At 41.7% G+C, this 144,179-nt stretch overlaps 3 protein-coding genes across 3 annotated transcripts in view; all 3 read left to right on the top strand.

Annotated features, from left to right (window-relative positions):
- plk3 (polo-like kinase 3) overlaps positions 1 to 957 on the top strand; it is an 8,736-nt gene extending 7,779 nt beyond the window's left edge. The window contains exon 15 of the mRNA XM_083990882.1: positions 1 to 957. This exon is cut by the window's left edge and continues 1,049 nt beyond it. The gene's annotated coding sequence lies outside the window, so the exon portion shown is untranslated.
- Positions 958 to 64,165: 63,208 nt separating this feature from the next.
- On the top strand, positions 64,166 to 96,174 carry eif2b3 (eukaryotic translation initiation factor 2B, subunit 3 gamma). The gene is made up of 12 exons (XM_083991194.1): positions 64,166 to 64,488; positions 65,706 to 65,871; positions 68,771 to 68,931; positions 76,862 to 77,021; positions 77,196 to 77,307; positions 83,250 to 83,339; positions 86,741 to 86,877; positions 87,083 to 87,273; positions 87,670 to 87,732; positions 87,867 to 88,015; positions 91,928 to 92,031; positions 95,972 to 96,174. Exons 2-12 carry the CDS (start codon positions 65,724 to 65,726, stop codon positions 96,022 to 96,024), a joined length of 1,368 nt encoding a protein of 455 aa, XP_083847320.1. The 5' UTR covers positions 64,166 to 64,488; positions 65,706 to 65,723; the 3' UTR covers positions 96,025 to 96,174.
- Positions 96,175 to 106,904: 10,730 nt separating this feature from the next.
- Positions 106,905 to 135,554, top strand: ptch2 (patched 2; the record flags this gene model as incomplete). Its single annotated transcript, XM_083991181.1, has 23 exons — positions 106,905 to 107,051; positions 108,711 to 108,903; positions 118,278 to 118,467; positions 118,566 to 118,635; positions 118,734 to 118,825; positions 121,208 to 121,316; positions 121,433 to 121,519; positions 121,665 to 121,786; positions 122,744 to 122,891; positions 124,158 to 124,289; positions 124,379 to 124,534; positions 124,649 to 124,741; positions 124,949 to 125,074; positions 125,958 to 126,345; positions 126,454 to 126,978; positions 127,630 to 127,772; positions 127,941 to 128,121; positions 128,208 to 128,488; positions 129,965 to 130,102; positions 130,625 to 130,767; positions 134,011 to 134,407; positions 134,523 to 135,087; positions 135,244 to 135,554. 23 exons carry the CDS (start codon positions 106,905 to 106,907, stop codon positions 135,276 to 135,278), a joined length of 4,461 nt encoding a protein of 1,486 aa, XP_083847307.1. The 3' UTR covers positions 135,279 to 135,554.
- Between the last annotated feature and the right edge of the window lie 8,625 nt (positions 135,555 to 144,179).

Below are 144,179 nucleotides of genomic sequence, written 5' to 3'. Positions count from 1 at the left end.
TAGGATCACACTACGATCTTGACCTCACATGCACAAATAACATTCCTGGCCTTATTTGATGATGGTGATGCTCAAGTTTGGAGAGTCATTGCTGCTTCTGATCCAACATCACTGTCTTTTTTGTTAAATAGGTATCGATAGTCAAATTTCACTGACGTGGTACACAGCATATTAAAGGGGCTATGGGAGCAACACAATTTTGCACTTTTTTTTTTTTTCTTTGTAAATTCATCTGGAAAGCAAAACCGTTTACTACCCACTTGTTCAATTTTATTTGTTTTTAACTAGATACCAAAAGCTTTTTTTTTTTTCTTCTTTTTTAAAGATGGTTTTAAATTCACATACAGTAGGTGAATGTGTGTGTGTGCGCCGCATGTGCTGGTAAACAAAACTGTTGGAATATGAGGTTTGGGAGGGTGGGGGAGGGATAAAAGTGCCTTTCTGAGGGATGTCTGTTTAGTGCAATAACAGCCCTTTGTGAATGTCAAGCTGGATACAAACAAGATTCGAGATGGGTTTTACAGGTGGGATTTACTTTAACACTTGGCGTCAAGTTTAAAAGTAAGTCCACTAGCACTACACTCTCACTACCTGGTATAAGCTTTTAGAACAACTGGTATCATAAGTATATATCCCAGTAATATCTATGGAAAAAAGAAAACATTGTACTCCATTGTACTGTACTGTAATCCTTATAGGTTTACATTGCTTTCTCGACCCAGAGTTGTATCCTAAAAACTGTGACCTGGAATGCAAGTATTACGTACGTGTTTTCAAAAAACCCAACATTGTGAAAGCCATCTTACAATTCAGAAAGAGTCTTTATTTTTTGGCACATAATGTCCTGTTTATTTATTTTTTATTTATACATGTTTTTTATTTATTGTGTAAATGTTATTGTCTGACACAAGAAATTCCGATCACCTTTTGTATTGTAATGTATTTGGGGGGGATGGGACAAATAAAGTTTATTGAAAACGAACAAAATTTGCACTCATTGTTGCAGACTGATGCTTTTTGCCCATATGGTGTTCATTTGTGTTAAAGTATACAGACATTCACTAGATGACATCTTGTCCATAATGCCATTAGTTTAGCACTTCATGCTTTGTAACTGTTACTGCTGCTTAAGTGACAGTATTTCCATAATCCACACACCACTGTTGTATTGGAAATCTCATCCACTGAAATTTTGTCTTTCCTATACTCACTTGTCACAGGTTGACACTTCTCAGCCCGTAGCTTTCTAGAGCTGCTGACACGCGGCAGTCGGGCTTCTCAAGAACGTATGGAATTTATGGTGGTGGGCACTTGAATGCTGTCTATGCAGATGACATTCTTGTGTTGACAGTACGAGTGAAATCATACTAATAAAAAGTCCTCTGCCAAGGCCAACATCAAACACCTCCAGCACAAAATCAGTTCAGTATTGTTCATGTAATCATGGGGACAAACAAACAGACTAGAATAAAAAAGTAATTTTCATTCCTGACGGATGTAAAGAATGCCATTCTTCATCTTCTACCATTCTACTCTCATGAATGCATTGGCAAGTATTTTAAATGAAAGGGAAGCAAGTCTACTAGACATATTCATTGTGACAGGCAGCCTAGGAGGAGATGTTAAATTGGGTGAACTCACAAAGGTAACCTTGATAAGGTCTATAAACTGTAGCTGGGCATGCTGTGACTGTTTAGGGCTTACTCACATATACTTTGACTCAGATTTCAGTGTTGTCTATGTCTTTTACTTTTTGTGAAGGTTTCTGGGTGCATGTAGGTAAGTGGATAAGCAGTAGTGTGTGAAGGCACACACAGGCATGCACTACAGGTATTGACTGACGTACATCAAATGACAATAGACCACACCATGTAGCTGCTGTGTGTTGTCCTAGATACTGGGCAGGGTCAGTCCTAAAGGAATTTGCCATTTCCTTCTCTGATTAATGTGACCTACGGGAACTACATTCATGGACTAAACAACCATTGTAAGCCAGTGTAATCATGTTTTATCGTGTTTCATAAGACAAGGTTGCATCCAAAACTGGATCAACTTGCTCTTACTAGTCGACTAGACTCTCTGTTCTTTACAAAAGAGAAGCTTGTAAACATGACCCTGTTCTCATTTAGCTGCACCCTTGAGCAGTCACATTTTCTCACATTTCAGAGTGAGTTCCTCATCACAGTTTCTATATAGCATATATATAGCTATATAGCAACAAAAACCTCATTAAGTAAACACTGTCTGCAGGCCAAAGGCTATTAATTCCTTATAGCTTTAGTACAGATATAAAAAAATGAAAAACACTAAATAGCCCTTTTCATTATTTAGAATTGGTGGATAATAGACCCTCTTTTAGGTAAATCCTTACAATTTTCCTTTCAGTGGCCAAATATTATTTTCCCTAGTTTTTGCTTTATTTTCATTTACGTGGCTCTGCTGCTACACATGCTTAGGATATAGTCTACTTTTTGGTGCACAGTAGGACTAGGATGTTGAGCCCACCATTCACAGTTTCTTCCTGTTAATTGACAAAACTCCAGAGCAATTTCTGTGCAAAGACAATACAAGCCAAGAAGGGTGAGCTTTGCACAGGTTAACCATCAGGGCCAACCACATCATACCCGAAAACCACCTCAAGCTCACCGAAACAAGGAGCAAGAGGAAATGAAGGTGTAGCTAAAGAGCAAGAAGCTCAAATCCAGCAGCTCATGCGTGAGAAAAATGAACTCCAGTGCAAGCTCAGCAAGAGCCAAAGAGATTCCAGGAGACAGGAAACAAGAAACTGAGAGCAGAGAGCTTGCAAGGAGAACAATGTCCTTGATGCAGATAATAGAAGTAACAGAGAACAAGAAGAAGGAGTTGGAAACAAAGTACATGCAACCTGAAAAGGAGCATAAAATACTGCAGGTAGGGGAGACCATGAAGGAGATGATGGAGAAGGTCAAGCAGAGGGACAGTCGCAGACGCATCCAGGACCTCATGAAAGACAATAAGGCTCTCCTCTACAAGCTCATAAAGACCTCATATAAACCAGAGAGACAAGAGCATGGAAACCATCTGGTGGAAGAGTTGATGGCTGAGCTGGCAAGATAGAAGACACCTGGAAGAGGAGCGTAAAAGACGTGGAGGAGGAGAGGGAAGACCTGCTGAGGGAGATTCAAGCGCTGGAGGAGGTGAATGAAAAACGGCAGGCAGAGAACCAAGTACTGAAGGAGGAGGAAGAAAATATGCAGGCAGAGAACCAAGAACAGAAGGAGGAGGAGAGAAGACTCGAGGCAGAAATTCAGGCTCTGGAGGAGAATGAGAGACAACTGTAGACGGTGAACCTTGTCCTGAAGGAGGAGGAGAAGAAAGTGCAGGCAGATAACCAAGGCCTGAGGGAGAGGGAGAAAAACCTGCAGGAAGAAAATCAACTCCTGAAGGAGAAGGAGAAGACAAATAGCTCCTCAAGGAGCAGGAGAAAGAGGTGCAGGAAAACAAAATCCTGCAGAAGTTGAACCAAGTGCTGTAGCAAGAGAAGAAAAAGAGAAGCAACTGCTGGAGGAGGAGGAGAGGATCAAATTGGAAGTGGAGAAAGATCAACTGGAGGTGAAGAAACAAGATCTGGAGGAGCAACTTTTGTATGTGCCTCAGGGTCATTATGATTAATTTCTCCATAATATGATCATTAGAATCTACCATAAAGAAGTTGCACAATAAATGTGTTCTTTGTATTATTGTTGCTGGAGCCTGAGTGTCGTCACTGATATTTAGTGACTACAATGAGATGGGTGCGTAAAGCTCTTCGTAGTCTAGCTGTTTTAGTGAACATGACAATGAGCACTCTTTTAGTGGCCTAAATAGATGTTAGCGTTTCCAACATCTTGTGAAATACATTACAAGAAAAACTGAGACTGCTGCTTTTTAAAAAAAAAATGGGAACAGATATATTAAAAAGAGATGTGGGTAGAGAGATGTTGTTCTTTCTTTTCTGTCTGAATCTAGCCGGTGCATAGATGTCTGAATCTACATGCAGTATCAGCTGACAGACAGATAAAATGGGACATAGTTGGAGGGTGTGATGTCAAAATTCTTTGAAATGAGTCAAGCATGTTGAATTATCAGTGTAAGACATTGCCACAATTTTTCATACCAACAAATACACTCAGTAGTTTGGCTGTTAATTACACAACAATAATCAACAACCATAGAAACCAAGAGCAGGCAGAAGACGTCATGACTGGGAGTGAGAAGGCAGAGGTATGCGAGGACTAGAGACCGTCTCTCGATGGTATCACACCAGCCATGACGCCCGTCAACACGGTGGTGCTAATCCATAAGTAATCAGTAGAGATATTGATACATGAGCACTTCGTCACTACTACGTTATCAGTACACATGGTCGGATGTTAACCATTGTCGTAATCCTTCATTGTGATGTCAACTGTACTGTCAACTTCACATACCTGTAAAGTTTTGTGACTGTATCTTATATTTGGTTGTCACATTAGCCCAGTGACGAAATCTGTCCACAGAAACAAATATGTCCTTGCAGTAGTCAAGACTGTGAAGAAGTCTGTGTTAACTCATGCTGCAGAATGTGTCTCCAGTGATGACACACACAGCTGGCAACAAGCATATAACACACTGACGGCAAGTACATGGATGCAAACATACATCAATACATGATTTCAAGCATGTGCACAATACAGACACGTGCTTCACATTTTGTCGAAAATCACATCTGAGTCACAAACAAAGTAGGCCCACACCAACCAGCACACAGCACCGGTTGCCTGGCAAATACATGCACATATACGTACAGCCTGGCTCGTTGCCATAGTCTCAGCTGTTGTTATGATACAGGACTGCTATTTTTTGCCAATGGACACAGGCAGAGAGGTAATGAGAGTCAACACAGCCTTGTTAGTGGCCTTTTTATGTTGTGTGTATGAATGAAAAAAAAAAAAAAAAGATTGGCAGCTACCCATAGAAACCCCATGGAGACAGAGAGGGACAGAAATGTTGTCAAATTTCCCCCCTGATTACAGGCTGGAATCTGGGGCAGCAGCAGCAGCAGCTTTGATGTGACTCTGAGGCCAAAATGTGCTGATTCCACATCTTTAATTGCGGTGTGAGACATTCTCGCCTCTCCTCTCAGCCAGTTATTACTTGAGAGGTGTAAAAGGGAGTCTTCACTTTTAAATGCCTTTCTATCTAATTTAATAATAATTTAATAATGCTTGTTACAGATCAATAACACACGTCCTAAACTGCTGCTTCTTTATACAGTATGTCGCTACATGCTTGTCTTCAACTGAGCGCTGATGATGAAATATGAAAATAATGACTTTCTATAAGGCAGTCTTAGGGTGTAACCTAATCACATAGGCCTACATGAGAGACATTACTAGGGCAGAGTAAGAGAGAGGTATGACATGCATGCCAAGGAATGTTTCAATCAATTAAAAATGATGGTGATGTCATACATGTTGGCGTGATGATGGAAGAGATGCAGAGAGGGAGACAAGCAGAGCCAGATGGTTTTGTGCTGATTTGTGGCCCATTAGACGGAGAGATAAAAAGTTTGTGTGTACAAGACAGAAATGAACTGTTGTCTCTCTTCATATTACAGATTCTATCTGATCAATCAAGAATTTTAGAGATGCTCATGTTATTTGTCAAATTAACTTGGGTATTGTCTTTAGTAGATGTTGGTTGTGGCAGAATTGCGAACCCAAGTAGGACAAGACAGACAAGTGATGAGTGGATCACAGGTTTGGTTAAAAAACAAACAGCACAGTATCGCCTACCACTTTTATTCACAGCTAAAACTGAAAGTCAGTGTGTCCAAACTATTTTTAGAAATACCTCATTGCACAGGAAAACCATGTGTACATATAGCCTAAGTAGTAGGTTAGGTAAGGGTTGAGGTAGTACATTGGTCTGTAAATTGTGGTGGATGCTTACAATGGAAGTTTTCCTCAGTCGATGTGAGGGTCTAAGGACAGAGGATGTTGTTACGATGCCATGTAAAGCCCTGAGACAAACTGTTTGTAAAAACGGGCTATACAAATAAAATTGCCTTGCCTTGCCTTGCCTTGTATGGTCATAATCTTACTATTGGTTTGATGCTCAGTATAGTATCATAACAGAACCAATTGACAAACAGATGAATATAATTTTGAGTTCGAAATATTGTGGAATTATCATTTAATAAGAGAGATTATGATCTCTACATACTGATGATGTTCAAAGTAGCAGCAATCTGTGATTTAATCTGTGACGTAAATGTTGCTTTATCTTCTTCCCTTTTATAGCATGATGTAATACATTAACAGTAACTGTCCATATTCTGTTTATTAAAGCTCCTCTGTTTGCCGAGCAGCATCTGGTTGGACGGGAAAAATCCACTTCAAGTAGCTGTCTGGAATAAGACTAAAGAGAAGAGATAGAAACAATATCTTTATCAACAAGGTTATCAAAAACCTCAAAATGAGAGTTTACAATTAGGAGCATCTTAGAGTTTGTCATTATGTATTCGAATTGTGCTTTTATAATTCACAGTTTTATGAAGAAACCATAAGATACACACTATTAAAAATCAAACATTTCTAATTACAAAATGAACTTGGGTTTATTTGATAAGAATTGGAAATATTATTTTATCATCTTAACACTGTGCAATAAAGAGAAAGTAGCCTACAGTTTACCGCTATTCAGCATCAAACTATCTCCTCAACAGTAAACTAAATGGCAACACGCACCATCTGTTTTCAGTGAGATGACTGCTTTCTTGTTCAGCCCCTTTTGGCAAAGTCATTTTCCTTCTTCCTGCCCTCTCTTATTGTTCAAATTATCATCATGTCCGATGATTAACAAAGCGATTAAGAGAGTTTTCCGACTCTGTTGCTTGAAATTAGCTCATTTTGTCACTACAAAGAGATTCCACATCATGTGGGAGTTTGAGTAGGACTTTGACATGTCTGAACATGTCTGGATAGGCCGGGCCACATTGGCTCTGGCTTGTGCTGCACATGCTTCTCCTCCTCTTCCAAAGTGGGAAGTTGCTCTCTGGACTTTGGGATGTTCATGTCGGAATGTGGAGACAACGCAGATGCTGTAAAGACGATGTGCTGTATTTCCCGTTTCATTGATTGTTGATAACCTTTGAAAATTAAATGTTAGCAAAAAAAAAAAAAAGTGAATTAGCACCACTGAATAAAAGATTCTCATCAACAACCAAACATTTAATTCTGGGAAACTGGTCAAGTTTTCAATCAAAATGTTTGCAGACTTTCTGTTTCTTTGTTCTGACTTGAGAATGAATTTTACTAGTTCAAAACACGTTTTTCTGATTGTTGCACCATGAATAAGATTCAATATGCATTCTTCTCTGTACATGTTCTTGCAGATATGTCCACATCCAGCCAAGAAGAGATTGTGTTCCTGTTCCTTATTTATTATTATCACTGCAGTGATGGGGGAGAATATGAGCCAGCGCCAAAGCTGTAACAGCTGCCATCCTAGGACTGTTATCATATTAAAGCAGAAGTAAGCGGAATGTTTGTGTTAATATAAGTCTTAAATAGATATACCTTACGACAGCAATCACTTATATAGAGTGTTTGGTCCGAAACACGGGTCTGTCAGTCACTCTGCTCTGCTATAAGCCGAGAAGAAAACTTTCCTTGTATCCTACAACCTTTATCCAATGAGGAGAGAGAACGGCATAAAGGGGCGGTCCTCTCTGTGTGTGCAACCAAGGGATGCGCGTGCATGTGGTGACGTAGGGACGAGGGTGGGGACTGCTAACTCCATCGGCTGACAGGAAGTTAGCCAAAACGACCAGATCGCTTACTTCTGCTTTAATTCACTAATATGTTTTGATGTTTTTCCAAGTAAGAAAATAACCATATAGATCTCAAAGATGCTGCCTTCTTATACTGCATGTTTTAGAAATTTGCTTTGGTGTTTTTGGAGAGGACCCACTTGTCATCCCTGGAGAACAATCTTACCTCAGCAAGCCTTTTGGAAATTCACCACTGTGAGTTTATCAACGGCATTTGTGGACTCTATTTTTCAGAATATATCCTATACAGTATATTGGATATCTTTAACTGTAGCCACTGTCAAATAAACCTTTTTCCTGAGGAAGTCTGTTTGTGGACCTTGAAGTTAAGCTTATCCTGTCCCTGTGCAGTCAGGTTGTTGTGTTGATGAGTAATTACCAGCAGAGATGAGCTGAGCAGAGCTGAGCTGCTGATAGCAAGAACCCTGCTGCTCCAATTGCAAATACCTCCTGTCCACAGGAGTTCAACTTCTGAGTTCAACTTGCCAAGATCTAACTCCTAATCACTGAAGTCTGAACTTGGCTTCATCTGAAAGGCTTCATCTCTGTCACAGTTTGTTGGCAATGAGATACTTCTAGTTATAACAGTGCTGATCGTAAGTATTCCTCTGTTTCATATTACAGAAAAAGATGGAGATATATGTGGATAATTACTCTGAGATGCCAAAAAACCTCACTCCTCTTTTCCTCAGTGGTGTTGTAATAGGTGCTCCCACAGTGAAAGAAAGGATGATTCAAGGATTGAGAGAAATGCTGTGCTTTAAACTCTTATTTATCTTTTACTTAAAGTTGAATGTTAACCACAAGATATGCTCATACTTATATTAATAAGGAAATAATGGCCTAAGATGTGATATGATATCATTTATTTACACAGTGAAGTCGACCACCCACTCCCTGATCTGAAATCATTTCCTGTCGAAGGATACACCTGTGGCCAGAAATACACTGTAGTTAAAAAAAAAGATAGAAGATCTAGAGAAGGATAATTATCTATTCTCTTCACGGGAAATTCATTGAAAAAGTACACTCGACTCGAGCATGGGATTCCTTTTATAGCCATTATAAATCACATGTTTTGTGTTGTATTATATTACCACAGTCACAGAGTCCTTTATCATTGTCCACCTACACGTGTTGGTTTTCTGCTGTATTCACCTCTCACATGGGGGGAAAACGAGTGTTGGCTTTGTGAGTGAGCGCTAGAGTTTGTGTGTTTGCTGTGGGGAAGTGTGCGTAAGAGTGTGTGGCTCACATTTCCACACTACTTTGTCCTGTAATAGAGTTACAGTGAACAGTTGTTTAAAGAATGCTCGAAGTGATTATGTTCCCTCTAAGGATGGCTTACTTTGTGGCCTTGTTTTTTCCCCCTCATATTTACGGGAAAGAAAACATCATTACTGTGGTGATACTTTAAAATCTTTGAAGGAGGAAATGTGAGGCAAGGCAGAGTGGGTGGCATGGAAATGGAAAAGGCGACTCGGAGGAGGGGATGTCCATCCCTTCCCTTCCTCCAGTTACTGTTTCGCTGACCCCTGGCCACATCTTTTTCTGGCTCTCATGTGTGTTTGTGTTGGCTGTGGCCAGTCATTTATAAGGGATCCTGCCGCTGATGTCACATTCCTGCCTGCTAAGACTACAAGGAGTGCATCACACACACACTTATGTACGTCACAGAGCAGCCCCTACAGGAAATGTGTGTTTCCTTTTACGATTCTCCCTCTGTTTCCCATTAAAAGCACAAAGGAAAATGTCATCCACCCCGGTGCTGCCAGACTGAGATTTTCTCTCCACGTTTCAGAGGCAAAGGGACATTCAATTACAGATCGACATAACCGTGTTTTACTTTGAGAGACAAATTATGCAATACAGTATATATATATATATACATATAATATCCCAAAACATCAATACAACCAAACAGAAACCCCTGCTATACATGTGACAAACGTGACAAACTGTACAATAATCAAGTATTGTCTTGAAGCTACACAGACAGAGACAACAACAGCCACACACACAGACACACTCACCATATGTCTCAGAGAATAGGTACGGTAAACTCTGAATTGGCTTTTGAATATGGAAATGATTGTTCCAGAGATCAGGAGCACAGTAACGGGAAGTAGCCTACTCTCACCAGACCAGGCCCGATGATGTCAGGCCCGATGATGTCTGATCGCATTATGATCATTGTGTAAGTCAGAGATATAATTAGGAACCAAACTAGTGAGTCTTTTAAGGATTATTACAGGAATTTTGAAGGTGATGTTTTACCGTTGATTGAGATCAAATTATACTGATAAACTTGAAAGCTTAATATTCACATGATAGCTCATATATCATGAGATTTTCTCACTTGCTTATTCCTGGGCTTTGGTCTCTTGTTGATTACAACATTAATAGGCAATGTTGATGTGGGACTCAGTGTGTCACAAGGTGAGGGATTAGCAGGATTGTTGTGCGAATGAATCACACAACACATCAGGGATTCGGAAAAGAAAGTGAAGTTGGTTCTCACCTTATTTTGGGGTCATTTAAACTGATAATTTGATCTAAAGGAAGCGAGTGTACCCAATATTACTGAGATTTGAATACAGCCAGTCACACGTTAAAATGAAAATAGTGTTAAAGAAAAAGAATGACCTGACAGGTTTGGTCAGGCTACATGTCTCACTGTGAACCATGCTTCGGTGGTGAGATTGTTTTGTGAGCTGCCTGCCATCAGTCCTGTTTAATATCATCTTTTCCCTGAAGAATATTCAGTCAGGAGAGTTTTTAAAGGAGAAAAGCCTGGCCGGCCCTTTAGTTACAGCTGCAACGCCTGTCAAGCTTTCCATTATATCGTGGCACATGATGCAGTTTGCATTTGTAACCGTGGAAGAATTACCAATTCTAATTTGCAGTAGTTTCTGAAGTAACTTGCCAATTTCATCAGCCACAGGGAGATAACATAAGGTAACACTAAAACTAAAACTAAAACTAAAACTAAAACTAAAACTAAAACTAAAACTAAAACTAAAACTAGAAAAACCCTTGAGTTGGCCAAAAACTGTGTCTCTGGTGGACAATTTTCCATGATTATCCTGTTGGTTGTAAAATGAGAACCAGTAAAAAGATCTCAAATATGCACTTGGTGACTGTAGATGATAGAAAGTAAAGACTGATACTTCCCAGGACAAAGACAGCGTTGTCACCACAGTCATTCATAGAAAAGTAAAACAAAGTAAGTTCAGATGGATTTGGATATGTTGTGTAGAAAAATACTCAGGCAACCAACAGTTTGAAAACAACTTTGATACTATATGCAGTAACAGTAGAATGATTTGAGAGTGAGGAATAATTGATGAGTCCTGCAAATACAATATAATGTCAACAAATGGAAATTGTCTTGGGGCTGGGGAAGTACAAACTTCCTTATAGTCAACAAATAGTGGGTCAGATCCCTCACAGCTGATACTGAACAGGCACAAATGCTACCTGTAACTACAGTAATGAAGCTACAGTAGCTCAACTAACCAAATTAGATTTAGGCTCACACTTAAATCAGTTTGTCTGGGACTGGGGTGTTTATTCCTCTCAAGACATTTTGTTGAAAAGAGCATACAGTGAAATTAAATATCCAATCGGGGTCTCCTATAGACAATTATTTCCGATTGCTGGTCTATAGGCAGCCTTTATCTCTCTTTTTGTAGCGTCTTTCTTCTCTGTCTTTGGTGTTTCAGCTGGGCTCATTATTCATCCTCACTAATGATCAGGCACGATATCTCCTGCTGTGAGAACAGAGCATGAAACAGCACTAAAACCAAAGTCAATGCATCAGGAAGTTAAACATCTGGAGGGAGACAGATGAGAGAAGAGAGGAAGGGAGAGGAAGAATTTAGCCAGACATCTACTGCTGTGGGACAATTTTACCTAATTAGTAACTTCTGTTTTCTCAAGAGCTTTCTCTCTCCCCAGCCCCCCTTCAGTGTGTGGTGTGTGTGTGTGAGAGAGCGTTTGTGAGGGGGACCATTGTAATGCTCTTTCCTTGCATGAATTCCAGCCTAGGCCGCAAGCCAAGGTCTGTGTGAGTGGGTAGGTTTTTGCTTTTGAAGGGTTTCTTAGCTAACACACGTTTCCTCTCAGGAACAAGCATCCCTGAGTCATTTGCATCAGTTTGATCGGGCCCTTTCCCTTCCCACGACTCAGTGTTCGGACCTGGTGCATCCTAATGCATTGTTCAAATGCGCACATTCATTTCCCAGTCCGGTTTCTGATGTTTATGGCTTTCCCATCCACCACCTTAGCAAATTATGTCTCCCTCAGGAGGCAACATCTGTTCACACAAAAATAATTCCAGTTCATTCACAGCATCTCAGGTGTCATCCACAACCTGTTTCCTAGTTTCCTTCTGTTTTACCCATTTTCTTTTCCAGAAAATTTTCGTGAACTCACTTTTCTTATTAAAAATACTTTCTTAAATTAACTAGCTATATATATAATAGGTGATGCAAGTCCTAATGTGGGTATAGCAGCTGATAGTTGGTGGCGTAGGCGTTAAAAACCATTACGTCAAAGCCTAGTATACAGCCGGACTTACATGTCAAAGTGTGAAATGAAGGGCGATAGTGTTGTTAAACCACTGTAAACAACAGAAAGCCTAATGTTGTGTTTGTATGCTGCTGTCTGCTGGTTTCAGCTTGTTATCTTATTATCTCCTACTCTCTGCTCACATATTAAATATTTTATTGCAGCCTTGTTTCCAATAAAGCTGTTGCTATTTTGTTTTGTTTTGTGTTTAGTCTAGCCAGATAGTGGAACACATTTAAAATAGTGACGTGGCCCATTAATCTAGTGACAAACTGACTAATTTGGCAATAGGCTACTTACAGTACATGACCCCTTAATAGTAACTATTCGCACCAATTCATATTGAAAGTTGAGTTACATGGACTTAAAGCAGAAGTAAGTGATATATTTGTGTTAATCTAAGTCTTAAATAGTTGTATCTTCCGACAGCAATCACTTACATAGAGTGTTTGGTCTGAAACACGGGTCTGTCAGTCACTCTGCTCTGCTCTGAGCCGAGGAGAAAACATTTATTGTATCCTACAGTTTTTATCCAATGAGGAGAGAGAACGGCATGCAGGGCTGTGTGTGCAGCCAAGGGACGCCGTGAATGTGGTGACGTAGGGACGAGGACTGTTATGGTGCGTTCAAGGAAACTCGTATTTTTCCGACCGTGAAGTCGTACCAGTTCGATCTGGTACGAGTTCACCGGTCGGAAGTTACGAGTGGCCGTTATAGTGACTTTCACCGGTAAAACAGGTCGGAAAAACACGAGTGGGTTGCCTGGAACGCTACAAAGTCGTAAGTTGTGACTTGAAGCTGTAATTTACGATTTCAAAAGCCTGCCTGGAACGCAGCATTAGCGAAAACGACCGGACCACTTACTTCTGCTTTAATTTGACCAATGGTGGAGGTCTGACCACTTCACTCATTTGCCTACCCAAAAAGGACGACACTTACACATATGATATCCACAAAAATCATCTAGCAAATACAATTAAATAGATTTTGATTACTCTACTTTTTTCCATCAATAAAATAGTTTAATCTGTGGTGTTTTGAGTCAAAGTTGCGTTTACAAAACAGGAGGTAGTGAGCAGCACTATTTCTTCAGAACAGCCTCGAAGTTACAGTTACGTTCCTTTCCATTAGAGACAACTCTTGGTGAGTAAATAATGCTAAATTCATAAAGTGAAACAACTGTTTAATTACAGCCAACGTTTGAAGAACAACCTTTTGAATGTAACTTTGTATTTATGATGCAAGTGCAGCATTTTAAACTTTCATATATCTTGTGTCCTTCTTACTGCAGTCATAAGTCCACTGCATCAGTAGTCATGTTTAAAAACACCGCTTGCTGTCTAGCAGTAGCAACATTGTAAACAGTGAGCCTTCACCAGGAAGCTCTTCAGCCCTTTGATATCTGATACAAGTGTGCTACTAATGACAACATAACTGTGCAGATGGCTTTCAGCCCTTTGAGCACAGAGCCAAGTCAAAACTGTGACCGTCCTTCAGTTGTCTCAGCTTACGTGTGTGCATGCGTGCACTTGCTGGAGATAGACACACAAAAACCTCATGTGAAATACAAAGAGGAACTATTAATAGATTTGAAGTCAGGCGACATTTGGTACTTAATGGAAAGATTAACTATGAGTAACATGTAACATCCTGCTGTACACAAGTATATGCATACACACATCTGTATATAAATAGTCACACCTCTCTGTTTGTCAGGTGCAGAGGAAGTCTGATACAGTGCCCACACAACAACAAACTGGTGACACAGAAAAACAAAACAACAATTACGTGGCGTGGTGTGATTCTTTCCATCAGTTATAAACATGAAAGATGCAGATGGAGTATTTCAGTTGAGTTTGTTTGAAACATTGCTATCACACAGGTGTGACTTTATAACCACCATATGGCTTATATTGTTAAGTTAACAAATCTACTTGTTTTAGACTGTGACTCTAGCGAGCCACACATTTAATCCACACGTATGTAAACCTAAATGGATTTAATCTCAAAGTGTTTTAACATCTCCACCGTGCTTTCAGTGAGTTGAGTCAGAGCTGCATCTTACATTATGGTGACACATTGTTTTTTTCAAACCTTGCAGCTGCACCACATGAAGAGAGATGTGCAAGATGTAAATGCTGAATGTCAGTCTTCTATGTAAATGTCTTCTGGGAATAAGGCTGCTTGGGTTTGAGCCTGCTTCTTTTTTTGCCTTTATTTCTACTTTTTTCTTCTTATTTTTCTTTTTATCCAGCAGCTTGCAAACAGCGTTCTTGTCACAGGACTATTGTTATTATTTCTTTAAGAGATTATTTTCTTTATCTGCTTCCCATGAGATCCTTTTGGAAAACTCCATGTCCACACCCTTGAATTATGTGGGGACACCTTGTGTGAGAGACTGTTAATCCACTAATGTCTTTGGTAGGAAGAGACTCTGCTGACAAGACAGAAACACACACAGCCTGAAAACAGATGGCCGGGAGACAGTGATACAGAGGACGCACAGAGGCTCCAGATTAAGCTTTCTAAGGGGATTTTAGGGGTATTACTGCAAACTAATGATTAATTAGTTAATATCAGTATAGGGAGTTAAAATGGATTATATAGAGTATAGAGTATAGAAAGAGCTATTATCTCAGAGAGACAGCCTGTGGATCCTGTATGTGGTTCATCCAAATAACAGCCTTGTTATTTCCAGTCCATTTGCTGGGTCATCAATCATCAGCAATGACCTCATCAGTGAATTCATGTACTGAAAGTGAGATTTAGCAATGAAGAAGCACCAAGACCATACTGTGGTAAACAACACTCGTGACAGGGGCCATAATGGGATGGACAAGTCATCCCTCAATGAATGAGATCATTGAGAAATGGACAGATCAGCAGCTCCTCCACTCATATGATATCAGATCAAGGTCACTCAGCATCCAGGTCAGCTGCATGCTCATATGACTGACATCAAAACAGAACCGTGAATAAGCACCAGAAGCTGAGATTAACTTCAATCATCATCAGCGTAATTATGTTTCAGATCAAAACCTAATGTGTCAATTAATTAATGACACATTTGACCTAACACAGGGATGTGTGCTGTGAAAACAAACCACAGAGACCTAACCAAAAGCAGCTGTATAGAGTCCATAGTGTCTACATGGCAGTAAAGCCTACAGCAAACCTTATTTACAGCTCTCTATAGATGATCCAATCTGATGTTTGCCAACAAGCAAATATAAAATATACACATAAGCTGTAATGATATTAGTTTGGCTTTTATGTCAACTGATCTAACTCTTTGTGGAGCTTTCAGGCACATCACACAGTTTTATTTGGCTGATAGCTTTCATGAGTTGTCATAGATGTAGATCTGTTGATATATGAGTTCAGTAGCTGTTCTGATCTTTATCCACAGAACTTTTAGAACTTCTGTACTGAGTTTAATTTATTTTTAGCTTTGTATGGAAAATCCCATGTGACCGCTCCCGGGTGAAAAGCTCTCCATGATCATCACGATCATGTGGTATGTAGCCTACAAGCACATGTGTAATGTATGTTTGAAACCTGTACAGTACGCTTTACAACATTTTCACGTGATAACAAGAGAAACTGTGGTAAAAGTGTGATACACGTAAAATCCCATGATAATTTTGTGCCTGGAATTACCTAAAAAGTCTCACTGTACTGACATACAGTAAGTACTCCTTTGATCCAGCCACTCACAAGATCACAAAGTAAGATTTAGGCCCAGCCTCTTTAAACTACATGGTTCCCTTTTTCACTGGGAAGTGTTGTTGTAAGCCTCAAGACAAGCTTTTTTTTTTTTTTTTTTAATTCCCTTTCACCAAATCATTTCTGAAGGCTACTTTCTTTGCTTCACAATCAAGACACTGACAAACCTCCTACTACAAGTATGTTAAGCCTCAGTTCGTCTGTTGTAGAATAAGGGCTTGTTGTTGGACAAGGCACCCTGGGCCCTCACACATCTCAATGGGACACTTTGTGCTGTGTCCATTTCAGTGTGGGGGCTGTTTGAAAAGCCCCAAGAGGCTTTATTAGCCACTAATTCAAAGTCAGGACTCAATAGAAAAATACAACTCGCAAGAGAGGAGCAGATCTCAAAGTTGTGAAATAACTCTGTTAATTGAAATGATTTGGATGAAGAGATTAGGGAGACAGATCACAGATGAGATGAAAGATGAAGGCATGCATGTGATATTTTAATTTCACATGCTTTCTTTTTTAGTCTCTGTTTCTCTTCCCCTTCTTCTTTTCCTCCATTTCCCTTTCTGATCTCCCCAAACCCAAACAAACATTAGTGCTAAAGAGAGATTCCAGACCAGACCGACTGATAAGAGGGGAATTCCCACACTGTGGATCATTTGACACACATATGCTCTCTCTCACACACACACAGAGCCACAGAAAGAGCTGCAATTCATCATGACACAAAGTTCAGCGAAGATGAAAAGCTCATGTTAAAACAGCCCATCAGACTTTAAGATGAAGTTCAAGTTAAGTCAGGATTTATATTCTACTTAAGCTTTTATTTTTGGGGGAAGGTGAGGTTAGACCGTTTGATTTACAACACGGGAAGACCCTGCAGTGTGATTCCCCTTCATTCATACGTTCTTAGAGAAAAGACAGACCAGGTTGTTTATGAGACGGAATTCTGCCAATGAAATCCCCATTTTTCTGTCAATTTACATAGAAAGATGAACAAGTCTTATTTTAGTTAGAAGTCAACCAACATGACTCAGGTTTATTTATAAGGCTCAGCAACCTGTGCCACTGTGCACCATTCTTAGGAAGCACATTTTAAAACATAATTTCGACATAATTATATAAAGGCAAAATTGGCCTTCAGCCTACCACACTATCATTTACTGTCTATGAATAAAACCCTGGGGCAAGCTGACAATACATATACAGAGATAAGAAGAATTTAATCTAATCCTGGAGGAATGAGGGGAATACCCACAACCTGACTGACTGGAAGCAAACTCAACTCACCATAATGGGATTATTGTGCTATATTTCAAGCTGTCCTCCTGTGCCAACAGGTAGAATAGTTGTGTGACTTTGTTTACTACAGTCGAGGTCTTGGAACCTTTGAGCCCCCAGAGCTGAAACCAAGATGAATGATTTTTCTTTGCACCCTCCCATTTTGGATACCATCCTGAGCTTAGTCTGGGAAATAGGATACTGAGATGATCACAGTGAACCACATGGTTCCCACCCATATATTATATAGAGATTAATTTGTTTATCTTTTAGTCAGGGTGCAAGCAATTTCTCATTTGCAATGGAACAGTTAGCCTTTAGTTTACATTAAAGTGTCAAAGATCTGTATTTTGTACCTTGAAATGATCCCATTCCATGAATGAGAGATGACTGAGGAGGCTCAGACTGTAGAAGCAGTTTCGCCCTGGCCAATGTCACTGTTTGTAGAGGCGGGAGTCTTACATAATGGTGATGGTGAAGGAAGATTTGGTTATTCCGTGTCCTGGAACAAAATGGCTGCTGTTCTGTAGCTAAGACCCATTTAAGAGGAAAGAGTAAAACCAATCCTGAGAGGTATCCTGATAGGGATCAATGTTTAATTCAATTCCATTTCAACAAGCAGCATTAGTCTACATTACTGTGAGTGGCCTGTGAATATGGTTATTTTTTCATTAGGCTGCAGCAGAGTGAATCAAAATATTCCCATGAGAAGTTTGATTGGATACTTACAGTAATATTGATTTGGTCTCTGTCTTGCCAGAAAGAACTTCAAGTAGCCTAACTCCAGAGTTGTCTAAATTGTGAGTTGATGGCTGGATTTCTAATTTCTAAGTTTATTCTTTTTTTATTCAAAAAGAGAGATAAAAGAGATGCTAAACGAGAGATTACACTGAGATAGGCTACTGAAGCTAGAGGAACTAAGGCTAACATGAACACGACCACATGACTTCAGCTCCCTGCAGTCCAATTGCAGTAGGCTACTAATGATCAAACTTCTGGACACTGTTTTCAACAGCTCCTTTGGAGGCAAACAAAACAAAAATCGGAGTTACTATGTTATTAGATACTCATTTGTTGAAATGCATATTTTGTTTAGGTAATTTATTTTTCTATATTTCAAACAGCACTTACGCCATTGATTCAGGGAAATTCCACAAGGAAGAACAAGATAAGTCATTAAATAACATGGTAAAGTGTTGTCAATTAAAAAGGTGAGTGTGGGCGACAGACAACAATAGTTCTTTTAGTCAGCAAAACACCCATCTTTGGATCTCCCCACCACATCATCTACTGCTTTTCATAATGTCTTTTAATGTGTTTCAATAAACTGTGGGGCTGTCCCACGGCTGCCGCCTTCATTAGAACAACCCACTGTGTGGACAAGTACTCTTTCAATAAGGGGATCCCAGAAAATGATGCCTCACATCTGTGTGTGTGTGTGTGTGTGTGTGTGTGTGTGTGTGTGTGTGTGTGTGTGTGTGTGTGTGTGTGTGTGTGTGTGTGTGTCGGTGTCGGTGTAGGCGAAACCAGAGTGAGAAGCTATCTCGAAAGAGCCAAAGGTTTCTTTACATGATGTTTTATGGGTTTCACCTCAGTTCCTGTAATCTTTTCAAGGTTTACCGGTTTGCATTTTCATCTTGAAGCCAAACAGCATGCCAGAAAAATAAATACAGCAAGATCATGGTAGGAATTCATGTAAAGGACAATATCTAATCACTAAAGCTGAAAAACAAGTCAAAAGGCAATCGAAACACCTCATATCAAATTGCTTATCTGAAAGTCTAACTATATTCAGCTGACTGTAAATGGCTGAAGTTGGTCTTGCTGTATTTTATGGCGGTGACAGATAAGTCTGGTATTTTTATTGCTATAAATGTCTGCTGAGGTTGTTTTCTCATGAAATTTTATGAGTCTGTTTTCATCTATGCCGGCTTCTTATGATTTTTTTTTTTTTTTTTTTTTTTTAAAGCTCAGATTCCTGTAGAAGGATGAAAACTAATGTTTTGTGTGAGTTTTAAAAGTTTGGTAGAGCTTTTATCAGTTTATCTGTTCTTTACACTTTAGTTTATGTGCACACACTTGTATGAGACTACTGAGATTCTAGGGAATGCAAAGAAGGAAGTGAAAGGGCAGTAACTGTGTAAGGGAAAGCCGAGGTGTGAAGTAAAACTATGAAAATTTCAAGGGAAGTCTGAATGTCATCAGATCAAACTCAGCAACCTAGACCAAAAAGGTGTCAGTGGTTTGTTAAATGAGCTAATCTGAACAATGAAATCACATTAATCTTAAAAGATTTTGCCACCACAAACACATTTAGTCTGTGCACTTTCTTTTACTTTTAGTCAGTCAGAGGAACCTTATTTGAACTCTGTGAGACTGTTGTCATAAGGAGAGAAAGATCCTGTGGACTGCTGTCAGACTATCAGACAATCTGACAATGACTATATTTTGCTTCATGTATTCATTAAGATAGATTTCTGTTTTCCCCAGAAAAGTACCCCATACCCTTGTATCGTGGCTTCACAGGGTTTTCACATGAATTGAGGGAAGAAGTGTTAATAGCTGTGTGAAATAAGGCTGCATGAAAGGACAGTTATCGTAGAGGGGGACAAGAAATGATGGTCATTAAATTACTGTAACTGGACAGTCTATCCTGGGAGACACTGGTGCATTTCTACATACTAACAGTGGCAGGAAAACAGTACCAGCCCTGCTTACTCACTCACCACGACATACCTAATTTACACTGGACAAGGTTGGCTAGTAGGTTGAATCAAAGTCAAAGTCAAATAGTCAGTCCCAGACGACAGCATCACCATATTTTCATTTTAAAACCATGATTTCAAACAAAAACAATGTCTTGATCAATCACATAGCCTCTAGTCTCCACCAACCGTCCATGTGCGGACTGGTTTGAACAGGAAACAGATAGGAAACACAATGTCCATGCCACAGTTGGTTAGTTGCAAAACTACTAAAGACTGTCCTCCAATAAGAAGCAACATTATTTTTTCAGTAGATTATTACGACCTGGCCCATACGATTTTTTAAAGGCGAGATCTAGTAGCTGTAGTAGGCTAATCACAGAAGCAGGGGAGTGATGCAGTGATGTGGTACAAAAGGTCAGACTGGTTGGATGGGTCGATCAAACTGACTTAAGCCGTTTTCCCACTAAAATTAGGGGGTCGATGCAGGTTTTTTAAACGCGGGTCGACCCGCTAACAATCGGCATTTGGCCCCTTTCCCATTGACCAAAATGAGCCGAGTCTGACCCCCCGCTGAGGGAGATCAGACAGAGCATAAACCAGTCGCCCCGCTCTCATCCGCGGTGCAAGAAACACAGTGTCCGCCCGCCGCGGAGTGTCCATCCGCCGAGGCAGACGAGGCAGACTGGCCGACCTGTGGAGCACCAGGATGACCTGGATGACGGACATCCGCGGCACAACACGTCAGTTAAACACACTGTCGCTTCTTTTTTTTTTCAATCGTTTTTGGTCAGTGTTGTTTGATCTTTTGATCCCAGTCTGGAATGAGAGCAGAGCTTTGCTTTGGTACGTGATATGAGACGTGACCGGCGCGATGACGTGGCGTCACGTAACGCTCAGCGTCATCACGTAACGCTCAGCGTCATCACGTAACGCTCAGCGTCATCACGTAAATTAGCGGGTTGACGCGGGTCTGGCGTTCCCACTGCAAGCCGATCGGAGCCGAGCCGATTAAAGGCGATTTTAACCCGCGTCGCTTGCCGAGTCGTTTGACGCGTCGACACGGCTCGGTGCGCCTTTCCCACTGCCACCAAAAGTCGATTGTTAGCGGGTTTAAACAGGTTTTTTGACCAGTGGGAAAGGGGTATTAGATGCAGCAGAGTCTGGTTTAAGTCAGTGTAACCAAAATTATAATCTTTTCAAACCCTAACCAAGTCTACTTTTAGTACCCTAAAAGGTTTTTGTGAAGCCTTGACATTTATTTCAAGTAAACTTGTGGTGACAATGAGTATTCCATCACAACAATTTGGTGTAGGTATTTATTATGGTAACCATGACAACTGAGGCCCATTACACACGGTGCTGTAGGAAACGCTTATGGAGAGAAACCACAATGTATAGCCTATGAATGTTGAAAAAGAAAAAGAAAAAAAAAGACACCTCTTTGATTGTTAATTTTGGAGGACTTGTTGGAATGAAGAAGAGCAAAGACAGCTGCAAGTGTTAAAATAAAGAATTTATCTCCTCAACAGCTGTTAGCAAAGACAACAACGTCTCGTAATTCCTTATTCATGGCGCTTTCACTACAGGTACTTGAGACGGATAGGACCAAATCAGGGAAGAGACCGTTGATGTCTTCGTAGTAGTTTTCACCCATCCTAACTACAACACACCTCTAGAGTTTTCAAACTATAGGCTCATATACAAAAGTCTTCATTTAGTGTAAATTGGAGGTCAACACACGGCAAAAGAGATCCATCCAACAAATAATTTTGCACAGGGCTCCCTCAAGCAAATACCTACTTAATCCTGGAAAGAAACTTCAAAAATAGAAAATAAACTCATTTGTTTACAGCCTATTATGTGTGGGGGGTTTTAATAGATGATTAAGTGAGTTCTGACTCCAATGTGCTGTTACCCTTCTATTGTGTTCATGTTGATTTTCCCTCCTCCAACCCCCGTGTTATGTGGATGTGTACACAACTATTATAACCTGATCATCAATGACAGCACACACACAGCCACACATGGGAGATTACATAATTATTATCACATTGTTGTCCACACACCACTGATAGACAGCGTCACGGTAACCCTTTTGTGGGAAAAAAGAAAGCATTAACAGCTCTATAATGATCAGCACTCCCACTCTGAGGGGCTGCAGAAACTCCAGGCACATCTCCGCTGGGACTCAAGTAAGTCCTACACAAAATACTGTGTTCAACTCTGCTGTGAATATTTTGTTATGTCATGAATATTCTTATCTGTGTTGAATATTCATCCACGGCTGTTAAGTGTGTATGAGTCTGTGTGTGTCTGCTCTCAGTAGAGGTTGTCATTAATTAATCTGTTCCTACCAGTGCGGCAGTTAAAAGTGACTGCTGTGGAATTTATTGCTCGATATAGTGTCAGTGCAGCCTGATCTTAATCACACCTCACATGTGTATAAATCACACATGCCTTCAATAATACAGTGTGACGACACACACACACTCACACAAACACACACAGAGACACACTGTATCTGTATTTACAACATCCGTGTTGCTCTGAGTGTGAGACCGAGAACGAGACAGAGATAGCAGACTGATACAGACGATGACACACACTTAAAAACACGCTTATGCAAAAATAAACACAAAACGCCTGAGATTGCTCATATCAGTGCATAGGCTCTGTATGCACACACCTATGTAAATACTGACATATTATCATATAACACAAAGAACTGCATAGTATCACACAAGCCATTTTCACACTCACTCTCACACTGACACAGACATTCACCCATGCTGTATTTATAAGTATCGTCAGCCTGGGTTCCATGATGCTGAGCCACTGGCCTTTAAAGTCAGCCACATGATAGAAGTCTTGAAGCAAGCTCTAAAATCTAGCGTAAAATCCCTATACTTTGTACGCCCACCATCAACCACGACCACCACCCTGTGGCTACAGCAGGGTGCATAAATGTGGCACTTCAGTCACACTGAATAATCCAGCCAGCGATTTACGTTTGACAGCACAGCGTAATTGTTGAAATCATTTATTAACTGAAACAGGATTGGATATATATTATTATTTCAATCTTTTCTTATGGTTAGGTGAAGTTAGTAGGCTGCTTTAAAATGGGGGTCAGGCCATCTTTCCATATAGATATCTAACATCCAAGGAAAACAGCAATAGCGAAATGGTGACGCACACCACAGCTTCTGTGGTTTCTGTGTCAAACGTGGAAGACACAGAAGCTGTATGTTACTAACTGATGACGGAAAACCGAAAACACAATGTCAAGCAGAATGGATAAGGAAAAACAAGTTAGCAGTGTGTTATTTATGCAAGTGTGTGAGAGCGGGAGAATTCTTTGAAAGTGAGAATTAACTAGAAATGTAGCACCTCGCCAAAAAATACGTCCAGTCATTTTCATAGCAGCTATTTCTTCAGAATGAATCTCTCACTGTGCAGCCCCCATGTCACCCTGAAAATATCTGTGCTCTGTGACTCGGTGCAATTAAGGGCAAGTGTGACATTATTGTCACCTTCCACCCACTAACACACAAACAAACGCGCGCACACACACACACACACACACACACACACACACACACACACACACACACACACACACACACACACACACACACACACACACACACACACAGAGAGAAACGAGGCATTAGCACAACACAGGATGTGTTTCCATGGTAACGCGACAACCCATAATCACACTGCAAGCGCGTGTGTCTTGGTGAGTCACCCAGTGGTAATCCATATTCATTGCTTATTTCTCCTACATATGCTTTCTTGTGTGTGTCTGTGTGTGTGTGTTAACCTGAGGGAGATGAGTTAGTTACTTTGTTGAGAACTGTCCCTAATGTTTTCTCCAGCCACCACCTGCCTCATTGTTGTTGCGCCCCCCCCCCCCCCTCTCTTCTCTCTCTGATGTATTCTCCAGAAACTAGTCCCCTGCTATGTCACCCACTCTGTAGATCCAGGTGCAAAACTAAAAACAGTGGGAAAATCCTGTTTGTGGTGACGCAGTCCAAGCAAAAAAAGAAAAAAGAAATACTCCCTCAGACATGCACCTCATACATAAATACACTTTCAACCCTCCGTCATTATGTATAAATAACCTGGTGTACACAAGCTCGGTCCTCCTTGTTTATTTTCGATACAGCTAAAATCTGAATTCAACAACATCTAGTTCATTAAACGTTATAGCAGCATGATGTTAATAAATAGACAAATGTATTAAATCTGCAGTTTGTTCTAGTATATGATAGTTGTGTAAAATTGTGTTTTCATTCACGTTTTCCCCTGGTGTGAAGCTAGCATTCCCTTTCCCACATTAGGTGATGAATATGGCAACAGTATTGCAGTCCTGTCTGGTCATGTTTGAATGACCAGTTATGTCTCCAGACACAGTTTGTACTGTATGAATGCCAAAAAAACAAATCACTTTTGCAGATAAATTAAGTTACCAACATCCGAAAATGTTTTCCACATCTCTACACTTGCATGCTAATTGGTTAATCTGATCTTCTTCACTTCTGTCTGCTTTATATGGATTGTTGAATTATTCAAAATAATGATTATTGGTGTTTTTCCTTGAGACCAGACCTCCTGCAGCCTCCACAGTGGACCTCACCCCACACTGTGTTATTACTGCAGGAGGGGGGGCCGTGTGGGTGTGTGTTGCAGGGGTTTGTGTGAGCTGTGTGTTTGTATTTAACACTTCCTGGGTGAATCATGGCTCTGGCCTCACGCAGGGCTGCTGATCTATAGTGTACTGGTGTGAACTTCTCACAGCCTGAGACATGTGATGCTGCTGGTCTGAGGCAGAAATCACATTTTATGGTTTTAAAAGGGCATAACTGGCTCAGCCCCACTTTTCAGATGCAGTCACAGGCAACGCAGCAGCACAGCGAGGAAAACAGAGACAGACACCAGCAAATGGCTACACAGGACAGGTTTGGGAATGGGAATTTCAAGCTCCAGCTGTGATAGCTGCTCCAGTTGTCTTGTGAATGAATGGCTGTGGAATTAGGGGCCTGTTTTTTTCTACAGCGTTTCAGTGTGGGGAACAAAGCAGTAGAAGCCTGATATGCACAATTTTTTTTTTACTTTCTTTATAATATACAAAAAATCCCCATTTAGATTGTTTTCCAGAGAAAACAGCATACAGTTCTCCTTGCTATTAAACTATAAACAATATTTCAAAGCATCATACTGATGCACAAAATACAAACGCCTTTAATTTATGCAGCTTTGGGAAACAATGCACTTACTGTAGGTTTGCACTTTAATGTGAAAGAAATTATTCTAATTTAGAAAGACTTTTTTCAGAGAGTGGCAGATGCTCAATATCCCCAAATCTCATTACACACTGAATTTTGCCACGTAATTGAAAGCACGTCTGCATTGCACAATCAAAGAATAAAGCTCAACCTAAGCATGCAAATTGGTGATTGCTACTATTTCAGAGTGTCTAACAGGCTTTGGAAACACCATCAAAGTAAAGTAAATCTATTTATCATTTTGAATCTCTTATCTGAGCAAACATCTTCACGGGCATAGTGTTCTCTCCCAGCATGCAATGGGAGCGAGGCGGCATAGTGTCTGTCACAAGGCAAATAAAAACAAAGCATTCAAGAATATGGCATAATGTACCATTTCTCGTATGTGTAGCTACATAAACATAATAAGATATGAACTTCAATTAGATGTGGGTGCTTCAGGGGAACATAGGAGGATATTAAATCTATGTTAGTGTTGAAAAGAGACTGTTTTCAATTCATGTTTGCACAATCTGTGTTTTCCTTTTAGGATAATGACGTGTAAATTGTTCAAGGCCGGGGTAAACCTCAAGTAAATCTCTCTTACGATCTCATATTCTAACCAGCAGTAACATAGGACTGTGATAGAGGTGAGTCACATAAAAATACCTGGTAGAGAATGAGACTTGGAAGGATGGAAGGATGAACACCCACGATGTGGAGAAGTAATCGAGCTCTGATGCATCTTGCCAAACATGCACACAGAAGGTACAGGCCAATATGAAATAGCGCATTTGTCACTTATTTGTGCAGACAGTGACTTCATCATTTGCAGAAAAATATATCGGTGCTTCCGCTCCTGTTCTTATACTGCAGCTGCTCGTATGACGAAGTTACTTCAACATTAAACTTGGAGCCAACTTGTGCTCATCATGTGACTCGCCAAGAAAAAAAAATTAACTGTCTGAGTTGAGGGAATTTCTTTAACAAATAGAATTATCCAGACCACAAAATCTAACTGGACCTAATGTGGTGAATTTCTGTGTAAATGAGTTTTACATTTATTGAGAGATTGGTTCTTAGAAAACATAAACATAAGGATGGGGAAACAAGCCCAGGAACTGAGAAAATTGAATCAGATCAACAGAGAACAGTACAAAAACACAGCAAAGAAAACACTGCACTGCAGAAACTCAATGGAATTAAAATTAGGAAAATGTATCTGAACATCTGCTCTTTCTGTTCTCCACACCCACGGCTTATGCACAGAAAAAGACAAAAGGAAAACAGGATTATGATCTAGTTGCCATAGCAGCTGTAACTTGGTCAGTGAGATGCGGGTGAGTGTGCAGCATGACTCTACATAATGCATAGAGAACTGACGTAGGCACTGAAGGTAAACGTTGCCATGCACTGATGCAGGATGATGAGTTTAACATCACTGCTGACGACTGTTTTTACGAAACAGAATGATAATGTACTTGTCACATTGATCTATCTATACTTTTGTTATTTAAGCATCCAATGAATAGGGAGGTCAAAATGCATGATGCACATTCAGTAGTGGCTACGTTGTGCAACAGGAGTATCAGATGCAATCATTAATATGCTGGCTGTAACATTATTTGCAAAGGTCACATGTTGGCATGTTCATTCCTCTCTACAGAAGCCCAAGGTGAGGTTTGACTCCAACAAACAGTATGACCGACCCTCTGGCCTCTGCAGTAATGACTCACGTATGAGACAACTATCCCCGTGCTGTCCAGACAAAAGCTGAGAGAAAACACAAGAACAGAACACATATGTTTAAAAAGTCAAAGAGCAAATATTTTTTAGATTTAGAGAACAAAGACTGGTGCAGCATTTCAAGAATGTTTAATTAATCTCAAACGCGGCATTGGCACGAGTACACTTTAATTCATTATGAATCACCTCTTGTTTTATGTTCTTTAACTTTGTTTGCTGTGCTTGACTGATCAAACCATTCCTCACATCATGACCCTTATGTAGAACAAAGCTTAACTTTTTAATCCTTAAATTTCACTTTCTGTGACTGCAAGAAATTCATTTTAAAGCTTAAAGTCAGAAGGAACAGAGGAACTGAAGTCCTCTGTCTTTGCTTGTGTCCCACATTCAACTATAGACTTGCTGCATGTCATCCATAGTGTTTCACTGTATGAGCTGGTGGCAACAGGTTTTGGACACAAAGCCCACTTATTACATTACATTATATTATGTCTTGTGAAGAAGCAATGGAGATTAGTGTTCATTCTGAGTCATGTTTCCATGTTCATTTGAGCTCTGTTTTTGGTCTCCACCATCTTCTGAATAAACACAAGGTTATAAATTCAACTGTCTGCTGTCAGTCTGCCATCTGGTGCTGCCCAGACAGCATGTGGTGAGTTGAAAACAGTTTTGAGAACTGCTGTATATTGCATTCCATATTAAATGAGATAAATGGGAATTAATTCCCAAAATTCATTAATTTAGCAAAGCCACGAGGCTCTCCACCAGAATCAATTGTCTGGGAGAGCATCAGACACGTAATCAATGCAAGCTCCGGATGAAGTGAGTCATGCATCTGTTGTCAGAGCAGATCTACGCAGGTCAAAAATGAGGTTACAATGAATCATGGCTGCCAATATGCATTCCCTTACATGAGGGGGACAGTACATCAGTGTGTCTCTTAAATTAATAGCTGTAAGAGTGTTGTTACATTTCTATGTGAGCAGATTGAGACAGAGTGGCTTCTCATTACTGAATGAATAGTTATTTGCAACAGACCATCGTTGTATTTGTGAGTGTGCACATTTTACATCCCTGAGGGTGCAGTAAAGAATTATTCAATGCACAGGCACTGAGATCAGCACAACTTCCCACTGAGGTCACTGAAATATAATTTGTGTATTTGTGGAGGTCATATTTGAGATACAGCGATGAAAACTGTAAGCACACTTGTTTGGAGGGGAGGGGGGTGGGGGGCAGCAAGAAAGAATGCATGAATGATGGAGTAAGACAAGATGACAGTGTGCATCATGCCTCTTTCAGCACAGAGGATGTGCTGTGCCAATGAGAGAGGGATACAGAGAGAGAAGGAGACAGAGGGACATATAATAGCTTCCTTTACAAGCAGCCAGCAGACCATCCATGCATTCAGACACAGACAGGCGGTTCCCAGAGGTACTCCTTTGGTGAATAAAAATCGGAGGCCACTGTGCACAATTTTCTCTCTCTCCTCTGCTGCCTGTCTCTTCTCTCCTTTGCCCGTCTCTGTCTGCCTGTCATCTTCATCCCCAACCCCTTTTTCCTGTCTCGCTTTGTCCTCTTCCCCACCCCTAAATTTCACTTTCATTCATCCACTTCCACTCTCTCAGTCACTCACTCACTCCCTCCTCCCCCTTACTTCAAACCCAAGCTGGGAATAGAGCAGAGTGTCTCTTCGACTAGAAGCCACAGCTGAATACCAAACAGAGAGCAAGACATAGAGACAGAAAAAGGAGGAGAGGGAGAGAGGAAGAGCAGCGCAGTGATGTCACAGCTCAGACGTGATCCCCCTACATAACGGGGTTACCACACACCTGTCTAGCTCGCTGTCGTCATCCTCTGGTTAATGGTTTAGTGATTTCTTAATGCGCTTATTTCATTCATGCTTGCATCATTCATAAGATAAGATAAGTAACGCCCCTTTTAAAAATAAGCATAGAAAAATAAGATGATGAGACATGATATCATAAGAAGCACAAAAAAATTACAATGTATGTCATCCTGCAGTCTGTCGATTTACACTCTGAGCCTTAAGGCCGTAATGTAGTTATGTTATAGTCTTACGTGTCAGGTGATGTTTGATATAGAATAAACTTGACTTCTGACACAGTCATTCTCAAAAGCTTCTGCACTTTCTGCTTATAATCTTTTATGTCCTGTGCATTATGGAGAATGACTGACTCCAGAGAATGACTACTTGACTCCAGTCGAGGAGTTTTCTTTGTTCTCCATATACTAACCAGAATGCACTGCTTTTCTGCAGTGCACCTCTCTCCTGAGCTCTGACACAATCACATTTACAGAGAGTCTAAATATTTCATATTGTTAATAAAGCAAACTCTGCTACATTTCCAGCTGGTTTGTTTCTTTGCTTTTAGTCACTCCTTTCAAGAACAGTGACTCATCTAAACCCATCAGAGATGCTGTGAAATTATATTTAAAAATGTGTTTTTTAGGGAGTTGGCTTGGCACATAATGGTTGATGAGATGGCCTTATGTATGTGTGAAAGTGGCTGTGATAGATTACATAATTGCAAGTATCTCACATTCCCCCGTGTCTCACATTCACAGTAGATTTTCTTTCCCTCATGATTCATCTTTCTATTGTTGCAATGACATTTCATGAAATACCTAAAACTAAATACATGAGGCATTTCAACATGAAAAAAGAAACTTCTTATCATCGGCTTCCAGTAGAAATTTTGTGGCATAAAATCAGGGTCAGATAATGAAAACTCACATTTGTACAAAGCTGATAGACACAACAACCAAGTCACAATATATGGAGAAACAGATTCTATATACAAAAGATCTATCTTGGAGTTGGCACTGTAGAGATGGTTGGCAACTTCAGCTCATTTACCATTCTTTCAGAAAGCACTGGCCACCACTGGGGCGGGAGTGATTTCAATACATTGACCTTTTCACTAGATAGATGGCTTTTCTTCAAGCTGCGAAGGACGTGGAAAAGCCACACTAAGCTTTGTAAGTGGGGATGCATCGGAGCGACTCAAGCAGCAGCAGTTGCGTGTGCCGTGCATTAATATGCATATGACCCCTAGCAGACTGGGTTTTAGAGATCCTTTTAGAGGAGTGTTTATTATGGTCACAGCAGATAGGCTGAAAAAAGAAGAAGAAGAAAAAAAAAACGAGCCTTGAAAGGAGCAGACTGCAAGGCAGCAGCAGGAGCAGCAGCTTTGGGGCATTGTATAGCAAGTTGACACTGCAAAGCTTTGTTATGGTACTCAGCAGGTGGAGCCACCCCACTCCACCCACCCAGCCTGCACACAGACACACACATATACATTTATATTTGCGTGGATGCAAGCACACAAGCTTACAGGCTCATGTAAATAAGGGGATCCTTGGCAGAAATACACAATAATAAGTTTAGAAAATTTAGAGGCAGTCAAAAACTCAGTCAAAGCAGTGAGCTCTGACTTGCCACATGACCTTAAGCCTCGACGGCTGCCACCATTTCAGCCTCAGAGGCCGTAACCGCCACTGCCCCTCCTCCTCCTCCTCCTCCTCCTCCTGTCTTCACTAAGTGACTACAGGCTCCGGTGACTGCCACTGCTAAAACACCCAGAAACCCACCAACCGTCTCCTCCTCCTCTGTGCTGACTGATCCAGGGCCCCTCGGTCGAGCACAAAGACACGGCTGCTCGTCTGTCAACCAGAGGCGCAGGACAGAGTGGGGCCCCTACTGACTCCTATTCAGCTACCCTGAATGACATTATTGAAATCTCAGTCCTGGCTGTGTGCATGTGTGGAGGCAATAGGCCCACACCTGTCCTCTTTAGCATGCCTGCCTGAGAAGACAAGATAGAGGGGAGGGAGGGGGGGGGCAGAGGAATGTGTCGATGCACGACCAAACCAGCTGTTTTCACTGAGCCGTGGTGCTTTTACTTCTACTGCATTGCTATTTTTAATTCTTGGTGAGAAACACTCACGCCAAATTACATATTGTCCTTCAACAGCTGCAGAAAAAAAGAATTTAAATACCAGGTCAATCTAAAAGAACTCCAACAACATGGAGGAATACAACAAAAAGTGTGGCGAGATACCAAAAAAATAGCTTGAAAGCTGAACCAGAGGAGCAATAAAAGCAGTTATCTTTGCCAGACCAGAAAATTGAAAATATAAAAGCCCTGTCTTTTACTCTGCCTTTAAGGTTTGGAGGTCAGAGATGAGTCAACATTTTAAGTGCAAGCTGGCTAAAACGCCACCTGTTCCTCGGCTGGAATGCTGCTCGCAAGGTGAAAAATGTGGAAAACTGTCTTGTGCTATTGGTCCAATAAATAGTTTAAAAGGTTTGTGTGTACACTGCGTCTACGTCTGTGTCTTAGTGCATGTAGTTGTGAAAAGAAATGTTGTATTCTGCAGCAGCAGCAGAGTAGTTGTTGAGTGAACGCGTGCCTGTGTGTGTGGAGGACATATCAATTGTCACTTTCATCTGTGCCCCGAGAGAGATGTCTGTAGCTTCCCGTCTGTTGCTCTGCTCCTCCATGCCCAGAGATTTGTGCGTGATCATCGTCTCTCTCTGCTGTGAGTTTGTGAGAATCCCTGTTGTACCAGACAGCCTTTAAAAAGTCGGTTTGCTCAACGCTACAGATAAGAAACCACCTGTTTAAATAATAATAAAAAAAAACATTCCAGGGGGAAACTTTTTTTTTCTCCTTTGTGTTTTTAATATTAACAGATTCTTCAAAGGACATGCTAATCACGAAACTTGTACCCTTTATCTCTGTGTGCCAACTGTTGGTACACATGGGGCTAACGTGGAGTTCCGGGATGAGATGAGCCTTGAGGTGTTCACACACACACACACACACGCCCGCACACACACGCGCACACACACACACACACAAGATCAAGGCCAATCAATAAACTGTGCCTGTTTGATAGACATCAGTAAAACACATCAGACAAAAGGAATGACAACAACATGTCAGCTTCCCACGCTCATGTGATTGAGCAACAAGAAGAATAATGGCTGACATGTTCCACTCATGGTTTGTCTTTAATCAAAGACTGTCAGGGGTTTACAGGTTTATAGTCAGTATTAAAAAGTTACATGTTAGTCGTTAGTAATTATGTCCAAACCAAATTTCTCCCACGGGAGACGACTAAAGTTGACTTTGACTTTGACTATTAAAAAGCAGAAGCTTAACAAAACAGAATCGGAGGTTCTATACAGACGGAGATATTGCAACAGTTTCTTTAAATTTTCTCCAGCCTGTCAGTCGGAGCTGCACCTTAGTCTGGCTGTGAATTATCTTCAGCGTACTTTCTTAAGATACTTGGTACACACAAGGACTCAGATACAGATACAGCCAATGTCAACAGTGAGAAATACAAACCGATACTAACTGAATGGAAAGTGTTTTGTTGTTCTGTGTGTTCCTGTTGGCCTTTGTTAAAGTTTTATCTGAAGTCATTTCGGATGTGGACACTGTTGCTTTTCACAGAGGGAACACTAATATACTGCTGCTGTCCCCATCTCTCTCTCTTTTTTATCTTAAAGCTTTTATAAACCTCACTTTGTCCTTGTTCCTGTATGAACCCCGTGTTACTGTAAAATAATTTCAGTTCAGTTCTTTCTCAATACTTATCATTCATTCAACAGTGCATAACATTAATGTTTTTTTTTAATCTTCTAGAGAATTAAAATGCAGCCCTGTGGCCAAACAGACTCATTCTCACACACCCACAAAACACATACACACCTACCACAGACAAGCACATACTGTACACATATTAATACAACAAATACAACTGAAACCACCTCAGGTGATCTCGAGTGTCCCAGAGTTTTGATCATATAAGTGAAGGTACTCTAATTAAAGTAGGGCACCCTATGAAATGGACCCTAGTTTACCTTTTATTTTATTTTAAGACCGATTGAAGGGCAACCTGGCCAGCATCAACACATGTCAAGATAAATTATTACAGTACAAAAGACAAATTATAAACAATAAATTAGAATAAACAATGGGTTACAAAATAATCAGTCATTATAAGTGCGGTGGTTAAACACAGGCACTTAAATTGTTGCTAATGGAAAAAGTGTTGCACTGTGATAATAACTAAATGTGCTACACTGGTGTGAGTGTGTTACAACAGGTACCAATGACAAGATAAAATATGACCCAGGAAATTTACATCCAAAAGTTTTTTAGGCTCTTCAGATGCCCGAGCACTTCCCTGTGGTTAAAACAACTACAGCATGAATCATCGTTCAACAACTGCAAAGTTATGAGAATGACAGCCCCTTTGTCTTTTACCTTGTGTGCGCATGTGTTTGATTGGCCAATGCAGAGTGATGATGACCAATGATGAGGTACGGTATTTCAGAACAAGTTGAACTAAGTTTACCTTAGTTCACGTGGCTTTTTTTTTTCCGAAGACCTCTCGAGACTCATCATCATGCATCATTGTGATGACAATGAAATGGAGCAATAATATAGATAACATCAGCTGCTGTGGATACACTGACTTCACTGCTACCATTGTGTGTCTGCTCTTCGGAGCTGGAAGGTCAGTGCACAGTCTGTCTGCTGCTGCCAAAACCAAGGCAGAGGAGAACAACGTTTTAGGCATAAAACCAAGAAAATTGCTAAAGGTGGCAAAAAAAGAAAAGAAAGAAGACACAGCACTGTAGAGCTTCAAGAATGAGTAACAATTAACCAGGCTACAACACTACTAGCAAAACATTTCTTATCATCGGTGTAAAAACACTGGTTAAGTGTTATGGCAATACAAAAAATTTAAAAATAAGACATGCACCTAGCACATATTTCTAAGCCTTTTCCTGTCTGAGAGTTGTTTGCACAGCAACACCAGATGGAAACTTCAACACTGACCCACTTTGCTTTGCTTTGGTGTATTTGAATTAGATAGAATGCAAAAACAGAAACAGGAAGTGGTGTGGTCTGATCAGTAGTTCGGAAAGTGAAAACAAAAAGCAGGGCGCAGAATATACATTAAAAAAAAGAACATGTTTGAATTAAGCGTGTTTTAGTTTCATTCTTGAGAAGCAGCGTTGAAAACAAACTGTACTTTTAAGCCTGCGGGTTTACCAGAAGCACCAAGTGTGTAGCTGCAGTTCAGCAAATTTCATTTGTGTGGCTTTCCATTAGCTACTGGCAGAAGCTTTTTTCTCCACAAAGTACTTCCTGGAAATAACTACAAGTAGAAAAAGGGCTGAAGGAACTAAATAAAGTTGAACTTGGAGTTAAGCTTGACTGACATTCAGCTACAGATTTTATACATTTGTTTTACTAATTGTCATAGCAACACCTGGAACCAATACAGTAAACCAATATTTAAAAAAAATGTAATTTCCTAACTTGGATCTACAGTATATCACGCCTCTCACCTTTTCCTCTACTCAACTTGGACACTGAATTTAGTCCTAGCTTACTTTCCCAGTCAACACATAAATATAAATACTTTTTGTTGAAACTTTTGTTGCCACTATAAAGAATTACAGTATAAACAGCTGCCTTCTTTAAAAACTAAACAGCAACTCAATGTGATAATTAAAGCAGAAGTAAGCAATCCGGTCGTTTTGGCTAACTTCTTTTCAGCTGATGGAGTTAGCAGTCCCCGCCCTCGTCCCTACGTCACCACATTCACGCGCATCCCTTGGCTGCACACACAGAGAGGACCGCCCCTTTATGCCGTTCTCTCTCCTCATTGGATAAAGGTTGTAGGATACAAGGAAAGTTTTCTCCTCGGCTTACAGCAGAGCAGAGTGACTGACAGACCCGTGTTTCGGACCAAACACTCTATATAAGTGATTGCCGTCGGAAGATATAACTATTTAAGACTTATATTAACACAAATATTCCGCTTACTTCTGCTTTAAGTTTTAATAGATTTAACCTCAAAGCTCAGCTCCATTTGTCAACAGAGCAAAGTGGGATCAGTTGTTTCAGTTTTTAAAAGTTACTACAGCAACAAGGTAGAAGTCGTGCGGTAGATGAAATACAACACTATACTCTTGAAATGGAAGAAATGTAAATAAATACATAAATAAATTATATCCCCCTGCTGTGAGATTTTTAGTGTCGTTTTTGCTTTGCCTGTCGCAACTCTGTGTATGTATGTGTGTGTTAAATATCCCAAAAAATCCGAGACAAGCTGAACAGACTTTTCCTACAAAGCTAAACTTTATTCATAAAAATTACAAATCCCCAGTGGAAAGTGTGAAAACTGGTTCCGACAGCAGAAGGGCTAGAAACAAGTTCACTATAATATCTGCAGTTTGGATGCGGTTTGATGCCAAAAAGGGTTACATTCTTCCATCGTTGAGCTCCCTCTTCCTCCTCCTCCTCCTGCTCCTCCTCTCTCTCTCTTTCTCTCTCTGTCTCTCATACATGCACAGACATGTCCAGAAGGGAAGGGTAACCCCTGCACATGTTGGGGAAGCAGCGAGCATCCTGAATTACAAGACCGGCTGGTATTCCGGGGTTTAAAATAAACAGCGGTGCTTCATTATCTGAAATCATAATATACTTACTGTATCATGGTCTGGCTAAGCAGCAAGAGTTTTTTTTTTTTTTTTCATGTGGTGAAGAAGAAGGAGGTAGGGTGGGCATTGGGACAAAACAATGGCTTGATTAGAGATAGAGAGAGATGATGATAGGTCAAGGAGGCAGGCAGATGGACAGACCAACAGAGAGCAGCAGACAGAAACATTTATGAATATGTATGTCTACATGAATCTGAGATGAGAGGCGAACCCGCGCCTGCCTGCACGTGTGTGCTTTGTACGTGTCCATATAAATTTGTGTGTGCTTCAATTCTTCCTTCCAGGGAAGGTTTGACCCTTGACCGTCTCCCTGCACCCCCATCTCTAACAGATACACCACAACACTGAAACACACACACACACCCCACCTCTCCTCCCTATATCCTGGACAGCTGTCAGCAGGGACCTGGCCAAAGAAAAAGACCCATCTGTCGCCTTCCTTCAAAGGTCAGGGCTCAGGGCTGTGTGTGTGTGTGTGTGTGGAGAGAGGGAGGGGGGAAGCTTCTTTTCACTCAGTTAATCTCTGCTGTTGTTCTCTCTCGCGCTCCCTGGCACACTTCTGAGGGTTACGGATGTTTTAAATGCAGACACCCCCTCGCGTCCATGTCTGGCTGCATGTGTGTAGTGTGTGTGTCTGTGGCCTCACTTGTTTGAAGGTTGAGAGTTCGCCTTTTGCATGCGTTCATCATGTAACCAATATAGCACTCCTTCATAAATTACATTAAGAACAATGCAGTGCTTGTGCATAATTTGCACTTTGCCTACTTGTCATTCTAGTGGCTTTGTGTATCTCTCACACAGAGGGCTGCATGACGGGAACTTATCCAGGTGCTTGAAGCTTTCTCTGATGAGCTGTAATGTTTGTTGTGCAAACAGTGTCTTTGATCACACTGAGATGCATCACTTTGAAAACCACACCATTTTTTTGCTGTAGTAAATCAATCATTTATTATTATTAGACATCTAAACACATCATGGAAGAATGAATCTTCTGAGAACCTGGTTTCACTTGTGTAAGGTCATCTTTCAGTTTCATTGTAACGTGAGCAAATCAGTGGCTATGACAAATATTTTGTTTTTTTTTTTTAGGTGGTAATTTATCAAAAGCTCCAAGCAGACATTTTCACAGAGAATCAAAGGCCCCAAATGTACCCATTTTACACTAAAAGTACCAGAGGCCTGACTGTGTTCAGTGTCCCTGCACTTAAATTCTTGTCTTGACTCCCTCTGTTGGTTCACATTGAAAATGAACATTTAATCTCAGTGTGTATTGTTTTCAGTTCGACTGAGTTTAACAAAATAGCATGTAGCATAGGCTTGTACTGTATACTTGAACGTTTTTCATCTAAAATGGGATCCTGTATTTTTGCCTGTGGAAGCAAAGACTCCAATTTCTCTCTACTTTGTAACAAGAATAATCCTGGGACTTTGTCAAACACAAGATAAACACACACTCTGCAGAATAATCTCACTCAGACTTTATTTTGAGATTAAATCTGCATGAAACGTCACGTATCATTGTTCTCCCGCAAAGATAAACAAAATCTCAAAACTTCAGTTTTATATCTAACTTTTCTGCAAGTCACAGTTTCCGCAGTTTTACTTTTTTTTTTGTACTGTATATCCGATTCCTTCAAGAGAGTATATTGAGTTGGAAATCCCCTCATCCCCTTGTTCAGGCTGTTTTACTACATACATGTCCAAACATTCCTCTAGAATTACAATATGTGCAATGATATAAGGTTACTGCGGCTGATTTGTAGAGTTCAGATAGTATCAAGGCAGAAGATTACACTTTGAATTTGTTCCAAGCACAGCCAACAAGCCAATAAAACCTTTTGACAGGTAGAAACAAGTTTACAGAGCGATAACAGAGAGAGAGAGAGAGAGAGAGAGAGAGAGAGAGAGAGAGAGAGAGAGAGAGAGAGAGAGAGAGAGAGAGAAAGATTTGGACCAATGCATTAATGTTATATAAAGGGATTTAGGGAGAAAACAAAGGCATGCTCTGTGTGATTACCGAGGATATGCACATACATAATCTACTGTGTCTAGCCCTGTTACACTGCTGGAAATAAGACAATAGATTAAAGCCATGGGGTAACGGGTAACAAGTGAGCACTAGTACAGTAGGTCAGCAGGCAACTCATATTGTTTACTCTGAGTCTAATCTTCCCTAAAGGGAAGAAAGATGACTGCTCTGTCTAGTCACCATCTGTTTGAATGTAGGACTAAAGATGAAGATGAAGTGAATTAGAAATAAGACAGTTTACCCCAGTAAATATTACAGCCACCTGTTATCATATGACTGAAGTTTAAAAGTGAGAAAACAAAATATAAGACCAAACCTGGTAAATAACTTCATTTTTTGAATCATATTCTAGGAATCAATATGGTATTTTTTTTTTTTTGGGGGGGGGGGTAATTTTTTTGTCTGTTTAATGAATATTACCGTACTCAGTTTAAGAGAACCTGATAGATAGATGCTCTTCCTGTACAGAAAACCAAAGCTACTATCAGATTGAATAAAAAGGTGATTTCCCTGCTTGATATTGCAGGGAAATATATTACCAACAAATTTCCTTTTTTTTTTATACACCTGTAGTTTTGTTAAGACAAAAAAATCCACATGTATAGTAATGTATATTTTGTATGATATATATTCAAAATTATACCAAACCTTTACAAAAATTGAGACACTTTCATCTAGAGGCTCTATATTCACATATGCATATATTATGTGTATTATTTGAAGGTAATGTATTTTAGTGAACATTGGAAGTCAACGTTCACAATGAGGAGCTTTCCATCACATGTCATTTCATCTACACAGCTGGGAGACAGTGAACGTTATGAGCTATAGCTGGAGGTTCAAAACCCATTCAACCACGACGTCCCCAAAACAGCAACAAGGCAAGCTGTGTGGTTACACAACATTACAGATGCACACTAATGAGAAGCCTCTATTGCATTTTTGCCATTAGAAAGCCACAGCGTGAGAAGAACCTCACTGTACATGAAGAGAGGCTGCCTGTAGTCTGCCACCACCACTGTCACCTCAAAATGTTCCACCTATCGAGCACAGATGCTTATGTTTTTCCATATCTCTGCGTGACAAAGTAATCTTAACTGACATCCGCCGACTCACACAGCACAGATAAGTCTGCCTACACAAGCCAGCCCCAACCCTGTATGTCAACATCCATTTGTGGAAATACTTTACCTGGTAAGAATTAAAGTGTCATAGCTCTGGCTGTGAGTTAGTTTGTTTTCTTTTTCCCTTGTGTTTCTCTGTATTCTCCCTGTGTGTATATGTTGTGGACATGGCGTACATCACCTGATTGAAGAGTCAGACACTTTCTCAGGCTCTCAAATATTCACAGCTATTTCTACTCCCACTCCTTGTACTTAAAAGAAACCAACCCTCTCCTGTGTCTTATGACTACAACGCTAGACTAACCTCCCCTTTCCTTTTTTTTTTCTTTTTACATCACAGTACCGCAGAAGCCAACACTGACATTTTTAAATGGCAGGTCAACATGGTGAGACGTCCTGGAAATACGTAGGCTGGAAATCACCAGAGAGCAGTGATCAACAGACAGTTCGGTGGTTCAGTGGGTTCACTGCCCATAGGTCAGATACTATGTGGTGTTCAAGAATCCAATCCAAAGCCATGTTGGCAAACGTGCCCTATTAGTAAGTATGTTAGAGTTAGAGGTGTTTGCTCATCTGCAAAAAAGACTTTATCTTTCAGTCTTTCAGTTCAGATCAAAAGGGACCTGGATAATAGGTACCACACACACACACACACACACACACACACACACACACACACACACACACACACACACACACACACACACACACACACACACACACACACACACACACACACACCATTTGCCGGAAGTGGTTTTACAGCAGGCTGAGCTGATAAAAAATAAATGAACACAGTGATGGAGGGAAAGAAAAGGAGGGAATAAAAGGAGCAATGGATTGAGAGAGAGAATGAAAGAAGGAAAGATAAAAAAGGAAACAGAGGGAAAGAAAGGAGCGAGGGAATGACAGATATAAAGCAAGTGAGACATGAGAGAGAGGGGGCCCAGAGAGAAGGAGAAAGCAGAGGAGAGAGTGATGCAGTCGAGCAGCCGTGGGCGGTTTGCGAAATCATGGGTTTGGGGCACTTGCTCTGCACTGTGCATGTTGTGTTTGTGTGTCTGAGTGGTTGCGTATATGCACATGTGTGTGGTATCATCTCCTGTGTCTGCGTCATTGCCTTGATTAGACTGCAGAAGAGAGAGGCAAGGAAACCCCAGCCCTTTCTTTCCCCTCCCTCTCTTCCTCTCCCTCCTCCACCTTATCTCTCGCTCCTTTTTCTCTCTCTCTCAACCCGAATCTCTGTGTTACACTCACGCAATTCACGTCAAAGTAACTCATTCTTGTAAATAAGTGCGTTGTTCTGCCCCGAGTGCCACATTTTTTTGTTTTGCTCACTCTCTTTATCTGTCATTCTGTTATCTCTTATCATTCTCACTTTCTCTTTCATGAAATACACTCATGTCATACTGTAAGCGCTCAGTCAAATATGCAAAAAAAGAAGAAAAAAAAACACCCCCGAGAGTATGTGTAAAAACATGAGCACCTTGATTTACAGCAGCCTGTGTGCTAATTGCATTGCAGAGGAAGTCAGAAGTCAGACTTTGGCCCGAGTGACGCTCCTGTGGTCGGATTTGTTTCAACTATTGTGTGTGTTTGTCAGTGAGTGTGTTTGTTATCTCAAACCTGTCACTATAAAACACCACTCATTCAAATATTGCTGTGTAAAAACTCCCCTGAAGTCTGACCTTTGGAAGCATCTCTAGCAATTATCACCAGATGAAATACTCAGACTACTTGTCATTCAGGTGTCACCGATAAACTGATCTTTGTTACTGTCTGGAAATGGATAAGAAACTTTGGCAAGTAATTGAATGATGTCACTAAAAATGTGGGTGTGATATGAGCTATTTTTTATTATTCCGGATTTTATATGTTTAATAGTTTTCTATAAAATAACATGTACATTTCAAAGTGATGTTCAAGCTCACAGCTGGTTGTAACTGCAAAGGGGTAAAGTCCTATTGTTTTTGCACAAGTTTATCATTAATTGTTGTCTGCTGTCCCGGTGAGCTGGAATGGGCCAGAAACATAAAATTTGGCCCAATCACTGGATATGATGCATCAACTTTCCAAGAAATATGAGCCCCATTGGCTAAATGGTGGCGCTGTAATTAAGGTGCAATTTTGGGAAGTCCAGCTCAATGTGCTCTACAAAAAAAGCCTCTTGGAACATAAAAGTTCACCATGATGGATATTTTTGTCTAAATTAGCATAATGTGAAAATCTGTAAAATGAATGTTGAGATTTTGACTCTTTCAACACCAAATTGGGGGACCGAGATACTCATTTCTATTATAGATTAGCAAGATTGGTCAAAAAACACGACTGCCATCGAGCAAAATATCTTTGCAATGGGCGGGGCTTTGTGAATATTGGCCATAAATCATCAAATGTTTGTCCAATAACCATAGATATCTTCAGAGCAGGACAAGGAATATGCGTATCAAAGCACTTTGAGCTCAACTCAAAGGCAGCGCCACAAATGCCATAAATGTGTGTCTGAAAACCCGGTTTGGAAAAATATTGAGTTTAGAATGGGTGTGTATTGCATGGACATTTCAGGGCAGATGACATCATCAGATGTTTTATTTTTTATTTTTTGGTTAACTGGCCAAAGTGATGTTATCATGTGTGGACGTGTTGTTATGGCAAACCTGTTAGCATACTGCTTTATTGATGCATTACAGCAACAGAGCAAGATTAGCTTGCATAACACCTGACCACCTAATGAATCATATTACACATAAGACCAATATTGACTCAGGTTTTAGGTATGTATTGGTGGTCGACTGGTTTAAAACCCTGCTAGTTGCTTGTAGGAAAATGTTCTAACTTCTACCATATTCATTAGCCAGTTGGTGACATTGTAGATATGCTGTTCGGGGCTGGACAGGTTGTAGACGGAGGATTTCTCAGAGCTTTTCAACTAAATCCAGCTGAGAGTAACGTTCAGGGCCAAAACAATGGGCTGCAAGACCCTAAAAGGCTTTAATAGGATGCAAACTGCAGAGTTAAGATTATTTTTGATAATTTTTGTGGGCTCCATCCCTAACACAAGCCCCTCTCACATTACATTACATAAAGTCATTGACATTTGCCAATACAGATATACTGAAGAATCATCAAATCTGTTCCTGTATCTTTAACTTCATTTTAACATTTTCAAAAATGTACAAATAACTGCAAAGCTGGATGATACATCTTGGGATGACTATGAATGATCCATTTCACATACACTTAGGCATCTGATCATGTCTTAATATACTTTTGTTCCAGATCTCTGGATCTACCCCCACATTTCACAATTTTAGCATTCAAATGTAAATGACAATGACAGACTGAAAAGAAAATTGTTTTTGTTTTTCATGCTACTTAAGATCTAAAAGACTAAAACTCAATATTGTTTTCTCATTTAAGAAATAAGACCAACTCTACCCAAACAGTTGAGAAAGTGCTCAAACAGTTTTCACACATGGGGAAAAATTTTGATGATGTAAAAGAATGTGACAAAAACTTTAAAGCAGTTGGGGGAGAGATCGTTGAGATGATAGAACCACGGTGTGACCTTCTAACATCCTGTCTTTGCCACATCATTGCCTTTCACCTTTAACCAACCTGGGAGGAAAGCAACATAACCTTTCTCTATGGAAAATGTCTGACATCACGCTAGCATTTCATTGCTCATCACTCCTTTGTTGTAGTGTTCATTTGTGTAGTAGTGACCCATTAAAAGTGATATCCACCTATTTGTTGTCCCCTCCACCCACCGACTCTCACTTTCAGATTAATATCGTGCTTGAGAAAACTTTTTTTTTCTTCATGCCCATGACACTATGTATCGCAATGGTTCAAACAAATTCTCTAGAGTGACATGTCATTGTGCTCACCACATGAGTGTTCATCACTTTCTGTGGCGATGCCACCGCACGTAACGGAATGTGTTGATTAAAGTTTCTCTTCAGAAGAACTATTACGCCGATGTTGAAAGGAGGATTAAATAAGAATAATTTCCCTTCTGACTGAGGAGACAGAGGCAGACAGGGGGAATAAAAGCTGGGGCCGCTCGCAGTCTGTTCAGTTTAGTGCTGCTGGGGTGCTGCCAGCTAAATGAGAGACCAGCAGATGGCTGGAATGTCGAAAATGCCAAAGATCAGAGGGCAGCACTGACACAATGAGATTAGAAGGGAAACAGAGCAACCCGCCCAAATCTGAGCTGTAAACATCCTTGTGGACTTTGAGATGTGTTTGTATATGTTAGGAAAAAAAAGATTTAAAGAGATGTTGCATGCCTACAGATTTTTTGTTTGCTTTTCTGTTACTGATGCTGCCTTGGTTGACCCAATGTGGACATTTTGTTGAGGCACAAAGCTGTGATTTCAAGTCAAAGTTCAGTCTAATCTGGACATTTTGAATTACTGTTTTTTAAAACATAAAGTTATGAGTATACAGTACATTTGATTAAAGTTTTCTGCAGTGATGTGATAGGTCCTTAAAACGGCATATCAGTCAAGGCAAAAAGCTGTGTTATGAGTTTTTGCTGTTTAACCGTTTTTTAATCAAAGGTGTGATGTCTGTAACCACCCACAGTGTCTAGTTTCATCTGAGGGTTGATGTTTTTACCTTTATTTTTTTCAAAGCAGAGATACAGTAGATAACCTCAAAGGTACCTGGTGATCAAAATGAAAAAAGAAGAGTTTTCTTTCTGGAAAACATACAATTTCAGTCTCAAAGGCCTCATTCAAAGCAAAGAGTCCTGCACAGCCTATAAATCCACTCCAGCTTTATTTCAGTGAATTGCTATGATTACTCTCACAGATGCACTGAAGAATTACAGAAACATAAGGCCTGAATCTGTAATCAGCAAACAGCAACAAGCTAGTTTGTGAAATAAAGTTGCAAAGATTTTATTTCTCGTCAGGAAACCCTGCATTTCCAGAAACTGTATACAAGACACATTCTACATTATATAAACAAACAAACCATAATTGTTGCATCTTAACAATATAGGAAAATGATATCCTACAGTTAAGTGTGTTTTAGTGTGTGTGTGTGTGTGTGTGTGTGTGTGTGTGTGTCTGTGTGTGTATATACAAAGGCCAGTAATGAAGCTGCTTGTTTGAGTGTCTCTCTGTCTCTGCTCTCAGTGTGGCCCTTTGTTTTATTGTTGGGACAATGGTTGCAGCAAGAGGATCGAAAAATTAATGGAGTTGTGCATAAAATCAGGACAACAAATTATCCATTATATGGTCCGGCAGCCGGGGCTCAAACATCTCTGCAACTGAATGTGTCTCATCACTTATCTCGCTGACAGGAGGTTTTATGATAGGTTGCTGAGTATGTATGCATGTCTGTATGGGCGGACACATGATCTGCATCAGCAAACTGGAGTGAGCGTATAGTGTTGAAGCTCTGATGCAAGTACACAACACTCCACTTTCATTACAGGACTAATAGAGAGGCTTTCACAGTTCCCATTATTTCACCTTGTATAGCCTCGGATGAATTATCTGTCAACTGGGAACAACAGAGACATTCACGTCTTACATAACATGCGCAAGGAACATTGAGTCATCATCATTAAGTGTCTTTGTATAATGCAGTGCTTTCTAATCATAATGCTTCATGGCAACATAAAGAAAAACACACACCTTGAACATTCAAGTGTGAAACAACAAATGAGCTTTCTGGATGTGCAATATTTGATCATTTATCAAGGAAAAGCACCAGTGATTTTTAGTTTAAAAACCAAGAGAAACAACACAGTCACTTAATTTCTACATAACAAAGTACAAAAAACTTGGGATTCATATTCCCCAGCCATCTTTTCAAACAGGAGCTTCTACTCTCACCAGTCTCCCAGAGGGAAAACTACTTTCTATAGTCCATATGGCCAGTTTTCCCCAAATGGAGTTCAGGAAGAGTTGTTGTGAGGATTAGTTTCCTCATACCATCTCAGTGTTCACTGCAATGACATTTTCAAGCACAAAAGCATAGAGCCACATCCGCTTTGCCAACCATTGTGACCAAAGCTGAAGGGAAAAGCAAACACTGGTGGTACTGTATCTTCAGATTTGTTGGCCCCGAGTCAGTCCTAAGTATTAAACTGGGTGGGAGGCACCTGTAACATCTCAGAGTTGGCAACAGCCACTTCTGACCACCTACACCTGGATGTTTTTATTTCTGTAACCACGATACTAGATGTGCTACAGCAACTTCAACTGTTAACCGACATGTAAATGTCATGCAAAAGATGAACAGAATACATGTATCCAAACAGAAAATGAAAACAGATGGTGCATTGTGAAAGCAGGATTTTTTTTCCTTTTGACCAACAATATTCAGTCACATTAGCAGACTTAACTATCCCCAGAGCATTGTTAAGACAGTTTCTGATACAATTGTATAAAGACGTCTGATGAATAAAAATAAATCACTGCTTGCTGTTGCTTTTGCAGATTTAACTGTAGGAGAAATGAGTCAACATGAACTGGATGTGAGCTAAGATAAGCATGAGTGGACACTGCCTCTTTATACTTCCTCTGTCATTGTCACAATTTTCCAGAAATCTACACCCAGTACAGGATTTTGCAGTATTATATTCAAGCACCAGATTTTGAGGTGTTGTAACTGTATAAGAAGAAAATAACAAGCAACAGCTCTTACGTAGCCAGAACAAATCTGCAGCTTTTGTAAGGCACTAATTCACTGTGGAAGTGAAGGGGGTGGGGGGAGTAGTGGTGTTGCAACATTGCATTGTTCTATATAATAGCACATAAGCTCATAGTCATGCACACATATGGACAGTACACAGGAAGAAACATATAGACACTATGTTCCCATCACAGTGCTGCAGTCGCTGGATAATAATAAAGAGAGCATGCTGGAGCACAGCCGGTTGATAGAGAGATCAATCTAAGACAACTGTGGCTTGATTGTGTGTGTTTGTATGTGAATGTGGGTGTGTTTGTTACAGAGAGGGCAAGTGAGTGTTTTTGTGTGAAGACATTTAATATAGCAGGGCTGACCTTGACCACAGAAAAGCACTGTATATGAAATGCAGGGCAGGTTGGAAGATGTACTGCACGGTACAGCTCCAAGTAGATAAGCATCAATAAATGCAATGCAAGTCCAAAGCAGCAATAATAATCACAACATATATATATATATGTATATATATATATATATATATATATATATAAATACCATGTAAATACTAAGTAATTTGAACCAACTGATTATCACTGACTATCATGATAATAAGTGAAATTAAATTCCTGGTGAGGAAATGATGAGGAACATACATACATGCAAATTAGGGCTCATCTAAGTGACAGAAGACAAACATGGTGAAAACCATAAAGCTGTGAAATTCTCTGAAATTTCCAGACAACACAGCACTGACTTCCTGTTTGCTTCTGTACTCGTCACTGTACCAGCATCTCCTGCATCCTGTTGAGGCAGACTAAACAGTGACTGATACTGGGTCAGTGTTATGTAAATCAGAAATTGTCCATTTTTATTGATATTCGTTATTTAACTGTTCTTATTTCTTAGATCTAAGAGATGATTTTGTTGTACAGAATTGAGACCACAGGGTGAAGGTGGAGAATAATCCCTTAAAGAAGTGAGCCGCTTTATGAAAGAAGTTAGATAACCAAGCTTCAGATGTGGATGAAATCTAAAATTAGATCTACAAAGCGTCATTGTTGTTAAGAACAATGCTTTCTGGTAAGATCACAGAACTAAACATGCAAATGTTTGGATGCTGAATGATCTGCTCACACTGGAAGACACAACTCTACATGTTTGTCTCTTTATGTGCTTGGATTAATGTGTCCAACTAAATGTTCAGTGGTATCTTCAGGTCCTTCATTGATTAGAAATGAGTAATCCAAGCAACAATAAGAGTGAATAGTGGATAAAAGCAACCAGAATGTATGAACCTGTGTTATAGACTTAACATAAATTATGCTCTTTTATAAATGTTCAACACTCAACTAAAATCACGTGAAAATATTCACATCGTGGAAGTCTGGTCATTGTCTTTGTCCAGCAATAATTGTGTCATAATAGTCTCACTCTAATTTCTTATCTGAAATCATATGACTTTACTTCTTAATGCATTACATGCTTTTGCTGGAGGACTAATGGGCTTTAGATTACAGTGCTTTTCCTTTGTTTTTGAACTAGTTTCCTTGGGTTTAGGCCTTGGGTCTAAACTGATGATTTGTGATGATTGTGTGACTGGTAACATATGATATAAAGCAAATTAGATAAATGTATAACCTATAACGTAAACATGTTCCTCTACTCTCCTCCTCTGTCACTTATATTTCTCTCATCACGCTGTCCTTACTCCATCTCTGTCAGACTCTGTCCTGCACATGACACTGCAAACAGGTAAACAAGAAAAGAAAAAGGACAACAGCCATCTCACAGTTCTATCTTGGTCACCAAAAAACAAACTGTCCAGAGCTCGGCACAAGAACACCTGTGAAGAAAATCCTTTTCAGGAATGAACAAAAACATGTTTGTCTCTCCCCGTTTTACTATTTTTTGACACAGACATCTGCAGCACTTAGACTGTGCAAGTAGTGAGACAGATCTACGGGTGTGTTTTATAGCTTGCCTGCATGAGGATCCCTTGCCTGCTGTGTATGTTACCAGAATAGAACAATGCATAACTAAAAGTAGGACATTGACGCAGAATATGAATAGATTAAAGAGCAAAGAGGAAACGGCAAATTTGACGTACAAAAGTCCATATTAAGAAGGATCAGAAAACAGAGTACTACATCACTCGATTACATCACAGCACGGCACAGTAAGTCTGCACATGAACCTGCAGGTGTAAACGCATCTGGACTTTACCAAACTGCCATTTACCATAAACAGAGCTGCTGCCGTTCCTAACTTCAGGCACGTTCAATCTTCCAACAAACAAAAATCCAGTTAGATCAGCTCTGTTTATGTTAAAAAAGAACAGGTTGACATGTTTTCAAAAGAACTAAGCACATGCTTATGTGGCACATTCACTCCTTTTGCATAAACTATATCAGCTGAGACAGAAAGACAGTGTGTGCGTGCGTGTGTGTGTGTGTCAGTGTGCACACTTCTGCCGTGTCCTGCAGGGCAACAGCCAGATAATCTCCAGAGTGGGTGACTGACTGAATGCTGCTATTTTAGCTTTGCACTGTCTGCGTCTATGAATCACTCTGCAGGGTCAGAGCAGAGGAAGGAGACGGGTTATTACAGTAATGACACAAGTAAAACGGCTCTGCACTTGCTCTGCTCGGGTCCAAATGCACACTGACGGTGTGTGTGTGTGTGTGTAACTCTTCAAAGCAAAACGGGGAGAGAACATGCAGCTGACATAAGTGGATCTTATGTCATGATGAAAGCACAAGAGCAGACTTTGATATCACTGTGTTAATCTCCTTTTCTCACATCCATGAACATTACGTACATATGCATAAAACCTGCACTTAGTATCTGTTCGGTATATCCCTTTGCACCTGCTTTACATCATGCAGTGTTATTAGGATTTTTTATCATCAATATGAGAGATAAAGCTCCTTCATTGTGCCGATATTGATTTTCAATTACAAAAAGAATATCAATATCGGCACAATGAAGGAGCTTTATCTCTGTTTGGAAGCTTCATTGTTTGTCAGGTCTGTCAGCGAAAAAAACAAAACAAACTTTTGAATATTAGTTTCCTGCAAGTGATTAAGCAAGTGAGGCGATCTGTGTATGTAGGCCAGTTACACCAGCAACATTCATTAGAGTCTCATTAAAATACAAGGAGAGGAAACACAGGGAGCATGGTGAGATAATAACTATTGATGTGAGCATGTACATGTTCCAGTGCTGGTTGCTCAGCAGGCCAATGAACAACATTTTACAGTAGATTGTCTCAGCTGGTCACAGCTGTCACTGTCTGGTCCCTTTAGGTTCTGGATCACTGGAGCGAATAAAAACATATTTTTGGAGCAAGAGCTGCAGAGGAGCCCGGGATGTAAACCAGTCAAAAGAGTCAAGGTCTGCACATAAATGCATCACTATTATGTCCCTGGATGAAGACCCAGATCAGAATCTCCTCTCTGTGTTCTGCCACATCACTGTGCTCATTTGGAAAGCTAATAAACAGTTCAATAGAGGGAGAAGTGAGGCAGAGAGGAGGAGATGGATGATGGGGGTCAAGCTAGCACAGCTGCACTCACAAAGGATACTTGAACACACAGGGAGATGGCTTGCACAATGCCTCCCCCTAATGGATAAACACCATGTTGTTCTAAAGAGCCTGGGTAGTAAACATTTACATGATGAAGAGAAAAAGCCCGAAGCAGTTCCTTTGAAAATAGATCAGACACAAAATGTGTGTGTTGGTTTCCCCCTGCAATTTCCTGCTGTGCAGCATTTTACAGCGTGGGATTTACATGAGAGAACATAATAACCAACATCATCTCGGGGCTGGAATATATAGTATGCATATAGCTCCGACTTTAATGATGTCTCCCATCAGTCATCATTAGATGAATGTTTTGAAGGGAAAAGCAGCTTGACCTGAATTCTGCGTTGTCACAGTGGAAATGACTTATTAATTTGATTAAAGGGAAATTTCCACGCACTGTAAATTACATGTCACAACATGTTTTTGAATGTACTGAAGCCGCTAGAATATGGTTATAGGAAGTGTATGTGCTAAGACGGCACAATTTAAAATCTACATGTACTGTAGCCTACAGATTCATAACAACTTAGCTGTTGGGTATTTTTGCTTTAAACTTTCTGTCACTCAAAAGATAAAATCTTCATCAAGCTGAAGAAAGAATGAACGCAAAGCTTCCATGATGTACATGATGGTAGCATGGATGTATTGACTTAAATAATGACTTTTAGGGAAAAGCAATATGTTAGCATTGATTTCCATCTGCTGTGCGGCACAGGGCTACAGTAAGTCAGTGCAGGGAGAGATTTCTACTTTGGTACTTTACTGATATCTACCGGAAATGATTGAAATCTCAACTGATTCAAAGTTTAAAAGATTAATTGTTAATGTTGGGCCATTTCAAAATCAGACGTAGCCTCTATATCACTGGCCATTTCCAGTCATGCTGAGTGTTTAGTTACTCTGGCAACAGTAACTATGACCTGTGGAGTGGAAGAGGCATGCCAGATCTAATAAAAGCATATGCTGTGATGATATCAGTGACAAGCCTCTCACAGATTATTAAGGGAAGTGACAGCTCAACTGATTTGTGACACATGACTGTTGCTTGCGCACCCTGTCAACAAACTGACCTCCTAGCAACAGGATGCAAAAGAGAGTTACAGAAATTATGGAAGTGATATTGCGATGACTACTAGCCTAGACGTTATCTTCACAGAACTTTTTCATATATTGTGCAAACATTCACCAGAGGACTCTAGGATGAACTGACATTTTTGGGGTCAAGGGTGTGGTGACGGCACAAAACATTGTTTTGGCCTTGTGGACCAAATATCTCTGTTTCTTTAGATTTTTCATTAATCTCCATTTGGACTCAAAGACAAATGCAGTAGACTTTCAGAGGTCAGAGGTTACAGGGACATCAGAAAATACTTTTTAGCCATAACTCAAATCTTCACAAAACAACTGTCACACAAATTGTTAATAATTTACACATTATCAAATAAGCACAGCACCTGAAACTAGTGGCATATGCATATGACCCTGAGGCAGGAATTCTAGTAATGTGTATACTATACACTCTAGTTTCAGAAATTTGTTTTAAAAACTATATGTTGGTAAAGTTATCATTAAAGCAAAAGCTGAATTGTGTCAAAGGCTGTGTCATCCCTGCTGGGGGAACTATTGGCTCATGTTTCACATGTCTTCTTCCCCTCGTGTCACAGTGAAGGTAACTAGATGCTAAACTTAGATCTGAGCGTGACACATTAGGATTTCCCTGACAGCTGAGAAACTTCCAGCAGGTCAGCTGATGTGTGTTTTCACAACCAAGATGTAAACCTGACAAATGTCACATCTGGACGTTGTCATAATTTGTCACTTAAAATATTTCATCATCTTCGAAATACATTCATTTTTGGGAAAGCTTCATACACAGTTGCCCATGAAGTTGGAATAAAATATTTTTTTTACCTCTTCTTATGAAATGTGATTTATTCTTGATAGATAATGTGTATTCTTTATTTTCTTCTCAAAACTTTATTGATCAACCTGTTCCAAACATATCACTGTTAAAATTAAACCCCAATTAACAGGAATAAAAAAAGAGGAATGTGTCTGAAAACAAAATTATTCCAACTTTATGGGCAACTGTGTATTGGAAAAGATCTGAATTAGGCCTCATGGACTCAATTACATTGAGAGGAAGTGATTGAATGAAGGTGGGTAAATTATTTGTCAATGGGGATTTGAGCCGCCTCATTGACAATATCAGTCTATGGCGACTCCCAGTGGTCATTTAAAAAAAGGCACATTGTGCAAACAGAAAACATGGACCCTGAGTGTAAATGAGGTAAAAGCAGTGCAGAGACTTTTTACTGGGATTAACTCACTTTTTTCTACAAACAAGAATATAAAGCCTGAAAAAAAGCAGCTCTCTGAGGGTGAGACAATTAAGTAAGCAGTGCCCATATACAGTATATCACTGTATTGTATTAAATACAAATCCACATATGACAATAAATGCCATATGTCAACATTTACAGTATGAGTAAATAAATGTGAACAATGACGAACAACCATGTGATCAAGATCTACTGTACTGTATAACACGGTGTAAGGTTCACTAAGTATCAGTAGGTAAAAGTGTCAGATGTCCACTTAGTTTCACTTATACAGATGTTCAGTAATCATTTTTGCATTATTTTATAATGGATTATCAAAATAGAAATAAAATTTAACAACTGGAAACTTAAGTCATCTTTCATATTGAAACCTTTTATATAAAATAACCGATTTCAAATCATCTTCATCTTCTATATATCACAAACACACATACACACACACTCCCACAAACGCATGCACGCACACACACACCAACACACACGTCGAAGTCGAATACAACAGCCGTTAGGGTCTTTTGCAGCTGAATGGCACGTCCTTTATAGAAGGTAAGTGCTTTACAAGTTACCTCAAAAAGTTTTGTGCCACCAACAAAACCAATTGTATGGTCTATTCAAACAAGAGCTCCCACACACACATGCACAAACACACAACTTTATACGCAGACACACATGTACAGACACACACATACACCTCCCTCTAACTGAAAGAGCATGGCTTCTCTCCTTAGCAGGGCAATAAATACTTTGTAGCTGTGCCAACAGACAGCCCCTCTTTCAGAGTGTCAGCCAAGCTCTGAATAAGACCAGTAAACAATGACTTAGCTTATCAAGTAGAGATGGAAAAGCCTTCAGCAAAACAACATCTATATATCTTATTTAGTGATTATGCACTGCATGCCAAAATTCAGGCTACAGTATCATATCAAGTGGCAGCGCTGGAATATATCCATGTCTAGATGAAGATGTTGCACTCAACATGTTGCAACAATAACATGGACTCAAGGTTGTACAATAGGTTGTACCATAACATACATCTGTTCCACTGATGAATGGCTGTTTCTTCACACTGCACATGATTACACCCAGTAGGGGTGTGTGAGTTGGAACAATACAAGGAAACACAGTCATTAACAAACAAAAGTAAACTTTAAGAAATATAATTCAGTCATGGGAAAAGTCTGTTTTAGGTCAAACACAAATATAGAAATTGGAAAAATAATGCTCTGCTTATTTGTGACCAAGCATTGCAATCCATATACACACACACAGAAGCACACACACATACACAGACAAAGCCCCAAACAAAGAGGGAAGTGAACCCTTGCTGAAAGATAAATTGAAACATCTTGCAGTCATGATGCCATGACCCGCTATTGTTTCCGGCCCCTAAGAGTTGTAGCAGGAGAAAAGGAGAAGGGAGAGGAGACGGAGGAATATGTAGAGAGAGAAGAACCTCACCACTCATTAGCAGGAGTGAGCGAGAGGAGAGTGATATTAGGCGGTCTGTTTTGAAAACTGGTGGACACCCCTTTGCATGTCCTCTCTCTCTCTCTTTCTGCCTTGTTCTCTCTTACTTGCCCCCCCCTCCCTCCTCCTTCCTCCTGCATCCCCCCTCCCTGGGAAAACAGGGACAACAAATTAGCCTTCTTTTCTCGGCAGGGCCCGGGGAGGAGGACACTTGGACAGCCCTCAGAGTGTCCGCCTGGAGTTCCCATGGACCCCTCTTGCCCCTTCCCCTTTCAGCCAGTGAGGAAGCAGTCATTGTGCCAGCACCTGTCTCTGAGGAAATTGGTAAAAGTGATGGCTTTGTTAGCCATCTCCATGACAACCAGGAGAAAAGAGCGGGGCCAACTTGCAGGGACTGGGGTAGAGACTTGGGGGGAGAAGAAGGGAGGGAGGGAGTTAAGGGGCTCGACAATGGAGTAGCAGTTGCATCGCTTTGGCTTTGCCAGGGATCTACGTGAGGATGCTGTGACTTGGTGTATGTGTGCGTGTGCGTTTTCTTTTTTTTTTGGGGGGGGGGGGTTATTGTGTGTGTGTATAAACGCAGAACTTGTAAGTAGCATCGAGTGGGGGATTGTCTACCGAGCATCTCTCTCTCTCTCTCTCTCTCTCTCTCTCTCTCTCTCTCTCTCTCTCTCTCTCTCTCTCTCTCTCTCTCTCTCTCTCTCTCTCTCTCTCTCTCTCTCTCTCTCTCTCTCTCTCTCTCTCTCTCTCTCTCTCTCTCTCTCTCTCTCTCTCTCTCATCCCTGTGGGTGACACTGTGACATCCACCAGTGAAGCAAGGCAGGAGTGTGAATAGGGTTGAAAGCAACAAGGTCAGTCACATCATGTCCAGAGAAGATCCCCCTCAGAGCAGACAGCATGCACTTTCAATAATTAAGCAACACGTTTCTTTCGCTGCAGCCCAGCTCAAACACCAATACTACAAGTAATAGAGAGATTTTGTGAATTCAAGTTTCAGCTACAGGAATTATGGTACAATAAAAACTGCTACACAACTGGAAAACTGTGTTTTTGTGTTCAAAAGAAAATCACTTGCATGCCATCAAAAAAAAGAAAAAAAAATCTGCACTGTAAAACTTAGAAAGCAGCTGAAATGTCCTAATAGAAAATGATTTTATGTAATAGTCTGACAGAAGCTTACAGCAGATATATCATGAAAGTCACTAAAATGTATTTTGACCATTCCAGTTATGTAACTATGTTGTTTCAATGTCACTTTGCCCTCATTCTACTCACATCCACTGCAAACAGAGTGCAAGTCATCTATCTTGTGTTTTTTTCTTGTAACGCATCATAGTTAACAGCAGTACCGCCAGAAAAACAGCAGATGGTGCTCTTTCACTGGCTCTAGTGGAAGGAGAAAGTCTTCAGAGGCCAACCGCAACAGCAGAGTTTCATGTCCACATTTCTAACAGAAAGACCAAATGACTTGTCTATTACCTAATTCCTTCAGTGGTCTAATATGATTAAAGGCCTCCGAAACAATTTGTGGGTTGGAAAGAGAAAGAGACAGCAGTCAACCTTCAGTCCAGACAATCCAATCTGGTCAAGTCACATGGAGGCAAAAACATTAAAGTAATTTTTGATTTGTTGAGTTTAGCAGCAGTGAGCTATAGCGATAAATCTTTAAAGCTTAAATCCGATTTACTACTTCAATCTTTTATGAATTATTATACGTAGCAGATTCCTTTAAAACATTGGAAACAATAACATTTGTTTTCATCCTTAGATTCTATCCTACTTTGTAAACTAGACATAGAAGGTTTGTGCATCAATGTGCGTGTGTGTGTGTGAATTTGAAGGCATGATTGATGACGCCCATCTGCGCACAAAAAGGCTCCATATAAAGATGAGAGGAAGAACAACTATATTAGTGGTCAAGACCAGGAAACTGCTGTCATTCACAAAACCACAATGGTGATTTTGCATCCCCCACATGAATGAAGGTCTGAGACTATTCTCCTGTGGTGTCTCAAAGAGGCTACAACTCACGGAGGGGGTAATATTTTAGCTCTCCATGTATCACCTGTGATGTTGGATGGCCCAATGTGGATTAAGAAACACAGCCAGAAGACTCCACTTTGCCAAAGTGGTCTCAGACTTTTGGACCACACTGTGTGTCTGATAATGCCATGATCTTTTAGAAACAGCCCAAGCATCTTTTATTTTATGTAGTGCAACATTTCCGTTTTATACTCTCCTCCAGAGAAGAATATAAAATTTGATGAGTTGCTTTGAAATTAATTGGCCCTGTGTACTCATCCTGTCTTACTATCCTCTGTATATGAATGTCATCCCAAAGAGCATCTGTGAATATTGCCATGTGGGAACAAAGTGAATGCGGTGGGTTTATGAAGGCCTCTAAAAGTGTCTTCACTGCTGTCCAGGGGTTGTGATTTATTATCTCTCCGATCTGAGGCTGCACTACCTTCCCTGAAACAAAATACTCTCAACATCTGGAGCAGACACATTCATCTGTCTGTGAGTGGATGCGTATTTGTATCCATCTTCTTTTAGAAACAGAAACCCTTGAAATAACAGTAAGCGACTTTCGCAAAATGACACTACTTCTCACGAGAAACCAGAACTCCAGCTGTTGTTGTTCCTTCTCAATGTCTCTCAACCCCTTTAAAATAAACACACTGACCAATATACAGTACAGTGTGCATTCATACACATGGATGTGAACATCAGCATTGTGACATTCTCACAGTGACATGTATATTTGCCATGTTTTACAAACTGCAAATGAGGCTGAAGATAATGTCCTCATAATGGATGAAGTGTCATTTAAACATGATGACGATAGAGAAAAAGTCAGAGGTCATCTTCTAACTAGCCGTTGAGATATCTCAGTCTAAACCAAAGTGGCGGAGAAACCAACCAACAGACCATTGGTTCATCCATAGGGCCATGTAAGGTTAAAAACAGGAGAGACTTAGAGACATGAGTCTTTTGGACTTGAGATGAATATTAGGTAGTGGTGGGCACTTAAGAATACATTTCTCTATGGGTATAGACATTGGACAGTACTGAAGCACTGTAAATGAACAGTCTTATATTAGCCAAAGTAAATTAAATAAAAAATCCAAACACATATAGCATAAAACTACAAACGCTGGGTCGGATGCTACTTTCATTCAACCAACACACAAGACCAATCCTCTCTCATTGCCTCATTAGGGCAAAATGAACATCATTACAATAATCGTGGAAAGACAGTCTCTGCCTTCATAATGGCTACGTGGTCTAACCTGCACTTCACGTTAAGACAGGATAACGTGTGTATGTCTCGAAGGACATTTTCCAGCAATACAATTAGAAACATATCACACCAAGCACATAGAAGCTGCCTGAGTTGTATCCCATAATTATCATCTGTTGCATTTTATTTAACAAGTAACTGAGTGACAGGGTGGGCAGAGGACAATGAGGAAATCTGATGGGACAAGGACTGAAGGAAAAGGTAAAGGTTGGAAATGAATCTAGACTGTCTTACCTGAATTATATTCCTAATTCAATTACTTTATTTTGTCTTACTGGCGTATATATGTATATTCTTCTATGGCTCAATAATAAAAAATACTGGGAAAAAACAAACAAACTAGGTAAATCAGGTGGTGAGAGGTACTAGTGATATCATTTGTATCATCATGTGTGTCTCCTGTGTGAATGTAAATACCAACGTGTCTGTGTGTGTGTGTGTTGTGCTATTTACTTGGATAATGGTCTCTGTAAACAACAGTTTCCACGCATTTTATAGAGCTTGGCATTACAGTCCTTTAGGGAAATAACGCAGAGATTTGTAAAACACTGAAAAGGGCACGGTGTGCTATTTGTTAATGAATGTTTTTACTGTTATTGAGGCTGGGTTATTATTGTTTTACAGCACGAGTCTGTGTTCTACGCGAAAAGACTCTCACTGCCCCATTCTTCAGGTTCAGGCATGTTATAAATGTGTTTAACATATTTATTGCTCCAATCTTAGTGTGTTGGATAATAATTTATGGAAATGGAATACACCATCATACAACATACACCCAGAGGGGAACCATGACATCATGGACGTGCTGTTAGTCTAAACACATTCACCTGCTCTTCACACTGTACGCCACACTTCTCAAAATGTGCTGCCAAAGCCCAGAGGACAGGAATGAGGAGCTGATAAATATTTTGATGTGTTCATTGGTTACTCTCATGTGATCAGCTTTACGAGGAACAGAGATTGATTTACTGCCTTTTTTATCTCTTTGCCTCACAGGCTTTGTGTTTGGTGGAGAATGTATCCGACGCCTGAGAGGAAGATCTACTCAGTGTAAAAAATACTGCAAATACTGCTGCCCCATTTCCAAGTGAACAATATTATTTAAACCATTTTATTATTTATAGTCAGTCTTGTCCTAAATTACCAAACATCAGGCAAAGACAGACAAGATAACTAAAGGATAGATATAAATACAATATCTATCTCTCATAAGTTGTCAGGTAAGGACAATTTGAAGTGGTGTAAGTGTTTTAACAACAACACAAGTTTACACGCATTTCTATTAGACTACTAAATGCATGCTAAGAATTAAATAATAGGCATTATATCCACAGAACAGCCAGGTGTTGTAGTCTTCGGCAATATTATTAATTATTGGAGTTAACAGTGTATTTCTTGGAGATTGTTTTCAGTGACGTTTTAATGTGTATTTGCTGTGCTAGTGACTATTCATTGTACATGTGTTAACCTCAGAATGAACCACAATGTTCACACTGTGATGAAAAACATTAAAAAGGGTTGACTTACTTTGGTATTCCCAAAGCGTTTGGCTGTAGCCATGATCATCCTCAGCTGGTTCCAAGCGATTCTTTGATCCCGTCCTCATCTGGCATGTCGGCCATTACTAAAAGACACATACAAATACAGTTGCTGAGGAACAGAATATTTTACAACATGGCACCTGAATACTTCAACATCACAATCGTTGCGATGTTAAAGCACCATGAATCATTAACGCAATACATTTCACAGATACTGTAACTCTCTTTGTGTTTCTTACAAACTCCAACAACTTTCCATCATCATATGATTTTCCCTTTTTTCTTTACATTTGATTTCACCAATTTTTTCATACCCGGCTGCTTGGCCACACCCTCAGCATTTGTACCTGTACTAAGCACTGTGTCGTTCAAAAACAGTCTGAATCCAATAAGCGACCCCACGCGTGATGTGTTTTTAAAATTCTTTATCTCGCTTTCTTTAAAAAGACACAAACATTTTATAAGCAAGCATGGGTGTCCTTCTCTTCTCTCTCTCTCACACACTCTCTCTCTCATGCACACCCGCCCTCACACACAGACATCACTGACATGCACACACACACACACACACACACACACACACACACACACACACACACACACACACACACACACACACGGCTGTGCACACACACTAGCAGACAAACACCTTAACCTCAAACCTCAAGCTAGGTGCAGACAGGACCACACATACTGTCTCACACACAAAATGTTTGGAATGCTATAAACATTTATTTCGGTTGAAAAGAGGATTTTTGTGTGTGCGTGTACGTGCCTACATTCATGTGTGCGCGTGTGCACTCACACTGTTTTTGCTGAAAGAGAAGGAAAGTTTAACTACACATGTAGGCCACCAGATAGAAAGAGATCAAACATGACCAAATATTTTGGGTGTGTTGTCCATAAAACGGGACAGGTTTATATATAAAAAGAGCTAAAACCATTGCTGAGTCATTACTTACCCATGAAACATTTGAAAAGATGAGGGGGGTGATTTAAAGTATCTTCAATTTGTGCTTTCAGGCCTTTTAGGACTTTGGTATTAGAGAGGAGGAGGTATTAATGCTTGAATTTATGATCATGTTCCTTTTTGTTGCATGTTTCAGCTATTACACATTTGGTCACAGTGTTTTAGATGACCAAATAAAATCTTTTTTTTATTTGTTTAAACTAACAAACTCCTTCCCCTGCAGGCATCAATCAAAAGTAGAAGCTCTTGGTGAAAATGAATTGGAAAATGAGCAATTCAGCAGGTAAAAATGTATTTATCAATATATACATATAAAACCTGTGTGTGTGTGTGTATGTGTGTGTGCTATGTGGCTATGTGTGTCTGTGCATGTTTGCCCTGTGTGGTTGAGAGACCTCCCAGACACTGGACAGTCCATCAGACATAATGTGGCCACAGAAAGACACACACACACATACACAGACAGGGAAGCTGCTGTTGAAGCTGTGTGGTGAAGCTAAGCTGGGATTCCTTACTCTCACTTTTATCTTCCTTTTCTTTCATCCTTGCCTTTTCCTGCTCTTCCTGATCCATCCTTCTGTTCTTTCTTGTGTTATTCCCTTATTTGTCCATCTTATATCTCATCAGATCTCTGAAGTAATGCCCATTGTCCAGTAACTCTAACGTATCATCAGTCGCCTCTTTATCCCACACTATTGAGAGGCAACCCTCTTTAAAAAACAAAACAAATAAAAAAATCAAAACATCTTTGTTTAAATAAAACAACTGCAAATATGCCATGACAAACACCTAACCTACCTTTGCTGCTCACAAGAGCCAGTCCTCGTTCCATTCATAAAACCTGCAGTTGAAAACAGAAAAAGGAGATCCTAAAACATGAGCTGAACCCATTTATTTCTAATAATAAAATAGTCTTTCAGGCCCAAACGACACACAGTCACATCACGTGACATAAAATGCAATGCCAGGACTGGACAGACAGGTGAATGGACAACACAAACAGTTAGAAGTGTTAAACAGACCCTCAGTCAGAGACACAAGCAGCTTACAGAGAAAAGTGCCAGCGCCTTGCGGCAGGGTGTTGCCCAGCTTTTCCCCCAACTCTGGCTCTTCAGTTCAGAACCCAGCCCGGATATTACCTGGTTCTGACACCAACTTGGCTCCCACATCCGTCCTGCGTGTGGAGAGAAGCGAGAGAAGAAATACTTTAACTGTGTTCAAGTGAAAAGGGAATAAAATTTTCATGTCCTGTGATGCAGACTGCAAAACTTTAGAGAGCAAAGAAATGCATTTATTTGTGAAAGTTCCTGGAAAACATGCTTCACAGCAGTTGTCTGGGTCGATGACACTTAACGTTTTGCAGCTGTTTTCGAGAAGTGCTGGTGAACAAATACACTCTGTTTTGAGGTTTTGCTGCAATGAAGACAATGATCCGTATCTAATGTAAAATCTTACATAAGAAAGGCTTTAGTTTGAATCTCAGTGAACAACAAACCTGAGCATATTCAGTAAAGTTGAAAACATATCAATCAGCCAATCAGCTGATCATTTAATGAATGAATGGGCGTCTGAAAAGGAATGTGTTTGTACAGTAAATGAATATCAGCAGCATTGTTGAGCAGCAGTGCAGTGAGACATCTTTATCTGTGGCTTGTGTGCATATGCGTGTGTGTTCATCTCGGATGGGCTTGTTTTGGGTTTCCACAGCAGCGGTAAGGGCCCCACAATGCACTGGCCCTGGAAGTGGCGCAAACTCAAAACCACAGAATAAGTGTATACGTGTATGTGTGTATGAGTGTGTGAATGTGCTGCAGTGCCCACCTCGAAACTCAAAGGGAGGCTTCACGCATACATACACACCCATGCAGGCATGCACACACACACACAGACACAGACACAGACACACACACGCCTTGGCTCTGCTCTCTCCCTGGGTGGTCTGCGCACCAAATGTTTATGATCTAAACCGAGCTAATCCAACTGGCTTGTTTCAGTGAATTGAGAATGATTTACAAGATGCAGCAATAAGGCCAAGGAGGGAGGAGGAAATCACAGGAAATCTTATGGCTCCGTTTCAAGTCATTCTGTGACTGGACCTGCACACTTGTCTCCGCGTCTGTTCGCATGTCTATCGCCATCTGGTTCTGTTAGTATTCTGTGTTTGTGTCTTTTTTTTTTCCATGTGCCCCGCACCCGGCCACCACCCCCACCCAAATATCCCTTTGACAAAATGTCTTTATTTGACAAATTAGCCAGGCTTTGACGATATGCAAAATACAAGGGATCAGTGGATTTTCAATTGCCTGTGAAGTCTCTCGCCCTCATTCTCGGCTCTTTTTTTCCTGCTCTCCTAATTTCCCACAGAAGAGGAAGAGGGAAAATCTTGATAACAATCTGTCCCTGTCTGTCACGCACACACACTCCACTTACTCTCTCCCACTTCTAATGACTGCGCCATATGAAGGACACGATGATGTAATATCATTGTCTATCAGCCTCTGACACCATGTGCTAATGCTCTTTCTTATGAAGAGGGGAGAAAAGACACAGTCATCCACAGTACTCTGCCTTTTGTGGCACTCACAGACAGGTTTGCACCTTGTCATGTGAGCTTTCAGTGACACCAGAAAACTGCATGCCCAGTTCTCCCAGCTCAGTTATGTTGAATGTCTCAGACACATCCGTGCTCTGTGGTTAACCAGCTACGCAGTAATCTCTGTGAGTGTCAGTGGTTTAGGTTGACTTTTATTGCAGCTTCGCTTTTTTTTTTTTTTTTGCCAGATCCCCCCTTTTTTATGAAGAGAGAGGGATGCCACCGTCACACTGACAGCACCTTATAAACTGGGTGGAGGTGGAAGACAGAAAAACATAAAGGACCTTTTGTAGCATGACCATATTGGAAGTGCAAACCTGTTAAATGGAAATAATGTCATTAACTGTGAGCCCATTCATTTAGAAATATATCATTTGTCAGTTACAGTGAATGATATCATCTAGTTTTTGTGACTGCACAATTTCCAGCATCCAAAATGCCAAAAGTAGTAACTCTCCAAGTCGGCTGATGATGCACAAGTCAATGGAGACGGAGAAACTTCCTGCGGGACAACCAATTCTAAGTGTCATGTCTGGTTTCCTCCTCTTCCAAACTTCTTCCATTTAAGATTTATGGCGACCACTGTTTCTCTTGGGAACTTTCAATGCAGCAGATTTTTTTTTTTTTTTTTGGTAGCCCTGTACCTCAAAACACAATCCTGTCTCTGAGCTCTGCAGGCACTTCCTTCCACCTCATGATTCAGTCTTTGCTCTGATGTACATTGTCAGTTATGAGACCTCATACATACAGACAGATGGGTGTCTTTCCAACTCATGTCCAGTTTATTGAAATTACCTCAGTGACTCATTGCTAAATTTCCAGTGTCATAATCATAATGATAATAAAGGGTCTGGTGGATACTATAGGTCAATGTGATGTTTACTCACTTTGCAAAAGAATATAGAAAGAAGGAAAATGTAAAAAATTAGGAAGAGAGAGTTAATGAAGCTGTCATTCATGTCCCCTTAAGTAATCTGATGATTTACCCCAAAAAGAACAGAGGTAAGGTGTGTGTATATATATGACTGAGCCGTCCTTCAGAGAAACAGCATCAGCTTTCACACAAATTGGACTCAAAAGTGAAGGAGGCAAGCATGAAGCTTATCCACCGTTTCATTTAACAAGTCATCACTCTCGTTCTCTGTCCGTATGTAAGAGGATCCGTCTCTGTGCATGTCTCTTTCATACACGCATGTTTTTCCCTTCTTTCTTTTTCACTGCTCGATCACTCATCTACAGCCGTCTCACCCCCTCACTCTTCTTTCTCACCTCTGTTCCTTTCTCCCCATTTCTTAATGACTTTTTTTCTTCCAGGAACCTGTCCGTCTAACATATTTCCACTTCCTCCCTCTTCCTCCTTCAACATTTCAACCTGCCAGGGTCCCCTCCCCTCTTGCATTATCATTTCATTTCATTATCCTGGCAGTCAGAACAGCCAACAACAGACAGACAGGCTTGTTTGTCTCTTTCTCTCTTTTTTCCCTCTCCTCCTCCTCCTCCTTCACTCCCTTTTCTCGCTCTTTTAGTTTCGAGCAAGCAGCAACGAGCAGTCAAGCTCATCTCCTGGCCAGAGCAAACAAAACCAAAGCCACATTCCCCGAGCTCAATTTGCTGTTACGTCTCAGCTCTGTGAATTGGGAGTTTTCAAGCTTGAAGTCTGGAGGAGTAGCTGGGTGGCTTCTGGCCGCTAATCTGTTCACACCACTTTTTGTGTGTGTGAACCCTTGGAATTACTTCTACTATGGGCAAAAGGAAAATGTCTGTGTATGTAACGCTCCTATGTTTCTCATTTGGTTGCAGAATGAGCTGACAAAAACAAAAAAAACAACCTAAAACTGGTCTGAGGTTGGGGAAAAAACATTGACATGACAAAACATTGATTTCATCAACAACAATAAACACTTGTGAAATTCTAGGCTATATCTTTCCCATCTATTATAGTAATAATCATTATAATGCAGTTTAGTATTGTATTGTTGTATTAGCCTATATCTAGTATTTGTGTGTCAGACAGCCACACAAATGGTTAAATACCTGATTTGTTGCATATTTTTCACTCTAAAAAGTCTATGTCCTTTACAGTATATCCTCTAAGCAAAGAGTTTGAGCTTTGTCTAACAGGGGGAATTATTTTTAATCTCTAACATCATCAGCCTCTCAAATGCTCATGTTTCATCTGATGGTGAGTCTTCCATATAATAACTGGTGTATGGTAATGATGACAATGATAGCCATAATTATTATAATTATAGCCAGCACCAGCCCAGTTGTCACTGGGTTGGTGGATTTATGAGGTTTGTTTAATGCATTAGTGTCAGCAAGGTACTTGAATACAACATACTGTAACACATTTATTAAACTTTTTGTCAGCTGGAATGACAAGTAAAGTGGAGTTTTCGGTTTTGTTTCTTTTTCTTCCCTGGTCAACATGAAAATAAATAAAAGGCTATTACCTCATTTTAGGGACTCCTGAGTAAGTGCTTCAAGATGGCTCTGACAAAACAGAATTTTTTTTACAAAAAGTAGGCCTATTTCAAACACTCAAAAATAAAGCTGTATTTTTATTTTCTATTGGGTTTTTGTTTTTCCATATAGTCCCCATTTCAACTACATTTCACCATGGAGCACTTTGTGGACTTGCTAGCTAGGCCTACATGCAACAACTTTAAGTCGTCTTTGTTGTGTGTGTTTCTTCTCTTTTTTCTGTCGTGTACATTACTATTACGGTGGATTACTTCGTATTAAACTTCAAAAATGCAAGTAATCATGTTGATATTTCCATTCACTGACCTGTAGCTCTCCTCCCTCCTCCCCTCGCTTCTCCGCCGTAGGAACCATGTTGCGGAGGAAGTAGTTGAGTTTCCCGCACGGACCTATTTCACTGAAAGCACACAGGTGTCATCATACGATGCTAACTGTTAGCATCTTGCACACAAGCTCTGTCAAACAGTTCAGAAAGTAATATAACTCCAGTCACGACCGCTTCTCTCCGTGGGTGTTTGCTTTGCAAAGGGACGTGTCCGGCTGCTGTCGAGCTGTTTCTGACGCCGCGGTTTCATTGACCGACTCCGCTTTTCTCGTTAGCAAAGTGCTAACAACAGTGACAGCAACTAAAGTTACATGCGTCGACCTGACTCGACCACCGCTGTCATCTCCAGTGGCAGCACTTCAACAGGGACCAGGGAGACTCTGACAGGTACAATCACACTGCCATTTCCCACCATTCATTAATTCAACGTGATCTGTTCATGTCGGTATCGATGCCATGTTTTGGGGGCTGATCTGTTAGCAGTGAGTGACTGAGCCTCCTCGACCCTATGTTGCTGCTAGTCGTTACTGAGTGCATGACATGCCAAAACTTCAGCATAGAGAGAAATGCTCACAGACTCGTGCTTCATGTGCAAAAATGAGCTCGTTTTCCCGTTTCCCTTTGAGACTTGCTCAGAGCACAACATGCAGCAACACCGTGTTCCTTTACAGCAGCTCTGTGTGTCAAAAGCACATGCTGTGTTGACACTGTAGACCGCACATGGGGTTCATATATTTTTAAAAGGTGTATCACTCATACAAGTGTATTTAGTATAATTAACTCCCATTAGACGGTTAAGGGGAAACAACGGTGCTACATTTGAGATGTCAATAGCAACAGTCAGTGGGCTATTTATTGTTATAATATTGCATGTATAACCAAACCAATCAAAATACTTCAAATATAACACTTTTGAGGTAGATTCACTATTTAAAGTAAGTTTAGTCAGGAGCTAATATAAACATCACTGTCTTACAAATCTTCTGTTTAAATTGACCATTGAATGATTCAGTCCCTGTGTGTGCTGTGAATAAAAATTAAAGGGGACAGAAGCTGCACTTAATTCAAAGTTTATCTGATGGTTAAGTGATGGTTTGGTTGTCACAAGCAAAGTGAGTGGTTGTCCTCTAGTGTCTGTTTATGGGACAAAAGAGACTTCAAGAAAGATGGAAGATGGCCACCTGATTAGTCTAAATTGTATAGCAGAGCCTTACAAAAGCTGTATTTTGTCAGCAGTCATTTACTGAAAGCAAATATGACAAAATGATATTTAAATGCCCAGAATGAACAGAGAGAATGAGCAGAACCTGTTTCATTGTTCATCTCAGCACCAGGCTAGAATTTTTTAAATTCTGTTTTCAGCACAGGATAGTAAAATGCACACACATTTTATAATTGAGCGTCACTAATACTGAGGGTTTTCCAAGTTATTTATATCCAGTAATGTTTACCTCTGTTGTCCTTAGAGCTTCCACGCTACAGATCTTTCAGGTCCACTCAATGTCAGATAATTATGCACTACATATACAGTTAATGTAACCTCATGTTTCTTTACAGGTCCTGTCCTCACTCCTGAATATAACTTGTTTGTCCTGCTCTCTCAGCCGTTCCCAGCAGATATCATGGAGCTCCAGGCGGTGCTGATGGCGGCTGGCGGGGGTTCTCGTATGACTGATCTGACATACAACACCCCCAAACCTATGCTGCCTGTCGGTAACAAGCCCCTCATGTGGTATCCACTGAACCTGCTGGAGAGAGTTGGTTTTGAAGGTGAGAGCTGGATTTGATCTGGTTTCACGTGATGTCTAACAGTGACATTATGAAACATTGTGCTCAGCAAAAGAGTGTAATTACTATATATAGTTACACATCTACATTGGACATTTTAATTTGATTTATGCTGCCCAATTGGACTTCCTCTCTGAACAGTACACACATTTGCCTTGATTAGCATCAACCTCACTCTCCCATTATCCTTTTGTACTCTTCAGGATGAGACATTTTAAACAACCTCATGCAATTACTTTTACTAAATACGAATTCCATCCACTGTCCGTGAAAGGAGAGGTATAATTCCCTATAGGATCCGATGTAAAAATAATGGGGTGCCGTGCGTATAGCTCAGTGGATTGAGCATGCACTTCATATGCAGAGGCTACAGCTCTCGTTGCAGGACTGCAGCCGGCCCGGTTTGAATCCCAGATCTGGTGGGCCTTTGCTGCATGTCATTCCCCGTCTCTCTACGTCCCCATTTCCTGTCTCTCTCATTACCCTATCAATTAAAGGCAAAAAGCCCCAAAAATGTACTTAAAATACAGAGAGAGATGAGATGAGATGTCAAAATAAGACCCTGAAGTCACTGTCTTACAAATGACTGGTCGTGTCAAGAGACAAATTAAGAGTAAAATAATATCTTTGGAAATCAATTTCATCTTTCTGCAATGATTACTCCCAATTTTCCATGAAAGACGTTTTAAAGGGACAACGAGGAGTTTTGGAAAGCGAAGTGTTTTCATACTATATTTACCATGAGCCTCCACGTGCACGGTGAAATTCTTGGACTGGCGCAAGACGGACATCTTGCCAAGAATGTTTTCATTCATCAACACAATGACAGTCAGAAGTTGGAAGACGATCAGATACCGTCGTAATTCCGACCATAAACGGCGATTCGGCGGCGTTATTCTCATGACCCGCCGGGCAGCGTCCGCGAAACTGAAAGTAAGGAAACGCTGGTCAGCTCGCCAAGCATTTCCACCATTAATAATAATAACAAAATAACGATAGAGACAAAACGATATATTTATCGAAAATGGAGCCATTAACAAGTGTGGGTAGCGTAGATTCATCCACATTAATGTGAGGCTTTTTTATAACAAAATACAAACCCCTCGTTGTCCGTTTAAGGACATTTTAAAAAAGACATTCACCAGTCCCCATTTACATGAACACGTGTTGCAAATTATCTGAAGGGTTTCTTGGATGTTCAGTACAAATTTCAACCAAGTCCAGTGAAAAATCAGCAACAGGTGAGGCTTTGAATACACAAAAATTATGAAATTTAGTTGTGAGGGGGAAACTTCAAATATGCGCAAAAGGTATTTGGATACAACTGTACGATTTTGCAAGGTCTCCTGAATTTCATAGAAGATTTTTTTCTTTTCCTTTTTTTTTTTTTCAAGAAAATCATGATGTGAAATGTGAACTGTTGTGAATTCTTGGTGAGTTTGCATGAAATGACCTGTGTTTAAGTGGCAGGGGTGGAAAGTGTGAGAGAAGTACACTGGCATTCTTGGTTAGTTTCCACATAAAATGTAAAGAAGTAAAAACACAGCCAGTACTTTGTGTGTGAGTTTATGTGGCCCACATGGAAAACCTGGAACAAAGAGTGTGCAAACTTTGTTTTCTCATTGTTGTGGAAAGAGGAGAAGAAGAGATCATCTCCACTCAAACATACTTTTTCCCCCCAGTGTTAGTGATATAGACAACATGGACAACCATACTGTAGATAACATCTCTTCTCATGGATGCGTCACAGTTCAGTTCCTCAACTTGCCTGTGCACGTTTGAAACAAGCAGTTGCTGCTCAGCTCTTCCTGTTGTACTAAAAAGATACAACAAAATGCAGACTTAAAATGATGGGATTTAACATATGTTAAGTGCATCAATTGTTATGAATAGACGGATATAAAAAGGAAGCAGTTAGTGTAGTACACCTATTACCAAAACTGTTAATTATGAATTAGACCAACTTTATCTTATTCTTATTTCAACATTTACTTATTTTAGTCTCAATTTAGCCTGTATCCTAGTGATTGCATAGTCAGCACGCTTGCAGATTGCCTCCAGCAACATTAAGTTGCTCCTTTTCACTGTGTTAAAACCTATTAAATTTATAACTGTGCTGCTTTTTCTAGCTGTACTTTCACCAGCTTGTCAGCAGATCATCAGCCATTGTCAGGTGTGCATTTCCTGTCTAGATTTACAGTCCAGATTTTTGCCTCTTGCACTGCAGACAGCAGTGGGTCCAGAAACTCCAGGCTTATAAAGGGATTTGTTGTAGTATGCTGTTCTTGCCAGTAAACAGGGCTGTTCATTATAAAATCCTGTAGGTCCACACTAGCCTAAATAAAACTTGCTTTCTATACATAATCATCCTGTGTGGCCAGTCGTTTACTGTGTGCAGCCAGCTAGCCAGAGCCCTGCAATTTGGTTTTACTGGGCTGACACAGCTAGAGTGAATAAATGCCTGGTAGAAAACATTTTATGCAGACAAGGCTAATTAAACCAGACGGACTTTGCAATGTTTCAAATTCATAAAGTGGTCTAGTAATGTTATGGTCAACTTTATTAAAAAGCAGAACAGTGTTGTGAGCTAGATTAAGATTGAGGATGTATCGTCAAATACCTAATGAGGACGAAGTCTCTCTTCTGTTGGGCACCTTTGTATACGGTGTTAACAGCCTTATGAATGGAAGAGTCTAGATTTGGGTTCATCAAGCAGGTCCAGATTATCCTTTTCATTACTAAATGATACAGGGCAAAGTGTTTAGATGAAATATGAATTCCTCTAGATGATTTTTTACTATATCAAATTTGAAAACCATTGTAACAATCTGTGTTTGTTATCTGTTTCGCATTGCTTTACACTATTGACCTTTGTTTACAGAGGTGATAGTGATCACCACCAAAGAAGTCCATAAGATGATGAGCACAGACCCTAAAATGAAGCTGGAACCTATTAAGATGAAATTGGATGTGGTTTGCATCCAGGAAGATGGAGACATGGGCACTGCAGACGCTCTCAGACACATCCAGCAGAAGATCAAGGTGTGTGGCGTTCTTGAATTTCACACATTATGTCGTTTCAGATGCTGTAAGCCTGCTATACATGCAATTTAAAAAGGCAGTTAAACAGTTAGGTGTTAGTGTTTTCTTAAAGGATGAATAGAGGCTAGATATATGTTAATTACATAAAATAAATTGTTTAATTGTCTGTGTCCCACTGCACAAACAAAAAGCTGGGTGTAAATAGGTCTTTTGGACAGTGAAATCCCACACTGGTTTTCCTTAAAATAACTCATATGAGTCCATATGAAGGAAATACTGTGTGACATAAGTGATCTGTGACTGCAGCCCACTTGTGGGGGAGATGGAGGTGGGCGTGGTGTCCACTGATCCATGCCTCCCCCTCCCCTGGATGGCCAGGTCTGCTGAAGTGCTTCATTTCACCTTTTTAAAATACACACAAACAGGCACAGACGCACACATTTACACATGCTGCCTGACAAGGTATCCATGACCCCCACCCCCCATTCCTTCCTTCATCCGATTCTCTCTAAACAGATGAGGTCATGGTTAAGGCTCCAACTCCCTGTGCTGCCAGTTCACCCAGTGCACCATTTATTCTCATCCTGTAGTCATGCACATCTGTGCAACATTTGTATTTGGGTATGTTAGGGTATATGTCGTCCCTGTGTATATGCCATGGCTCCGACCGGCCTCCTGTGACCATGAAAACCTGTATTTATGAGGCTCTGTGTAATTTAGAACTGATGATGTATTTCTAAAGCAATTGCTCTTGTTTATTGTTTGGCTATCAGTGATTGTCACATAGTTGGCTTGGTGATTGTGAGCGCTGCATTTTTGCAGGCAATTATTATGTCCTACAAGGTCGGGTGGATGTTGATTTCAGAGTAACTCTATAATTGTGAATTAATTGGTGGTAGTGTGTCATAGTAGCGTTACTAGCGTATGTGAAATACACCGTACTGAGGAAACAAAAAAGAGAATTACACACAACTGTGACGCGATAGAGAGTAAAAAATCTGTTAAAAATTGCCATATGTTAAATGAAGGTAAGCTTTTGGATGCACTTGCCATTTAATCAGCTCTTGGGAAAATTAGCTCGATATGAGTCACTCAGTTTGAAGAAGTATTTTCAGGTAGGGTAGTGTAGTGTTCCCACATACGATAAGGATTTACTATATTGCAACATGACACTTAGGTAAGCAGCAGGCAAGATAAATAATGAAAAAATATTGTTGTTTTATTCTATCATACAAAACTAACTCATGCAGCTTAAACTATAATTTAGAATCTGTTTCTATTCAAATATCCACTCAAGTTACACCGTGAAGCCAAGAATTGAAAAATTAGTGTATGTGTTGAGGCTACAATCCTCACTGCAGGCCGCCCCGGTTCAAATCCCGCATTGAGCGGCCCTTTCCTGCATGTCATTCCCCCACTCTCTGCCTCCCCATTTTCTGTCTCTCTCTTCCATTGAAGGCAAAAAAGCCCCAAAAATATACTTAAAAAAAAAAAAAAAATGTGCAAAAATTCCTATTCGTTCTTCCTCCCGTCAGTCTGCCCTCAAACATGACAGAAATGTGCTCCCAGATACCTCGTCTATCTAGAGCAAACCACATCAAACATGCATTTGAAGACAAAAGTGTCCTGCCACTGCAGCTCATTACGCAGCAGAAATCAGTCGGCTTTGCTTTTTTAATATTGGATTTATCAAAGCCTCAAAATACCAAATTTGTTGTGACAAGTAAGTTTAATGTTTTTTTTTTTCTTCTAGCGTTTTGAATGGGTCTGTACAGATTCTGATTATTGTCTTCCTTCAAGAGCTCTTTGATAGACGCACAGTATCGCTGTAACCCAAACGCACTTAAACAGGACTAGCTCCAGCATGCTCCCATTGAGAATAGTCGAGGTCCTAATCCTTTGAGCAGCCAGCTAGATTACACGCATTGAGTTACACACACTCACACACTGGAGGGTGATGAGTGAAGGACCGTAGCCATGGCCTGCCAAATCCCAGCACAGAGATCATCCAAACTGTCAGACTGCTGCATGAGTACAGTATAGACACACACACACACACACACACACACACACACACACACACACACACACACACACACACACACACACACACACACACACAAATCACTCATCTCTTCACAAAAACACCCTCCCATGAGGGGATTTGGTGTATCCCATCAAACAAAATGCTTACAGGAATCAGCGCAGACTCCTGGGTGAGCAGACTAGGTCATTCCTCTTGATTATTGAAAAGAGAGATTACGGGCAGCATATTTTATTTTGTTCACTCTTCAAACAGTGATGTTACACAAAAGTGGACGGATCTACCTGGTTATTGCTCATGTCTTTCACAATAAGCCAAACCAGTGAAAGGAGTACTTTACCGGCTCTTTTTTTTGCTTTGTGTGCCTAAAGCCCCTCTGACAGTTGTATTATCATTCAGGTTTAATCACCTGGCAGAATGAGTGTACTCAGACTGAAAGAACTACATATACATTGGAGTTGCAGATTCAAAGGTTCACCTTTGGTCTACATGTGTTAGTCAGCTTATAAGCCGCACAACAAAAGGTGAAGAGAGAGGAAAAAGTGAGAGATACAGCCAAGGATTTTCGTAAGAGGGACACAGCAAACATACTTAGATGAGACTTAATTTCTTTGTGATTCTTCTTTTCACCATCTATTTTTCCTTATACAAAAGTTCATATTTTAAAGAAGACTATGTTAAGGCAGGACAAGGTTTGGGCACCGTCCGTGTTGAAACTGGCTTTTTTTAAGCCCTCAGTGACGTGACACAGTGTTTGATGACTTTTTCTGTCTGGTGAACAAACCAGTCAAGGCGTCTGTAATTCATCAGACTTGCTGCAGACTGTCAGACAGCCAAGTCACTCATACATTTTTTTTTTTGGAACTATCAAACCTTGAAGGTGGGGCAATAGCTGATTGATATGTTGTTTAGAAAATGAATCTGCAACAGTTTTATTAATCACATTAGCATTAAGTCCATTCTGAAGAAGAAGGCTTTGAGCTTCCAGATGCTTTTCTTTGTCTGATGTGATTATAAACTGATGATCTTTGGGTTTTTGAGCAGTTTGAAGACATCACCTTTGGCTTGAAAATGCTACCTTGAATCTTTTGCCATATTCTGACGTCTTGCTGATTAAACATTGAATCAGTTAATCAAGAAAATAATGTGTAACGACAGGTATATTCACTAGCAGCTGTACACAACAATACACAGAACATATTCTCTCTCATAATCAACAGCCACGAGTAATTTAGTATTTTCTATGGCAGTTCAGCTCACATATTAACATGCTGATTTTCAGTTCTCTGGCTGTTTTGCAGGCCATTGTTTCATAGTATTCAGACCCTGTCATTATTTCTACATTTTGTTATGTTGCAAAAATGATTTAAATTTGTGATTTTCCTCATCAGTCCACACTTAACGATCCATGCTGACAAAGGACAGTTTTTTCTTTTTTCATATAAATAAATGTATGTGTTTATAAGGGACAACTGAAATATGACAGTGGCAGTGACAGATGTGTTCAGATCTCTGATAGTAGAAGCAGTTAAAGCTCTGAGTCATCATAGATATGATGTAGTGAGCTTTGCACACCTGGATTCGAGGATTTACAGCCATTCTTATCTGCAAATCTTCTCAAACTAAATCAGATTGACTGTGGACAGTTACTTCCAGGTCTCCAGAGTTTTTTTAATATGTTCAAGTCAGGGCACTGGCTGGACCACACAGGGTCATTCACAGAGTTGTCCTGCAGCCTGAGGCCCTGAGTCCAGTCTCTCTGTCCTTACAACTGTGCCCTCAGTGTGATGCAGCCAGATGTGTGCATCAACACAATCCTCCCTCTGAGTTCTGCAGGCTGCTCCTTTGGTCTTTGCACTTATACACATTGTTGGCTTTTAGGCGTATATTTGCCTTTCCAGAACATGAGCGATTGGATTTGCTACGATCTAGGTGTGGAACCTTCTCAAAGATGATCAAGAAATTACAAAATGTGAAAAAAGTGAAAAGGTCTGAATGCTTTCCAAAAGCATAGTGTATCACTGTAAAGAAATCAGTGATATGTAATGGGACTGACCCAAAAGCCTGGCAGAAAAAAATGAAAGCTGGATAAAACTTTAGACTCTACATCTTTTTAGTAAATTTGTGGTATCAGCCATTATTGACAGTGCCTTGCAAAAATATTCATACCCCTTGAACTTTTCCACATTTTGTCACATTACAATTACAAACTTAAATGTGTTTTATTATGTGATAGACCGACACAAAGTAGTGCATCATAACGTGGATGGAAAATGATACATGGTATTTTATTTAGAGTCTTTCTGGAGTTTTTCACCTGGTATGATGTGCATCATAAAGGTTTTAACCACAGCAGACAGGGTTTGAGTCCAACCTATGCCCCTGTGTTGCATCCCAACTCTGTCTCTCTATCTATCTGAATTCCCTGTCTCTCTCTCTCATCTTTTGCTATTAAAATAAAGGCAGAAAACACCCAAAAAAGTAACTTCTGAAAATAAAGTTCTTATGCACTCAAATATAATTACTATGATTTAAACAAACCACAACAACCATGTTCTGAAGTGTCCCACACACAGTCTAATCAGTGTGTGCACATTATTTCAAGATGGTAAAAGGCCTTCATCAGGAAAGCAGAAAAATACATACAAAGATAGTGTGACCGTATCCTTAAAGTTGGCCAAGATGCACTAGTTTTGGAGTGAAGTCAGTTACCACTGGGACAAGTTTGTGTGTGTGTATCAGTGTGTGTGGTCCTGACCTGTCCAGAGATCCTGGCTGTTGAAAGGCCAAAGTGTCTCTGTCTCTCCAGCTGACTCCACTCTGCTGTCACCTGTGTGTGGGAATTGTGCAGGCGCATGGTTGTGTGTGTGTATGCGCGCATGGTTGTGCTGTGCTCTGCTTGTGTGTGTGTGTGTGTGTGTGTGTGTGTGTGTGTGTGTGTGTGTGTGTGTGTGTGTGTGTGTGTGTGTGTGTGTGTGTGTGTGTGTGTGTGTGTGTGTGTGTGTGTGTGTGTGTGTGTGTGTGTGTGTGTGTGTGTGTGTGTGTGTGTGTGTGTGTGTGTGTGTGTGTGTGTGAGATGGAGGGAGAAGAGAGCTGAAAGGTCTCAGTGTGGGTAGATCTCCTGCAGACACCTCCAGCTCGGCCATGGCAGCTTCCTGTCGCCAGGTCCAGATCAGGTTTTACTCAAGAGTTACCTCGAGGTCAACTGCATGACCCTTGACCCCAAAGATATCACCCCCCTTGTCACAGAGAGAGAGAGAGAGACATTTTGATTAGAAATAAGACAAATATTATTGGTAAGATTTTGAGTTTTTGCAGTGATATCATATATTTTTGAGGTGTTTTTGTAAATTAAGAATTAAAGGGACAACGAGGAGTTTCTATTCGGTTATAAAAAAGTCTCACGTTAATGTGGATGAATCTCCGCTACCCACACTTGTTAATGGGCCCATTTTCGATAAATATATCGTTCTGTCTCTATCGTTATTTTGTTATTATTAGTGGTGGCGGAAGTGCTGGTCGAGCCGACCAGCGTTTCCTTCGTTGCGAATCATGAGAATAACGCAGCCGCATCGCCGTTTATGGTCGGAACTACGGTGGTATGTGAACCTCTTTGAACCTCTGACTTTAATTATTGATGAATGAAAACATGAGTCCGTCTTGCGCCCGGTCAAAGAAATGTACGGTGCGCGCGGAGGCTCATAAATGTAGTGTGAAAACGCTTCGCTTTTCCAAAACTCCTCGTTGTCCCTTTAAGACAGGCTAAATTTGACTCCAACATGCACTTTTCTTCAATTTGTTCTGCAGTCTGCCATCTATCTTTTTTTTATACACATTCAATTCTTCTTTTCTTTCCGTTCTTTTGACACTAGTTGTGGATCCTTCACTCTTCATTGCAGTGCTGCCCTTCTCCTCACGCACTTGTTCTTTTCCTTCTCTCTCCTGTCTCACAGACAGGGTAAATATGCCTCTGTCATTAAGGCGGCCTGGTGCTAATGGTGGGATTAGTCCTTACGCTGACAGCCTTCATCACTGGACAGCACGCAGACACACAAATGGGGGCGCACCCACATGTAAACACACACACACACACACACACACACACACACACACACACACATAAACGTGTAACATCAGTGGAGGCCAAATGGCCGTTGCAGGCCTGGTGCTCGAATCGTCGGTGAGAGAGCAAAGTGATACATCAAAGGAATTCACAAGCTGTCTTTTGATCCTCAGTTTAAAACCTACGTTGGTTTACATTTTACATAGCTGCAATACTGAAAATAGTTTACGATGATGGGTGCAATGCTCGGAGGGTGTTCTGTCCCTGTCCATCTTCAACAAATGATGGAGGGTTTGTTTTAAGCTCCAGTGTCTTTACTCATTTGAGTCCTGTTTTCTTTGTGTCACTGTGGAGCAATGCTGTTTTTGGCAAAGTGCTCAAAACCAAGCAGCACAGTTTGTTGTTCTGGTTCTGGCTAAAATAAGAAGATGAAAGGTTATTTATGTGATATCATGTCAGTTTCTGTCAGGTTAATGGTGGTAATGTGAGCCAGGCCTGAATGTGAGCATAATTTGGATGATAACAATTTCAGAGGGGGTTTTGATTTTTACTTTTCTCTTTTTTTTTGTCCCGTAAATATAATCACACGCAGCCTGAAACGTGAACACATGAGATTTCAACTGTCAAAACACTGAAGTCATCCTTAAAACAATAAAAGGAAAATTACAAGTACGGAGCAAAACAGATAAACAGAACTTTGAAATAAACAAAACTTCAAATAAACTTTAAATGCCATTTACTTTTACAGGTTGTTCTAGTGTTTAGGGATCTTGATCACAAATTCTTGAAACAGATTGTGTTAATATAAGACTACACATCTCCACCAATCAGAGGTGGGCAATTCCATATATAGAAATTTATTATAATTTATTATTATTATTTTTAGGTATTTTAGGATTTGTAATGTCACAACTTTTGATTACCATGTGTTAGTTTGTATTGATTGCTGCGTTGTCACCAGATGTATAGCAATTTTCTTTTTTTTATGTATATTTTTGAGGCTTTTTACGGCCTTTAATCGATAATACAGAGAGGCAGAGAGTGGGGGAATGACATGCAGTGTCCTGCTGCAGCGAGGACGATAGGCTCTGTATATGGGGCCTCTGCTCTACCCAGTGAGCTACATGAAGCCCCATACAGCAACATTTATTTGGAAAAGAATAATATGCAAATAATCTTCAATCCTTGAATAATAAAACATGTTATAAACAACAGGATTGGATCAGCTGAGGAGACACAGACACATTCTTAGTGAAAAAATTAGATTATTTTATTACTTACTATCTGAAGTCACTTTAACACAGGATCTACAAGTGTGTGTGTCCATGTGTGTGTGGGTTTGGCCTATATACAAGCAGTGCTAAATTTGGAGGAGCTCACAATTGACCAAGCGCAGTTATTCTTTCATTTTCATTCTCTCTGTCTCATCCAGCCAAATTCTGTTGTGAATATTGAAAATAACTCTCCAAGTCCAAGCTCTCATGTCCCGAGGTGTTTATGTGGAGCATTGTCGCCACATGTATTTATGTATAGTCTGTCCTGAGTGGGCAAACCTCTCTTTATAAACACAACTCGCCCTTCCAACTGTATTTTCATGCATTTCTGTGTCTTTGCGGGCTTTTGTGTGTATGTTCTGGTGGCATTAGAAATCACAACAGGTGGTGAGATTTTGATCGAAAATAGATGAGGCAGAAAGTTCCCTCTGAACGCCTCGGAGGAGCCGTCCTGGCCCGGTCAAACCACAGCAGATCCACTGTGCTATGGTCATTTCTGTCATGTCTTGCTTATTCTACCTTCTTTCTCTTGTCCTCCTCCCTCCACAGACGGACATCCTGGTGGTGAGCTGCGACCTGATAACAGATGTGGCGCTTCACGAGGTGGTCGATCTGTTCAGAGCCCATAATGCAACACTGGCAATGTTAATGAGCAAAGCACATGAATTCACAGAGACAGTCCCGGGCCAGAAGGGCAAGAAAAAAACAGGTAACGGAAACAGAAAGGAGATGAAACCCCAAAGTTGACTATGACTAGTACCCAGATGTTGGAAAAATGGAAGCACACACCTATAAGCAAAGCAAAATTGCTCTGAAAAAATTGTTACACTTGTCAGTAATTTCACATTTTGTTAACACCGTGTGCATGTTTTTTTTTTTCCAGCTGAGCAAAGAGACTTTGTCGGTGTGGATCAGTCCGGTAAAAGGCTTCTGTTCATGGCAAACGAGGCCGACCTGGAGGACGGCCTATCGATCAGGAAGTCCATCATGAGGAAGTAAGTCTGCGTCACAAAGGGATAGTAAATTCCGATTTTCCCAGTCCCTGGCATGTTTTATTAGCCGTAGCTAATTAACGTTACCTCCATGAGTCGCTGAACCTGTGCAGCGCGTTGTCTGTTTCACGTTCACATCGCACTGTGTTTGACTGATGATAAATATGCTCTGTACATCTGTAGATTCTCAGCCTTATAGCCGAGCAGATGTTTAGGTTTCCAATCAGAGTCGGTGTGTTTGAAGGCTGTGTGTTCTGTGGTGGGTGTGTGGGATTTTTGTTACAGGAAGAGTACTCTAGGTAGGTTTTCGTTTCTGAGTCCTAAAATGCATGTATGTGTGAGAGCGGGTGTTTTGGGAGCTCGTAAATACTTCATGGAGCCAAAGCCACTGTAAATTCTGGCCAATAAGGGGGGGGGGGGGGGGGGGGGGGGGGCAGAGCAGCTGCTTGCATGCTTCCCTGCACAGGGAACTCTGGAGGCACACACACACACACACACACACACACACACACACACACACACACATACAGTACATACATACAGTATATACTGTCTCATTCATACACACAGAAATGCTTATATGAACACACACAGACACGTAACACAACCTTGAGGTGGACATTGATGGAGAGAAAACACTCGCACATTGTCACAGTGTTATGGAAACACACCAAGCCCTCAGCTAAACATTTATAGCTCGCATTGAAAGAGTTACAACCTTTAAATCACCTCCGATCATTTTATACACACACATGTCACACAACTACACAAAGCAGATTTTTAATAAAGATCTCTCAACGCACAGCATTTATCACCTCAGGTTAAACCAGAATAAATCCCAGAGTTCTGGCTTTTTATAAGCCACCAGTAGGCAGGTTTTACAAGATTTGACTGTTTTGCCTATCAGTACCATCCAGTCAAAGTTCACTACACACACACACACACAAGTTCCTACTAGTACACATTGATTTGATAATAACGTATTTTGTACAAATGATGAATAACAACAATGTGTTGACAGCACCTGACTCTTCTCTTCTCTTCTCTTCTCTTCTCTTCTCTTCTCTTCTCTTCTCTTCTCTTCTCTTCTCTTCTCTTCTCTTCTCTTCTCTTCTCTTCTCTTCACTCCACTCTTGACTGTTCAATTTAATTACATCTGAGTTAAAAGTACTTCTGTTTCCCCTGGAAAGTTAGTAAATACATGAAACTGTGTAGTAATGTTTTCTCCCCTCTCCTTCTTTTTGGTTTCCACATGGTTGAGGTGTGTTAGCGCAAAACATTTTGCACATGTGAGATTGTCTGACCTGGAAATCGCTTTAACAGTGTGAAAGGACTCCAGCAGAGCTTCCTCCATACATTACAGCTCCACCTGTCAGAGGGCCTGGAGAAGTGATTGACTGTTGTTAAAAACCTGAATGAAAATCATAATCATTCAGATCATGAGAGAGAATTGCATAAAGACAATTCAGGTCCTTTTTTAGGTGGGTTCATTAGCTAGAGCCACCGAATGACATGTGCACAGACCAACTTCTGGATCAAGTGATTTCACTACATTGATAAACAGTAGGATTTTCTAAATTAAGATACATAATTTAATTCAGAGTTTACTTATTGGCTATAACTGGAACCAGCTCCCATTGGATATCAGATCTGTCCAAACTATAACTTGCGTACTGTTTCATATTAAGCTTTTACTTCTGTTTTTATGTGTCTTTCATTTCTGTTGTGCACATTGAATGACCTCTGTGTATTATAATGAGCTATACAAATAAATCTGCCGTGCCTAAAGCCAGCCAGGCATGGCAGATGAGGACGCTTCGATCACATATTTCAGAAGCATATCTTTTTTTTTTAACAGTTTTTTTTTTATTATATTTTTTGGCCTTTTTTTTTTTTTGCCTTTATTGGATAGCACACAGTGAGATAGACAGGAAAGGGGGAGGCAGAGAGAGGGGGAATGACATGCAGGAAAGGTCTGCCCGACGCGGGATTCGAACCGGGGACGCCTGCGTTGAGGACTGTAGCCTCTACATGGGGCGGCCGCTTTAACCACTGCGCCACGCACCGCCCCCAGAAGCATATCTTAACTGCAGTGACCTTTAAGCTATTAGATGAGGAGGCTGTTTGCAATGATGGCACAAGACAGTGGAGCTCGAACCCAATCAGTAAGTAGCAATCAAATGCTACTTGCTGTAACTTCCAGACATTAAATAACTTCAGTTGAAGTGCAACAGAAGGACTGGATTAGATTAATTACATAACACTTTTAAAAAAAAAAAGTTTTGTAAAATTGCCATCATGTAGAAATCAATGCACTAAACAAATTGAATCAATATAAACTGGAACCTCAAGGCAGACTTTCAGGATCATTAATTTATCTGCTCATTCTTCTGTGCGTCCAGTTTGTGTGGTTTATGTACTGTATTATGCTGGATTTTTGGAGCCAGTAAGACTTTTACTTACTGGTTTATTCTTTTTTTTAAATGTCCGAACATCTTGAATAATTTGGCTTGAAAGCTAAAATCTAAGTGTTGGCATACATGGCAGTCTGGTTTTCATTTCTGTTTTTCTTCAGTCTGTCTTCAGCATTTAAAATGATAAGTCAACTACAGTATTTTGGCCACTGATGAATAGTCATTTATCACATTTTACACACATTGGTTACAGTTTTTCAAAGTAGAGGATTTTTCTTTTCTCACTTTTATGTTTTTATATTTATTGAAATACATGGATATGCAGCAATTTGAAAGCATGACCTTGATGTCTGGAAACGTTGGCGTGGTATTGTTCTTTTGACATTTTCTAGACTACACAGTAAACATAATGTTGGTATGTGTCTGTCCGAATATGCCGTCTAGTCAGTTTCAAGTCGGTACCCCTGTCTCCACCAGCCAGACCATGTGCACTAAAGCCTTATAGCACAGGTTCAAATATGTGAGTCAGCTCAATTAAGAAAGCATCTGTTAGCCTAGCACGGTATTAAGGGAATCACACACATTTTATTTTGGAGGCAACAGTTGAATGCCCCAAATAAGTCGTAAGCCATTCAGCCCCGTTGGCTCTGTAGTGGAAACCTGACTAATGAGGGTATTAACAGTCATTCTGCTGTGTCTGAGTCATCGTCCGCTGCGGGGTTTTAGTTGTAACTAAATAAGACATTATGCTGTGTGTTTGTGTGTGTTTCAGAGTGAGAGAGATGTGACTCCTCTCTCCCACTGAGGACTTTAGTGGTACTTTAGTAGTCAGTCATTAATCCAAGGGTTGAGTCATCCTTGCCTGCAGAGGCAGTAAATTCCTGCTCCCCTCGACATTGGGCTCTGCAGCACTAGCAGCAACCAGAAATCACATGATGCTGCTGTTAGGAAAAGCAAGATGTTTACCCTTGTTTGGGAAATGCAAGATGTTTGTTGGAGTCGGATTCCACGGAAAGTGTAAACTTATAAAGTAGAATGAGGCCAGAGCTCAGTGTTTTTGAATCAGAAGGGCTAGCAGCAGACCTACCCTGAGAGAGCTGAGAGGTTTCAGGTGGAATACGTTCCTGCTTTAAAAGAACAGTTTGATCAAGAGTTGTAATTTGTTTTTTAATTATTTTGTAAATGTACAACTGTGTGTCATTATTTCTGTTATTTCTTTGTTTTCTGGCAAAATTGCCAAGCTTACCTTTGTTCCAGTGCTGCATATCTGACAATTGGTTCCTACCTTGTCTTATTTCAAAATAAACAAAATATGTTTGAGTTCATTCATTATTTAGAAAATTATTTTAAGGTTAATCGATGGAAAAAATGATTTTTAGTTTCAACCCATACTTTGAAGAAATGTGGATTACTCGGTATAGGTCATGATCATTGATCAACACACACCTATACAAACAAAAAACCTGGATTGTCCCACACGTTACCAAGTGATTACCCATGTGTTTTTGTTATGAAAGAAAATCCTCGAGTCCATCACATCCTCTTTTCCTTTTTTTCCATACATTTTAAGGACACCTGTTCCTTGTTGTCACTTTCATTCACACACGCATGCACACACACACAAAAGTTGTCACAACCCAGTTATCCCTGACTCTCTCTCCTGCCCATCTGCAGGTGCCAAACAGTGATGTCACATGCTGGGTGTTCCCATAAATTCCACTTTAACCCAACAAACACACACACACACACACACTCACACACACATGCACACACCTGGGAAATGTTGTATGAATAAATACATTTTACAAACACCCACAGAGCGTGTCTGTGTGTGCACGCACATGTGTTTTTATGCTTTTGAGTAAAATACCTTAACACAGATGAACACACATGCAGTTTGATTTATGGCTTTCAGCATCTGGTTGTAAAATATGTGTGACCAAGCAGCCGAGTGAGGAGAGGGAGAGTTTGATGGAGAAAGCTGGACAATTGTAAAAAGAGGTTTTTTAATGAATGAAAGAGGAAGGAATTGAGTGAAGGATAGAGGAAGTAAAAGAAACATTTTATTATAGTTTTTCATCACATATAAAATTCTGGTTCACTTTCATTCAGTCTAATTACTGCTAAGTACAGTATACATCCTGGATCACGGCAGATGTTTTATTAAATTAGTGAGTATTGCCATTTTCCATGGGAACACAATTTTGATGCCTTTCTTTGTAAACAATGTATTTAGTGTCTTTATGACTTTTATCGTCAAAGTTTTCCTTCTTGAAAAAAAAAAAATTCTGTACAGGAGCATTAGTAGAAAAAGACAATTATATATACATTTTCTATATGTTTTTATATTTTAACTGCTGCTAAATAAGGTTTAATTATTAATTTAATACGCCGAAACCAAACCAGTACAAAACAGAAGAGAAACAACTTGTTTTCTCATTTTTCTGTAACTTAACAACTTGAACATGCTAATGGGTGAAAAATGAACATAATTTGTATCTATTTTTAAGTGAGGAAACGCAACAACAATTGTACATGGTAGGTCTGATGATCTGAATCACATGTCATGTGGAATAATAAATCAGCTTGCTCAGATCTGAGCGTCACTTTGAACCGTGGACCTCGTGTCTGCTTTTAATCTTTGCGTTACGTTATTGTTGTGCGGTAATGAGACACAGGCTTTTCAAATCTATTAGGTTTTACAGCTTTAAAAATCTAAATCACTACAGCATTCTTTGAGAAATGGTTGGCGGTAATAGACGATATATGTGATTTGTAGTAAATGGGCTAAAACATGTAAAAGCACAAGTACGGTCCTTTTAGGAACAATGCACCCCGCAGTTTTTATTATGTAATGATTGAAAGGGCAGAGGAAGAGGAGGAGGATAGGTAGTCAGGGAGACGACGAAGGGGTGAGGGTAGATTTGTTTATTGAACCCTGAAGGATGAAATGGTTTTCTTTGGCTCTCGCTTCGTAAATGTCACATGTTCAAACTCAGACCTGTGTCCATGTGCGAGTAAATGAGTGAATGAGTGAACGCACGGGTGGGTGAGTGTGTGTCTGCTTGCATGCGGACCTACAATCAACATAAACCTGTCCCGTGGCACCAGCTCTGTGGGGTGACATCTACGGTAGCTGACGGAGGACAATAGACAGATGTCACCGTTCTCTGACTTTTATGTAAGCCTTATGGCCCCGTCTGGCTTTCATCAAATGTTCCTTGTCCTATGTGCAGAGGGGAGGTAAATTAGAAGGAGTCTCAGCAAACAAGAAGCAAACATAAAACATAAAAACAGCAGGTGATGAAAAGAATCAAAGCAAGTAGCAGCCGGGGTCAAGCTGTTTGTAATGACATGCAGTGCGATGGGACTCCACAATTGCATATTCTGATCAAATCATATTTTTTCATTGCATCAAGCAACCATTTTTATGTGAAGTGTCATATGAACTTCATTGCCACAAATCTTATTTTAATGCTGTGTTGTAAAAGGATTGTTTTCACTCTGTCTCTTTCTCTGTTTTTCCTGCAGACATCCCAGGATGCACATCAAAACAGGCTTAGTGGATGCTCACCTCTACTGTCTGAAAAAAGCAGTGGTGGATTTCCTCACAGAAAACAAGTGAGTTCTCCATTTATCATTAACTGTTAAATAGATCATAACCTAGATTATTGTATTTCTTGTTAATACATTTTTGTCATAATGTCATTTTTCAAATGCACTATTAACCAACAGCCTTTCAAGTGCACACACACAGCCGCACAGTCAGGTTGGCTTGAACTCACATTCACTGCTTAATCTGTAGTAAGTGTTAAACATGGTAACATGTTGTGTAAGGCTTTGAAAGGTCCTGTTAGCAGGGTATTCTAGCGAGGTGTTAATTTGTTTTACTATGTGCCACTGAGGCAGGCTGTTAGGCCTCTAGCCTGTGAAGCGGGGCAGTGTCACGAGGAGACCTCTGTGGCCGCCCGGACTCCCTGATGCCGGATAAAGTCAGACAAAATGAGAGGCTCTATGTGTTATCAGCATGTATTTAATATTTTGCACTAAGAACTGCCCTTGTGATGACATAATGATATTGGTCTAATCACAAAGTCGATTCATTATTTGGTCTAAATTTACAGTACAGAGCTCACAATATGGCTGTCGGTTTCACTGGTGTCACTTTCATATAGACATGTCTCTACTTCTTGTTTAACAAGCAGATCTTTTCCTTCATAAAACTAAACTATGGAGTATATGCATGTCACAATGCCCTTATAAATACTATATACAGATCTTGTGACAAAAAGCTCAACACAAAAAGCTCAACACTTTTGATACTGTACAACACAAACTAGTGTTTTGATAATTGCCAGAAGAAATAAGAGAAAGAACATTGTTGGTATGGCAAGGCGAGGGAAGTTTATTTGTATAGCCCATTTTTACAAATAGTTTGTCTCAAAGGGCTTTACATGGCATCATAACAACGTCCTCTGCCCTTAGACCCTCACATCCACTGAAGAAAAACTCCCAAGAAAACCCTTAGCAGGGAAAAAACAGGAGAGACCTCAGGGTGAGCAACAGAGGAGGGATCCCTCACCCAGGACGGGCAGATGTGCAATAGATGTTGTATACAGACAAAAAAACTGTTTACAACATGGAAAATGGGAAAACATAGAAATTGAATTGTTTAGTAAACAAGAGCTGATGAAGGCAGCTTCTGGTGGGCAGGCTGGACCATGTACAGGAAAAGCAGGGAGAGCAGGCCAGCTTAATGGGAAAACTGGTTGGCAGACTGGTTCATAAGCAGAGAAGGCCAGCAAGGCAGCGAAGCTTGAGCCATAGTCATAGTGGACATCAGTCGAGGATCTCATATATTCCACACCTGGTCAAAGACGTATTGAAATATTTAAATCAATTCAGTTTGTGTGGTGCCAAATTGTAACATACATTGCCTCAAGGCACTCTACAGGGTACGGTCCAGGCCATACATTAATGGAGTATATGACCATACAGTTATTACCGCACACAATTCACACAGTACAATATGACCCAATTTTACACAATACTTAATGTGATTGTACATAAAACAGGGTTGTGACGTGAATGTAGTCTGAGTGGTGGAGGCTTAAGACTGTGAACTAGAATTACCGCAATTCTAGTCTCTGTAAAATTGTGACACTGCCATGTTAAGTACAGAGTTACCTGAAAATATTTAAAAAATGTAAACTTTCACAACCAGAAGTGTCACCTTTACATTAAAGCAGAAGTAAGCGGAATGTTTGTGTTAATATAAGTCTTAAATAGTTATATCTTCTTACGGCAATCACTTACATAGAGTGTTTGGTCCGAAACACGGGTCTTTCAGTCGCTCTGCTGTAAGCCGAGGAGAAAACTTTCCTTGTATCCTACAACCTTTATCCAATGAGGAGAGAGAACGGCATAAAGGGGCGGTCCTCTCTGTGTGTGCAGCCAAGGGATGCGCGTGAATGTGGTGACGTAGGGATGAGGGCGGGGACTGCTAACTCCATCGGCTGACAGGAAGTTAGCCAAAACGACCGGATCGCTTACTTCTGCTTTAACATTACATTAATGCACATTTTAAAATAACCCGCTGATAAAGATGTCCCATCATGTTTGATAACAGCAAGCGTGGATCCAGCTGCACTCAAAACAGAGAGGCGATGAGATGCTGAACTGTTTTGGAAAGGCTCCCTTTGAGAAGTGGGTTTAATAACAGCCGTTTCAAATGTGTCCTTACTGTACTAGTTTTAGCTCACATATAAATAAATCAGAGACAAGCAAGCAAACACAGATCCCACAACTATACTCCATCACTCCACCTCTTCTGTTCGGTTAAGACGAAGCGCACACTTGAATCGCTATAGAGATGTAGATATAAATCTTCCATCATTACATCACTAGCACACCCTTCGCCGCTAGCATATATCATCTCCCTTGTTAGATGATTTCTTTCTTCAGCTCTTTCTCTTGGATTTTCTTTCACAGCTCCTCTCTGTCTCTCTTCCTTTCTCCTCCGCACTCTCTCTGTCTTTTGCCGGAGGAGAGAAATGGACAGAGTAACTGTTGTTTTTTTCCTGTCATTCACATGGAAATTCTAATCTCCCTTTTAAAAGAAAGTAAGAGAGGACAAGTGGAGGGGGTGGATGGTGGTGGTGGTGGGGGTGGAGGGGGGGTGGAGAGGAGCAGTGAGCTCAGCATAGTGCGAAGAAGAGGAAAAAGAAATGAAGATGGGGAAATTACCTCCAGGTTTACACAGACACACTGCTTTCGTTTTAATGGTCATCACGCAGCACTGATGTGTGACTGTTTCCCCTTGGACAATGGCAGAAACTCTATTCTTTTATCCACCACATTTATCAACCATCTACTGGATAATAATGGTGAATTCTTTAACTTCCTGTTTGCTATTACTGCACGATATCCAGGGTGTATTGATGATGTTGATGCTCTGTTAAATATGCTGATGTCTGGATGAACTCTCAGTGCCAATTAATCATTAATCATACAGCTTTGTAAATGAACTGCAGTACCGACACAGTGGCGCAACTGTGTAATGCGACATGAAGTGGTGGGTGATCTTGAACTGCAGGGCAATATGAAATGAATAAATCTATTTATTCAGTTTCCATTTTTTGGCACCACCTCATCCATTTCCTCGCTGAAAAAAAAAAAGTACGATACAGTAGCCAAGCACTCGTCAAGGACATTACAAGTTGAGGAGGAGCTGCATACACTAACTGTTTGACTCACATTTTGATTCAAGTCGATTCGAGGTCACAGTAAATGCATGAATCATCTATGTTTCAGATGCACAACGCCCAATGATTTATTTATGACCTATTTTCTCTCGTAATATTTCATTCATACTTGGCCTTCCTCCATCTGCTGATGATAAGGAAGTCATTATCTAAAGTAAACACATTCAGTTCTCTGTGATATTTATGACTTTATGGGATGCTTCACACTTGGGAGCGTGTTTAGCACCCGTTACATCTTTCCGTTTTCCTTTATTGCAGGTCCATCTCGTCGATCCGTGGCGAGTTGGTACCGTATTTGGTGCGGAAGCAGTTTTCCAAAACAACCAACAGCCAGAAAGTCAAAGACGACGTGGAGGATCAGAACCAGAAGAACAATGACGGCTCCACAAATCATGGTCAGTGTTTGCAGTGACACATCACAGCTACATACAACAACACTGCAACCTTAGACTTCACTTTAAATAAGTACCGACAATAACTAGTTGACAATAAAGGACAACTTTGCCCACACCACCACCTGCAAATTTCTCCCCAAAATAGCATTTTAACTACTTACCTCTGCCGTCTCCACTTCTCGTCCCGTCTCTCTTTAATGTCCAGAGCTCCTCATCTCATCACGGGACGAGCCTCTCCTCCAGCTGGCCCAGGAGCGCTCCTGTTGGAATGACCATCACGGTGACATGAGCGAGGCTTACCACGGAGGAAAGCTGCGCTGCTACGTTCACATTATGGACCAGGGCCTGTGCTACCGCGTCAACACTCTAGCTGCTTTCATAGAGGCAAACCGACTGGTGAGTCAGACATTATCCTGCTCCGTCAAGGTGTGTGTTTAATACAAATGTGAGCAATGCCACCAACATATCTGAAAGGACATCTGAGTGCCATCTTTATATTCAAATACGTACGCTATAGATTTTGGATTAGCTAAAAGCTCATCTACTATATGCTATCATTTTTATTGCAGTATCTCCTGAAATGCTGTATCCATCTCCTTTTCTGCCTCTAAATAAATAAAACGAAACTGCTACAACTGCTCCTGTTTTTCTCCTTTAATATGAAAGTTATATATACCTGGCCTGATGGCCCATCTGCATCAGAGGCATTAATTAAATATGATTAATTATTATTATTTATTCCATTTGCTTTGATCTCATGTCTCTCTCCATTTTATTCTTCTCCTCTACCAGGCGCCAAAGCTGTTCGAGGAGCCAGCAGTCCATCCATCTGCTGTCATTTCTGAGAGATGCCAGGTACAAATATTCAAAATATCATTGATGGGCGCAATAGCCAAATTTGAAATTTAATAATCACTGTAGATGCCTGTGTATCTATATCTGTGTCTGAGTGATGGTTGTGTGTATGTGTGTGTTTGCTCTGCCCTCAGATGGGCTCAGACAGCATCATCGGAGCTCAGTGTCAGGTGGCAGATAAGACCTCCATAAAGAGGTCCACCATCGGAAACTCCACCACTGTAAAGGAGAAGGTCAAAGTCACCAACTCCATCATCATGCACGGGGTTACCATCGAGGAAGGGTGAGAACACACACACTCCTCTCAATAAACAGACACATGCACTCACTCGTTGATACCATGTACTTAAAAGTGATTTGGGGCTGAAAAAGAATCCCCCCCCGGAGGCATGTTTATGGATTAAAGTTTGATTGTTCTCATCTTTTTTTCTCTCTCTTTGAAGGTGTTCAGTTAGTACACGCTTACTGTGTGTGACAAAGCAGCGATTCGGAAGCAAAGATTTCACAATAAAATGACTCGCATTCGTCTTGCCAAGAAATATTTATTATAGTGTTTGGCATCTGAATTAATATTTTCATATTTTTATACCCCATCCCAAAAACAACTAAACTTTTTCTTTTTTCTTTTTTTCAACGTTCTCTGCCCTGTCTGTCTGTCTGGGTTTTTACAAATGAGAGCAGTGGTGAGCGTAGCTCTTCACTAACTGCACTGCTTTTCATTGAATTTTCTAGGTGTGGCTTTGTGCAAATAGAGCGTGTGTGTGTGTGTGTGTGCGTGCGCGTGTGTGTGTGCGTGCACGTGCAAGTGCCAGGCAGATGCTTGTGCATGTGTGTGTGTCTGTTGATAGGAGGTGCAACAGGTTTTGTCTTCTGAGCTCAGTGGGGTCAAACGGTGATCACTGCGTTAACAATGCATCTATTGGTGTGCAACCAGCCAGAGACCAGTTTCAAACAAACACGGAGCTGGTGAAGTGAAACACACAACATCCCTATATTTCATTTAGCCGCTAATTTGCTCGCGTTTACCCAGAATCCCACTGGTTATGGAATTTGGGGGGAAACACGTGGGTTTAAAAGGTTTTGTTTTTGAGAATCATATTATTCCACTCCAGCTTACAATATCTCATATATTCTTTGTCTGATTATTCCAATACTTCATTGAAGTTATATGTATATTACAAAGGAATATTCAAAACTGAAGACTTTTCTGTTTTTTTAGACCGCTGTACCATCAAATGGAATTAATCCAGAGGTTTTTGTACATCATTCTGTACACGCTTACCCTAAATTCAGTCTGACATGTTTGGTGCGTTTGGAAACTTTGATCTCTACTAGAAAAATAAAGTTCTGTGCAGCATGAGTTCGTAATGACAGGCTCACCAGCGGGTCAGTGAGGTTTAGGGGCATGCCAAGCATTATGTGGTTGCGTGTTAACAAATGTAACGATTCGCTTGCCTTTTTCCATCTAATACTGCTGCTTGACACCGTTCAGAACAGAAAACAGAAACTGCCAAAGGATGTGCTCTAAGTCGTACAAATGGGCTGCTTTTCTTCTTCTCTGACCTCCGAGGTAGAGGATTTACGTCATTGCAACATTTTTTTTTTTTTTTGCAGCTAAAACACCAGCGATCACCTCAGTGAACCAGGTTTGCTGAGGAAACTGAGAAGGTCATTGCAGGACATGGCAAACGTTGTAATTGCCACATTATGATCTCACCTGTGGAGGGCAAAACGAGCCGGTCTGAATAGCAGTGTATCATGATTAGTGGCTTTACTGCACATCAGGATTGGGCTCAACTGTAGCCAGTAATTTAAGTGGTCAAAATTGACTGCTTTGTCACAACAAAAGAGGACTTGTACAGAGAGCACCAGTAGCTACTGTAGAATTAGCATGTAGATTGATCTGCTCAGTTTCTCCGCCAGAGACTCTGGTGGAAAGAGACTTTAATGCACTCATTCATAGGCTTCTTTTCTTTTATCTCAATTTCTTACTCCTCCCTCCCTTTTCTTTCCATCAAGGCCTCAACGCTGTGTCTCTCCTCTCTCGCACCCTCTCTCTTTCTGTCTCTTTCCATCTCTTCTTAAGCCTTTCAGGGACCCCAGCCAGCCAGCATGGGGACCCTCATCATGCCCATGTAGGTGCACGCACAAAGGCATGAAAGAACGAGAGAGACGGGAGAAGGGAAGAAAGAAGCGAGGAGGGGAAAGCAAGCTAGCACGCAATAAAGAAATTGCAATTCTTTCTTTTCTTTCTTTGAGGACATAAGAAGGAAGGAGAAAGAAGGGAAAGAAAGAGCCAGTATGAGGGGATTAGCAGACCCCGGCCATGTCGCAGAAACCCCTCGCATTTCTAGTTTCTTTGTTTGGAGCTGACCAGAGCTTGTTGACAAAGCGCTGCGTGTTTGGGAAGGGGGATAGTAGGGGTCAACTTTACAGGGAAGAGAGGGGGGGGCACAGAAGGTGGGGGTTGACGTGTGTGTGTCTGTGTGAGAGAGGGAGGATGGTGGATGGGGGGGGGGGGTCATGGCAAGGAGGAGCCCTGGTGTTAGTAATTAGTGGTGTTTCAGCTCCGAAGCTTCTTTGGTGGTCTCTCTCTCTCCCTCTCTCTCTAATGTTACAAAACTCTGAATCTTGTAATCTCCCATCACCATCTACCACCACCACCACCACCACCTCCTGGGTAGTCACTGACACACACACACACACACACACACACACACACACACACACACACACTGCTCTCTCCCTCTCCCCTCCAGGCTCTAACCACCTGAATAGAATGGGCCAATACAAACCTGTCTTGTGTGTGAGGTGCGCAGGGGCCAAGTGTGTGTGCGTCACTGCCTGGGCAAGATCAACATGTGTTCTCCACCGGGCTCCCCAAGCTACTGAGGCACACATACACACACACACATTCTCTCAACCCACACACACACCTACACATAACACGCCCTCCGCGATTAGTCGACACAGGACACACAAGACTGTCTGTGTCTCCTCTCCAAGAATTTTATGGTGATGGTTTGGCTGAATGTGAGCGTGCATGGTGGGTTGGCAATGGCAGCTCAGGTGGGACTGTAGCACCGGGCCAACAATGTCTTAACATGCGCACACACACAGAGAGAGTCATACACACACTTATGCACACACAGCAAGGCCTGGATGTTGTTCTTTGATAGATGTGTATATGCTAATAGAATATCATTAGGTTCAGTCAATCGGAGACGTTTTGAGTCCAGAGCAGGTGGGGACGAGGACGCCCCGATGGCGAAACAGGGCTGAATGTCTCTACTGTGAGTTTCACGTCCTGCATGGCACTCAACCTAGCAACTGTGCTAAGTGAACAAGGTTATAGCAGCCAACAGTGGAAGGCTGTGGTTGTACTGGGCAGCTCCCAGTATGAATGTTCTCAGTTGTGTGAATGTGCCCGGCCGGCTGCGAGGAAGAAAACAGTGCGCACCATGTTTCGAATTTCCAGTGTAGCCCGGAGAGCAAACGGAAAATGTTTCAACACCAACCAAACCCATCCCGGCAAAAAATCTTTTAATTACTCGACAGCTTGGTTATTAAAACACAGGCACCGGCTCACATCTTGTAGGTTACGAACCCCCCGATCTCTCAAAGGAATGTTGTTGAGCAGTTGTGAATGATTTTAGTCGTTAGAGCTGCAACAAACAAATGTTTTCACAATCTGTGAATCTGTTGATTAGTCTTAATCAGCACTCTTCTGCGGCAGTTTAAATGAAACCTAGACATTTCTTGCAGGTATTGCTGCATTAGTTCTGGTTAGTTGTACATAATTACCTGGCAGGGATGTTACCTCCACAGCAAAAGTTTCCAAACATTTTTAGCTTGTGACTCATTAAAATTATGCAATATTTTCTTCTTGTGACTTGTCATCACTGGTTATGCTGACGTGGATTATGGGTACTTCAACCGCTGACTGATTTTTTTTCCTACTGTTTCAGTCACAAAAAGTTGAAAATATTCACTCAAGTTTGAGTCAATAGCAATTAACATAATAAACATATAACACAAATCATTTTTAATTTATTTGACCTTGTATTGTTCTGTGGTTCCTGCCTGTTCATCTTGGGATCCCGCAGGGGTCCTTATAATTAGACCAGAACTACATCTACAGGCAGTGTAAAAAAAAAACAACCCCAAAAACGCTTTAATTTGTGTTATTTTTCAGGTGTAATATCCAGGGCAGCGTGATCTGCAGTAATGCCGTCATCGGCCGAGGAGCAGACCTCAAGTACTGCCTGGTGGGAAACGGACAGCGGATCGAACCAGACGGTGAGTCTAACGCATAAAGACACTTAGGGAAATAACCAAGAAATATGGTAATTCAGCTCTTACTTTAAGCTGCTGATCTTGTTTGGGTTTTCATTTCTCCCCACTGTAATTGTGGGTACAGTTTGGGGTTTTATGCATTCAAGAGAAACTGGTTATTTTGTGTCCCCAACTTAAATCAAGTGAAAACCCTCTCCCAAGGATACACAGATAGGATACTGAAAGACAGAGCAGTATAAACAGGAACATCTTACAGTGCCACACCACCTAGTGTACCAATGCTGCTAATAAAGGCTATCTATGGACTATCTATGTCCAGTAATGTTGTTGCTATTATTTAGTCCAGCCTTAGGCCTGCTCTCTGGCCGACTCAGATAAGGTGTTAATGTATGTGTGTGGTATCCACAAGTGCCAAGCGTTGGAGCCAGCGAGGAAAGTTTCTTAATTCTGAAGTCTGTGTGATAGAGAGATTTGTCAGAGATTTTTTTTTTATTATTTCCTTAATCCTCTTGTCCCCAAAGCTAGCTGTTTGCGTGTGTGTGTGTGTGTGTCTGTGTCTGTGTGTCACATTGATGGAGAGGTTAGAGAGCAGGGCCAGAAACAGGACCACCCGGAATTCAACAGCAGCAGCCTCCAGCCACGTCCAACACGCACGCACGCACATGCACACACGCACACGCACACACATATAGAGAAAGAGAGAGTAAGCTCAGCTACTAGACTGAGCAGCCTAATTGAGTGAACAACAGGGCGCTCTCAGTAACAACAGTGTGAATCTGAGCTAAACTCGCCTAAAAATATTTGAAACAGTTGAGACTTTAGGGAGCATCCCGTGAGTGATCGCTGCAACAAAACTGATCTGTCTTCAGCTTTATTTTTGGCAGAATCTCTCCTCTACTAGACAGCACAAAGTTGCCAACATTATGCTATTGAACAATGGAAACTTGGACCCCTAGTTGCGCTATTGTTCTGCGTACACTTTATGGCCAAAGTGCAATCACACAACAGTAATGTTTCAACCTCTGTTTTTGCCTGGAGTGTAAATCTCTGTCTCTTGATGAGTCTCTTGTTGTTTGTCTGACCCAGACTTGTCACAAACAGATACACAGTTGTTTCAAGTTATTTTTTCTCTTAAAAAATCTTACCATCTTATTATCTTCAATGCTTATATTTAAAGGGTCCTACTGTATGTAATTTCTTCAAATAGTTTAGTATCGCAAGTGCAGGGCATACAATATGTTCAGATAATAGCACTTAAATAATTCTATTCTTGATTTAGACTCAAGAGGGGATTTTGCCCGATTTATTTTTCACATTAAAGCAGATATCAGCTTCACGGCCGTTTCGGCTAATGCTGCGTTCAAGGCAGGCTTTTGAAACCGTAAGTTACAGCTTCAAGTCACAACTACGACTTGGTAGCGTTCCAGGTAACCCGTAGCTCGTGTTTTTACCATCCTGTTGTCTGTGAAAGTTCCCTATAACGGCCACTCGTAACTTCCGACCCGTGAACTCGTACCAGATCGAACTGGTATGACTTCACAGGAAGGAAAAACACAAAGTACGAGTTTCTTTGAACGCACCATGAGTTAGCAGCCCCCGCCCTTGTCAGGCATCAATTGGTCCTCGTGCTACGTCACCACATTCACGCGCATCCCTTGGCTGCACACACAGCCCTTCATGCCGTTCTCTCTCCTCATTGGATAACACTTGTATCCCACAAGGAAAATTTTCTCCTCGGGTTACAGCAGAGCAGAGTGACGGAGAGACTCGTGTTTAGGCTGAAATACTTCATGTAAGTGATTGCTGACGGAAAATAGGACTATTTAGGACTTATATTAACAAAAACATTCCACTGATATCTGCTTTAATATGGAGCCCTAGATTCACTTGTAGGCTATGTCATGTCAATACAGAATATAATGGTATATAATTCACAAAATAATCTGCAGTGCCCATTGTCAGTTAAAGCAGAAGTAAGCGATCCGGTCATTTTGGCTAACTTCTTGTCAGCCGATGGAGTTAGCAGTCCCCGCCCTTGGCTGCACACACAGAGAGGACCGCCCCTTTATGCCGTTCTCTCTCCTCATTGGATAAAGGTTGTAGGGTACAAGGAAAGTTTTCTCCTCGGCTTAGCAGAGCAGAGTGACTGATAGACCCGTGTTTCGGACCAAACACTCTATAAAAGTGATTGCTGTCAGAAGATATAACTATTTAAGACTTATATTAACACAAACATTCCGCTTACTTCTGCTTTAAGTAAAGTAATAAGGTAAGAGTAAGTCAATTTTGAACAATTTCACTGTTTCTAATTAGACTAATAGATTTACCACAACAGTAAAACAGCAAAATCAGTTTTTCTAGATGAAATCGGATCACATTATAATTGACTGTATTAATCATACACCCACTCTACCTTTTCCTTTATAATGTACTGTAAGAAAAGGCACAGCATTGTCTGTCACCACCCATCTCGCTGGCTGACCATAGACTGCTAAAGACATTACACACCCACTCTACTGCTGAAGCTGTTAGCAGCTAAGGACCACCCTGACAGTTAGCCTCACACACACACACACACACACACACACACACACACACACACACACACACACAGAGGTCTGTCAGGTGTTGATATTTAAAAGACACATACCTACAGCGTGCTGTGGCTTCACGCACACCAATGCAGTCATATTGTAGACATACACAGACAGATACATGCAACAGCCCCTTTTTAAAGATGACACTAATTGTGCACCCTGGTTACATGGTCCAGTGTTAACCTGACATTTATTTAATCATATTTAACTAAGAAATGAAAAGTCAGAATCTAATTTATGACATTGTGTCTACTTTTCTTTCCTCGATTTGTACATGTAACTGCATTAGGTCTTAGGACTGTATTAGTTACTGTCAAATTAAAGGGCTCAAATTGAGTAACTATTCCTCCCTTTCTCTCCAGTCACTCCCTTTCCTTCCCTCTCCTGCTGTCCCATGCTCCATTTGTCGTCCCCTCCACACACACACACACGAGCAGAGGATAAACTTGTTCCCAGCAACAGATTCCTTCACACTAAAACCTGTCTGTGTGGATGGAACATTACTCTCCTCCACCGTTTGCTTTGGATCAGCACTGATGCTCGGGGATGGAGGGAGGGATGGAGGGATGTGGGGAGGAGTCGCGGCTGCTCTCCTCATGCTGAACCGGGTTGGGGTTGAGGAAGATAGCGAGCAAGCTGCTGGCAGACTCGGTTTCAAGCGTCATCTATCTCTTATAGTGAGGTTCAGGTAGCGGTCAGCGTGACCTAAGTCTTACCACACTGAAGATTCAGAGAGTGATCTCAACTAAATGACAGAAGCATGCAGAGAATATGCATGTTGTAGTCCATTAATTATGAACTGCATATACATTTATTACAGCTCCATGGCAGCCTTTGTTTCCATTATTTTCAGTGTGGTATTAAAATGAATACACAGAAATGATGTAATGGGTATTTTACTACAGTAAACTTTACATTTTTTTGTGTAAGAAATGTAAACTATGTACAGTTAAACGACTGTTTCAAAAATCTGCCTGTCAGAGTATCCAGGAGTTGACTGTCGCCAGCTTTCCATTGTCTTGAGAAGGACAATAAAGTGTTTATGATATGGACAGGGTCTGTAATTTGAAACCATTAACCATGAATAGAAACAGAAAATTAAGCAATAACTTGTTGAGCCAAGGTAAAGACAGAATAAACTTAAATGGTCATACATCAGGTTGTAACTGACCCTGGAGTGCCATGAACTTTTTGAATTGCTCTGATGGATCTTCAAGCATTTATTTTCAATGTCTTAAGGAACTATGAAATCTGTCTTTGTGTTCATTTCAAAATACAATTTCCAGAGTTGACTTTTCATTCGGCCTTTGATCTCATCTTTTTGTACATTTCTGTCTCTTCTACAGTTGAGAGGACTAACGAGGTGATCGTTGGAACGGACCAGCTGATGGAGATCTAGCTCCTAGAGGGCAGAGAAGGCAGCTAAACAGAAGACAACTAATTAATCTGCTGTCCGGCCAGTCAGAGGCCTGGACGCTGCTCTTCTGCACTTTACTCCACCCTCAGCTGTTTTGTACATTGTGTCCAAATAAAGACAGGTCTGCTTAAAACCATGAATCAGTTCGTTGGTGTGTTTCTTTTTTTTTTTTTTCCTTTTTTCTCTTTCAGATCTTTGTAATTGCTTTACCACACTAGTAACTATCAGATCGTTACTGTCTCCTAATAGCACGACCTGTTGCAGAGGGCGGAGCATGGGCTCGTACATGTTTGAATGTTCATGGGTGTTTACACGTGCACACTGTGCAGCTGTGAAGACCAAAGATGTAGAGAAAAAGTGGTGGGAGGGGCGACCACAATGGCGTGGGGGTTACGTTTATTTGTACACAGAAATGGTGTATGTGTAGGCCCGGGACCACCCAGCTTGATCCTGTATCAGTTAACACCGCCACCCCACCCTCACACACGAACACAGCAGAGGAGGAAACTGACTCGCGCCTGACTCTTTTCGTTATTTTTCTCTTTTTTTTTCACTCGTCTTTTCCTTTCTGCTCCCTTTGCTGTCACAAGATTTATTGCATTCTTTTGGCAGAGCGTTTCTTAAATTACAGTTCCTTAGTCACGAAGGAAGAAGATCAGGACAGGGATGTCTGTGGGGTTGCTTTTTGTGTACATGCGTGCGTGTGTGTGTGTGTGAGATCTACTGTCCTCTGTTTCATATTGTGTCTGTGGCCGCGCAGAAGTCATTTAGACCGTCTCTTGTGGCCTGATTATGTGTATTACTATGAGTGTGCGTGGAGAAGAGAAAAAGAGATTATGATGTGGTGTCTACTGTCTCTACTGCACTTGTGAACATGTTTTTATGGTTATTCCCCCAAAGGATGAATTACTAATGTGGCTTTCATCTCTACTTTCTACTTTAATCTTTACTTTTAATTAACCTCCCACTGAGTTTAAGATTATCAGGTACAATATAAAGTAAGGACTTTTTATTTAAAGAGCATGGTCTTGTTGATGACTCAAGCAAAATTTTGACCATTATGTTTTAACCATAAGCTCTTTTGAAAGAAAAAAAAGTGGGCTTTTACCAGCCAGATTGCACTATGGGAAATGTAGGATGCAAAGCTCTTTCTGGTAATAAAAGGAACTCAAATTTAGAATATCCTGGCCTCTACTGTGTAAAAGGTAATTTGGAGTTTTTAAAATCTCCCTGCAAAAAATGTCCAAAACTTTACCAATGAGCATCTTTAAATCTATTTTGAAGTTTTTGTTAAGTTTTGCTGCAGCATTAGCATGAGGCAGCGGCGTGCTTACCAGCCTAGAAGAAACATGGTGAGTATATCTTAAAAAAGTTATTAATTAACTTGCTGAGAGCCGTGGAACACATTTTTAATGTTGACTTTTGTGTTACCTCCATGTCAATCACTTATTTTACTCTACTGAAGTTAGCATGCCAACCAGCTAGCTCTTGTGTTGAAGGCTGCTTCATCATTTTCTGATAGCGAGCCACAGTAGCATCCAGTGAAGAAGTACACTGCCCGTCCAAAAAAAAGTCACCACTTGGATTTAACTAAGCTAAAAGGTAAAAGCCTCCCATTGGATAATTACTGTATGGATGATTATGTTTCAGCTGGCAACAACTTATTTTACCTTAGTGATGCAGTCTCATTTCTTAAACAACATTCATTTGTGGCAAGTGACCCTCACCAGGACCCACTCCCAACATAAACAATTTTTTGTCAGTTTAAAATGTTAAAAGGATGTTAGTTTGTTTATTAGCCAGCAAAACAGATGCAACATGGCTAATGATTTGGCCTCTTTCTTTTTTTGTATCTGAGGAATAATACATTTAGAGCTACAGCTACATGATGTAATGTAAAATAAGGAGTCACACTTAGATTTGACTGGTTCCTTTACAAGAACATATTCCACTAAAGTGGGTGGCAGGCTGGAAAGTTGAAGTGCTAAAGAAACACAGTATTGTTTATGTGCCCTTTTAGGTCCCACCACAGAATTGTCTTCGCTCTCTGTTTTCTCTAGATGTGGCTTTTGCCGCCAGACTGAATACTTCAATACTTTCTCATGCATTTTCCAACCTGTGTTTACTCTGGGCAGCTCTTGTCATATTGTCAAGTTTTTAGTTACAAATTTAGTTGAGATTTTTAACTTGAAACTTGAAAATTGATATTAACATTCCACATTTCTACCAACACAGGTTTTTTCTTTTTTCTCAGTGACTACAACATGTAGAGATTTCAATTTTTTTTGTGGTCCTTTTGTGGTCCTGTCCTCACAGCAAGGGTAACCAGACACCAATGTAAAAAAGCTAAAAAAAAAAAAACAATATTTAATGGCAAGTCCGCGCTCTTTGTCTTGGCTGTGTTAACCTTTTTTAGTGGTCGCACACTCTGACCTCTCTCTTCAACCACATGATGAGATCTGGCAGCCGGGTGTGTTTGGGTAGAGGTTTGTATATTTACACAGAGACCCCAGAGTCCCCTCAATACAACGCCACCATGGCTGAGCCCGCCTTCCAGCACATATGTGTGTTTGCTCCTCTGTGTTCACGTATGTGTGCAGGTTCACCTGTGTGTGACTCTAGTTAATCCTGTGTTGCACGAGCTAATCAATGTGGTCTAACACCCCTATGAGTGGATGCATGCATGTATGCATGTGTGCGCACGCATGCGTATACAAATGCATGTTTGCTTTGCAGATGTGGGGATCAGATGTCAGGCCACAGATCATATATCAGGCTGTCTGTTGGTCTTTGGTTTTGTCGCCTTGTGGAATTTTTTAACCTCCCTACAGAAGATTGTCATCTAATTATGCATCCCAAACAAATCTATCTTGCATGGGAGCAAGGAGAATTGAGCTGTGAAATAAAACATTTTCATGCACAAATTATCATCAGCTACCCATTTTGCTGACACCACATTTGCCCACATGACCATAGAAACCCTAGCATATTAAAAAGTAAAGAGGGTGAAACTTTATTTTATTCAAAATATGACCTTAAAGGCTTCATTATCACTTTCCATTGCTCTTTCCCGATGTCTAAATGCGTCTCTGTGCCTCTGTTTTGTGTGTACGTCACGCATTTGTGTGTGAAACGTGTGGTTTTGTCGAGTCTGTGTGCAGAGGGAATCATGAAGACATTTTTCTTTAAGACATTAATGTCATGGAAGTTGACAGAAGTGTAGAGATTGAGAGGCTTGTTCACATCAGAGTTTTTCCCTCATAGTCTGGGAAGAGATCCAGAGCTGTTGGGGGAAAATTCAAATGGTTGTCAACATTTTATCCTTTCCATCAAGATAAATCAACAATACGACACTTCTGGACGTATTACCATGACATCGTCTCATCTCCCACTCGTACCTCCAAAACATAGTTTCAGAAATAGGATTTAAAGGGTCAGTTAACCCAAATCACAAAATACATTATATTTTCTCACTTTTCACACGTGGCACCTGGCCATGAAGAATCTGGATTTATGGGCTGCTCTTTTTAGATCTCCACCCCTTCCAGTATCTGAATACAGGGGACGTGAATGCAATTTAAAAGTACAGAAGAATTTTTTTTTTTAAATCTCAGCAGCAGTGTGTTATTCACGAAAACAAATGTTAATAATCCTAAACTCCAAATGTCTGACTGGCATTAGTTCTTGTTGGAACGATTTTCTACCGAAGAAGAAGTTGCGGTGAAAAGTGTCCAAAGTAAAGTCTGAGGATTATCTCGAGAAGGTTGATAAAGCTGGGGAGAAAAGTGTTTGACCTTCCCGCATCTTTGATTTATGAAGTGAGATGTGGACTAAGAAGCAACCTATAACAGCAGAGATTCAGAGCAGAAAATCTACAGCCCAAGAGTTTGGCTGAGGTTTCTGTTTCTTTTTCTCAAATAAAACAAGCAACATCATATGTGAACACATTAATAATGTCTGTGATGTCTCGGTGCTGTGGATGTTGAGCCCTAGGTGGGGGATGAAATAGAAAATAAAGGACCATATAGTATTAGATAGATGGCAGGGGTGGACGGTGGAGACAAATGCACGATACATATGAGCAGAGAGGTGAGGTGGAGCCTCAGCTCTGGGTTGGGGTTGGGGTTGGAGTTTGGAGGTGGGGGTGGGGGTGTGGGTGGGGGGGTTGGCTGAGAAGCTGGGTGGCTTCATGGCTTGAGGGCTGATCGTGGGTGAGCGAGAGAGAGAGAGGGAGAGAGAGACTGAGCAGGCCACCCAAGTGGCAGTCAGAAACCTGTGTGTGTTTGCTGCTGACCCCTACACATTAGCACAACACTTCCTCAATTTGTCTCCTGTGTTCTCCGGCCACAAATGAATTTCCTCCTCCACCACCTCCCCACCCACCCCAAACACACACACACACCCACACACACACATACAGACACACACACACCAACACCACCCCATCACTAACCTAAACGTCTGAATACATAAGCACGCACACACAAACACCCCTTTTACAAGCTTTAGAGATAGAACAGTTGCTTATGTTGTTTAGCCAACAAAGAGTGTGTGTGGAGACACAGATCCCATGTATGGGATAACAACCTTGGTGACATGCCTCTCACATACACACACACTAAGCCCAGATATTCCTGTCTGTCACAGCGGAGGCCCCCGGCTAATTAACTAAACATTGACTGGGTGGTTGATTGGGATTTCGTCTTAAATCGCTTTTGTAATAAAATCACAGGAAGAAGCCAAAGCTTGACCTGCTTTGCACCCTCATGTGACCTTTTCTTTCTAATCTCATTCATTATAGTGTTTATAACATCCAGAGCTCTAACTGCAAACAGGTTCGCTATTTCATATCATTAAAATAAACTTTTTTTTTTGCCCTGTCCGAAACATTCAGCTCTGGTTTCTTGCCCTGTAATTCTGCTGCAGACATTCCCACTTTTAAATCACTTTATTCGGTTCAATTTCACAGTAAGGCTACATGTAATTAGCTTAGCACCAGAGGAAATGTTTAAACTTGAGTGACGGCTGAATTGGAGATTTCAAGGTTTAAATGCGACTTAAGAAAATTCTTACATGATTGTTGAAAATCTTTTCAGTTTTCTATTTTCCCACTGCCGTTGTCAAAAATGTATCTAAATACACTTCCTGTGTGAGCGGTGACAGCTGCGTTTTGTCTTAAGATGGGAGCTTTTTTTGATAAGCTTCTTCATCATTTGTGCTGATCACAATAGTGTAGGACTTTTTTTTTTTTTTTTGAAAAGCTATACGAGTTATATTTGCCTATACATATACATGCATGGGCAAACACACATGCACACACACTGATTTCTTTTAAAGCTACAGGTCTGAGTTTGCATTACCACCTGCTAGCTGCGTCTGACAATACCTCTGTTACAACCGCACAAACAAAGACTTAAAGAAAAGTGTGTTTCTCTGTCTCTCTCTGTGTTTTGTGTGTTTTTCCCCTAGAAAGGCAACCATTCATTACGGTGACAAAGGGGTAAAGAAATGCATTATCATAATTAATCTTGTGTGAGACTGTGGGTGGCAGCTTCGACTCTCCACTGAGACTGACAGAGGTGCTCAATGCAGAAAAGTGTCTCCTCTCTGCTACCGGGCAACTTTTCGCCTTTTCACTGAGATCTGGTAAAGTGGTGTAATTACTTGGAAAGTATAAAATGTCTCATGGGTTTTTCCCAACAATATGTGAGAAGACTTGGTGAACAGCCAACGTGAAAATGTTTTACAACTGAAAAAAGTACTTTTTTCTTTTAATTTTTTTCTTTTTCAGTTTAAACTGTTGTGTATATTTTTATTCATCATCGCTATGTTTTTTGAGCAACTTTATTTTTCTAGTCAGTCAGAGCATGGCCAAATATTCACTTTGGTTATCATGAAAATAATTTGTTCATTTCGACAAGTGTTATCCCAGAAATGTGTTTGTGATTTGTTCTCGTGTTTTTCTCCAGGAATTCTTTGTTATGTCTCCATCTGTTTGTGAGAGCGAGATGTGATGCTCTGTTGTTTTGTGCTTCAAAACTGTTTGCATGATTGAATTATTGAAAATTGGCCTCACACATAGATAAGTATACTCAGGGTTTAATGAGAGGGTGAGAAATTATTATGATCATACCACTTCAATCCCCTTCACCTCAGTCCCCTTAAGGTTATTTAGTAATTATATAAATTGAATAGGGTCTTTATCTTAATCCTAGACTTGCATCAAAACTCATTTATTTAAACTTTTTTTATAGGTTTTTGATGTTGAAGTGAGATTAGTTCCACATATTTATGAAGAATGAGGTTTAGATGAATTCATTTTCTCATACTTCCTATCTGGTTATCTTTAATGTTGAGGTAGGCTACAGGTCTGCAGCTTCATGTGTTTTTGTATAAGATCTTGTAATCAATGAAATGTCTGACATTTTCATAGGAAACAGCAGACAAGTTCATTAAAACCTTGCTGTCTTAGATGATTTGATCCTTCTTTTATATCTAAAACGAGTGAATATTTTCAGTTCTGTAATTCTATGCAAAGAAAGTATTTGATCCAGACCTGCTAGAGTTTATCAGAGAGCCGAGTGTGAGGGCTGGGGGCAGATTTAAAAGATAACCACTTCTGATGTAATGCTGATGTTTCACCTGGCTTTATTTTGATTTTCAGATCTGGAAGAAACTACAAGTGACTGACAACTAACATAACACTGAACCAAAAGTTAGGTACGTTCTTGTTTTGAGTTATTCCAATATCATAATCAATTCAATTTCAGTATGGCATCTTATCTATGTAATTGCTATACCTTTTTAACAAGGTCGGTCCAAAAAGACAAAAAAAAAAGTCACTTTAGTTCTCACGGAATGGGTCCATTTTCCCACTGAGTCCCACTGAGTCTTGCACAATATCACTACTGTTCCCCTGGATGATCATCTCTGCATCTGTGATCATCGCTTCCTCTAGTTCTTCATCTGTCTTCTTTTATATAACTCCCTTGGCACTCCCCAGATACACAGCACAGTTTTTTTTTTTGGAATGGCACATCCCTTTATGTCTTTTGCCTCATTCTACTGTGTGTCCCAAATGATTCGCAAAGAAATGCAGTCGTGAGCAGCCTCCCAGCCTCTCTCTTCGATAAATAAACACTTTATGTGCCTGAACCCCGGGCGTCTCGGCTGTTGTGAGACGGCTGAGTGCCAGAGCGGTTCCGTAGCTCTGCCTATAGCACATACAGAACCCTGGACGGACAGCCAGCCATGCATGCATGGATGAACGGATGAATGGATGGAGCCACTGGGGAGAGATGAAATGGAGGAATGGAGATGGGAGGGGGGGAGGTAAGAGGAAGAGCAGGAGTAGAGTCGCAGCTGAAACAGAGAGAATAATCAAGGTGTTAAGAAGGAAATTGGAAATGAAAAAAGATGGAAAGATGGAACAAGAGAGAAGATAAAGAGAAGAAGAGATGGATGGAGGGAGAGGGACCATATGGGACACAGGACATGGAGAAGGGAAGGAGGGAGAGGAGGGCAATTTGTGTTTGGAGTCCAGGGCGGTGTGATGGCAGATATCTGCACAGCGCATGGTCATCTCAGATGGTTTATTTATCCAAGGCCTCCAGACCAGGCCTCGGACCTCCCTGAGTTTGTTAGGCTTGAAGGGGGCCCCCTACCACACAACCCAATTCCTCACATTCCACATTAGCTCCCATTTCCAGCTGCTTGTTTCCCTCTACCACTGAACCCGACCCAACCCAGTCCAAGCAAACCATAGCCAGTCCCGGCCAAATGGAAACACTGACCATCCAGTGCCACCCTAGAAACACAAGCGTATGGTTGCCTCCGTCTGGACAGATGGACCAGTAAGTATATACTGTATGTAGGTGTATCACTGAACCTCTACAGAGAGCAGTGAAGCGGTGCTAAATGAGAGACTAACAAGAGTATCCTGTGATCCTGCAGTCCCAAGTCAGAGGGTATAGGCTGATACACACAGTGCACATGTCCTGTTTCAAGAGCTATTGAGATTGAGATTGTTCCATACCAGCAGAAGTGCTTCACTCCAGCTTTGTTGAATTCAGATGTTTAAAACAGAACAAAACTATAGTGAATCTTTAGTGTCGCCTCTCAGCAGAAAACGTTTAGATAACTGATCCACAAAGACTTCTTCAAGCAGGATCAAAATGTTATGAAACAATTATGACAGTAGATGTTAGATTTAATTGATGGACAATCTTTGAGAAAGTTTAATTATTTTGCCTCTTCATTAATGAGTGGTGACTTGTAGTTTTTGTTCCTATTAACCCTGATTGATTTCAGTGAGGCTTGTCCAGAAAGCAGCAGAGATTATTATCATTACTATAAATATTATTTTGTTCTTATTTGATCAGTCAGAGTATTTAATTCCATGCCTTTTAGTTGTGTCATAGCTGGAAAGAAAGGCAGCTTGTGTTAGACACAGTTTAATTTGTATGAATGTCTGTCAAAACTATTTGATGTGCAACATCCTCTGTCATACAATTGATATTGTATAAACTAGTTTGACATTTAATAGTTTACACAAGTTTACACAACAGTATTACACAAGACAAAACAAAATGTACATGCTGTAGTTAAGTAAATCAAAAAACATTTAGCTACAGAATTTTGCATAAAAACCTGTAACATTTATAGTATGCATGTCAAGTTTAGCCTATATTTCATTTAATTAGCATACTTGATTTTCATGTTTCTAAAACCTCACATTGGTCTGTCTATATTGATTAGATCTGAAATTAATAGATTAATCAGTTGAGAGGGAGTTAATCACCAAGTATATGGATAATGCATTAACTGTTAAACTTAAATCTGTTCATTAAGTGCAAAAACACCAAATATTTGTCATTGCAGGAGCAGGCCAGCAAATCTATTACTTTCACTCAAGATTGTTATGGGTTCAATTATCTTTAATCATTTAACTTACTGTCATTTTATGGCACTAAAATATGAATAAAACCCCCTTGTCTATTCTTTTAATGCACATCTCTCAGTCACACTCTCCTGTTTGCAAGTAAACAGTGACAATTGATGGATGTAACAGCTCAGCAGTATGTGACACTGTCTGAACCTACACCTACTGTAGCTGAGTGAACCTATAGGCGTTAACACCTATATTCAAATTGCTTTATTTCATCTTCAAATTGTTTTACAGTCACTCAAATGCCCTCAAACTGACACCAGCCACCTGACAAATGTTCCCTGCAGCAGCAGAGGCTGCTGTTTAGGCAGGGAATGACTGTGTAATCTGGTGTGTTTGTTCTTCACCCCTATACTGTCATGAGTGGGGCCAGTGGGGGGGCTTACATTAGCAAACCACCAAGACACACCGAACCTCTTGTTTTTGACAGATTAGAAAATAATCTGGCCTGAGAACCCTCTTTCTTTCTTTCTTTCTTTCTTTCTTTCTTTCTTTCTTTCTCAGACGTACTTCTTAGGTGAGCTGCTCTCTGAACTCATGAAATCATGCATGGCGAGACGTGGAACGTTTCCAAAAAGTCTCCACAGAGATAAGGGTGTCACATTGAACCGAGCAGTCTGAAGGTGTCAATTGAAAAGGTGCATGTTGGAATTATTCCTGTGATCTTTTTAATATTAACTTTATGTGGACGGTTCTCTATAAGGCGTAAGAATAACCTGTCAATCTGCTTCAAGGCTTTTGGCCACAAGCGCTGAGGTTACAGCTGTCAGTGCTAAAACACTTACCTCTCCTAAACTGCACTCACAGCAGAGCCCTGGGAGGGTAAAAATGTATTTTGGGTGTTCTGTAACAAATGTGAGGCTCCAAAACCTCATCAAACACGAGATGCCCTGAAGTGATATGAAAAGTGTTGAAAGATAAGTATTTCTGCCATCCAAAAGAAAAGAAGAAGAAAGGAAAAGAAGTGTGTTTACATTCTTGACTATAAAAGCTAAATTAACTTTTCTTTTTCTTGCTGATTGGACTATATTGATGAAACAGAGGAGCTGGATATTGTGTGCGTGCCTGTCGCTGTTATATCAATAGATGGCATGTGCGTTTGCTTCTTACAAACTGGAGGGCCCGGCCACTGGGAATAATGCTCAGAGAGAGAGAGCAAGTGAGGCGGGCAGGCGGGCAGGCAGGCAGCAAGCTGTGTGTGCGTGAGTGTGCGCGCCCACGTGCGAGTGTGTGTATATGTGCGGGGGCGCGTGCGCGTGCGCTGGCTGTTCAGAGTTTATTGAAAGAGTTCCTCTACCCCCCCTCCCTCCTCCTCCTCCTCCTCCTCCACCACTCCCCCCCTCTCCTCCCCTCCCCTCTCCTCTCCCTCCCTCCAGCCCAGGCAGCAGCAGCCTGGGTGGTCCCCCTCTCTCTCCACTTTGGTGAGCTGTTGCTTAGCAGCTAATAATAGGCGATGTTTGCAAAGTAATTTGCCTCTTCCTTGGCCAATGGGAGCCGGAGCACTTTTCCATCAAACCTCCCTTTTCAGGATTTGCCGAGAGGCGAACTTCTCCAAATGTTACCGCTATGGGATCGGAGTTAGACTTGACACGGACGGCTCAGACATAGGCTACTACTACTACTACTACTACTCCTACAACTACTACTACTACTCCTCGCTGAGACGTCGTTTCATAAACTGTCGGGACGAATGAAGACTGAAGGATCTATACGGATTTCGGCGCATAATGTTGGGATGGAGTTTCGAGACTTATTTGGCTCCAAGGAAGACTAGAAAACGTTCTTCTAACTTGTCGCCGGCGGTGCTGGATGCGCTCCTCTTCTATGTTGGATTATTATTGTCGCTTCTTTTTCTGAACTCGCACCGATTCTCTGTCGCTTCGCTCTGCGCCCCCCAGCTCACCCTCTTTGGACTATGGCCTCGGATCGCGGGGTCCCAGGGGCCGGCGTCTTTGGAGATTTACCCCCGAGTTATACGCGCTCCCAGCCGCCTGCGAACCCAGACCTACTCCGGAGACCCAGCTACTGCCACGCTGCTTTCGCACTTAAACAGATCTCAAAGGTGATTGAACGCTCGCTCGTCTGGTGTTGTTGTGCTGGGGTTTTTACTACGGAGGCGTCTTTCATTCAGTCGGTAAATGTGAATGAAAAGTCTCTGAAGGCAGCGTTTGATTTGGCCGTTATCTAATCGTGAGTTGAGGGCGCATGTGGTAATGTAGGGTATAGGCTGAGGCAGCAGCAGCAGCAGCAGCTCCTCAGCCTGAGGTCCGGGAGACCACCGGAGCTCTGAGAGGGAGACAGCAGCGAGATCAGCAGTAGTTCTTGTTAACTGTTTATTGTTTAGTGAAAGAAGAGAAGAAATTGTCATCACATGCTGATTTAGAGTTAAAAACTCAGTCTACATTGGACAAAACCCGATAGTCTAGAGGTCCGAGCTCGCATGAGATGTTGGAAACCTCCTGAAAAATAAAGTGATAACACCTTAACAAGAAATGTTCTCATCCACATTTGGCAGCGTGTAAACTTTGCTGTTCACTTTTGAGCGGAGCCGACTCTCATTAATTTATGTTTTGCCTGTTATTAAAGCCACCCGTGAGGGCTCGTTCCCATATTCCCCCGGTCGTGTTGTGCGTGTTTTTGGCTTTGTGCAGGCAGCGGAGAGTGCACTGGCCCGGGGTCTGTTTGGAAATGTGGTGGGTCCTGTAAAGGAATTCACTGATTGAGTTTGATCTGACAAAGCATCTTTGGACCGCCCGGATGCTTGGACGTGTTTCAGCACTGCTGAGAGAAACCACAACACCAGTGCAATGTCTCCTGTAGCAGTGACATTTGTTGTACAGGGACTGAATGGCTCGCACTAAAGCAGAGATTTCTAACTGTTATATTGAAAATTAGAGAGGGAAACGTAATGTAGATTACTAAATGGAAACAGATGTCAGCCTGAAACTACATTCATAAAGAGCTGATTCTGTTAGTTTGTAATAGTTAATACTCAGGCAGAAGCAAATGAACAAAGTTACCTAAATTATAGGCTTTACCATCTTTTGACAGCACTATGCATAGAAACTCACAAAAGATCAGATTCATACAAGGTGTTTGGTATCAAGTGAAAACGTTTACTGTATTGTTCCTGGACGTTTCCAACTCTCAGACTAGAATTTAAACTTGATATTTCACAACTTAATTTTCCTACAGTCATGGTTTTTGTCTTTTGGATGAAAATCATGCACTCATGTTTGCTTTTTTTTCATAGCTGTTTCTCTGGATTCCCTGAGCTGAAGCTACAAGGAACTGCTTTCCAAAATAAAATGAATTCATGTACAAATCACTGCCATAGCTGCAGGATGTAAATCATTTCAAATGTGAGGTGTTGTGGGAGATCCTGTCCTTAGTCTGGACTATGAGCTATTAGCTGGCATTGGTCTGACAGTACAAATATCAGGACATGTCTATGGTTAGTTAGTTAACACCTTAGCATATCAACATTTTATATAAAGCTTTGATTTAAATACTACAAAATAAATCCTCTGACAATACTTTTCATCCAGTGTTTGGGGGTGTTAGTTGTCACCGTGCTTTAAAATCTGCACACTTGAGACAGATACAAGCCATGAAAGCTCCCTTTGTGGACAGCTGTGCAATGATTCATTTTTTTATGTATGGTAACAGCAATAATAATAATACTGTCCTTTTATCGCCCTCCCTCCTTCTTCAAATCCAGGGTAAGGCGGTAGGTCAGAAAGCTCCTCTGTGGATCCGGGCGAGGTTCCAGGCCCTCTTGTTCTCTCTGGGCTGCCACATCCAGAGGCACTGTGGGAAGGTCCTCTTTATTGGACTTTTAGTATTTGGGGCTCTGTCTGTGGGACTCCGAGTAGCAGCCATCGAAACGGACATCGAACAGCTATGGGTGGAAGGTGAGTTAAAGATGTCTTTCGTTTGATACGGCATGTGTTTCTCCTCCCGAGTGGTGTTTGCGTGAACTTTTAACTTTTAAGTGCCGTTAGATTTGCACCAGTGTTGTGCGTCTGGCCAATGCAACACCTCAGTCTGCATCCTTCAGGAGAACCGTCATTCTGTGAGGTCAGGAGTAGATTTTGTGATTTTTATACGCAGCTCATTTTAATGCACACATTTAATGAACTTGTCCCCCACCCACCCAGCCACACACACACACACACACACACACACACACTGGTTTTAATAAGAGTTTGAATGACGGCAGTGGCTGGTGGGAAGGTGCAGGGTGGTAATGTTAGTGTCATCTCAGTGCCATGGGAGGGCACTAGGTGTTCAGTGACAGACAGACAGGCAGACTGCTTTGACTGCAGCAGCAACAATGTTGCTGATGTTGGGGTTGCTTTTTTATTTGGTATTTGACTGGTTAGAAATGACAATTTTGGTTTATTTTAGTAAATTTCTCTCAGGGAATATAATCTCCCAAAAGCTTGTAGACACAGTAGGCCTATTAACTCCTTTGTCAGCAGTTCATGTTTTTTTCTTGTGTGTCACCAAAGGATTGTTTGGTTCTTGAGGCTCCGCATTGCTTTGTTTTGCTGATGTTTGTTCATTTCTTAATAAGTCACAGTTAGCCCGAGAAACCCGAACACATCTCTGACACGACTGCATTCCACTGTCACACACGCACGCACACGGACACACACACATACACTTGTCTTTTGCTTGCTTTACAAGGATGACTGTGTGTATGTGTCATTCTGTGCCAGATCACAGACCTTCTCTACATTTGACACTGCTCTCTTTTACCCTCTTTCGGTGCATTTTAGATTTAGGTTATCTGTGCATTTTCAGGGGCAGAGGCAGCTTTATTTGGTTTTTCACACTGGCGAAATTCCTTTTAAACCCCCAGGCTTTCAGTGCCGGGGCTGATCCCCGCAGCAGATGGACTGTGTGAATGGTTAGCCATCTTTGAGGGCTCTGACCCCTCCCCCCTCAGCTCCCTGTGTGGTCCCTAACTATTCTTGGATTCCATTCAACAAGAGGCAAGCAGGCAGGCAGGCAAGCAGGCACCACCTCCATAAACCCCCTCCCTCTTCTTCCTCCTCCTCCTCCTCCTCCTCCTCCTCCTCCTCACAAGAAGAAAAAATATAAGTGAATGCAGCTGAAGTTTACCCACCTGTTTTGCACGCTCTAAAAGCACCACAGCAGTTGGTGAATATAAACAGACTCTATAGGGTTTTTAAGCCCACCATGTCACTAGAGGACGGGGACAGGCGGCTCCCACAGGAGCTGGGCGGAGGTGTTGGAGGAATCACACATTGCTAGTGTCAGGAGAAGTGTTTGGAGGACTTTAAATAAATTCCTTAATCAGGCAGATTAATCATTTTTTTAAAATCTCTGTAATTGTTTTCTCTGAAATAATTATCTTGAGGCTGGAAGGTAAAGCCCGAATCTCCCACAAAAACAGGGAACAAGAGTTTGAATTTCCACAGTCTCCTTTTTCTTTGGTTTCTTTCTGGTTAGTGTAAAGCTTCAGGATTACCTCTTGAGCTAATTGGCAGAGCCGTCTCTTAAAGGAGATGTTTAGATGTTTGTGTGCCAGTTGTTTTGCTGTGGGATTGAGAGAGTTGGGGGGGCTGAAAAGGAATGCTGTGCCTTTAAGAGGCTGTGGCCATGTTTCTAAAGTTTCTGCCTGCCTTGTTTCCACCAATAGCCCATTGACAAAGCTGCTAGGGCCTCAATGGAGAGTAAAGTGGTTCAGTAACAAGGAGAGGTTAGTTCTCCCTCTGCCGCTCTCTCTCTCTCACACACACGCACACACACAAACACAGGAAAACACACACACATGCACCATTGCGCATAAGCCAGAACACAAGAGGGAGGAATAATATACTTACTAATAACACGGATGATTCCATATCAAGAGACTCAACATGCTTTTCAACATTAGTTATCAAGATTTAATGGATCATCTTTATTTATATACCTTGGTTTAAAAGAAATGTAATAATTAATGTTAACCTGTAGTCATTTGCATCATATCTGAATTGAATTGTAGCATAAGCAAAGGCTTTCTACTCGTCGCATCCTAATTTGTTCACAATAAACTAGCTGTGAATTGACACCTTACGTGTTAACACTCTACCAGCATGGTGTAAGCTGTGTGTGAATATGTGCAAATGTGCTAGGGGCATATGCTTCCCATCATATATTCATACTTGAAGCTGCCCCCACGGTATAAACGCAAACACATACGCTTGTCATCTTTGCCACCCTCAGCGTGTACAGTGCGCTTGGCCGTATGTCTGCCCGTCTGAATTTCCTGACTGCATGCCCATGTGTCTGCCTGTGCTTTGTGTGCGTCTGTTTATATTTCTACCTGTCTGTCTGCCTGCTCTGTGAAGTCAGGCCACCAGGGCTTTTTTAATTGCTTCCTCCCTCCTCCAGCACCAAAACACTGTGAAACAGAGCACAGCAGTGCAGTCTGTGTCTAGAAAAAGTCGACAGACAGAAACAGAACGGGAGGAGAAGTTAGCTCTTTTATCTGCATTCCCAAGCGCGCTCTCAGTGTACCATCCTACACCGACACAGTCCTTTTTTTTATATCAGTGTGGTTTGCCCCAAGGATACTTGTCTGGAAACGTGTGCATCTGCAAGGAGGACAAGAGGCAAAAAAAAAAAAAGTAGAAGGGTTAATCGTGCCTTCAGTCTTCACACCTGTGTAGGTGAGAATAAAAGACACAGTATCAGGGTGTTTAGTCTGACAAGGGGATTAAGGACTATTTTTGGCTTACTGATCAGTCACTGAGGAGAATCTGAGACAGACATCAGCCATAAAAATACCTTCAATTACTTAAACAGATCTTGTTTCGTGGGCTGTTTTCATTCAATGTTGTGTTACAGTATTTTGTATATCTTATTTTTGGAAAGTGAAACAAATGCTTGCAGCCAATAGGCACCACTTCTAAATCTCCCTTTTTTATCATATCATTTTAAAGTGCCTGTATTATATTACACGTTTCAATTCTCACAATCTCCTTAACTTGGTATAAATGAATGTGTCTTTTCCGTGGTGTTTTTGTTTCTATATCCTGTGTGTGAGAGTTGGTGTGAGTTGGGCAACGTGCGAGCCATCTTGTATTGTCCAGGAGAGAGGTCGTAAAAAGAGGTGCAGGAAGAAGAGAAGGATGAGAGGAGACATTGGGGGGTTGGGGCAGGAACAGGGTGGAAGGTTTATGGCTGGCTGACACTTTTTTTTTTTTTTTGCTTGTGTTTTTGCACGTCTCACATGAACAAACATCAGATGTGAGACAGTCTCATGCCTGTCTGTCTTTTACCATCAAGAGGTGTGGGAGGGAGGAGTTTTATGAGAGAGAAGTCGCCTGCTCAGGCTTGAAATTTGAACTAAAATCTGTGTAACTAGAATTTTTTTTTCATTTATTGATTGAATGTGTTTTGATGATTGTTTGAAGTCAGGTGTTGAATGGTGAAAGCTTTTCCCGCACACAAAGGCCCACTTGAAAAGCTTGTTTGAGAAAAAAAGGAAAGAAATGGCCTCCATGTAAAAGTGGTGGTGTTTACATTTACTAAACTCATCCTTCTTGGCAGAGTTTGGGTAAGGCATGACAGACATGTACACAGACTCAAGCTGTCCAAATATGAGTGCAGGGAGACAGGTCCTGTCCAGATAGCAGGCGCACCACATGTCCCATAAAGAGGCCATGTAGTAGGAGCATAGGAAAGGGGGAGGTAAAGATCTTCACATACACAGTCCTCATAGACCACATGTAAGTGCTAGCTTAGCCTGCTAGCAGTGAAATCAGACAAGATCTTTTATGGATATGAGAGGAGCCAGAAAACATATTGATTAAAAGCCATTGACAGAGTGTGGATGAGAGAACACACCCCTGAGTTTGCGCAAATGAGCGAATGCACACGTGGGCATTTCGATGTTTGGAGCAGTTTCCCTAAACAAACCTCAGAGCAGCACAGCAGGTAAATGCTATAATTCATCGGAGCGCACACAGCGCCCCAGTTCAGACACAGAAAGGGAGCTCTATGAGGCATTATTGGAGGTGAATAGTGCGCGGTGGTGCCCCAGCTAGATAAATAAACTCCCAGCGCTCAGGGCCCAGGACCTCACTGGTAGAGAGAACAAACAAGACTAGAGTCAACCTGGGTCACTTCTAAATGTTTATTTCACCCCCCTTACCTCCATCCTTCAATCCAAGTCTCCCTCATTCCATCCTCTTTCTCAGCATCCCCCCTCAACACGCACACATGCACGCTCTTCAACAGTCAGACCAAGACCACCCCCCAACAAATAAACACACATTGAACAGCTATAGATACATGTGCATATGACAGACACATGGCTTTGCTTCCAATATACAAGAAACACACAGACTGTTCTCTGCCTGTCTTTTTGAAGTATCACTTTTACAGTTAGAAAACAAAAATATTCATCATGTGGACCTGATTTCAAACACAGCCTCTTATACAGAGATAACATACATTTACTCTCTGATTTTGGTGCCAACGCTTTTTGGAAATAGGACACTGGACTGTCAGAGTCTTTGCAACACTGAATGCAATATCCTGAAAAGCCGCAATGCAGCCGAAAACGGGATAATGAAAACTCAATCAATATAGTGTGGCACCCTTTCTTTTCACTGGTGAAGAGCAACCTTTGTCTTTGGTCCACACGAAATAAAGCGACACCAGTCACCTTAGAGTTTGCACCATTTGCCTCTGCCTTCACACCATGAAAGTATAAAAAGTAAAGGGAGATGGAGAGAGACTGAACATTTTCTTGGTACTTGGGAGGGAAAAAAGAAATAGTTCTTGGGCTCAATAAATTCATTTCTTGTCTGAATGAGACCAGCAACGTGGAAAAATTTTGCCTTTCAGGCAGGGATGAATGTATGTTTCAACCACACATTAAGCAGTATTAGCAGTCAGTGGAGTGTCTAATGTGACTATTTTTCACAGTGGCCAACACTGCCCATGATTAGCATAATTAGCAGAGGCAAGCCTATACATATGGAAATAGAAAGTGCCTAAATGCCAACCCTGGTGGAAATTTATGTGTGGTGGCTAACACCACTGGCACATCTGAATAGAATGTAAGTGAAACTGATTTTTCATGTTGTTTTCGCCATTTTATACTGTTTTTAAGGTGTGATCTCGGGGTGGGTGTGTTTTTTTCACCGTGGTACACACTGCTGGATTTTAATCATTTTATTTTCCTGCATTCTCACACATTGATAGGTTTTTTTCCCCTCCTCCTATGATAATAATACAGCTGTCTTTGAAGATTGATGAACAGATACAGTGTTTGTGTAAAGACAAACACACACACCCACACACCCGCACAGAGACACATACACACACACGCACGCACACACATACACACATTGTATTTCTATAGGTAAGATAGCAAAGTGCCAGCTCCTCTTTCTTGCCCCCAGCCTCACCCTCCCACAGCCAGCTCTGGCATTGTTTTACAGGCTGGGAAAGTTTTGGTCCATTTGCTTTTGTTGTGAAAAAAACGTTCCCTCTTTATTTTATTCTGCTGTTTGTTGGGAAACATCTGAAAGAAATTGAAGGGCTGAATGACAAAAGGGTCTGCATTCAGTCTGGAGCTGCTGTACTGAAGGATTGTATGGAGGAACGGCCCATCTGCTGGGGGTGCCCTGGCTAGGGAATGCCACAGGGCAGGGCCGGGCTGAGGACCCAAAGTGGGACACATGCAGTCCTGATTCTGGTGGGTCCATATGTGACAAAAGGAGTAAGAAGGGTTTTTTTTGTGACGTTGGGTGCCAGGCCAAGAGAATGAATTTCTCATTTGGCTCTTTAGCTGAAAATCTAAAGAAATAAAGGACCTCTATTGGAGGACATAGTATAAAAAGGGTTCAAAGAAGAAGTGAATGATGTATGGAGGGCGGCAGCCAAGGGATAGCTTTCTGCATTTTTTTTATATAGTTGATACTTTGTGATGGTGAGAACTCTTTTTTTCCCCCACAAACTCTTATGCTTTATCAATGGAGGATCTGTGTTGAAATCAGCTGTACATTTCCGCTCATATTCCCATGCTATGTAAATCAGGAAAAGGTCATTTCCAAAGCTGTATGTAGCAGGTAACAACATACATGTCACTTACAGCCCTCTTCGTCTTGGGTCTTCCTCCATAGCAGCGTGGGGCCTTTTCAGAGGCCCCCTAATCCAGCTAATCTACCACACTGAACTTTGAAGGTGGCCTGGTCTGACCTAGCATGGCCTGGAACTGGGACTAGGCCTTTAAGACATGAAGGCAGAATATAATAGAATGGAATGGAATGGAATGGAATGGAATAGAATAGAATAGAATAGAATCTCTGCTGTTTAAAGGTGGCCTTGGCTCTGTCCTAGAAGCCAGATGTGAGAAGCCGCACATATTTCACCGAGTTAAGGGATTCTGGGTGTTCGGCTTTTGGGAACGGAGGGGTCAGGTGTGCAGGAAATGACTGAGGTCGATGGAGACAGGGTCCAGTTTTTACACCAGTGCACACACACACACAAACCCACAGGCACATATATGCACATCCACACACACACACACACATGCAAATTTGTACACCCACAGTCATGAAACCATGTCAGGGCTTGTTACAGTATTTTTCGCTCGCTTCTCACTTTCCCAGTGTCGTAACTGTTGTGAAAGTGCTTTTAGCGGTGAAGCTAGTAAATGAATTCATATGTTTCGCCCAACAGTCAAGTTGTTTGCAAAAAATTTGTACGACAGTGGTTGAGTTTCTCAACAACATCCAGTGAAAGAACTGTATATGATATGATTCAGACAGTTGTGATCATTTATTTTTTCATTTTTGATCACATTGCCAGACATAGGCTAATATTTCATGTTACAAAATTGCTCATGTAATAAAATTACCAGCCACTGTGGTGTTAAAACCCCACACTCAAAGGCGCCTTCTTCCCAGGGTGGGAAAATTTCCGGGAACTGTCTCTTTAAGGCTGTGTGGAGCGCAGGCTGAGTGTAGGGAGAGGGTAGGGGGGATTGAAAAAGAGTGACAAAGAGAAAGAAGTAGAAAATGAGAAAGAAGGAGGAAAGGGAGAAGAGAGAGCAGGAGATAGAGAGAGGGAGGGATAAGAAAAGAAGGGACATGGTTCCTACTGATGCGAGCTGTGAACCGAGCTAAACTGAGCAGAGCAGTTGCGAATCTCAAAGTTGGGTGGTTGGGGCCAGACCAGGGGTTGAGGAGAGGAGGCGAGAAAGAGAGGGAGAGAGAGAGAGAAGAGAGGACTGGCTGCCTGGGTGGTCCAGATGGGAGGAACGAGACACAAATAGCTATAATTTACTTCAGGAGGCCTGTAATTACAGAGCCAGAGTCTCTCCGAGCCACCCAGTTCCTGTTGGGATCAAAACCCCACGCTGCAGAGGTTAACATACGAAATGTCAAAAAAGGTTTAACAGATGTCAAAGAAGTCCACGAACGGAAAGGGTTCCATTTTGTAGTAGCCTTTTTTTATTTTTTGATTGGAAATCTGTGCAGCAAAGGAAACGGAGCTGAGAGTTGTGGGGAACTATATGTCCAACGGCCACTCTCACATCGAGCCTCATCACTTTCTACATGCACTTGGCAGTGTGAAAAACGGTTTAATAAAAGTCAAATAAACCCAAAAGAACCAGTACTCTTTTTGAGAAAACGTTTACTTCATTTTCTCGACCACAAGACTCTCCAAAAGTCTTGAGGAAATTACTTGTTCTACATCTTTTTTGTTTGGCTCCCTTGGAATAAAAGCTTTATAAATACTTAAAGACTTTAAAAGATTTGTGTGACCAGATGTGCAAAGAATACCCAACAAGAACATGTCCCATTTGGAGGTATTTTCTTTTTGGATGCACTGAGCCAGACAGTACAACAAAAAAAAAAAAGACACCCGTGACTCCAAATAAACGAGGTGACCTGATATTCTTGAGCCCCAGCGAAGGTAATTAAAGCCTTGAAAGTGAAGCCTAGAAATATTGGAGTGTGTCTCCGAGGCCCAGAGTTCTAACCTGATCTCACACTTTTCACGGCGTAGGCTGAATAGTTTGTTTTTTCTTTTCTCCCCATCAATTACAGGAGCCTGCTCCAGGCTGGGGGGAGGTGCAGAGCGAAAGAGAGAGAGAGAGAGAGAGAGAGAGAGAGAGTGTAAGGGGAAAGAGAGAAAGACAGAGAGAAAGACAGAGAGAAAGACAGAAGCAGCACATATAGCCGGTGTTAAGTAGAGCGGTAGATGGGAAGAGAGGTGAAGCCAGGATCGAGTGCAGCCCAGTGAAAGTGAGTAAAAGAGTGGCGAGAGTTAGAATTAAGAAGGAGGTAGCCCCCTGTTTCCATACTCCCCCTACCTCTCTCCACCCTCTCCCCTTCCCTCCCTCCCTCTCTCTCTCTCTCTCTCTCTGGGGTTGTCATGTAGTGGGACAGCAAGAGGGGCAGACGGGCCCTCTGTGATCCAGCGCGGCATGTTTCATGTCCACTTGGCACAGGCACAGATCCCCCCGGCTGGCAAACTCTTTTCAGGGCAACCTTCTGTAATTAGGGGGCTGGAGTCTACCACACAGCACAACATAGCTCCCTCTCTCTCTCTCTCTCTCTCTCTCTCTCTCTCTCTCTCTCTCTCTCTCTCTCTCTCTCTCTCTCTCTCTCTCTCTCTCTCTCTCTCTCTCTCTCTCTGTGTTTTCTATCATCCTCTCTCTATCTCTTTTCTGTTCATCACCACCTCTCCCTTGCTTCACGTCTTCATATCTTTGATGTCGCTGCTCACAACTTCTCTTCGTTTTCATAGTCGTCAATGCCTTAAGTTTTTCATCACGGCCTCTTCAAAGATGAACACATGCAAAGAGTTTTCGTTGTTTCTTCATCACAATCTCTTTTTCATGTTATTCAAAAATGTCTTTGTCCATATCTGGTGCCCTGAGCAGAACAGTAGAGGGGTTTTCGGGGCATCAGAAGGCTGGTTTTCCTAACTAACAGGGCACATCTGTTTCACAGAAGGAGCCAATGAGAAGCTGTATTACTCATTTCTCTTGGCCAGACGCTGGCTTGTGTGAAGTGCCTTCAAAACCAACACTGGCGAGGGCCAAGGGCGTTGGTCGATATATGTGTGTGTTCTTGTCTAAGCGTGTGCGCATATGTACGCACGCAAGACACTTTGTTATATGATCCCAATGTGTGTATATGTGTGAGTCTTTGTATGTGCGTTAAGGAAATTCAGCGCTAATGTATCTCCGTCTGTCAATAAATCAAAAATTAAGTATTAAGTAAATTCTTGACTCGTTGTCTTCCAGCGGGCAGCCGGGTGAGCACGGAGCTTCGCTACACCAGGGAGAAGCAGGGAGAGGAGTCAGTGTTTACCTCACAGATGCTTATCCAGACCCCCAAAGAAGAGGGCACCAATATTCTTACCCAGGAGGCTTTGCTGGTTCACATGGAAGCTGCTCTGTCCGCCAGCAAAGTTCAGGTGTGGCTGTTTGGAAAGTAAGTAAAGCATGGGTATGCAATATGAATTTTTCTTTTCTTTTACGCTTGTGTTGTGATTTAAGATTGTAAGTAACAATGTTTTTGTTTTTTTGCAGATCTTGGGATCTTAACAAAATATGCTATAAATCAGGACTCCCTATTATAGAAAATATCATGATTGAAAGGGTGAGTTGACAAGGGAACAAACAGATTTTTGAATACCGGTACATTTCCCCCTAATTTGTGTTGTTTAATCACGTTTCCTGTCTATTTTCTGATCACAGATGATTGACAAGCTATTCCCCTGTATGATAATCACCCCATTGGACTGTTTTTGGGAAGGGGCCAAACTACAGGGAGGCTCCGCCTATTTACCGTAAGTCTTGGAATATTCAACCCATTTTTTTATTATTATTATTTTGCATATTAAAACATTTCATTGAACATTTTGGCACTCCCATTGCTGTCATTGCTTCCATCTGACTTGCGTTGCAGACTAGAGCTTTTGGAGAGGTCCGTAACTTTTAACACATGCTAGATGGAGACATACAGTTGGGCTTTCAGTAGTCTGTCAGTGGGTGCTGTGACTGACAGCGGCGGTCAGTAATAGAGTTCTTTTAGGGCCCAGAGAGGGACCAGAGGGGAGGGGATGGAGGAGGGGGGGGGGGGGGGGTTGTCCTGACAGAGAATTTCAAAGAGAGAAAGTGAGAGAGAGAGATGCAGGGAGCGAGGGAGGGATGGAGAGAGAGAGAGAAGAGATGGCTGCAGCAGCAACTGGATGGTGGGTTGGTAGAACGGAGGGCGGGCAGGCGGCGGCGGTGGTGGTGGTGGTGGTGGCAGGGGAGCCCTTTGGGTCAGACAATGGTAAGCATTCTTTCAGTTTACGAGTGAGTGTCCATCAGTGCAGGGGCCCCGGAGGAGGGAGGGGGGCCGGCTTTGTCAGCTCACGGCTAACACTCGGCATTCTCATGGTAATGCCCCAGGCTCTCAGCTCCCAAGTTGTCCAACAAATAAAATGGGCAGTATTCAAGCCTCAAGTCCCCCGAGAAAGACAGAGAGAGGCTACAAGACAGTTAACAGTGGAGTCTGGGCGTATTTGGGCATTTGTGGATTCAGGTTTTTTTTTTTTTTTCCTTCTCCTTTTTTTGGGGACGAAGTTCTCTTGAGAAATTGAGTCACTGCAAGAGTTTTTTTTTGTTGTTGTCAGCGGTGATATTTCAATTGAGTCCTTAGTTTATAGAAGATAGTTTAGATCATGGCAGATGTTTCTTTGCAAATAGATTATTTGTTTATATTTCTGTCTTGGGCCGAGAGCAGAATGTTGCATGACAAGCCAGCACGTACAGAAACAAACAAAAGTTTCCCATCCTTTGCATCTCCCAGTTGGCTAGTGTGAAAGCACAGCGACAGAGAGGGAAAAGGCTTCTTTGATGATTCACAAGTCCTCCAAGTATTCCTGTAAATCACACTAAGTGCTCAACATCTGTTGTTATTTATTCATTGTTTTTTACTCGTTTCTTTCACGTGGAGCTGAGTGGGGGGAAACTTGTGGACACCGTGACCAGTGGACACCGCGGTCAGCTTCCACTTCACTTCAGCCTTGGTTTTGAATGCTAATAAAAAAAAGAAAAGAAAGTTTAAAAAAAACGGGTGAGATGGCCAGAGAGAGAGAGAGAAGGGGTAAGAGGGAGAGAGGCAGATTGGGAAAGGGAGTGAGGAAGAGTGAGAGAGAAAACTTGGGAGAACAAAGAGCAGCAATCTATGAAAAAACAAAAGGGCCCAGGCGCGGTTCACTCAAGCAAAAACTAGTTGATAAAGGAGTGTGTCTTTGCAAGCAGCAGCAAAAGGGACCCTGGTATGTGGGAATAGGAGAGGAGCTCTCTTCATGAGCCATTGGAGGGAGATTGAACCCGGAGTCAAGACACTTTGAGATTCTTTTATTTCCCTCCATCTCTCAGTCTGTCCTCTGTGTTACTGGTCTCACTGCAGAAGAAAATCCATCTTAAACACCCATTTAACACCGAATCGCAAAATCTTCTCATTACTGAAGCATGTTATTTCTTTCTTGTTTAACACAAGATTTTAAGCTTTGAGGTGCAGCATATAAAGATCTAACTTAAAGTACTAGAAATCAATAATATTTAAGTGGTTGAGTTGTTTTCTGGAAGATAAAGACAGTATAAATTGTAAAACATGTAAAATATGTAGACTAGGGTATATTAATAAAGAGTAATAAGGAGCAAAATGATAGATTTATCCTATGGTGAGGAGGGAGGTGGTACTGCTGAGGTCTCAGGAATAGGTTCTTTGTCAGCGAACGTCACTTAGTGTTACAGTCCTCGCTTCCCTTCTTCTCTCATCCCTCACCTATTTCCTTCCTGCCATCGACTCAGTGTCTCCCCTTCCCTCCCTCCTTATCAAGATGTTTGGGAGGCAGAGGTAATTTTTATGACTCGGTGCAGGACATTGAGGAATAGAAGTGAGCAGGCAGCCACCCTGCCTTTTCCCTGCGGGCATTGTGGCAGCGTGAAACAGGATAATAAACGCTATTTTATCCTGTATCTGCAGCTAACCTCTCGCGAAAGCCCCAGCAGCACAACCAGGGAGCGAGAATTAAACTGAAGTGAAAGATTTTTCTGCTCAAATTAAACCCCGAGCAGGAATGCAAAGCCGCGTAGCCTCGTAGGCACAAAGTGATAAAATGTGCTTTTGTAGTTTCTTCTAGCTGTCAACTCATAAGTGTGTCTTTTCTCTACAGGGGTATGCCAGATATCCAGTGGATGAATCTAGATCCAGTCAAGCTGATGGAGGAACTGAGTCAATTCACTTCACTAGAAGGATTTAAAGAGATGTTGGACAAAGCCCAGGTGGGTCACTGAAGTACACACTGACAGATTTACTCAATGAAAGACTCATGAACAAATAATTGCTTATTCGTTTACTTACAGACCTGAGAATTTAATAATGTGCTGTTATTCTGTAGGTGGGCCATGCCTACATGAACAGGTCATGTCTAGACCCCTCGGACCCTGACTGCCCCCTTAGTGCTCCCAACAAAGAGAAAGGAGAGGTAAGCAACACAACTTCAGTCATGATTTCACACACAAAGCAGCTGTGAGATGAAGATAGTTATGATGAGAAGATGAGAAGATGCAGATGCACCTAACATTTCTTGTGTGTTTTTCCGTCTGTGCCTCTGCCCTCCTTCCATTCAGAGTCCCGACATTGCTCGGCATCTCCAGGGTGGTTGCCATGGTTTCAGCCGGAAGTTCATGCACTGGCAGGAGGAGCTGATCCTGGGAGGGCGGGTCAAAAACAGCCAGGATACTCTGCTGAGGTGTGTGTCTATTAAGTCGTGTAAAAGAGAGACTACAGTAGTGCAGTTGAAGGTGATTTCACACAGCATGTTAGAGCTTTGCCCTTGTCCTATTAGAAGATGTAGGTGGGCAAACCCGTCAGCTTGTGAGCCATGGTGACTGTGGAATCTGTGTAACCCCTAATAACCCACATGCGAGGAATGCCTCGTACCGGGTGGGATCGATTTCCTGCATGACCCAGGTCCAGGATAGGCCAATTAAAGATGATTGACAGCCACATAAAGCTAACCAACCCCCATCCCCATGCTACACATTTGTTGTTAAGCGAAGCAAAGAAGATGAAGAAATAGAAGTAGGGAAAGAACACATTTTTCTAAAGCTGACACATGTCTCTTCATTAGACGTACTCCAGAGTTTGTTTTTTTTCCTATCGACTTCAACTGGATTTAAAAGCACGGCCAATACAAATGGAGTGACAGCATTGGGTCAGAGCCCAGATCATGACCCACACAGGCCCAACACAGCCTTGAGTGAAAGAGGATTCCAGTCCCATCTGCGAGAGCCACACTTACTCTGGGATGTGATTTATGATCATTTCTTTCATATTTTGAGCAGCACTGCAGCTCACTGTTGCGGGTGCCAAGAAAACCTGAGGACATCTGGGATCGCAGCCTGGAGATCAGCAGACAGACAGACTAGATAACACCTGCTTTTGGCTGTTTACATTGGCAGACAGGCAGGCAGGCGGACAAATCCTAGAAGAAACGGCACCTGCTTTTAGCCATTCACAGCGGGGCGCGCTCCAATAAGAATAAAGTTTAAGGATAGAACGAACATTTAAACAGTCAAACAGGATGATTTTTAGTGTGCTAGTTGTGAGATAATGATGCACTTGAGGTATAACTCAGCTCAACACACAATAAACCATGTTTAAAGGACAAGTCTGATGTCTGTTATATATTTGTGTGTGTTTGCAGTGCGGAGGCTCTTCAGACCATGTTCCTGTTGATGAGTCCCAAGCAGCTGTACGAGCACTTTAAAGACGACTATGAGATCCATGACATCAACTGGAATGAGGATAAGGCTACCGCTATCCTCGAGTCCTGGCAGAGGAAGTTTGTGGAGGTGCGAACACACACACACACACACACACACACACACACACACACACACACACACATTTCATATGCAGTTAACGCTCACTTCAACGATGAGCTGGACAGAAATAGTGGCAGCAAAAGAATAGAAAGAGGGTGAAAAGGAGAAATTAGCTGGTAATTCATTGTTCCTAAGCAGGCTTGTTTTGCTTTGGCACACACATATGCGCACACACACATCTGCACACACACACACACACACACACACACACACACACACACACACACACACACACACACACACACACACACACACACACACACACACACACACACACACACACACACACACACACACAGCCGCACACGCATGGGACTCATTCTGCAGTGTCTGAATTCCATCAGTCTTCAGCTCCGTTGTACGGCAAATTTGCAGGGTAGACTAAGGCAGTAGGTATGTGTATATATGTGTGTGTGTGCGTGTGGGTGTATGACCATGTGTGTGTGTGTGTGTGTGTGTGTGTGGTAGGTCAATAATCTCTCTCTGTCAGAGCCCTAGTTATAGGAACAAGCTGTTGCTGTGATAGCTGACACCCACCATGGTGAGGGTAAGGAGAGAGAGAGGGAGGGAGGGAAAGTGAGGGACATGTGGACGAGAGGAAAGGAAACAAAACGAAAGCGTAAACCGAGAGAGATGCTGCACTGACACATTAAAGGACAAGGACAAATCTATAAGAGACGGTGCATGATGATGATGATGAAGGGCAAACAGGTAAATAGCTTGGTGGGGATGGGGGGGGGGGGGGCCCTTCATGGAGGGGAGCAGCTCTCTGAGCCATGCGATCCCATCCCTTTCACCTTTGACCTCACAACCTCTGGCATCTGTGCTCATTACTCCTCAGTTGTCATACACACACTCACACACACACACACATATGCTAGCACATGGGAAACGCAGACACACGTTCATACTCACTTTTCACACACATTTCAAAGAGAACGGGGGTGTTTTTCTTGTTTTAAGGGCCCTAAAATTTGGGGTTGTGGTACAGTCTTGGGGGGAAACTGCTGTGTGCAGGACGATGTGTGTCTTCATGGGAAAAAGTCTTTGTGTTACCCAGCATCTCAGACCCGCTAAGACATTTAGTATACTTAACTATCAATCTGGGGTTTTTAGCATCCTGATTTTGACAGTCAAATGATAAATTCCAGCGTATTTCTCTTCTTCTACGCTTTGAATTTAACATGCTGACTTTCTGCACAGCTTCGTAACCAACACATTTGTCTCCTTCAGGTGGTCCATCAGAGTATCCCAGCTAACTCCAGCCAGTCCATCCATGCTTTCTCCACCACCACCCTCAATGACATCATGAAGTCCTTCTCTGATGTCAGCGTCATCAGGGTGGCTGGAGGATACCTGCTCATGGTGAGCATGTTTACCAATTCAAATCAGGCTAGTAAGTTAATGAAAACATATACTCTGGTGTTTAATATGAGTGTCTTCTCTCTGTCTAGCTGGCGTATGCCTGTGTGACCATGCTAAGGTGGGACTGTGCTAAGTCCCAGGGGGCCGTGGGGCTGGCCGGTGTGCTGTTGGTGGCCCTGTCGGTGGCTGCAGGGCTGGGTCTCTGCTCCCTCCTCGGGCTCTCCTTCAATGCTGCCACAACACAGGTACAGCCCAAAGGAAACTTCATAGTGTCTACGGTGTTGAATCTTGATGTTGCACATTTAAAACTCAGCTCATTCTGACCCTTTGTTCCCCCATTGATGTGTTTCCCATCCCAGGTGCTTCCCTTCTTGGCACTAGGGATTGGTGTGGATGACATGTTTCTGTTGGCTCACTCCTTCACAGAAGCTGGAACCAACATCCCCTTCAAGGTACCTCCTCCTCCTCTCCTCTCCTCTCCTCTCCTCTCCTCTCCTCTCCTCTCCTCTCCTCTCCTCTCCTCTCCTCTCCTCTCCTCTCCTCTCCTCTCCTCTCCTCTCCTCTCCTCTCCTCTCCTCTCCTCTCCTCTCCTCTCCTCTCCTCTCCTCTCCTCTCCTCTCCTCTCCTGCATCTCACTTATACCTGTGTTTGACTTAAAGGAACGGACTGGAGACTGTTTGCGTCGCACCGGCACCAGCGTGGCTCTGACTTCCATCAACAACATGATCGCATTCTTCATGGCTGCTCTCGTACCCATCCCTGCCTTGCGAGCTTTCTCCTTGCAGGTATGTCTTACGCACTCACGTGCACTCTCACACGCATGCGCACAGACATAAACACATGTACACAATCGCACACCGAGAGGCCTGAGGCTCCTTTGAAAATGAAAGAGATAACTTAAGAGAGGTGACATTTATTCAGAGCAAGCAAAGCTTTTGTTCCCCACTTTTATTGCCGCTGCACCTACAGGGCCAACATTTTTGTTGTGTGTGCGTGTCTCTGCGTGTGTCTGTATATGTGCATAAATGTGTATGTGTGTGTGCGCGTGCACGTGTGTGTGTGTACATGTGTGTAATGTGGAATAATCAGAGCAAAGAGAGTGATGAACAGAGAGAAGCAGACAGAGAGAGAAGGAGAGGGGAAGAGGGAGGGAGAGGTGGATCAGTATATCACTGGCCCCTTCAAGGCAGTTTGCTCTGATCTGTGACTAACTGTGGGTGGTCCGAAACACACAAGCACACACAAAAATACACGCATACACACACACATGCACGCTGGAAACCACAGCCAGTTAGAATGTCAGCTTCAGGGCTGGAGTGAGCGGGGCGGCGGTGGTGGTGGTGGTGAAGGGTGATAGTTTTGCTCAGACTCGCAGCATATATATTCCCCCCCTGCTTCTTTCTCTCATTCTTTCTAGTAGTTCATTCTTTCTGGCAGTCTTTCTTTCTTTCTCTCTCTCCCTCTCCCCTCCTGGCTTGCTTAGTATTCCTGGCTGGTGATTTAGAGTAAGGCTTTTTCTTTACTTTCTGGGCTATGGTCTAAGACAGTAAAAAAAAAAATGAAGGCGCCCTGACTCTCCCAGCTGGGTGAGGGTGCCTGTAATTTCACATACTGTTCTCTCTTTCTCACTTTCTTCTCCTCCTCTGTCTGTTTTTTTTTTCTCCCTAGGCGGCCATCGTGGTGGTGTTTAACTTCGCCATGGTGCTGCTCATCTTCCCCGCCATCCTCAGCTTGGACCTCCACCGACGCGAGGACAAGCGCCTGGACGTGCTCTGCTGCCTGTACAGCCCCTGCTCCGACCGCGTCATCCACCTCTCTCCCCACGAGCTGTCGGATGCCGGGGAGCAGCCGCACACACCTACGACGGCGACGGCCCACACGCACCAGTACGCCGCTGGGTCCACCATCACCACCAGCACCCAGATCACCACCACAGTGCAGGCCTTCACCCAGTGCGACGCAGCAGGACAACATATAGTTACAATTCTACCACCTACCTCACAAATCTCCACCAGCCCACCTTCCATCATTCTTTGCCCCACCTCCCAGGCCCAAGGTAAATAATGTGACACAGCTGTTTTTTTTTCTCATCCTATGCAGTTTGTATTTTAAGTGAGTCATGATGCACTCTTATCATGTGCTGTTTGTATTTTTGCTCTTCTAGCCATCACACCCTCCCCAACCACCACCACAGTGCCAGACCCCTATGGCTCCCAGCTCTTCACCCCTACCTCCAGCTCCACGCGGGACCTCCTGGCCCAAGTGGAGGACTCAAAATCAGGAAAGAAGTGCGTCCCGCTTCCTTTCCTGCACTGGAACCTGTCCAGCTTCGCCAGGGAGAAATATGCCCCCCTGCTCCTCAAGCCTAAAAGCAAAGCCATCGTGGTGGTCCTCTTCCTGGGCCTCCTGGGCCTCAGCCTGTACGGGACCACCATGGTGCACGACGGCCTCTACCTGACCGATATCGTGCCACGCGACACCAAGGAATACGATTTCATCGACGCCCAGTTCAAGTACTTCTCCTTCTACAACATGTACCTGGTGACCATGGATGGATTTGATTACGCCCGGTCACAGAGGCTGCTGATCCAGCTGCACAACGCTTTCAACTCTGTCAAATATGTGGTCAGAGACAGCGACAACAAACTGCCTCGCATGTGGCTGCACTACTTCCACGACTGGCTCCGAGGTGAGAATCCAAGCCGAGTAATGTTATTTCTTTTTGATTGAGTCATGCTATAACTTACTCTCTTTCCTCCCTGAGGGTTTTTGATAACAATATCAGAACCCAGGCAAGGGGGTGCAACAGGTTTTTTCAGGTGTGCTTTTCACTAAGAACAGGAGTGAATGGGTGTGTGGGGGTGATAATGTGTAAAAGGGTGAGTGAAAGTTCAGAGTGCAGTCACGGTGTTTATCCCCATCCACCTGGGCTCAGGGGTGGTAGAATAGACGGGTTGGGGTTGTAGGTTATCTTTGCATGTGTGTGTGTGAGTGTGTGTGTGTGTGTGTGTGTGTGTGTGTGTGTGTGTGTGTGTGTGTGTGTGTGTGTGTGTGTGTGTGTGTGTGTGTGTGTGTGTGTGTGTGTGTGTGTCCTCGGGCTAGGACGTGTCAGAGGCCCAGTCAAGAGGAAGTAATAGCTAACAGGTCAATCAGAGCCAGCTGAAAAAGAAAGAAAAGAGAGAGACGGAAAAAGAAATGTGATATTTCATCCTGTCAACATGGCTGCCCACATAGACAGACACGCAGGAAAACTGCTATAATTTCATGATAATAGAAATCATAATATTTATAAATGACAACCACAATAATCCTTTCTCTCCTGTGTGTGTTTTACACGCAGGTCTGCAGGCCGCGTTTGATGCCGACTGGCAGGCAGGCAGGATTACCGCTGACAGCTATCGTAACGGCACAGAGGACGGAGCTCTGGCGTACAAACTCCTCATCCAGACCGGCTCCAAAAAAGAGCCTTTTAACTACAGCCAGGTATGTCCGAGAGCCGCAAAGAAAAGAAAACAACTTTAAAACAGAACCCACATGTCCTGTCCATGACAAGGTGTGTGGTGGAGTAGACAGCTATGTTATTAGCTGTCTTTTTACTGTTCATTCGGACAAAAACTGAATCTTTTTTTCCCCTCTCTCTTTCTCCTCTAGCTGACGTCTCGTCGGCTGGTCGATGCAGAGGGTCTGATCCCCCCGGAGGTGTTTTACATTTACCTGACAGTTTGGGTCAGTAACGATCCTCTAGGCTACGCTGCCTCCCAGGCCAACTTCTACCCCCACCCCAGAGAGTGGATTCATGACAAGTATGACACCACAGGAGAGAATCTGCGCAGTAAGTGTCTCATCTTATACATCTTGATTTTGAGAGTGGACGCAGTTTGTACAAGATCACACCTTGAATCTCATCTTCTCTTTCAGTCCCGGCTGCAGAACCTCTGGAGTTCGCCCAGTTCCCCTTCTACCTGAATGGCCTTCGCCAGGCTGGAGACTTCGTGGAGGCCATTGAGAGCGTGCGGGCCATCTGCGACGAGTTTAGCCGCAAGGGCGTGTTCAACTACCCTAATGGATACCCCTTCTTGTTCTGGGAGCAGTACATTGGCCTCAGACACTGGTTCCTGCTGGCGATCAGCGTGGTGCTGGCCTGCACCTTCCTGGTCTGCGCGATCCTCCTGCTCAACCCCTGGACCGCCGGCATCATTGTAAGCCGACTATCAGTTTCCTCAAAAGTATTCACATCGCCCAATGCCTCCTTGTCCTTCCTTTTCCATTTGCGTCTATTTCCGTCTCACCTTTTTCCTCCTCGTCCTACCTCAACAACATCATTACCCCCTTCCTCCCTCTCTCTTCTTCCTCTCACTTTCTTCTCACCCTTCTCAGCACAGCTCAATAACGCTGTCTAGGGGGCCCCTTTTTCTCTGTGGAGGGCCAGTGCGCACACACTCAAACACACACACACACACACGGGGACCTTTGTCATTCTAATGTAGGCTGGGCCGGCCTTAGAAAAGGAAATGCAAAGGAGCAAGAAAGGCTTTGCCCTCCTGAAGCCTCTACCTCCAACTCCCTCACAGCTTTTGTCAGAGGGAGAGGGAAAGACTTGGGGACAGGACAGATCTGCCCAGTTGCGACCTTGGCCTGCTCAACCCATCCATCAGGGATGTATGTATGTGTGTGTGTGTGTGTGAGAGAGAGAGAGAGAGAGAGAGGTAGAGAGAGAGACAGTCTGAGTGTGCAGTGTTTGGAAAACATTTCACACACAAGCTGGTGGGACCGGTGGTCCTTAAGGGCCCCCCAGACTCACTCACACATACACAAATCCACATATCCCTGACCGTTGGTGGGGGCTGAAGTGTAGCACAACAACAGTGCCGGTTTCAGTTGGAATGCATTTCATTTAAAGCAGCACTGATTGAGACAGCAACACGACCCAATCTCCTCAGACACAGAGAGAGAGAGGCTACAGCTACATGCATGCACGGTTTCCAAGCATCAGCCAGCCTGTGAAGGTTTCGCCCAGCCTGTATGTGGTCGAGCAGTAAAACGGCTTTTATCATTTCCAATTTAACCGTGCCCCGGCTCATAGCGCCTGCTGGGATCAAAAGCTCCTGTTGGCCGGGAACCATTTTCTCCTCCTTGTTTGCTAAGACGTGTTGTTCCTTATTGTATCGCGGTTTACAGTTGCATCACATATTTTCTACTGAGACATTAGTTAAACTTAAAACGTGGTGTTATGACAATGTTGCATTAAATGTCAAAATCTAGAAAAAATACACATTGTAGGCTGCTATTGGTCAAAAAGATCATTTGTATGCCACAAAGAAACCAGTGGACATAAATTTGGTGTGATGGGTACTGACGCAACGCTCACACTCTGTTGTCCCGGGCGCTGTCAATCATGTCAACCAACTAAAAGAAGGAAAGAGGAGGAAGATAAGCAAGGGAGGGAAGGAGGGGTGGGTGTATAGCCCCAGGGTGGGTAATTTGATGCCATGTGGTTGAGAGCAGAGCCTGAGCACAGGGTCAAAGATTGTGTGGGGTGAAGCGGCAAAATGGGCTCAACTCAGTCACTAAAGAAAAACACGTTCACTATTGCTGTTTATTTATTTTATTTTTGTTTCCTCATCATTCGACTGTTTCTCAGTTGACAACGTTTTTTTTCCATGTCTTCTGTTCAGGTCTTTATCTTGGCCATGATGACGGTGGAGTTGTTTGGCATCATGGGTCTGATTGGCATCAAGCTCAGCGCCATCCCCGTGGTCATCCTCATCGCCTCTGTGGGCATCGGAGTGGAGTTCACCGTTCACATTGCACTGGTGAGTTAGGACACACACGAGGTGACACCTGCAATACACTGATATACAACTACATAACAATTGATATGTATGGACATAAGAAGTGTACAGCTAGTTTTATGAGGAAACATTACATTTAGGCCATGATAATAGTTTTTATTTACTGATTGAATGTCCTGTTTCTCCGTGGACGGATTTGTAGCCTTTGATAAAAGCAATAGGCAGCAGCCTTTTGTAAAAAATCTTTAGTTGCAAAGACTCCTGCGGCTTCATGCCTGAAATGGAAAGTGATTAAGGTAAAATAAGTGTGATTAAAAATTTACTAGGGAACTTTTGGCTTCCTGGTTCATGCTGGCAGCTCTCTAGCACAGTGTACTGTCTTGTAGTGTAGTGTAGTGATCCCCAACAAAACCAAAGACAGGAATTCTGAAGCGTGCCAAGCTCCGCCGCAAGCACAACTTTCGTGTGTTCGGCAAAGATTTCCAACTCATTTCTCTTTCTCTCTCCCCCCTCCTCCTCCCACCTCCCCCCCGTCCGCCACAGGGCTTCCTGACAGCGATTGGCAACAGAAACAAGCGCTCGGCAGTGGCTCTGGAGCACATGTTTGCCCCGGTGGTCGACGGAGCGATCTCCACGCTGCTGGGCGTTCTCATGCTGGCAGGGTCAGAGTTTGACTTCATCATGAGGTGAGATGCTTGTGTGTATGTACGTCTGTTTGTGTGCCCAGCTCTGTATGTATGCATTTGTCAAGCTGTGCTGACTTAGTGCTCCTGTGTGAGAGTGTGTGACGGTGCTCGTTTCGACAGCACTGGTGTCCACGCCCTCCACAGTCCATATGTTACCTTAACAAGAAGCAGTGTTTTGGTTTTACACCACTGGTGTGTGTGTCTGGTTGTATGTGTGGAGCCAGTTGTCTAGCCTCACTCAGGGACGGGAGGAAGCCTTGTGGGGGGTCAGGGGAGCATGCAGGTGGAAATGTTATACCCCTATTTATGCACACACACACACACACACAGACACACCACACACACACAGAGTGACAAATATGCACCTGGTTCTGTCACTCTGGGCTCACACTCACACATCCGTCTCCCCAAACTCAGAGCACAACAAATGGGGAAAACATCAAGGGTGTGTAGCAGCTGCTCGTAAACATGGAAGTGCTCCACTACCTACTGGGTGGTGTCTCTCGCTCTCATTCGTTCTCACTGATTCTTTCACACAAACACACACAAAGGAATCTGTAAAAATTCCTATCATCCGTTTGGCATTCTCTCCCTCCATGTTAGGTACCGTAATAAAAAGTGGAGCTAAATTTGAACTGCTCAGCCAGTCAGATGGTGAGGAGCCCACCAACAGATATCACTCCCCCTGTGTGCGCATATTTATATGTGTGTGTGTGTGTGTGTGTGTGTGCGTGCATGCAAGTGTAAACTGTGCATATATGTATATATGTGTGCGTGTGTTTTCTACCACTGTTTCATGGTCAGAGTGGAAAAAAAGGCGAATAGCTCAGTGTTTTTCAGCCGAATGTGGTTTCGGCCCAAACCCGAAACCACAACCTTGAGCTCACAGACTGCAACAGGCCTCCATGACATAAAAAGCAGAGTTTTTCTGCAGAGACAGAGACAGAGGCAGAGAGAGGAGGAGAAGTACTCTGAGGGTGGCTTCCTCGCAAGGATATGAAGTCCTGGTGGGTGGGTAGATGATTATTAGATGAATGGGTCTCTCTGCAATGCTGGATTGGAAAAATGAAGAGGTGTAAATGTGTAGGAGTACAGAAGAACTGAGAAGTAAAAAGGAAGTTGGATTGGGATTAAGGGAGTCATTAGAGAGCTTTTTCAGCATCTTGTTTTCCTCTTTTCTCCCATGGCTGTGAGAGAGATCATTTTCAGAGAACGGGGTTAGAAAGAGACAGAGAGGGGTCTGGTGTCTCTGTTGGAGGTCTTGTTTAGCTGTAGCTGTAGCTGTGGTCGGGTGAATGGGGCAAGCCAGAGCTGGCTAGCTGGGGAGTAGCATAAATATACTGCTGTAAACATCTCCTGGCCTTGTAATGCACTGAATAAACAGCAGGCCTAATTCAGCTCTGCTCAGAGTCCGCTCTCACACACATGCACTTACGTAGTATGCATCGCACACACGTGCACAGACCGACGCACGCGCGCTCACACACACAGGAAAAATACACATATGTACAGGCATGTAAACACTTACGCTCTCTTACTCACACACTCGTACACACACGACTCCCCAGGCCCTGACAACGAATGGAAAAGATTACAGTTTATATAAACAACAGAATTCCTAACAGTGAGACGCTGTTGGAGGTCCCACCAAAGTCTCACTCTCCTTCTTTCTGTCTCACTCTTCTCTCGTTTTTTTTTTTTCCCTCCGTGTAAAGATGAAGAAGTGTAGTTTTGAGTAAAATAAGCAATAGACCTAAAAAAAGTGGAGTCCAACGCTGTGCAATGAAAACAAAGATGAACTGTTTTGGGATTTCAGCACCTCGCCTGTGAACGTGCTTCAAATCGATGAAGCACGCCAATTCAATATCTCTCTGTGTGTGGTTTGAAGACTGTCATGGTTGGAGCAGACGGCAAGAAACTGAAAATATGTCCCCGAGGTGTTTTGTCAAAGCTGGTTAGGATGACATGCGCTATGCTTCTGATAAAGGAGTAAAACAAGGACAGTGATTATAGCAGGAAGGGGAAAAAAACATTTAGAAAGAGCTGTGGGTCAAAAATGAAGGTTGTGGAATCACACCCAACATGCAAGCCATGAACTTTTTCCTGAAAAGTAACCTTTTGTCAAGTGAAGTAGTGGTAATAACTGTAGTAGTAGTCCACTCAGAGGAGAGGGGGCATGTTTCCAGAGCACTCGTCAGCTATTATCCCTGTCCTTGTTTGCTTTTCTTTTTTTTTCTTTCTTTCTTCATTCCAACAATCATTTTTTCCCTCCCTCTTTCTTTTTACCTCTTTAAGTCTGGCTGGCGGTTAGCATCTCACTGTCTCTCTCTCTTTCTGCTTTCTGTTAGTGTTTGAGTGGAGTCCTCTCTAATTTTCTTGGGGAGCTCTTTCTTGTGGCCTGCCTCCACCCCTGGCCTCCTCGGAGCTCCACAGAGATGCACACACACACACACACACACACACACACACACAAAAAGCACACACACATACGTGCACAGTGTGAGTGAAAAACAGAGCGAGAGAAAGTCTTGTAGCAGCAGCAGTGGAGGCATCAAAGCATGTTTTAGTTGGACTGAGCGGGGAATCAGATTTGCACCCCCTCGCCCCCCTCCTCCATCCCCCACTGCCTTTGATACACAAACACTGGGCTTTCCCTGACTTCTTCCCCTGAGCTACTTCCCTTCCCCATGTGTGTGTGTGTGTGTGTGTGGATTTGTGCACGCGCACATATGTATGTGCGCTCTAGTCCGTATAAAACATCAGGACACCGTGGTCTGCGGTCTTGCCCCATTTTTTCGGGGTCAGATTATAAGAAAAATTAAACAACAAGATAATGTCAAAGATTAAATGTTTCCCACGATGTGTAAAAGTGTCACAAGTTTTGCTGACAGCCTAAATCCAAAACATAAGATTTGAAAGACATAGACATTGACAGTTTAAAGTTATTGTGGCTCTGTGTAACTGCATGTGCACATTATGCATTTACTAATGCATGTGTATGTGTAAGAGGAGGGTTGGCAGATATGTTCAGTGTAAACACAGAGGTGCTTTGGTTTTGCCTGACCTCAACTTAACCAAGTTAACAATTAGCAGCTGCTACCTTCTTGTTATAGGGAGGTAAAGAAAGATTACACAATGTCTCCTGAGTTTTAATCTGAAACTGTCTCTTTCCCGCTTTAACTGTGACTTTTTTAAATTCAACGTCAAACTAATGTCCATAATCTCTCTCTCTCTCTCTTTCAGGTACTTTTTTGCTGTATTGGCCATCCTGACCGTGTTGGGAATGCTGAATGGCTTAGTTCTCTTGCCAGTCCTCCTTTCCATGATGGGGCCGCCAGCTGAGGTCACCCCGGTTGACAACGCCAGCCGCCTGCCCACACCTTCCCCAGAGCCCCCACTTCCCCCACCCATGACCCACCATGGGTACTACACGGGCCACCACAACCCGAGGTCATCACGTCAACAAGCATTTTCAGAATCGTCCGACTCGGAGTATTATTCTGAGATGACCACCACGTCAGGGATCGGCGAGGAGGATTATAAGTACTGTGATCGGAGCGCGTACATCACCAACGTTCCACCTGCTACATCTCACATACTGCTGGAGGCGAGCAAGAACCCCAGCTTCCCCAAGCTCACGGTACGTAGGGTGACCGGCCGCACAGATAAGATAACAGCTGCTCTTGAATGATGAAGTGATCTTCAAATTCCTGTGATTTCCCTCAAAGTAAATTGTGACCATTTGTTTGTTGTAGGTGGTAAAGCCATTCAAGGAGAACGCAGCAGGCACTGGTGGGAGGATAGAGCCGATAAATGAATCTTCACACAATGCACAGTCGCATCTCAGCTCCCAGGTTACATGCTGGGATGGAAACAAGCGGGAGCAGCAACCGGGCCTCCACAGGCCCCAGGCTCAGCCCAGCCAACATTTACCCAGTGACAGAGCTCACTTCCCTGGGAGGACTTGTCAAAGCGGCCCCAGGGTTCAGAATGGCAGAGGGCCTCAGCCAAACAGGACTAAAGGGCCAAGCTATAGCAATAGCACCTCAGCCCAGCAAGGCTCAACTGGAGGGCCTGTTACTATGGTTACAGCCACAGCATCCGTGACGGTGGCTGTGCATCCAACCTTGCCAGGGGCGGCGTACCAGGGCTACATGCATGAAGGTTTTGACACGGACAGTGAGTCGGACTGTTTTGAGGCTGCTAAGAGGACTTGTGGTGACAAAACAAACTTTTCTTCATGTAAGAGAGACTCTCTAGAGATCCAGGACTTGGAAGCAACACAGTGCCAGACAGAGCATCAGCTCGGCAAGACACAAGGTGAGTCAACAACTTGTCAATGTTAGGTTTTACCGACGTGTCATCTTCTAAACAGGCATATTAAGAGCTTTTTAACTTTCGTAGCCGTAATTTGTCTCTATTTGGTGCCAGGTCAGTGTCTAACTCTTCTCTCTCTTTTCTGTTTCTCTGCTGCAGGTGGGTTGAGGATCCAAGCAGCCAAAGATTGCTAGACTCTCTCACACACTGTGCCTTCTCTCTTCAAGCCTCTGGCTGCTTCCCAGGGCACCTTGGCGCCCTGCGAGGCTTCACATTACGTCTTGAACTCTCAACTGTACATAGACTTCACACAAAAAAAGGAGAGGATTTATTTCAAGGACATATTAATAAAAATGGCTTGTTTTAAGAATTATAAAATCTATGAGTATATATTTTAATACTAAAAAAGAGGGAAGCTATTTAAAAGAGTACTGTATAACTTGGGTATACTCTTGTGTAAAAGTTCAGATGTAAAAGATTATTTTTTTTGTGGGCCGGTTGAGTTTTTCCACCCACTGTGTATAGAATAAGAAATGTGCTATATGTAAAAAGTGTCCACAGAAAGTGAGATGTTATTAAGATATTAGGCTATTGAACATACATGGTCAGTGTTTTATTTCTATTTGTATTGTTATGTTTTGTTTTGATTTATTTCTTTTTTTTTTGCTGCTACACTTCAAAATAATTTTAAGTGATTTGCCTTAAAAAATGCAGTACCCCCCTCTTCTCCTTCTTGCTTAAGTCAGTATACTCTCTACACACTGTTATACTGTGAGATATTCTGCGTCTGACACACTCTCCCTTGTGTTAAAAGATATTCTCTGTCGCAGTGTGCACTGTAAAAAAAAAAAAAAAAGGAAAAAAGCAGAGAATCACACAGCAGATACTGTTTTTTTAACAGTAGTAACCACCGTGCCTTCAGTGTATCCCCTTGTCTTGTTATCACAGCAGTCAGAGCTCAGTATTATATTCATGCTTTAGTGTAAATACAGTATGTTTCGTCTCAGTCTCGTACAGACACAGAATGTTTTGTCAAGAAGCAGTATGTTTGTCACATCATCTGTGAGTCCGTCTGCCAACATGCAGACGGGGTAACATCTAATTCATATTTCATGTTAAATCTTTATCTGGGTGACCCAATGACTTGAAGGAGGTGTGATAAGATGATTTTTTCTTCTGCAGTTTTTGTAAGCTCTACAGTGGGTGACACTTTTGTGATAAGTGTTCACCTCTTTGTGTTATATTAGAAAGGGAATTCTATATATATATAAAAAAAAATCCGATGCAAAGGGAGTGATTTTATTTTATTATTTGTTATTTTCTTCTTTTTTCTTTGCTGGCTGCTTTAGGGGTTGGAACACACTCATGTTGTTGTAACCCCTGTGCAATTATTGCGTTATGTAAACTGGCTCAGTCTTTTTTAATGCTTCAACCTGCTCTGACTCACTTTTCTCATGTCGTGCTCTTCTTGTTAACGCAGACCTCATGTATGCCACATTACTCTCTCATCCTTAGGATTATCATTTCATTTGCTTTACAGAGTTTCTGTTGTTGTTCAGTATTGGTCTCATCACTGCCAGGTTTAATTGCAGGGAAAAAAATAACTTGCCAATCTATTTGTTTCATGTCATTTTTTTAAAAAGAGAAAGTGGCAGCTTTGGTTTCTGTTGTAAATATGAAAGAAGAGTAAAGTAGCTACTGTGCAGTTGTGAATAATTAAAACGGGCAAAGCACCATTTACAGTTGGATCAGAGCGTAGAGAGCCAGGAGGTGTTGTCAGACAGTGGTGATGGGGGATGAGGGGGGAGCTCCTGCATTAGTTTGTAGTTTATTTCAAAAAAATTGTTAATTTCATGCCATATAAATTATTTATATTAAAAATTTATTTTTGTAGTTTGTACAGATGTTAGTATTTAGACTGAAGTTCTATTTTTAAAGAGTAAATATATATTATATATAAATATATCTATTTGTTGCCGAGTTTGTTTTTGTTTTGTTGTTTTGTTTGCATTTTTTGATTTGGGGGGTTTGGCCTTTTTTTTTTTTTTTGTGGAGCGAAGGGGGCAGTTGGAAGATCATGAAGTAGAAGGTGTGTAGGAATGTGTCACTGTTATACTTTTTTTTTTTTTCTTAAGTTTCCTCTTGGCCCTTCCTTCTTCATTGTCATTGTTTTTTTATGTTCTTGTCCATGTCTAAAACACTGTGACTTCTGAAAACTATGCTCAAGAAAACCCTTGCGTGACTGTTATGTTCCCTCACCTGCTATAGAAATTTAACTAACAAAATAAATTGAATGAAAAAAGTGATTCAGTGGTCCTTGCCAGTCCTTTGTATTATGTTTTTGTGTGTTTGTCAGTGACCCTGTGAACAGATAAAGGGTCAATACTATTATCACAGACACAGATGAGCTAGATCTGACTGTTTGCTGGTAAATACACTCTTTAAATATACGTTAGGCCTTCTTGCTTATCAAGGTGCATTGTTGAGTTCTCAAACAAAAGGTTTGTGTGTTTGTATTTTAAACCCAGAAGTGTCTTTAGTGTAAGTGAATAACATCTAAAACAAAATCTCAATGAAATTGAAATCCATCAGATTGAAAAGTGGGTTCTTATTGAGTATAGCAGGGGATGTCCGGTTCTTATAATGTCAGTCAGTTGCAACACTGATAGATCTTATTTGTCCTATTATGATTATAACTACACACATAAAAAGGAAACTAGATATCCAGCTCTTGACCAAAAGTATGACAGAAAAATGGGATCATGGACGCAACAGCTGCTGTCATCGTGTCTCTAGATGATGAATATTGCAATAAATGTGAGTTTAAAAAAATATGAAAACCCAAAGACCACAAAAATTTCCTAATGCATAAAAACAGTTTTAGAATATGGAGCTGAAACAGTCATATGCAACATATTACTTTTATGTTAGTGTGCAATGCGTGGTTCATTGTACATCAGCCATAACTGAAGCTGTATTTTATGAATAAGGCCTAATCTGACATTTCATTATGCAAACTGTTTCAACATGTCTATGAACCAAAGATGGCGGTGTCCGTTTCTCCATCCATCCTCAACTTTCCTCGAGATGAATAAATCTTGACAGATGTTGTAAGTCTTGCATCATCCCCAGAGGAGGAACCCCAAGGAACAATGCAATCAAGTGGCTCTTTCCCAGTACTTTGATATAGGGCAACTTATCTAAACATATAATGGTCAACTGAATATTGTTGAATATGAGTATTCATAGTCACCAAAAGATGAATCATTTTTATTTTGGGCACTCAAACTCTGTATCAGTTAGAAACCAAGAAAAACTAGTTCCTTTGACTTATTGTGTTAGCTATGTAAAAAATCTGTTTCACAGCCCTGATGATTACGCAAGACATTCAGAATAAATAAGAAAGTCAGAACATAATGACATAATATAAATAATAAAGTAAGAACATAATTAGGATTGTTCTTTCATTGAGCCTGAGGTGAATGTTTTCGTATTATGCACGCATCACATTACACACAACATCCTCTGAGTCACCAGACCCACTGAAAGACCCACAAGACTGAGATAGAAAATAATCCCTCAAAATGTGTTGCCTTTACTGACAATCCTAACTGTCATATCCATGGCTGTTTGTTGGCATGTGTCTTTACAGTGATACACGTCTGGCTGTATGTGTTTTCCTACTGTAGCGGCTGTTTAAACCATCTCCACTTCATGAACAATGACTTCATGGTAAGAAGCACTGAACTGAAGCATTGAACCACCTGTAAAGTGTCTGGGATCACTGGCTTCCTGGATCGTTGTTGTGACTTGTCTGTCTAAATCTCCGCCATTGTGGAAGTACACACACCCACACCCACACCCACACACACACACACACACACACACACACACACACACACACACACACACACACACACACACCCACACCCACACACACACACACACACACACACACACACACACACACACACACACATATAGTATCACACATATATGGAGTGCACATTCTTAAAAACCCAAACATAAAACTAATGTACTCACACAAATACACCCCCTTGGCTCTTTATAGGCAAATACAAACATGTACACATGCACCGACATACATGCGCGCGCACACACACACACACACACACGCAAACACACAGGCCCACCTGTGTAGATGAAAGGTAGATGCTGTAAATTCCTTCGCTTCCCACACAACAGCTCCTCGTTTGTCAGACCAAGCAAAGCAGCTCATGTCTGAATCTGATACTTCAGTCTTTTGATGTTACTGTCATGATAGTCCACCTCCAACCCAAGCCTCAAACACACACACACACACACACACACACACACACACACACACACACACACACACACACACACACACACACACACACACACACACACACACACACACACACACACACACACACACACACAGAGGAGCAGACAGCACAACACAATGATTATGTAGCTCAAAACAGGCCGAGCAACATTTTAAGTTAATATATAATTTCTCTCTCTCTCTCTCTCTCTCTCTCTCTCTCTCTCTCTCTCTCTCTCTCTCTCTCTCTCTCTCTCTCTCTCTCTCTCTCTCTCTCTCTCTCTCTCTCTCTCACACACACACACACACACACACACACACACATACATACAAAAGCAATAAGCAGTGCTGGCCAGAGTGATTTTGTTTTTAAGCTGGAGGTCAATGAGAACAAATTTGCTCCTGTAGTGATGTCATCCCAGAGGCGCGTGTTGTATTTAATGTTACAGCTCAGTGACAAGAAAATGAAAACATGCTGTCCGGTTACGGGTCACAGCGGGGCTGGAGCCTGCATGCATTTGGAGAAAATCAGGTAAACAGCTTTTCAGACTAATAGGGAGGTAGTACGCTACTGGAGAGCCACACAAAAAAAGGCAGTGTCACAAAGGTGTCTCTTGCTAATCACCAAGCCACTCTACCACATCCTTTTAGTCGGAATACTTATTCTGTTTTATGTGTTTTGCAATACAAAAACATTTTAATTAAAGACTACACAGAGGCAAGATATAAAAAAAATTGAAAGCACCCATTAATGTCCTCCTAGATGTCCCAGAAACACATTAATGAAATAATCAGAGTCAAATGTGATGGCGCAGGCTGGTTTCAATATACTTCACCCACCCACACACACACACACACACACACATGACTGAGTGTAACCACAAGCAAAAGAGATAACTGTGCAGCTTTATGGGCTTGTTTGGGATATTCAGGTAAGGGACAATAAGATTGTGTAATGAGGACAGAGAAACCACACTTTAAACAACAACAACAACAAAAACTGGTTGGGTGGGTTGATGTGTGTAGACGCTGTTGATGACACTGACTGGACAATGATAAAATAATCTTTTTAGAGAATCCGTGTGAGGCCATTAAGCTTCTTGTTCCCCCGTCAGACAGAATCAGAAATATAAAATAATCACATTCAGTGTGTATATGTGTTTTTATGATGTTTTTTCATGATTTTATATCATGCTGTGAGGCTCACAAGATGTCTGTCACTCACCATCTGCATTTGCACAATTAATTGATTGTGTGTGAAATGGTTTGGATCGCACTGTTACATAAATCTGTGGAGTCGGTTTCTTGTTGTGACATGACAGAATAAAGACAAACTGAGGGCAGAGAGAAGTGAACAAAGGAGACTGTAACCGTCCACACCTGTTTTCACGTTACTATGAAAATGCCATTTCCAAATCTAGCCTATTCTTTTTCTCTCATCAGCACAGTGATTGCGTAAACACTTAAACCAAGAAACATCAGTGAAGCAGAGTAGTGACATGATTTTGACACCTGTCTGGTTGATAATCATCTAAAAACCTGAAACCAAAATTGTTGCCTATTCTTTTGACTGTGTTGTTCTTCACAAGACCTCCAACATACAGACCTTTAAAGACAGATTATGAAATACATCTTTCAAGTGTGAAACTGGAATAACATGGATAAAAAGTAGAAAATAATAGTCATAGTCAATGCATACAGTTGTACATAGAGAAAACAATGTAAGAACTAAGTGTTGGTGATTGTTTCCTGACAAGAGCTTTGACCATCTTTGTGTTTACAAGTCCCGAGGTTATAACGGGCCTACACCCTCTGAGCAGCAGCAGAGACTTGAAGCAGTGACTCGCTATCGGAAAGTGACAACATGGACTGGGGCAAGTGGGTTAGTGTGCTAACTTCAATGGAAGAAAAGATGTGAGAGAGGAAAGAGTTAATTACTGTAACACTGGCGATTCTTGGTGAGTAAAGGAATGAAGTTTGATGCTGAATTTGCAACATTTCTCCTGGTCTGGTAAGGAAATAGCTGCTAATGCTAATGCTGACTAAGTACCATTACATACACTTACAAATGGCTCCTTAAATCTCTTACATGTGTGCCTCTACACAATAATGCAAGGACAGTGGCTGCAACAGTGGGAAAAAGAGAGAGAGAGAGAGAAAAGAAAGCTCATTCCCTCTTCTGTGTGTGAGTGCAGTGTGTGGGCCCAGATAGCAGCTGATAGTCCAGATAACACCATCTCCCAGTGCCAACTCCTGACCTGTGTGTGAAGGTGAGATCAATGAAGGAAAAGAAAACACAATGAAGGAACAAAAGGCTGAACTCGTGATCTGGTGATGCTGGTGTTAGGGTGCATGTGTGTGTGTGTGTGTGTGTGTGTGTGTGTGTGTGTGTGTGTGTGTGTGTGTGTGTGTGTGTGTGTGTGTGTGTGTGTGTGTGTGTGACTGTGCGCACTGCTTGGGTGGCCTGAGGATGAGCGCCCATTGTTGCTGGAATTCAATAGGGCTGATTAGTAAAGAAAAGTGTGTGTGTGTGGTGTGTGTGTGTGTGTGTGTGTGTGTGTGTGTGTGTGTGTGTGTGTGTGTGTGTGTGTGTGTGTGTGTGTGTGTGTGTGTGTGTGTGTGTGTGTGTGTGTGTGTGTGTGTGAAGCAGGGGGTGGTGTATGTGTTTGTACTTTTGCACTAAGCACAGCAGAGAAGAATGGGGGAATTAGCTGTAAAGCCAGTGAGAAAGCAGACTTCGGGGTGACATACCACACAAATCTGAGAAATGGGGATTGTTTCTCTTCACATCCACACTGATGCTTTGTTTCAATAGAATAACTCTCTTGCAGCCACAACATAGTGATAGATATGTATGTGACAACATTTGGGGAAGCAACACTGCTCCTGAGCTGAGTTATCTGCTCAGTTCCTGTTGGATTTGAAAATTAAACCCACAATAATCCAGAAGCTGGTCCCCCAGTTTGAAACTCTAACCATTACTGGAATTTTAATTAACTTTCAAAAACATCATGTGACCCCCATTTCCTAGAGTCATGGCACGAGGATGAAGGTGATTTCAGTACCTCATAATGAAAGTAGGCAAAGAAGGCTAAGTATTTCAACATATGGCACATTTTATAAATAAGCAAATCTGGTTTTATCTTACAACACATGTTTAAAAGTTAGGCAAGAGGGACAAGTAGGAAAATAGAGTGTTTTTTCAGACTTATTTTGGTTGTATCCCAATAAATTTGAGCTCCGCTGTGGCCTGTCACATTTCTTTTCTAACTTCCATCAATATTGAACAAAACATTAACTTAGGGATGTTATGAGACTAAGACTTCTCCATGTATCACACGAAATGTGCACAAGTCATCGCTCTAAGTCCCATTTAAGGAATAGTTTGACCTTTTGGGATGTTACGAGACTAAGATGAGTGGATTGATATCCACACTCATGTGCTGGAACTATTTCTAGCAGGGCACAGCTGATACAAGATGGAACAAGATGAAACCTGTTCATTTGTAAAGGTGCTGGACAGGTTAACGTTTAGATGAAACCACGCACATTCATCTCTAAACAAGTGAGTATTGATTAGCATTTATGAGGAAAATATTTTCCTGAAATATCAAACAATTCCATACTAATTAATAAAATATAATCCTAAAATAATTACTTATGTGTGCAGTGGTGATGTTTCCAAAATCTTTCCATCTATCTCCTTATAACCAAACCATGAACATTTGGTTTTCTCACCATTCAGAGTCTTTTCTCTAAAGTAGAGAGTTCCTCTGAGTCTCTGCTGCTGCTGATGTATTTTTATATGTTCCTGCTCTGTGATTGCCCACTGCAACAGATTGTTGCTCCAACTGAGTTCATCTAATCATCTCTCGCAGAAACAGAGGAAGAACGAGATCAATATTTACTGAAACGCTCCTCAACATAACAAATGTGTTTGTAATCTATGCCCTGTGTGTGTGTGTGTGTGTGTGTGTGTGTGTGTGTGTGTGTGTGTGTGTGTGTGTGTGTGTGTGTGTGTGTGTGTGTGTTTGATATACCTTGGCCGTGACCAGGCCCATTGAGGGGTGGCAGGAGGAGGGGGCGGAGGAGGAGGAGGAGGAGGAATACGAAGTTCCAGGCAATCATGCAGACAGGCGGGAGGGCCCATATAGTGTAAACATGTTTTAAATAAACAGGAACCAGCGTAATGCCCTTTTAATTGATTCATTCTGTGCTTTGCTGTTTACAGAAGGGCCTAAATATGAGCCTCGTAAGGCAGAGGCCTTGTGTTTATAAGTGGTTTGTTTAGTTCAAACAATAACAGTTTGAACACCAGACGTAGTTGTGGATCAGTTGTGATGCGTTGTGCTGTAGTGCCTGTGGAATTGTTTTTTTTTATTTGTGTTTTTCATGTTCCCTCTCTTTCTTTACATCACTCTCTTTGCACACGTGTGCGTTTTCATTTGAGAAAATTTTAGTTGAGAATAAACGAGCTGAAGCAGCTCTACAGTGCCCCAGTGTCTCGTCTTTACAATTTGCGAGCCAGCCAGGGATATGTTGGTGTGTATGTGTGACTGAAGTTTAAATTGCAGCCACAGTGTAATGATATGGTGGCATGGCATTGAGGGGTACTCCAAAGGGAGGGCGGGGGTTGGCAATTAAACATATGCAGACACAGACACTTACAGAGACACACATAGTCCGACACAGAGAGTGAGAGAAAGAGAGCAAAGCTAAACACATCCAAGTGGGGTAGTAAAAGCTAATGAAGGTTCAGCGCTAGGCTGGCACAGACGGCCATTTC

The sequence above is a fragment of the Trachurus trachurus genome, assembly GCF_905171665.1.
Source record: "Trachurus trachurus genome assembly, chromosome: 17".
NCBI classification, from domain to species: domain Eukaryota; kingdom Metazoa; phylum Chordata; class Actinopteri; order Carangiformes; family Carangidae; genus Trachurus; species Trachurus trachurus.
The sequence above is the reverse complement of the archived record's forward strand: the minus strand, read 5'-3'. Positions and strand labels throughout refer to the sequence as shown.

Excerpts from the sequence above, each read along its gene's own strand:
- eif2b3 (XM_083991194.1), top strand. The coding sequence starts at position 65,724 with ATGGAGCTCCAGGCGGTGCTGATGGCGGCTGGCGGGGGTTCTCGTATG. Across the intron at positions 68,932-76,861 it reads ACATCCAGCAGAAGATCAAG|ACGGACATCCTGGTGGTGAG; the intron begins GTGTGTGGCGTT and ends CTCCCTCCACAG. Across the intron at positions 88,016-91,927 it reads GGGGTTACCATCGAGGAAGG|GTGTAATATCCAGGGCAGCG; the intron begins GTGAGAACACAC and ends GTTATTTTTCAG.